Raw genomic sequence first — 133102 nt, 5'->3', positions numbered from 1 at the left:
CTGCTTTCATGAGAACAGTTTGCTGTTTGCTCATATAGCCTCCAGTGGTATATTGAGTTGGTCACGTCCCTCATTCCTTCGGCCTCCAACAGGTGAAGGCTAAAAGGTTTTCTCGTGCAATGTCTTCATTGAGGATACGAAAGCCCTTTCTCTCCAGTTGTGAACTGCATGCATGTGTGTAAGCTGTGCTTGCATAGCAAAGTCCACTTGAGCATTAGAGTCAAAGTTGTTAAGGGGACCTAGTCATAGCTACCATGTGGCCAGCCATTTGGAACCAGATACCAGGTGCACATCATAAATCATCATATTTACTTTAAATATGCTGACAACCTAGTTCATAGCAACTCAGTACCTGAGATATATAGAATAACATTATTACCCAGTAAGTATGCGAACATACCAATATTTTAGTAAGGGTCATCACCATGGCACTTATCTACAGAGATAAATGAAAACTAAAACAGGGTTGCTGCATTAATTTTGCCCTGGCAATTGTCTAATTCTGAAATGGTGGCACGTTTTGAGCCAAAACTTGAATCAGTAAGAACTTGCCATATAGCCAAGAAGAGAACTCTAGCAAAAAGAAATAAATACAAGGAAGCAGAATAGTTAAAGGTTTTTAAGGAACTACAAATAATTCAGTGTGATGAAGTATGGAGGTGAGGTCATGTGAGGGAGAGGGATTTGGAGAGAAAAGTGGCTATGTTCTGATCACCTCCTATGCACCTGTAGATAGACAATAAATTCTCCTGCCCTAAATAGTAAGAAGGCTTGACACATGACACTCAACACTGGATAAATGAGACTGGCAGAAATTTATTAGTCATATATACTCACAGCCTGGAAGAAGAGGGCACTGCACACCATGCAAGGCCACAGAAGGTTTGCACTCAGGAGCAGAATGAACTAGGAGGGGCTGTGAGAGGTAGGGTTTGTAGTCATCAGAGGGTAAGGTGACTCCTGGTTCCCTCCAGAGAATCTAGCTGGCTTGCTTTAACAGTTTGGGAGACTGGCAGTGAGATGAAATCCATTAGGTTGAGGCCTGAGTGAGATGCAGCTGGTCTGGCAGATAAGGGAACTGGCCAAGTAGGGAACCTTTCCTGCTTGTGGGAGTCATAGCTATCAAGACAGGGGAACATGTGGATAAGCATTTTTGGGGAGCCCTGTGAGGGTCAAAAATCTCAAGGCAGCAGTTGAAATTTTAGGTCTTACAATACCTAAAATTGGTCTGGAGTTATGGCAGAACAAAAAGGGAAAGAACAGGTCATAAGGGGGTGAGTATACAAGGCAAACACTTAGATTTTATTTTTCAGTGGGCAACAGGAAACCACTGACCAATTGTGAACAAAGAATATTATTCCAATTCTCTCCTGAGAAAAAAAAGTCTCTGTCCCATTCCAGGAGGTGCAGCAATCAATCAATCAATCAATAAGGGGGGAAATAAAGGAAAAAAAGTCTTTGGCGTTTTCATGTTTGTGATCTGGTCCTTGATTGGTTTATTTTTCAGCAAGTCACTTCTTTTCTAACTTGGGAGAGGGAAAGTTTGGGACTATATTTATTTGTTTAAGGCTGACCACTCCACACTAGTCGTCTCCACGTGAATGTTCAATACACAACTTGAAGTAAATGCTGAAACAGATTCTAGATCCCCACCACACACATACACACCCCACCCTCCAAATGCTCTTTCTGAAGTCATTCCTGTCTCAGTAAATGCAAACTGTGTTGTTACAGCAAAAGAAACTGGAGAGATATATATATGACTTTTCTATTTCTTTCACACCAATGTAATCACAAACCCTTCAAAACATACCCAGAATTCAACCACTCCTCGATACTTCTACAAACGCTACCCATAATGGTTTATGGGTCATCCAAATATTGCAATAGCCTTTCAATCAATCTTCTCCAGGAAGGAGGAAGAGAGAGAGAGAGCAACAAAGACTTTTGTAGAATAGAAGAATCTTGTTAAATAGTTATCACATTGGCTGGGCGCGGTGGCTCACGCCTGTGGATCACCTCAGGTCAGGAGTTCGAGACCAGCCTGGCCAACACAGTGAAACCCTGTCTCTACTAAAAACACAAAAATTAGCTGGGCATGGTGGTGGGTGCCTGTAATCCCAGCTACTTGGGAGGCTGAGGCAGGAGAATCGCTTGAACTGGGAGATGGAGGTTTCGGTGAGCCGAGGTGGCACCACTGCACTCCAGCCTGGGCTACTCTGTCTCAAAAATAATAATAATAATAATCTCACATTGGAGATGATTGCAGAATTCAAAAATAAGTGAGAAATTCAGCATATTTTTATTGAACTATTTGTCAGATGTTTTTCTATGGATAGGGAAAGAAAGACTATGTAAAAGGCCCAATTTCTGTGCACCAGAAGCCGCTATATTTGCTAATCAAGAGAAACCAAGACTCATCACAAATGAGCCAGGAGAACCATTATTCCCAGTATCTGGGGTTTAGGAAAATTAAGAAAATGTCTTATATGTAGACTGTTGACATTATCTTCAAATAAAGTACTTGACTTCACAGAGAGTCACTGACAGGCTTGAAAGAAGCCACCCAAAATAGAACTTTATATGCTATTATGGGGTCAAGAGATCTACAGAACATTATAAATTCTATAAATATATTCTCTGTAGTATGATGCTAATGCATTACATTTTTGTGTTGATTCATCCATTAAATGTAAAAATTGTTAATAAAAATTTTTGCATTTCTATTTCATGTTCCTTCACTTCTTAATATATGGGAACTTCAAAAAATGGTAATGGCTCTAGTCCGCTCGGCACTCCTGAGAAACACCAAGGAAAGTATTTTCTTTCCTTTCTAAACAGGACCATATCACGAAAAGTGCTCTGATATCACATTATCACAATCAGAGAAAGTACCAGAACAACATGGGAAGGAGATAATTGTCTCTGGAGTCTGCAGATAGCCATGCAGGATGGCGAGAAAGACCTTGGTGCAGATGTTGCCTTGTGGTGAAACTGCCTTCCAGATGCAGTTTTCTTAACAACTGTCTGGACCGACCCTGCAAGAACCTAGAGCCTGTAAATGATAAATGTGGATGAGCATCATAGGGAAGAAACCTTGAATAAGCTTATTTTAAAATATCCTTCGATGCATTCACTATGCAAAATTTCAGCATCTTTTAGATGCCATAAACCCCACTTCTTCTGCCTTGGGAGTCATAGAACAAACGACTTTTCTCTCCAAGGAGTAGTCATATTACCACAAGACTGAAATAGTTGTCGATCCCAACCATTTATAAATCCCGATTCTGTGGCCCCAAATATCCCACGTAATCTCAAGTTTTCATTTTCTAATTCGCGAAGACACGGGCGCTGCGGATGCCAACAGGAGGGGCGGGGATGAGGGAGAAGTTCCTTTTATTTTCTAAGTATTGCAGCAGCAGATGAGTCGGAAAGGACCACGTGGCCTAATGGATAAGGCGTCTGACTTCGGATCAGAAGATTGAGGGTTCGAATCCCTTCGTGGTTAAAAGGGGTGCGTTTTGGGGGCCTGAAAATTCTATTACCTATTTCATTGCAAGAAAAAAATAAAAAATCATCCATTTTATGGGTTTTCTGAATCATTTTTTTTCCTCCTTCTTCCTCCTCTCCTTTAAAGGGAATAAGGAGACATTCTCAAAGGCCTTAGGAGAACAAGTGACAGAGTGCAGAAAGACTGGAAAGTCAAAACTGAAATACAGCCATCCAGTATTTTGGAACTGTCAGGTTCTCCCCAAGTTTGGATTTTAAGCACTTGTGTTTCGGTTTTGTAGGCTTGGATTCAATTCAAGGATTGAATTCCTTAAAAAAAAGAAATTCAGATCTATAAGCCAAGCTTTCTCAAACTGTAGTGTCTCAGACTAATGCCAGGCCCCAATGGCTATCACAGTAGGAAACTTGTTGCTTCCTCTGATTTAGCACTAGGTCAAAACCTCTTCACACTTCACACTTCTTTTTTAGTCTAAGTGCACGTGTGCTAAGGAGTTTTGGCAGCTGCTGAAGCCTATGTTACTGGTTCTTATTCTCTATTTTAATTTTTTTTGTTTTGGATGTGTTGCCATCAAAAGGATGAGAATAGCTAATATTGAATTTTATATTACAAAGCAAAAATATAAAGGTAATTAAAATAGCGCAACTGGTTATAGTGTGTGTGTGCAAACAGGAAAAGACAGGGAACACACCTGTGCAAAATACATAAAAACACATTTTGTATTCCTAAATAACATTTTGTGTGCCTGAATTTAATAATAATTTAGGATTAAGGAAAAGTAATTTCCAATTGCTGACATCGTGATGAAACATAAGACATTTGACTCCATCCAGATGAGATCATTGATTCAAATCACATGGAGTCTATAAGTTTGTTTCTAGGTCAAAGCTAAGAATATTAAAACTAGTAATAATTACCTCTCCCTGTCCCCAGCTTCTTCCTTAGCTCTGTTTGATTCTGGTTTCCTCTAGTCATCTGTAGATTCCAAATTGTATAAAAAATGTATGGATTGAGCATTGGTTACCAGACTTTGAAATTTATTGGATTAAAAAGTGTCAATGTCCTAATGTCATGCAAAACCATGTTCTCCCTTGTTAATGGCAAAACCCACCATTTGCACTGAGCATTCTTTTATAAACTAGAGAAAGTATATAACCTCAAAAGAAGAGTAACCTTTTAAAATGAATACAGTGATACTTGAGAATTACATACCCCACCTTTTTTCTTGATTCTAAGAACAGGAAAAAGCTTCCTCCTCTCTCTCTGATGAGTATTTAATCCTGTGTACCAGAGGATGAACAAGACTTTTTCCAGGGGCCCCACAGCCTCCCTGAAGCATTTAATGAAAGTGGAAATTCTGATGCAAGAACACAAAAATTTGCCTGTCATAACTCTTTTTCTTTTCTTTTTCTTTCTTTTTCTACTGCACTGAGAGCAAAGAATACCAAAAGGAGGAGAGAGCCTTTCTAGACTGGGAGTGCCAAAAGGGAGAAAAGTGAAAAAGATAGGGAAATGTGTGGACATCCTGAGTCTTAAATGGTCACTGGAATTTAGGAGCTTGTCCCAAATCCACCAAAATAAAAATATATGCACCCTTTGATGAATGTGCAAGCCTTTCTGCTTTGAGAGTGGGATTCAGGAAAAAAAAAAAAAAAAAAAAAAAAACATAAAAAACATCTTTTGAAGGTGAATTAAAAAAAAGAGACTGGAAGAAAATAAATCAAGAAGAAAGATTTCTAGATGTGTATCACGAACACTGGGAGTTGCGTCCAGTTGCACAGGGGATTAAGAGATTCATGAATTTAATAGAGTAGCCCCCCTTATTTACAGGAGTTATGTTCCAAGACCCCAGTGGATGCCTGAAACCTTGGATAGTGCTGAACTCTATATACACTATGTTTTTTCCTATACATACACTCGTAAGATAAAGTTTAATTTATAAATTAGGCATTTAAAGAGATTAATAGTAATAACTAATAAAATAAAACAATTATAACAATCTACATACATTAATAAAAGTTATGTGAATGTGAGCTCTCTGTCTCTCAAAATACTTTATTGTACATTACTCACCTATTTTCAGACCACAGTAACAAAAGTACACAAAAACTCATGTCCTTAAGAGGTTTGGAGTTGAAGGAAGAGAGGCGGAGGCAACACAGAAAACACAAAATGAATAAGTAGATTATATAAGTAAATTATACTTTATATAGAAGAGATATGTTCTGAAGGAGTTAAAAACTATGCCCCTCTGGCACAGTGACTATTTTGAGTTAAAGGCACTTGAAAAATAGCAGGTGCAAGAATATCACTCTGACTCTCACTCTGTTTCTTAAAAGCAGAAGATTAAATTCCTCTGTGAAATAAGTCCCCCCTAAACTAGAATGAAAGTATCATTCATTCTAATTTGTAGGGAAACTGAGGCTGAGGGAAATCTGTGTAAACAAATCTTGTTAAATGAGCCTTTATCCTCTCAGCCACTTCTCTACCCAAGTAACTACCCAAGCCCAACCCCCTTTGCGGTGTTACATTTACATAGTTTACCACTTTCTATTTCAGCATGTAAGTGTTCCACTCTCACTGTGCTGTAGTATCTTCATTTTCCAATGAAGGCTCTTGTGCCACAGAAAACTTGTATTAAACGAATTCGTATGGTCTTTTTGTATTAATCTGCCTTACATCAATTTAATTCTCAGGTTCAGTTGGAGAAATTGTAATAAAAATAGAGGTAAAATTTTGCCTCCACTACAGTTCAAAAACATAAAAATTGTATTACATATTTTTATGATGTAGGGTCTCACTTTGTCACCCAGGCTGGAATGCAGTGGTGCAATCATGGTTCCCTGCAGCCTCAACCACCAATCCTCCTGCATCAGCCTCCCGAGTAACCAGAACTACAGGTGCGTGCCGTCACATCCAGCTAATTTATTTTTTGTAGAGACAGGGTCTCGCTATGTTGCTCAGGCTTATCTTGAACTCCTGGACTCAAGCAATCCTCCTGCCTCAATTCCCAAAGTACTGGGTTACAGATGTGAGCCAGCATGCTCAGCCAAAACCATAAAGATTTTTATTATGACTTGCAAGGAGCAAAGACTATGTTTCAGTCAGCTATTGCTCCATTAAAACACACACACACACAAATGCTTAAAAACATATAACAATAAGCATCTGTGTGTGTCAACTGAAGGTCAACAGCTCTTGGCCAGAGTGTATGAATGGCTGTACCTTAAGATGTAAGTACACTTCAGCTTACCTCCTCTGCGCTTCACAGTAGGAACTCTAGTTAGTTCAAAGCACATTCTTTCTGGGGCAAAGTGTGAAAAGACAGCAGCTACCCAAGGGAAAATTTCTCTCATGAAGATGGCAGAGGTGCATATGGATACCCAACTCTGCAGGCATATTTAAAGGCCCTAATTGACTTATCCCTGCTAACATCACATTGACCAAAGTCGTTCTCACGCCCAAGGCCAAAGTCAAAGTGATATGGAAATATATCACATCTCTTTGGGAGGAATTGCAGAGTTGTTAGGCAAAGGGCTTAGATATGGAAAGAAATGAAGAATTTACCAAACTTACAAATTAACCTATATCTTGAGGAAGAGAAAAACAGCCCCAATAGCCAGAACTGGTCTGACATTAACAACTAGGACTTGGAGTTGCTAGGAGCTGGCCTGGCTCTCACAGCAAAGCTCTGGTCAACTCATATTGGGTATAACCAATCTCAAAAAACACCAACAGGCAAGGACACTTTGTGGCCATTATGCCTTGAGATAAAAACAAGACAATTCATAATTGTGCTGAGTAAAAATAAGAAACAAGGACATCGTCAAATAACAAAAGTAACCAAACATCTCCTCCTTTCTGGTAAATATGACTACTGCTTCTTTACCAGTTATAGCGAGAATCCTGCTTTATCCTCTCTGTTTGTTTGTTTGTTTGTTTGTCTGTTTTTGAGACAGAATCTCACTCCGTCGCCCAGGCCAGAGTGCAGTGACGCAATATAGGCTCACCACAACTTCCTGGATTCAAATGATCTAGGCTCACCCACCTCCTAGATTCAAGCAATTCTCATGCCTCAGCCTCCCAAGTAGCTGGAATTACAGGCATGTGCCACCAAAACCCAGCTAATTTTTGTATTTTTAGTAGAGAAGGAGTTTCACCATGCAGGCTCAAACCCTGACCTCATGTGTCTGCCCGCCTCCGCCTCCCAAAGCGCTGGGATTATAGGTGTGAGCCACCACACCCAGCCTATTCTCTCCCTCATTGCAACAAACCAACAAATCTAATTTTGCTTTTCTACAGGTGTGTCTGTGGTGATCTTTGTCAGGAATTTGTCAACAGTCTTGAATTCTGAAACATTAAACATCACAGACATAGAAGCAGCTAACTTTTATGTAACACCTCCCCTTTGTCCACCACTAAACCAGATTAAGGGGAGATGTGTTAAACGTGGAAGACAACAGAGCCTCTGATAAACCACATGAAAAAAAAAAAAAAAAGAATTTTTTTTTTAAGTTGAAAAGTTTTGCATGGCATAAGCATAACCAATTTTTGTGTTTTTTGTTTAGATATGGGATGTTTAGATACAGGCTAAATGGCAGTTTTAAATATTTATTTAGCAAGTTTAGCAGTCTTTTTTGGGTGTGATTTTTATGTAACATAAATTTTAATGGTCCTATGGGCTTCATTATTTAGGAATGACATGGCATATGTAACCAATTCCTTTTTCTTTCTTTCTTTCTCTCTCTCTCTCTCTTTTTGTTGTTGTTTTTTTGTGTTTTTGTGGTTTTTGTTTGTTTGTTTTTGTTTTTTTAATACGGGGAGGGTGGGGTTGTGGGGGCCCTTGATATATTACTCAGGTTGGTCTCGAACTCCTGGACTCAAGTGATCCTCCAGTCTCGACCTTCCAAAGTGCAAGGATTACAGGCATGAGCCACTGCACCAGGCCCAATTCCTTATGATTACACATTTATGATGAAAACTGCCAAAACAGTGAAACCAAAACTAAGAAGGAAGTGAGGTCAGTGATGGTTCTTAACCCGGGAGACCCAAGGCACTTGCAAAACGACCACTAGACTCTACTCCCTAAAGATTTCGATTTAACTGGGTCTGGGGGAGGGGAGGAGACACGAGCATTTTGAGAAATATCCCCAGTTATGTATAATTAACAATCACCGGATCACAGCTAGATAAGGAGAAAGGCCAGGCGCTACTTAGGGGATTAAGCAACAAATCAGAGGGTCGGAAATCAGTTTTCAACTACAACAGAGTCTTGCGAATCTGGAGCAGCGGTGGATACACTTCTGCCTGCGCGGAGGGAGCGTAGCTGAAAATACTGTAATTTTTCCGTCCTTTATAAAATAGGATCAGTATTCGTTACCTACAGAAGGTTGTTAGTGCCAGCACAGGTTAGTGTTCTACTACGTACTGAAGAATACTTCTCTTAAGGGAGCTAAATACACTTCATTCTCAGTGAGCAAACAGGAAGATATACTCGATACCATGTCACTCAAGAGGAAACCTTAAAAAGCCTAACGGGAACGGAAACCAGAGCGACGAGGATGGGATTCGAACCCACGCGTGCAAAGCACAATGGATTAGCAGTCCATCGCCTTAACCACTCGGCCACCTCGTCACAGACCCTATTGCCTCACGATATATGTGATGTTTCTTTTCTCAGCACTTTCATTCGGCAATTCCTATTCTTTTGTTAAATGTTTTCAGTGACGGAAACAATGGATAAATGGCCCTCTTACTCTCATAAAGGAAGAAAAACTAAAGAGGAGACTGGGAGGGAGGAATAGACCCTAATAAAGATGACAAAGTACACTTTCTAAGGGAAAAATAAGAGAAATTTAAAAGGAAAAATGAATTAGTGACTGCTCCTGTTTTTTAAATCAAATTGGATTTTGTCTTTTTTCTTACGTCATGTATATGAACACCATCATTAAACCAGGTATGTCTATTGTTGCATTCCTGGACACTCCTCGGTAGGATTCCCAGAGGGATGCCTGCCATATGATGGCACTAATGCATCTGAGAAATAACCATTGTCTCTCCTAGAAGCCCAAGTGGGTGACTGGTAAAGTGTTGAAGTGATGGGTTACAGTCAAATTGTGATTGGTTCTGAGTGTCAGATCCTAGATTTTGGACTGTATCTTGAAGAATCCAAGCCATCTGAGGGATTTTTGTTTTGTTTTTGCTTATTCTGTACAAAGAAATGTGGTGAAAATGATCCTGAATGTTGTCATTTTTATTATCTTTTTGTATTTCATTTACATTCTAAGTTTAAAAAAATAAATTTATTTTATAGAGACAAGCTCTCACTACATCACTGTGTTGCCCAGGCTGGCCTCAAACTCCTAGGCTCAAGCCATCCACCCACCTTGGTTTACCCAAAGTGCTGGGATTACAGGCATAAGCCACCGTGCCCAACCTTTCTTTGGTTGTTTCTGACTCATTTCATCACAATCAGAAAAGTCAGTCTGATGCTAATGTTCTGTGAGATTAGGCACAACAGAAGAACCCCATGGCCTGGCCAGTTCCTGACAATATGCAGGCCTACTGAATAGGGTCAGACCAGTTCCTGGATACCAGGGGCTGTTTTCTCACCTATACCCAATAAAATTACAAAAACAATAATATTGTGTATGTGTGTGTTTTGAAGTGATGTAGCATTAAAAAAATAAGGCCGGGCACAGTGGCTCACACCTGTAATCCCATCACTTTGGGAGGCCAAGGCTGGAAGATCGCTTAGGCAAGATGACCAGACTCCGACTCCACAAAATATACAGAAAATTAACAGGGTGTGGTGGCTGGTGCCTGTAGTCCCAGCTACTTGGAAGGCTGTGGTGAGAGAATCAGCTGAGCCTGGGAAGGCGAGCCTGCATCAAGCCGTAATCATACTACTGCACTCCAGCTTGGGTAACAGAGTGACAAAATAAGACCCTGTCTCAAAAGCAAAGCAAAGCAAAGCAAGGCAATTAAGGATATGATCAGGATTCAAACTGTATACCCTAAGGAGGTATCAAGAAATTACCTTAAAAATATCAGACATATTAGGCATCAAATCATCATCAAAACATAGCAGGAAAGAAATGTACGAATTTTCATTTTTTTAAAGCTTCAGTTAGCAACAAATTCTGAAGTGTCCTGGAAAGAAAAAATACTGCTTGGTCTTGACTGTGTTTGGATTAGGAATTATAAAGCGTGATAAACAAACCTGGACCTGAAGGGTTCATTGGTTCTTTGATTCATTCAATCTTTTGATGAATATTTACTGAGCATTGTGTATGTTCCAGGCATTGTTCTAAGAACAAATGTATATGCCACACACAAAATTCCCTGTCCTGGTGAAACCTAATTATGTAGAAATAAGCAATAAACAATTTATAAAGCTAAATATAGGCAGAGAACAGTATCTCATGCCTATAATCATAGCATTTTGGGAAGCCGAGGCAGGCGGATTCTTCAAACTCAAGAGTTCAAGACCAGCCTGGGCACCATGGTGAAACCCCATCTCTACAAAAAATACCAAAATTTGCTGGGCATGGTGGCACACATCTGTAGTCCCAGCTACTCAGGAGGCTGAGGAGGGAGGATCGCTTGAACCCGGGAGGTTGAGGTTCAGTGAGCCAACATTGCACCACTGCACTCTAGCATGGGTGACAAAGTGAGACCTTGTCTCACCAAAAAAAAAAAAAAAGCAAAATACACAGTATATCAGAGGATGGTATATGCATAGGAGTGGTGGCAAGTTAAATAGGGTGGTCACGGGAAAATTAGCTCAGTGGTTCTCTATGCTCCACATTTGAATTCATAGGGAACTTCTGAGAAGTATTCATGTAAGGGCATTATCCGTATAGATTCTAATTCACTTGTTCAGGCATGATATTAAAAGAGAGTAGCAGTCGAGTTCTTCAATACTGGCTTGATTATAAAGGAAGATACACAGAGGAAAACTAGTTTTAAAAAGATGAGGGCAGCCAGGTGCAGTGGCTCACGCCTGTAATCCCAACACTTTCGGAGGCCGAGGCAGGCGCATCACAAGGTCAGGAGATTGAGACCATCCTGGCTAACTTGGTGAAACTCCGTCTCTACTAAAAATACAAAAAATTAGCCGGGCGTGGTGTCGGGCACCTGTAGTCCCAGCTACTCGGGAGGCTGAGGCAGGAGAATGGTGTGAACTTGGGAGGCGAAGCTTGCAGTGAGCCAAGATCATGCCAGTGCACTCCAGCCTGGGGGAGATCATGACAGTGCACTCCACGCCAGAGACTCCGTCTCAAAAAAAAAAAAAAAGAAAAAAAAATGGTGAGGGCAAGAGATAATTTTCCCAATTGAAAGGTACCAGGAATTGCTCCCAATACAGCACTTAGTGACCAAGCAAAAGAAGGTGTCTGCAAAGTATCAGTCATAGCATTAGACCAGTTCCAATTGGGGCTTATTCTGCCCTAAGGTCTCTAGAGTGTTTAACAGTGTGTTGGCCACACTTCCTGTGTAATCTCCTCCCTTTGAATGTTGGCTGGATCTAGTGACCTGCTCCTAACCTACAGAATATAGGAAATGTGATAGGATATCACTTTCATGATATGTGAGATATGTGTCTGTTGTTTTAAGCTGCCAATTTGGGGGCAATTTCTTATACAACAGATAACTAATATATTTAGGCAGGCCTGATCAGCCAGAGAGCAGTAGATCCTATGGCTGGAAGGGAGTATAGTTGAGAAAAATACCAGACATCATAGTCATAAATTTGCCAAATCTGAGTTCAGATGCTAATCATGACATCATAGACCCTTTCCGTAAGATTCTCCTATTGAAAGACTTGTGTATAAGCTTGGTGTAAATCTATACATTATCTTTTGAAAAAAGCCATGACCAATAGATTAAATCTAAAGAGCATTAACAAATGCCCCCTATTTATTTATAGAGGGTATGGTAGGCTAAATAATGACCCCCAAAATAGGTCCACAACCAATCACCAGAACCTGTGAATATGTTACCTTATGTTACCTTAAGTGGTCAAAGGAATTTTGCAAATGGATTTTCACTGAAGATTTTGAGATGGGGAGATTATCTTGTATTATCTAAGTGGGTCCAATGTAATCAAGAGGGTCCTTATAAAAGGAAGGCAGGAGCTTCAGAGTCAGGAGAAGAAAATGTGAGTTTAGAAGCAATAAGTGATGCAAGGAAGGGAGTACTAGAAGCTGAAAAAGCCAGGAAAATGAATTATCTCATGATGTCTCCAGAAGATACACAGCCCTGCTAATACTTTTATTGTAGACTTCTGATATCCAAAACGGCAAAAAAAATTTAATTGATGTTGTCTTAGCCAGGGATGGTGGTGTGCACCTATAGTCCTAGCTACTTGGGAGGCTGAAGGGGGGCGATTATTTGAACCCAGGAGTTTGAGGCTGCAATGAGCTATGATTGTGTCACTACAGTCCAGCCTGAGTGATAGTGTGAGATCCTATTTTAAAAAATAAATAAAATAGGCCAGATGCAGTGGCTCACGCCTGTAATCTCAGCACCTTGGGAGGCCGAGGTGGTCAGATCACGAGGTCAGGAGTTCAAGACCAGCCTGGCCAACATAGTGAAACCCCGTCCCTACTAAAAATACAAAAAATTAGCCAGGTGTTGTGGCAGGCGCCTGTAATCCCAGCTACTCAGGAGGCTGAGGCAGGAGAATGGCTTGAACCCGGGAGGCGGAGGTTGCAGTGAGATGAGACTGTGCCATTGCACTCCAGCCTGCGCGACAGAGCGAGACTCTGTCTCAAAAATAAATAAATAAATAAATAACAACAAATAAATTCATATTGTCTTAAACCACCAAATTTCTGGTAAGCAATAGGAAGCTAATAAAGAGTAACTAAGATAGCACCATGAAATAGGGCTAAACAGGCAGAAGGAAGTCTACAGGGCTTTTTTCTGGAACAATTTTTAGAGGCCAGAGGAGTTCACGGAGCTCTACTTTTGCTGTCATTGAGAGCCCTGGAGGATACGTTTTGAACAGTAGAGAGAGTCAACAGAAGGAATTTAGAGTCCCATTGACAGTTGTGATTGCTGTATTTGGAGTCCAGAATGTTAACCGTTATACCATGGTACCTTTGTATAACAAAGGTTCTAGTGAAGACTTGTATACTATTGCATCTGGTCAGTTAATCTTTAAAATGGGCATAGATTCAATGTAAGGAACACTAATAGCTTCGCATGGGGAGAAAAATGCAGGCTCTCAGATGACTCAATTTGTGGTTTACACATTTTCATGCCCAAGTCCAAATATAGCATGCAGAGCATTCGGAGTGAGCTCTGAAGAATACGAAAGTCATAGGTGGGTCCTCTGATACATGAACCTTTACTCATCCCAGCAGATGATTAACTTACAGTGATCTAACTGACTTCAGGCTCCAGCAAAGCAAAGCAAAGCTTTCAAAAGAAGAGCTTCTAGGGATACATGAGGGTGATGGGCAGAGGACAACTTTCAGTAGCCAGAGGAAAGAGCAAGAAGCTGGATGTTGCTCCAGAAAACAAGTGCAAGTATGTGAGACTATCTATACATGCCCAAGCGTACTTCTCCATTTGGGTAAACTCAAGAGCAAGGTCACCAAAACTTAGACAGGTCCACTGAAATTTGAAGCCTAGGTGCTAGCCATTAAGTCACTAGGACATTGAAATTGAATCCCTACTGAAAGACTGATGTGTACTTTTAACGTAACAGTTAATCTTTCAAATAATGTGGACAATGCATTAGTTTAAGGAGTTTGGGTGGAACCCCAGCTGAGCAGAGATAGCAGAGGCTCTAAGATGTGTACAACTGTAGCGCTGTGCAGTGCAAACATTTTAAGGACAGTGTTAGTAATTAGAAGCAGATGGAACGCTTTAAACAAGCTCTAGAAAAGGAAGAAACTGAGACTGGGGGCTGTAAAACATGAACTCTTAATCACTGGGGCCAAGATTCTAACTTACCAGAATCTGAGAAACTGGGCAAAAAGGCAAAAAGAGACATCAAGTAAAATAGGAATAGGGCTAAAATTTCAGAGGTCAGTAGATAGAGACAGTTTTCTCCAGGACAGGGTGCCATGTTGATTGGCAGCACTTGCAGCCAAGTGGGTACACCTCGAAGGTGGGTTAATGATTTAAGAGAACCACAGAGGAAAATTGACCAAGATGTTGCTGAAATCCCAAAGAGATTTGGACTCAAATTCCTGGATTCAGAACCCCGAGTGCTAACCCATATACTATGGGACCCTTACATGAGGCGCTTGCTACTACAATTCTTATGTAAATCCTTGCATTTTGAGGGACCTCCAAAGAAGAAAAGATTCGCAGGAGGGACCTCTGACACATAAACCATTAAGCACCCTGAGCACGCAAATAACACCCTGGCTGCCTTTGGGAAGTCAGGGAAGAGTGGATGCTAAGAGAAAAGACCAAGAATGTACAAGGACATGATACTAGTCAGAAGCTAGAAATGACAATCGGGAGTTACATGACACTTGCTAATCGGGAGAAGAAACTGCGAATGAGAAGGTAAATCCACAGACCAGAGTGTGTTGGCGATTTAAGAGAAGAACGAAGGATGGGTCACCAAAATTAGAATAGGTCCCACCGAGATTTGAACTCAGATCGCTGGATTCAAAGTCCAGAGTGCTAACCATTACACCATGGGGCCACCTTCCATTATCAATTTCATGAATATCTATAAATATTGATTACAGAGCATGTCATATATTCTATACAGTATTCTATTAATATTTATTAAATTAATACTATCTGTATCCCATATAGTAGAGGCTCCAAGAGACTCACGTGCACTACAAACATACCTGGACCAAGTCCATCTTAGAAAGTGATAAAAGTTGAAGCTGTTTGAGTATTGTTCAAAAAAAAGAAAGAACTGAGGTCTGGTAGGTGTAACACGTATCCTTAAACTTGCTTATGATAATCTAAATCTGAGGAACTTGCGTCCAACAAGAGAGGAGAGGCAAGAGAGGACAGATGTGAAATTACAGGTGAAAAATTAGAGGATGCTGTTCTGCAGGGAAGCATCGTGCTGCCTACTGGGATGGGATGTTAACGAGCTTAAGTGATCAGGTGCACGCTCTTCTGTGTACAATGTTAATTTGAGAGAAGGAAAGAGCACTAAAAGTGTTAGAGGTCCCACCGAGATTTGAACTCGGATCGCTGGATTCAAAGTCCAGAGTGCTAACCATTACACCATGGGGCCAACACCACAATACCATCCTAGCATATTTTTGATAGCATGAATGTAGTACGTGGAACTGATCCATTGAGAGTGCTGTTTACTTTGGCCTCTCAAAATAGGTGCATAGTCTCAGATTTCGAGAAAGCAACAAAACTGCTCCGGCAGGCGGAAAGCAAGAACAGAACTCACCTTTCCCAAAACTTGTTCGGATCTGCCCACGGAGATTATGAATAGGAGCGTTCCTTGATTAATCAGAACTGTGCATTTGCTGAACTTTTAGGTCACGATACGTTTAATCTACTTAAGTTTATAAAAGAAAATATCAACACTTAGACATCTCTTAAAACATCTATGCAACAGTTTTGGAGATTCTCTATCTGGTGTTTCCTCTGCAATTCTGGCCTCTGAAAGTAGGATGATAGGAGGCGAACCAGAAAGGATCTGTTTGAGATATTGATTCCATAAGTTAAAGGCAAGCACGGTTTTGGAAGTCAGACGTGAGCTGAATTTCAGATACGGAGACAGCATTTCAAGAAGACTTAAAGGCAAAACAACTTGAGCGTTTTTCCATCATTTTTATAGCAGTGTCAGAAATTACTTGTGTTTTCAAGTGCTTGCCCATGTAACACTTTGAAAATCTTTCTCTAAGTCTTGTTATACAAAAGAACTAAAACTATCTGCTTCCACTTTTATGGAGAAAGATAACAGAAAAATAAAAAATACTACTCCATGTTATTCTGTGTGATTGCACAGGTAGTGTACCGCATTTCCTCTACCTGAAAGAAAAAAAAAAAAAAAACACACCGTAGTCGGCAGGATTCGAACCTGCGCGGGGAGACCCCAATGGATTTCAAGTCCATCGCCTTAACCACTCGGCCACGACTACGTGCCTCCTTCAGCACCCTGGATATATTCCCATGAGGAATATATGTTTCTTTTCACAGACATCTTTAAATTCGTTGGACAAGATAACAACTCTGGAAAGTTTCTCTTCCTGGTTAAAAAACAGAATCAAAATTTTAAAGATTTAGATATTGGCTAAAAGAGATATTGCAAATTGCAAGACTTGTCTGATGGAGGAAGTACGAAAGACTTTAAGAGGGGGCCACACGCCAACCCCTAAATGGTCTCCAAATCTAAGAGGCTGGCTGAAAGGCTCTCCACACCTAATTAGTAGGATTACAGACACTGAAGACTGCAAATTTGCATTTCCACCAGAATACCTTGTGGATTCTTATACACGGGTCAGGTCGGCTAACGTTTAGCATGCCTCATTTAAAACTCCTATTTTGCAGTGTCCTAGTCTTCAAGTAAAATATACAACGCCACATAGCAGAGGATGGTTTCGATCCATCGACCTCTGGGTTATGGGCCCAGCACGCTTCCGCTGCGCCACTCTGCTGTCACAACAGCACTCTTGTCATGGATGTAGTAAAGGCTACAATTTCTGGCATCTTCCTAACTTTAAATGATTTCTTGTCTTTTGCCAAATTATCCTGGAGAATGAGAAGTGCACACTGGCCATCCATATGGGGCTGCACGCCACTTCTAAACACCAGCAGTTTAGAATTCTTCCTCGATAAATTCGAATCAGCTAAGGTTGAAGTTCTCCGGAGTTCCGACGGAAGCATGTTTCGAGTTACTGGAAAAATAAGTGCAGGCTAATTGGCATAATTTATAAAGGTCAAATTATAAATGCTTGGGCAAATTTCAGCCATTCCTGGATACCAGAGGGAGTCGTTATTACTTCCAGACATTTTTTACTTGCGATTTTCATCGAAAATGTTCTGTGGAAAAAAAAAAAAAACTACAGTTGCATCGAGGGGGAACCGAAACTGAATCTCCCTCTCGGCAGGTGAGAATTCTACCACTCAACTACTGGTGCTAAAAGTAATTGCATGGGTTTGTTTTATTTTTTATCTATCATATCGTCCTTTAAAAAGTGACAATGTATGTTCTCTGTCTATAATGTTTTAAAAATCCAATCAAATATTATGTCTAAATATTCTGAGTAAACCTTTGAACATAGAAGTAAACAGAAAGTCTGCTGATACGTGACCCTTGGAGACTTTCGAAGTGAAAAAGACACTCAAGCCTGTAATCCCAGCATTTTGGGAGGCCGAGGCGGGTGGATAGCTTGAGGTCAGGAGTTCGAGACCAGCCTGCCCAACACGGTGACACCCTGTCTCTATTAAAAATACAAAAATTAGCCGGGCGTGGTGGGTGGCGCGCGCCTGTAATCCCAGCTACTTGGGAGGCTGAAGCACGAGAATCGCTTGAACCCGGAAGGAGGAGGTTGCAGTGAGCGGAGATGGCCCATCAAATGCACTCCAGCCTGGGTGACAAAGGAGAAAGGGGAGGGGAGGGGAGGGGAGAGAGAAAGTTTGAGTTTCGGGAAGGAAATCAAGCTCATCCACTTGGCTGTTGAGTGGAAGCCTCAGTTATGGCCTTTTTTTTTTTTGAGACTGAGTCTTGCTCTGTCGCCTGGGTTAGAGTGCAGTGGCACCATCTCGGCTCACTGCAACCTCCACCTCCCGGGTTCAAGTGATTCTCCTGTCTCAGCCTCCCAAGTAGCTAGGATTACAGGTGCATGCCACCATGCCCAGGTAATTTTTATATTTTTAGTAGAAATGGGATTTCACCATGTTGGCCAGGCTGGTCTCGAACTCCTGACCTCAGGCGATGTGACCGGCAAAGTGCAGGAATTGCAGATGTGAGCCACGGTGCCTGGCTGGGAGTTTATTTTTGTAATGGGGTACACGGAAAAGGCTGGGAAATTATGGCCAGACCAACCCAAAATCACAAAGTTTTCCAGAGCTTATATACCTTCTAAGCTATATGTCTACATGTAAGTGTGCATGCATTTAAAGACATACTCTTGGCATGCATTTAAAGACATACGAAGCTATATGTCTACATGTAAATGTGCATGCATTTAAAGACACATAGCCTTTGTATAAGGGCACTGGCTTTTTTTTTTTTTTTCTTTTAATATTTAACTTAACCACTCAGTCAGTGCTGACACTGTTGTCATGGAGGCCTGCCTGTTCAGCCATTAGGGAGACCTGGCCTGCCACTCTATGTCTGCTGTGTCAGACGAAAACGATACTCTCCTTGATCAAACTCTAGTCAGGCTCTTCTGTACGTTCTTCTCAACTAAGCCTCAACCTTGACCTTTAAAGACTAAAGACACTAACATGATTTCTAACAGCTCAAGACCACATCCCTAGGATGACCGTAGTCCCCTTTGAAGTGCCTGCTGGAGAAAAATCAAGACTGTCAAAAGAATGTACTGTTTTTCCAAACAACACCTGAAGATAAAGCCCGTCACCCACTTCTGTGGGAAGGTAGGAACTTAACTTCTGTCAGCACCAGTTAGCAAACGTAGATGGGTTTCATATGAACTAATCTCCTCTTTCTGATTTTTGTAATTTTTCACTCCACTGAGCACTGCTCACCCCCTTTTCTGTTCCTTCATTTTGTCTTTAAAATGCTCAGTCACAGGCTGGGCGCAGTGGCTCATGCCTGTAATCCCAGCACATTGGGAGGCCAAGGCGGGCGGATTACCTGAGGTCAGGAGTTCGAGACCAGCCTAGCCAACATGGTGAAAACCTGTCTGTACTAAAAATACAAAAATTAGCCGGGCGTGGTGGCAGGTGCCTGTAATCCCAGCTACTTAGGAGGCTGAGGCAGGAGAATCCCTTGAACCTGGGAGGTGGAAGTTGCAATGAGCCGAGATTGCACCATTGCACTCCAGCCTGGGCAATAAGAGCAAGATTTCATCTCAAGAAAAAAGAAAAAAAAAATACTCAGTCACTTCTGCACAAATTTAAGTTGAGTTCATTTCATGCTCTACTCTTCTTTATTGGAATATTGTATGGATTAAAATCTGTACTGGGTACAGGGGTCTCAGGATCAAGTGGCATCTCTTGATCTGCTGAAAAGCTAAATCTCAGAAACGTCTCAAATGCCAGGTTTTCATTTTGTTTTTATTTTTTGAGATGCAGTTTCACTCTTGTTGCCCAGGCTGGAGTGCAGTGGCGTGGTGTCAGCACACTGCAACCTCCGCCTCCTGGGTTCAAATGATTCTCCTGCCTCAGGCCTCCCAAATAGCTGGGATTACAGGCGCCACCACGCCCGGTTAATTTTTTGTATTTTTAGTAGAGACGGGGTTTCATCATGTTGGCCAGATTGGTCTCGAACTCCTGACCTTGGGTGATCCACCCACCTCGGCCTCCCAAAGTGCAGGGATTGTAGGCATAAGCCACTGCTCTTGGCCGGGAAGTTATAAATCTTGCAACCCCCAGTTAGTGACCCTGGGGCAGTAAAAAACTTACAGAAAAACAAGCTAAGCAATGGCAGGTTATTGTCTATGCCTATTCTTGAGCAAAGTTCAGGACCCTACCATAATTCTTACCTATTCTTGTGAATGCAGCTTCAATCTCCACAAAAGAAGGTGGAGGCCAGTTTTCCTTGCCTCAAAGTGTATCTGTAAACTGAATTCCTCTTGTAATTCTCTTGGCCTCTGCCCTAAAATAAGCAAAAAAACAAAACAAACAAACAAAACAATTTAGCTTATGAAGTGTAGAAGCAAGATGGAGTCAGTCATGTTAGATTTCTGTCATTACTTATAATTCTGCCAAGGTGGCATCAGTGTGAGCAAATAAATTTCTGTCATTTAAGCCTCCCAGTATATGGTACTTGTTATGGCAGCCCTAGCAAACCAATACAATTACTAACCGTGAAATCTGGAGCAATAAAATAATTACTGTGCAATAATAGTATAGAACTTTAACAGAACTCTAATTATACACCTTTTAGGAATACAGTAAAATAGAAAATGCTTGCTTCCTTAAAAAAAAAAAAAATGACAAGTGGACAGGGCGCAGTGGCTCATGCCTGTAATCGCAGCACTTTGGGAGGCCGAGGCAGGCAGATCACCTGAGGTCAGGAATTCGAGACCAGCCTGGCCAACATAGTGAAACCCTATCTCTACTAAAAATACAAAAATTAGCTGGGCATGGTGGTGCATGCCTGTAGTCCCAGCTAGTCGGGAAGCTGAGGCAGGAGGATTGCTTGAACCTGAGAGGCAGAGGTTGCAGGGAGCCAAGATCCCGCCACTGCACCCCAAGCCTGGGCGACAAAAAAAAAAAAAAGGTTTATGTCAATATCCTTGGCAAGAGATAATAAATGGAAGCAAATAGGCCACTGTAATAATTGAGAGAAGTGAATAAATGGGATATGAAATATGAGGAGATAAAACTCAGCACAACTTGGGACTCCAAGCGAAGAAGAGGTAATGCCCAGGATGGCTGCAAGTTCCTGACTCCAGGTCGAGTGGGGATGAAACTGAGAAGGCATGAAGTGTTGCAGGCAGATAAGCAAAGGAAGAGTCAGGAAGCAAAGAGGGCAGGGCATGAGCATGGAAAAAGCGCCAACTTTTAGGGGGTTACGTGTAGGAAAAGTTATCTAATGCCAGAAGAGAGCGTTTAATCTCCCTTTGAAGAGGTGGCCAAAGATAGACTGTCCACGAGGTGAATTCATTTTAGAGTCATAACAGCAAGCCAAGGGCAAGAGACAGATCTCACTCATCTGTGAATGCAGAAAACAAAACGTGTCCTTTCTGTCAATGTCTTGAGTTCTTTATCTCGCGTTGACTAAGTATATCTCAGTTCAGATCATTTTGCCCCCTTCCAAAACACAACCACCCCTGACCCCGACGTGATTTGAACACGCAACCTTCTGATCTGGAGTCAGACGCGCTACCGTTGCGCCACGAGGTCACTGGAGCAGCAGCTTTTCGTTTTCAAGTAAGAATCTAATCTTATCTTCCTCCCAATTTCATTATTTGATTTGATCTCTTTTCACAGTTTCGCTAAGGCTTTGTTGAGAAAAATAAGGGAGTGTCCGGATTAAACATTAACCCCAAACCCAAATAAATGCTCCATATATGAAAAACAGTTGTTTCTCAAGTTCAAGTTTAGATTTGCGGTGAAACAGTAATAAGAACGGTTATGAAGTTTGTAGTACCACTTTCTGTAAATGCGCTAGACGACTCCCTCTTCAGGAAGAGAATTCCAGGCTTGCACTGCCCCGCAGGACCTGGCCTAGCTAGCACTTACTTCACTCAAACCTATGCGCACACCCGCCCCATCCTCAACCTACTGGGATTCAAACTCCTAACATGAATAATATCTCTTGCCTAAAGGCTCACTTCTCAGTCCAAATCCACGGGCCTTTTGGTCTCTATTGTGTACACGAGCCATTCAGTTCACAAAAATAACCCAAAACAAGCCGCTAACATTTACTGAACTCACTGTTTTCCTCTAGCCTCGTGGATTAACTTCCTCCAGCCTAGCTATTCTCAAAAAGCGCCTCAGGGTCGGAAGCAGCAGGGAAGCTAGGAAAAGCGGAACCTCACGCCTACTGAATCAGAAACTGGGCGTGGGTCCCACCAGTCTGTTTTAACTAGCCTTCCAGGAGATTGGGATGTAGGAAAAAGTTTGAGAATGACTGTTCCAGCCTAGAAACCCGATATTTTGCTCTTTCAAGAAAATAAGGCCGGGCGCGTTGGCTCTGGGAGGCCGAGGCGGGCGGATCACCTGGGGTCGGGAGTTCAAGACCAGCCTGACCGATATGGAGAAACCCCCCTCTCTACTAAAAATACAAAATTAGCCGGGCGTGGTGGCGCATGCCTGTAATCCCAGCTACTCGGGAGGCTGAGGCAGGAGAATCGCTTGAACCCAGGAGGCAGGGGTTGCGGTGAGCCAAGATCGTGCCACTCACTGCACTCCAGCCTGGGCAATAAGTGCGAAACTCCGTCTCAAAAAAAAAAAAAAAAAAAAAAACAAGAAGAAGAAAAGAAAAGAAAAAAAGAAAAGAAACGTCCAGCCTTCTAAAATGGAAGAAGGACAGTGTATTAGTTAACTGTGCTCCTGTAACAAATACTACAGACTGGGTGGCTTAGACAACAGAAATCACTTTCTCACATTTCTGGACACTAGCAGTCCGAGATCAAAGAACTTACCTGTTTGATTTTTTTTTTCTCCCCTGAGGCCTTTTTTGTTGGCTTGCAGGTGACTATCTTCTCCCTCTACCTTTAAATGATTTTTTCTTTGTGTGTCCGTGTTCTAATCTCTTCCTATAAGGACACCTGCCCTTACGATTAGGGCCCTACTTTCATGATCTCAAATTACCTTTATTACCCCCTTTAAAGACCCTATCTCCAAATACTGTCACATTCTTTTTCCCTTTATTTATTTATTTACTTATTGATAAACATTATTTCATTCTATTTCCCCATTTCGCAGATGAAATACTGTCACATTATGAAGTACTAGAGATTAGGGCTTCAACATATGAACTTGGGGGTTTGGAGGAAGGCTAAATTCAGTTCACACAGGTAGTTTCCAGACGAAGCTGTACTGACAATTTCCGAGCCTGGCATAGGGAAAGGGGATATAAATGGGGGCTCCGTGGTGAAAATCTACTGTCTCTTTGCTTTTCCCACTCCTGGTTTAGGATTTAGCTTTCTCAAGGCTCTCAAAATCACCGACTCCTCAATTAGCTTTCCAGATGACAAACTTTTGTTTCTGTTATCTCCTCTCCCTATTTGGATGTATATTTTAGTGTTGTTTGAGTGAGATTTGCGGAGTATGCAGAAGTAAATTCTTGTGTTTAACCCGCAGTCTTTACCTGGAAGCATTGTAAGGCAGTGGTGGTTCCCTGCATGTGGAAAGCAGTCTGGTTCTGCCTTCGCCTCTCCAGCTCTCAACTCAAGCATTCCAAATGCTGGCATTGTCCAGAAAAATCTAACAGGTTTATTTATAATTATTATAAAGTTGAACCGCTGAAACTTGTTCACTGAAACATCTTAACTTGCATTAATGCTGCACGTTTCCGCATTTATATTAAAAATTCACACCCAAATGAAAATGGAAAAACTGCAAATATCTGATTTCTGTCCCCTATTTTTCCACTCGAATCATACACTTAGGTACCTTTTGACCCCATGGGAAAAAAAATAACGTTCAGAACTACCAATAACAGGAAGAAGAGAATTTTTTCTAATGAAATGTTTCCCATCGTGATGGATTCGTAAGCACGTTCTCCACGTATGCGGCGTGCTAGCTGGATGTCTTTTGGCATAATTGTTACACGTTTGGCATGGATAGCACACAGGTTGGTGTCTTCAAAAAGGCCAACCAGATAGGCCTCACTTGCCTCCTGCAAAGCACCTATAGCTGCTCTCTGGAAGCGCAGATCTGTTTTAAAAGTCCTGAGCAATTTCTCGCACCAGACGCTGGAAGGGAAGTTTGCAAATCATAACTTCACGGAGTGCCACTGTACCAGGCCTGTAGCGATGAGGTTTCTTCACCCCTCCAGTAGTGGGCGCACTCTTGCGAGCGGCTTTTGTAGGCCAGTTGCTTCCTGGGTGCTTTACCACCGGTGGATCTGCCGGTGGATTTGCGGGCAGTCGGCTTTGTACTAGCCATGGTACAGAGACCTCCTTACTTACCCCCCTTCTCCTTTGGCTGGAGCTCGGCGAGCGAGAGGCCGCGCTGAGCTGGCGTTAGAGAGCTACGGCAGCAAGGCGGCGGCTGCGAACACAATTGCAGTAATTTTTTTTTTTTTTTAGACAGAGTCGCGCACCGTCGCCCCGGCTGGAGTCTGGAGTGGGCACGATCTCGGATTACTGCAACCTCCGCCTCCGCCTCCGCCTCCGCCTCCGCCTCCGCCTCCGCCTCCGCCTCCGCCTCCGCCTCCTGGGTTTTCAATCCATTCTCCTGGCTCAGCCTCCCGAGTAGCTGGGATTACAGGCGCCCGCCACCACGTCCTGCTAATTTTTGTATTTTTAGAAGAGACGGGGTTTCACAGTGTTGGCCAGGCTGGTCTCGAACTCCCGACCTGGTGATTCGCCTATCTCGGCCTCACAAAGTGCTGGGATTACACGCGTGAGCCACCGCGCCCGGCCAATTGCGGTACTTGTTTTTTTGTTGTTGTTTGTTTGTTTTTTAACCATTAAACTTTGTCTCTCCCCAACCAGGATGTTTTTTTCAGGGGTTGGAAATTCCGTGGTTTACAACAGTGATTTCACTAAGTACATTTACAGCTCATGGGGAGGAGATTATTTTCTGTCAAAAAATTGATGCGCTTTCTAGCCCGAGACCACGTGGCCTAATGGATAAGGCGTCTGACTTCGGATCAGAAGATTGAGGGTTCGAATCCCTCCGTGGTTATTTGGGGGCCTGACTGCTTTGGTGTTATTTTCCGTCCTCAAAGCTGGTAATCAGAAATGTACTCTTTCCACTTACTTCACTAAATTATCGTAATTGTAGATCCCTTCCTACAATCCCTTTGCCTTTGCCCTGTACTTAGCCGCCCCGTGTCTGTTTATCCTCTCTCTCTCCACCATAACGCCATACAGTTCATCTTCTGGGCCAGCGCTACTCAAAATTTGGTCCAGTCGCTGAACCAGTAACATCACCTGGGAGCTTCTTAAAAATAACAGCTTTCGAGGTCGACCTCCCTCGCTAGTCCGCACTACACTTGACCTACTTAGAATCGCTGTGTGTGGGCCCTAGGATTCTGGGTTTTAACCCAGTGGTTCGGTTGCACGCTCGAGTATGAGAACCATTTATAGACCTTACAGGCTGTAGAATGCACTCTAGACCATAACGCACAAACACGTCAGACCCAATTACAATTTAGCGCCAACCTACGTGAGTTTCAAGGCTGTTACGACAGGGGTAATGTGAAGCTGCCATGGGAACCTCTTGGAAAGACTGGGGTACGAAAGAAGGCAGAAAAGAGGTCCACACGTTTGACAAAAGTGTCTTCTAACAAATACAGAAGACTGGTAGAATTAGAAGAATCACCATTTGCAAACCTTAGAAAAATAATAGACCAAAGCAACGAATGAGCTTAACGACCTTAAAACCATTAGGAAAAGGTAGTTGGGAAATAATATATGCTCATGGTGTTAAGGGCCACCCCAACATTACTTGTCAATTGCGAAGGGAGAAATAAAGAACCCTGGGGGGCACCACTCGGTCTCCACCATCAGCAGGATATCCCAACAAGTGCCTCCTGATGTGAAGCTAGTACAGTGTAAAGAACAGCGTCTGGGCAAAAATGTTTAACCTAAATCTAATCACTCAAATTAATCACAAGAGCAATCATTTAGATTTATCTTCTAATTTAAAAGGAGCAAAAATAAATTAAAAGATGCCATAAGGAAATCCAGAATGTAGGACATTCTGTGAGACAATTAGACCTTTTTTCTTACTTTGTTTTGAGACAGGGTCTCGCTCTGTCGCCCAGGCTGGAGTGCAGTGGTGAAATCACAGCTCACTGCAGCCTCGATCTCCGGTGCTCACGTGATCCTCACCTCAGCCTCCCTAGTAGCTGAGACCACAGGCACACACCACCCGGCCTGATTAATTATTTTTCTATTTTTTGTAGAGACCGATCTCCCTGTGTTGCCCAGGCCGGGGGAAGAAAGGGAGGCAGGCAGGAAGGCAGGAAGGCAGGAAGGAAGAGATTAAAAGATGTCATGAGGAAATAATAAACAGCTGGGAGACTGTTCTAATGTGAAAGAACGTAAGGAAACGTAAAAACTGACTCTAAAAATATATTAGATAAATTCAAATAAATGCTTAGATGTTTTTATTCACTTATTTAGAGTTTCTTTCGGTCGCCCAGGCTGGAATGCAGTGGCGCGATCACTGTAACCTCCTGAGCTCAAGCCATCCTCCCGCCTAAAATTCCGGAGTAGCTGGGATTACAGGAGCGCGCCACCAGGCCAGGCTGATTTTTTAAAATCTGTTTTGTACAGAGGCACAAGAGAAGAGCTTGTTTTGTTACCGGTGCTCCCAAACCCTGGGGTCAAGAAATCCTCCCGCCTCCGCATTCCCAAATGTTACAGGTGTGAGCCACTGCACCCAACCAGATATGAGATATTTTTAAAGAATTGCTTGATTTTTTTAAGTTTTGTTAATGATATTGTAGTTAAATAAAAGATGTATGTTTAGGCGACACATGTTTATGGATTTTGTTGTGATATATCATAATGTCTGCAAGTGAATTTCATATGATTCAGCAGAAATAGGTAGATGAGACTAAGACAGCAAAATGTTAATTATTGAATGTGGGTGATGAGTATTCAGATAATTGCCTATTCTTTCACATTCTTTATATGTTTGAAAGTTTTTACAATAAAAAATTTAATTTTTCAAGAAGGCTTGACAGAAGCTGTGCTATTTTTAAAAAGGCCATGAAGGATGAGCACGGGGGCTCCAAGCAAACATGGCAGAGGTCAGGGTAAAGAAACCCTCACCATCTGAGATAGGGCTGGTCCTTTCACGTCTCAGTAGTTCCAGGCTCCCTTGACAGAGTGACCAGAAGAGGAGCTGAAAAGGTCAGACAGATGCAGAAGATGAAGGCCTCCCATGTCATCGGCAATCTTCTCGCTAGGCCACAAGGTACCTTAAAGGCATTAAATGAGGTAAGGGACACAGTCAGAAACACATTCTATGTTAGTGCTAACTTAGCTCTACCTACATAATCTGCCCTCAACTACATTACTGGTGTTCTCTCTCATCACTGCCCTTCCCAGTACTCCTCCAAAAAGCAATGTTTCAACTATAGGGAATTTTCTTCAGTTTCTCCCATATTCCATGAGGTTTAGGTTTGGAACACCACCTTACCCCATTTTCTCACCCGACGCCAATTTGTCTCATTTTAACACATCCTTCAGGTCCAGATCTGAGCTTAAGTATAATGAATTCCAAAAATACTTATTAGGCACCTATGGAGGCCTCAGAGGTAAATAAGGTAAAACTGGAACCTTTCTTCGGGAAGTTTGGAGTGTAATTAAGTGACCCTCCAGGCAACCAACTAAAACCTTTGTGGTTGAGGTTCAGAACTCTTCCTGTGGGCTACTTACTGTGTTCTGGCTGCACTTACTTGCACTCAGTTGTTTCATTGTTAACTTCTGTAATCCTTTAGAAATCTCGCTCTGCATTGAATGAGCAGCACCTAGCAAAGCGCTTGGCTTTTGCTATTTCACATATAAACAATTTGAAAAAAATAGGCAATTCTCTGGCTCACTACCCATATTCAAAGTGCTTATTTTTATTCTTAAAAAAATAAAAATTTTGTAAGAATGAAGAAATGAATATATCATTTAAGGGATCAGGAACCGGAGGAGGCCAAAAGACTAAGAAGTTGTTGGAATAACTTATGAGAACTTTCTCATGAGTACTTCTAAGTACCTAAACTAAGTACCTCATTTTAAAAAGTGGTCTGAGTAGCCAGGCATGGTGGCACGCGCGCCTGTAATCCCAGCTACTAGGGAGGCTGAGGCAGGAGAATCGTTTGAACCCAGGAGGACGAGGTTGCAGTGAGCCAAGATCGCGCCACTGCACTCCAGGCTGGATGACAAAGCGAGACTCAGGTCAAAAAAAAAAAAAAAAAAAAAAAAGGGTGGTCTGAGGGCTGGGGAAGAAGAGCCAGATTCGAGAGAGCTAATTAGGTTGAATTGAAGGCCTGATGGGAAGGGAATCAGAGGTAAAAGAAAAAAGAGATTCTTTGGTCTTGGTAGCTAGTCTTCGGTTTTGGTATCTTATTAAAAATTTGAATTGTTGGAGGAAATTCAAGTTTGAGGAAAAGAATGGAACATTCCTTTGGGGATGCATCGCTTTTGAGATGCTCATGGACATGCAAGAAAAAAAAAAAAAAAAGATAGCTGTATATTCTGGAGCCCAGAGGAGAGAGGTCTGGAGTAGAGAAGATTTTCAGTCCATCCGCACATGAGCAGTAGTTCATCAATCATTCCTTACCCTTCTTCTGTTCATAGAGTTGGGCCATTGATGAAATACAGAATCCCTGACTTGCTCACTAATACTCACACAAACACGCATAGTATTGTGGTAATGGTAGTGTAGTTTTAGAAACTGGGGTTCTGCTCTTCCTTTGGAAGTGCTCTTTGAATATAATTTCAAACTATTCACAGAATACCAGAAGCAGTTGTTCTTCCCCTTGTGAGAGAAGGCCCCATAAACGAAAGAGGATTTGACCCACAAAAATGTTTTTTACTTTCTAGTTTCATTCAGAAATGTTCTTCCAGCTGGTTAAAATATTCTGAGTTTTATGAAAAGACAGAAGATAGGCTTCACTGTAGAACATTTTGATGAATCTAGATTCTGGGATTTTACAATGGTAGTTACAATTGCACTGACATTTTTGGAGCCATTAGTATATCGCAGGCACTGGACTTTGTCAGAAAATACAGGGGATCCTCTATGGAACATCTTTGTTATTTATTGAGGATAATTTTCTTTCTTTTTATTTATTTATTTATTTTTATTTTTTTTACCCCCGAGACGGAGTCTTGCTCTGTCGCCTTGGCTGGAGTGCAGTGGCGCGATCTTGGCTCACTGTAACCTCTGCCTCCTGGGTTCAAGCGATTCTCCTGCCTCAGTCTCCCGAGTAGCTGAGATTACAGGCGTGCACTACCACCTTGGCTATTTTTTTTTTTTTTTTTTTGTATTTTTAGTAGAGATGGGGTTTCGCCATGTTGGGCAGTTTCAAACTACTGACTTCGTGATCTGCCAGCCTTAGCCTTCCAAAGTGCTGGGATTACAGGCATGAGCCACCGCACCCGGCCTGAGGATAATTTTCTTACTAAGCAAAAATACGAGAATTTTAAAAGTTGTTGAAACATATTCCTGATTTGCATTATAAAAAAGATCCAAACAACATTCTTAGCGTATCATGTGTGTGCCTGAACTTGAAGTTAGTTGATTCCTTGCAAGTTTTATTCTTAGGACATGAATTCAGCTATTATTAAATCCCTAATAAAACGAGTACAGTATATGACATATAGAAACAAGCAAGACATTTAAGGAATCTTTTCTCACTGGTAGTCGTGGCCGAGTGGTTAAGGCGATGGACTAGAAATCCATTGGGGTCTCCCCGCGCAGGTTCGAATCCTGCCGACTACGGAAGTGGACTTTTGCATCTTCAAGTAGGTCCGATCGATATTCTACATGTAAAAAGCCTTTTGATCTTTTACAAGTTAACATCAAAATGGATTTCTTGGTGATTCAGGGCAAGACAACTTGAATTTATGTCTCAGAGGTCCTCAAAATGGATTTCTCCTGGCCCAAAGTAAATCTCATCTCTGATCTTTTACAAGTTACATCATAATGGATGTTTCATTGTTCAGGAAGGAATCATTGTGCATGAGGATGGATTTCTCATTACCCACGAAGGAATCATACTTCATGAGTAAACCAAATCAAAGGAACAAATAAAACTATATTTTGTTTTAATTGGAGGGTTTTGGGCTCAAACTCCTTATGATCAGAAAGAAATAAGAGTTTCATATATTCATGTTTAGGGCGACGCAGTAATCGCAAGACATTTTTTTCTATAGGTGTAACGCCCGTACTCGCTCGTGGGAGGGCCAGTGGCGCAATGGATAACGCGTCTGACTACGGATCAGAAGATTCCAGGTTCGACTCCTGGCTGGCTCGTTGGGTTTTTGGTGGAAACCTTGAGATTTACATAAATGCTCCTTCCCGGGGCATTTTGTACATCTTATGTATTTTATTATTTTAATTTTTAAAAGAATTACACAAGATGATAAAAATTTTTATAATATAGACTCCAACTTCAGTTCACTGTTCTTTTACACACAGAAGTTTTTTTTTAAAATCACATCGCCAAATTGATAAGTTTCAGAACTGACCAATTTTCACATTGTTTGATACAACTTAATACAGAGGAAATTTTTTTTCTTTCTCTTTTTTTTTTTTTTTTTTTTTTTTTTGAGATGTATCACTGCATCGCCCAGGTTACAGAGCAGTGGCGTGATCTCAGCTCACCGCAACCTCCGCTTCCTGGGTTCAAGCGACTCTCCTAGCCTCAGCCTCCAGAGTAGCTGGGATTACAGGCGTGCGCCATGACACCCAGCTAATTATTTTTGCATTTTTAAGAGAGGGGGTTTCGCCATGTTGGCCAGGCTGGTCTGGAACTCCTGACCTCAAGCGATCAGCCCGGCTCGCCTTCCCAAAGTGCTAGATTACAGGCGTGAGGCACCACGTCCGTCCGGGAAAACCTTGTGTCATTCTGTGAAAGTTATGATTGATAATTCACAAACAGAAAATTTCTAGATAGCAAACAATTTTGGGTTCTTTTCTATCATTTTTATATACACATAATTACAAGAATCATTTAAAACAAAAATCAACAGTCTCTTCTCTGCTCCCTGTACTCCAGCAATTTTTAAAGTTATTGAAACATACTCCTGATTTGCATTATAGAAAACACCCAAAGAACATTCTCATCTTACCACATATGCGCCTGAACTTGAAGTTTGTTGATTCCTTCCAAGTTTTGTTGGCAGGACATTAGCTCAGCTATTAAATTCCTGGTAAAGCGAGAGGTACAATATGTGACATATAATAACATGTACAATGTTTAAGAAAAGTTTTGGCCCCTGTAGTCGTGGTTGAGTGGTTAAGCTTACTTTTTAAACATTTTATTTAAATGGCTTATTTTAAAATTATTTACCTACATATCTCTAAATAATATGTTTGTATGGCCCTTTTGTTGACTTTATATAAGAGGAGTAACTGGTTCATTTTCTTCTTCACACCCTAGGACCCCCGACACACACATGCTCCCTTTCTATGTCTTCTCATATGGTCATAGCACAATACATGATACTTTAATATTTGTAGCTTAAAATATGACAACTTTATAAAAATAGTTCAGCAAGTGAGCAAAGAAATACATTGTTAAGTTTTCCTTTCCTCGCAATTTTTATTTTTCCCTAGCATTAGAACATAATTGTCTTTTCTTGTTGTTTACTGCTTAAGCTTCTAGGCATTTATCATTAATTCAACCCCATGCATTTCGTCAGTTGTCTAAACATCTCTCCAAAGGTTCAAAAGCTTTACACAGTCTGTAGATTTCATCCTACTTTAAACGTGTCTCCTTACGCATCTGTATTAGTTTGAGTAAACAAAAAAATAAGAACAAGGGAAAAGTGTCTCCTACAGCCTGCTCGAATCTGGACATGTCACTATATGTCACATATTGTACCTCTCATTTTACTAGGGATTTAATAACAGGTGAGTTCGTGTCCTACCAATAAAACTCGGAAGGAATAGCTGAAATTAAGTCTGAAGTTTGCTGTAAATGTTAGTGTTTATAATTATGCAGAACGGTTTAGAGCTTTAGCTTTGCTCTACCATTTACTAGCTGCATGACTTCGGGCAAGTTAACCTCTGCAAACCCCAACTTGCAGACAAACCCCAATTTGTCTCATTTGTAAAGTAAGAGTAATAGCATGTATTTACTTCGTATAATTGCGAAAAATAAATGATTCAGAACTTGGAATAGTGCATGATACCTATTAAGCGCTCAAACAATAAAAGCTAAAACTACTGCTTTTGTTGTTATTTTTAATCTATTTAGGATAGCAATGTGTTGGAGCCAGAGATGCAGATCTCTGAGAGAGATGCAAATCAAGATAAGTTCCCTTACGGTGTCATGAAAATTATATCAGTTTACTCCTCCTATGAGGTAGATGTATTTTGGAAGGGGGAAAAACAAATCCAGATTAGCAGAGGATGGTTTCGATCCATCGACCTCTGGGTTATGGGCCCAGCACGCTTCCGCTGCGCCACTCTGCTACACTGACAGGTGGGCTCATAATTAATAATCACCTTTTTTCTAGTGTGTCAAGTTTCCAAATCGCAAAATTATGTTTTCTCTTCTTTTTTTTTTTTCCAGACCAGTAATCTGTTCGTAATATGGCTATAGGCTTAGGCTACTACTAAGAAAACAGTAAATAAGAAATAGGAAAAAGGCTATTTGGGGTACACTTCTCCTATGTAATATCTGTCACTATGTATTGTGTGAATGTGTACAGTAAATACATAACAGAACGTCTGCTAATATTTCAAATGTCATGTTTTAAAGTTATTGTAAGTTATAGAAATTTAAACACTTCTGAAGAAATAAACGTACTTTCCCTTTTTTCCATGTTGTAATTTGCTAATTCATAATCTGTAGGGGGTCTGGAGCCACATGTGGGGAAAAAAACGGCACATTCATGCACATTTTCAGATACTACTATTAGGGAGTTCACGGAATATCTAGCCTTCTCTGATGTAATGGTTCATTCCCTGTATGAATTTGGGAGAGTAACTGCATTCAGGTTTTCTGCCTCTGGAAATCAAGTGACTTCTTCCGTGATTTGCAGGGAGGGTTGAGGAAATCGTAGAGATCCAAGGAAATTCTATGGAATCGCTTTAGCCTGGAAGAGCTGATCCAAATATGAAGCAGGTAAACTTAGATCATCCACTCAAACCAGACTAGGTCTCTGCGAAGATCTGCTAAGCTTCCGAGGGTTGGAGAGACAGATATGGATGAAAAGATAAGGCCGCAGGTGTGGGAGTGAGAATGGAGAGAAGTCCAGGAGGGTTTAACAATAGGGATGAGTTGCTGAAGAGTATAATTCAGAATATTTGCAATAAAAGAGTGAAAACGTCTCTATAAACCCAGAAATAAGCCCCAAAATACTGTAACATATTCCTGCGTATATCTGCCTATTAAAAAAAGAGAAGGGGGGGCGTTTTGAGGAGGCTAAAGTAATTGAGTATACAAGTGCCTAGGAGAAGCAGGAAAAGCAACTTTTTCCCCCCTGTAATACGTAATGTACTCCCCGCCATACAGTTATCTGAGCCAGCGAGCTAAAAACCGTTGACCCCGACGTGATTTGAACACGCAACCTTCTGATCTGGAGTCAGACGCGCTACCGTTGCGCCACGAGGCCTACGAGGGACTTACTTTTTATTTACCTGTCATTCTGATTCATGAAAATAATTTTGGTACTGGTGAAGACCAGGCAGCTATTAACAGACACAAAATAATGACTAGCTGCCCTCTCGGTAAAATTGCTGTCCACCCAATCACTGATTTTCTCTGCCTCCGAATTGCTTCATTTTCACCTTTTCTTGTTTATATCCTTCCGTTTCTTACCTAGTTTTCTCCGTATATTCCAAATATGGAAGTTTTGGGAGTTTCGTTGTTTTTATCTTTTTAGAAATACATTCTGTTGAAGGTCAGTCGCTTTGGAATGGGGTTGTAGAGAGGAGGTAGTGAAGTGGGAATAATGAGGATCCTTCCTCCCCCGACTCCTCATTAAGGAACGCTGATCAAGGTGAGTTTTAAATTAGTTTCCAAAGTTGACTGCAGGTCACAACCAGTGTTTCCGTTAACGAATTCACGCGAGGGCTGGCAGGTTGTTTGTGCTGCATCTTTTCTGCGAGATAAAGGCGCCTCCCTGTAGCCTCCGTTCTCAGCTGATGAGAGAGTTGATTTCATACACCGACAATTCTTCAGAATCAAGATCACTGGATCTGAAACTGACCCTAAAAAGAATAAGAAATCCTGTCATCTGGAGTGAGTGGGTTATTCTGGCACTGTGTTTTGTTTGGCTGGTTAAAGAGTCTGCCTTGGGTAACCAGAGATCGGAATTTTCTAAAGTCAGCAGGGTTTGTCTGGGGACCTCGAATTTACATATAGACGATCTCCGCAAATAATGCAGGGGCCGCTTTGAACTCTTAGGAAAAGATATTCCAAACAGTGGTCCACTGCTATAAAACACGCATCTTTCACTGAAAATTAAGGTCCTCCCCGCCGCCCCGCCCCACCCTTCCCCCCCACCCCCCCCCACTCTTCCCCCCCCCCCGCCCCCGGCTTGCTATGGACTAGAGAAAGGTTTCCCTTTCTTCTGAAAAATCCGTCCAAAGCCCAAGGGCTCCAGCTGGCAATTAAGGACCATAAACACTGAATTGAAGAAGTTTGTGTTTGACCTGTAGATATCATAGTAGCTTTGGTAGGTTGTGTGCTGTTATTCGACTGTTAACAAGCTAAGGTAGTCATTCTACCAGTTCGTGGAAAGAGATTGGGGGCTTGGGTGAGGGGTGCGTTGGGAATCAGAAGCAGTGGGCAACGAAATGAACGGGCGTTTCAGAATATAAATAACCGAGGGTTTAGGAGGATCTGCAGCAGCTTACAGAATGAAAGGATATTCCAGATTTGGTGTTGCCAGAGAATCCAGTGTTGACTGAGAATCTGCTGTTGACTGAAAGTTGAAATACATACTTTTCTCATCTATAAAATTGTAATAACAATAATATCCACCTCACAGGATTGTCGTGAGTTTATTTACATAATGTGCGCTAAAAGAGTTTATACATGCTTAGAACAATGCTTGGCACATCAATTGCTCTCAATAAATGTTACTATCACTATAAAGTTTGGTGAAATTCTTACTTTGTTTTTTTGTTTGTTTGTGTTTGTTTGTTTGTTTTGTTTTGTTTTGTTTTGTTTTCAGAGACAGGGCCTCTCTCTCTCTCTCTCTGTTACCATGCAGTGGCTCCAACACAGCTCACTGAAGCCTCAACCTCCAGGGTTCAAGCCATTCTCCTGCCTCAGGTTTCCTAGTAGATGGGACTACAGGGCCACCACTCACAGCTAAAGTTTGGTGACATTCTTAAATGCATTTGCTCACACCACCAGCCTCATTCAGCAGAGAGTGTAGTAAAATTTACACTTATCATTTCTTGATTTCTTCCATAAATTTACATTTTGGTGTTAGCAAACAATTAAATACATTTGATCATTTTAGATGTTAGAATTTTTCTGTAACGAGGATAAAAAAAAAAAGTAAAAATGGTCATCATCCCAGGTTGCAGCTAAAATTGGACAAGACATTGACAGCATCCAGCTGTGGAGAAACCTGGAAATGATCACCAATTTAGATCAGCGACTGGAATGAAAAACTCAGTGAAATACTTTAACTTATAGAAGTTTATTCGCTCATTTTAATTGGTATTTAATGGTGATTCACAGCACAGCAGATTTCTGTCTGGTTATTTATAATGAATTGTTTCTAACATAACAGCTAATCTGGGCCCAGCATGGTGGCTCACTCCTATAATCCCAGCACTTTGGGGTGCCAAGGCGGGTGGATCACTTGAGGTCAGGAGTTCAAGACCAGACAGGACAACATGATAAAACCCCACCTCTACTAAAAAATTCAAAAATTAGCCAGGTGTGCCTGTGAGTCCAGCTACTTCGGTGGCTGGCTGAGGCACAAGAATCACTTGAGCCCATGAGGTGGAGATTGCAGTAAGCCAAGATCATGCAACTGCACTTCAGCCTGGGTGACAGAGCGAGATCCTGTCAAAAAAAAAAAAAAAAAAAAAAAAAATTATGAAGGTCTGTTTCTTTTCCCATCAGAAACACAGCTAATCTACATTTCCCAGCCTCCCTTGTACTTAGATGTGGCCATGTGGCTGAGATACGGACAATGAAATGTGGGAAGAAGTCTTGGTTTAGGAAAACTTCTCATGAGTGTTCCTTTCTCTTTCTGTTGGTCAAATGCTGAAAATCCAGTGGAGAACTCCATGATCCTAGAGCCAAAGCCACTCAATGATCTCTTGGTGATTGCTGGTAAGACCAACCAGAAAACCTGCATTAGATGTTGCCTGAGGGAAAAAAGGCATTTATTGAGTTTAAAAACTGAGACTTACAGTTAAAGCTGTGTTATAGCAACTCCATTATATAATAACACAAGTGTTATAGCTAACGGTATCACTAGCTGCTATTCATAACTAATATAACAATGCTTTATTTCCCCTTGCTCATTTGTCTCCCATGTTTTAGTGCATAAACTAATCTCATAATTACAGTCTTCTCATAAAACACCATGTAATAAGGTAACTAGAATCATTAACATGTACATGATAAACATATGGCAGAAAATACAATTTTCCAAAATTCTAAAAATTATTATCTCATTTAATAATGCACCATTGTTTTGTAAATTAATTAGGATATCTCCCGCACTTTACTTTCTCACCTTAAAAAACCAAGCTGAGCAGATATATATAAATAGATAATACTCTTTAGTAAATGCAATACAAGGCTGAGCGTGGTGGCTCACACCTGTAATCCAAGCACTTTGGGATGCCAACGCACACAGATCCCTTGAGCCCAGGAGTTTGAGAACAGCCTGGGCAACATGGCACAACCCCATCTTTACAAAAAATACAAATATTAGTAGGGCATGGTGGTGCACACCTGTAGTTCTAGCTACTCAGGAGGCTGAGGTAGAAGGATTGCTTGAATCCAGGAGGTCGAGATTGTAGTGAGCCAAAATCGTGCCACTGCACACTCTAACCAGGGTGACAAAGTAAGACCCTGTCTCAAAAAAAGAAAGAAAGAAAGAAAGCTGGGTGCGGTGTCTCACGCCTATAATGCCAGCACTTTGGGAGACTGAGGTGGGCGGATCATGAGGTCAGGAAATCGAGACCACCCTGGCTAACACGGTGAAATCCCATCTCTACCAAAAATACAAAAAAAAAAAAATTTGCCGGGTGTGGTGGCACGCACCTGTAATCCCAGCTACTCGGGAGGCTGAGGCAGGAGAATCAATCGCTTGAATCTGGGAGGCAGAGGTTGCAGTGAGCTGAGATCGCGCCACTGCACTCCAGCCTGGGTGACAGAGCAAGACTCCGTCTCAAAAAAAAAAAAAAAAAAAAGAGTAAACGCAATACTACCTTAAAAATGTTATATTGATGTGGACTTCATTCTAGGTATAATCTTATTTTAGCTTGACTCAGATTTCTTCCCACTCTCATCAAAGTAAATATATTTTTAAATTTATTTTTTAAGAAATTAGTAAATTTCAATCCCACATTTGTTTTTTGTTGAATTCCTTACTGTCTTGGTCATTCCCAGATGGGTGTACTGGTAAATGTTTAACGATCAACTCTTGAGGGAAAGACGCTATCTTAGCAAGTGATGCTTCCAAATTCTCTCACCATAACTGATTCAAACTACAGATGCAGAGTCACTGAATGTTAAATTGGGAAGAGATGTGCATAGTTGGCTCCTGTGAGCCAGTACAAGGGGCTCTATTGGACCACCAATGTCTAGTCTATAGTTTTCTCAACAGTAATGACACTTAGAATAAACTAAGTGTCTTAGTCTGTTTGTGTTGCTACAAAGGAATAACTGAGGCTGGGTAATCTTAAAGCAAAGAGGTGTATTTGGCTCGTGGTTCTGCAGAATGTACAAGAAGTATGGCACCAGCATCTGCTTCTGATGAGGGCCTCAGGAAGCTTCCACTCATGGTGGAAGGTGAAGGGAAGCCAGTATGTGGAGATCGCATAGTGAGACAGAGAAAACGAAAGAGAAGGAGATGCCAGGCTCTTTTTAACAACCAGTGCTGTGAGAACGAAGAGTCAGAACTCACTCCCTCCAGTGAGAATAGCACCAAACCATTCATGAAGCACCTGCCCCCATGATCCAAACACCTCCCCCAAGGAACTGCCTCCAATATCAGGATCACATTTCAGCATGAGACTTGGTGGGGTCTAACAAACCACATCCAAACCATAGCACTGATGTTTATTAAGCATTTATTATGTGCCAATAATATTTATCTGAATTTTTATATGCTGACATATAATATATTCCATCTTTACAATAAGCCTGTGAGGTTGGTGCTGAAAACGTAAAAAATTGCCCAACATGTAGAAACTAAAAGCTAGGGCAATTGAACATACACAATTTTGACACACAAAAAAATTGTTTTTGTTTATGTTGTTGCACAGTATAAACAATGATCACACAAGGCCGTTGTGTTACCTGAGGTGGAACAAGATGAAGACAAGATCAATCCATAACTACATATGACACAGGAAAGAAATAAGGACACTCTACACCCATTAAAAAAAAGTAAATACCCCTTTTCCAGGATAGTAGAGTGACTGTGATTTCTTACCAATGACATCCCCAGCCCCACTTTAATTCTTCTCCTGCCTCCTAAATAAAAATTCAAAAAAGTGACTCACACTCAGTTACTGAACTGCTCCACTTCCTGACCACACCCAGTCCAGAGCTGATATTTGATTCCCTTACACTCTCCTTAGAATAGTAAGCTTCTCCCAACCCCCCCTTACCTAGATGCCTTACTATTCCACTAGTGTTCATTCTCTCTTGCTGTAGCAAGTTTAATAAACCTAGCTTTGTTTGACCACAGGTGTGTTCCTAGAGGTCTTTGGTCAGCAGACTTTAACAGTGTCAGTAGTTTCATTTTACAGAAGAGAAAATTAAAGTTTAAACTGAAGAGTTAGGGAGCCTCTTGTTTGAGATAAGATTTCATACAAGAGATCACTTTACCTTCCTGCAAGGAGCAGATGATCTAGGCTGAACTTATAAGACATCGTCACAAAGAGCAAAATGAACTGGCTGCCAAGATAAGAATTCACAGATGGGTAACCCAGAGATTAAAATAGCCACAACAAGAAGCTATTATCACCCATAAGGATGGAGGGGCAGCGGGAAGAGCCCATGTTAGAGCCCAGAGTGGGAGGTAGAAGGGTGACAGTGGTCCGCAGGAAATGACCCATCAGGAGCTAGAATTCCAAGGGGAGAATCTCAAACCTTGAAATGGATGCAGCTATTGTAGGCAATGCTACAGGAAGCAGAAAGAAAGAATATCCTGGCCTCAGAGTTCCTCTTGAATTCCAACCTTTTGTCATTCTTCCATTGGCTAACCCTACCCAGAAGCCAGAAGGTAAGGATGCTCAGAGCAGAGGAAGGATGGGGAATGAATCTGACAACAAAAAGCCAACTTGATTTACAAGACAACTTGATCGACACCTCCCAATTATGATCAAAGTATTAAATCTACCGAAAATGTTTTAATGCAGGCGGGAGCATGCCTATAATCCCTGCACTTCAGGAGGCCAAGGCGGGTGGATAACTTGAGGTCAGGAGTTCAAGACCAACCTGGCCAACATGGTAAAACCCCTTCTCTACTAAAAATACAAAAATTAGCCAGACAAAGTGGCATGCACCTATAGTCCCAGCTACTCAGGAGGCTGAGGCACAAGAATCACTTGAACCCAGGAGGTGGAGGCTACAGTGAGCCAAGATCATGCCATTGCTCTGCATCCTGGGTAACAGAGGGAGACTCCATCTCAAAATAATAATAATAATAATAAATTGATAATAATAAAAATGTTTTAATGAATGTATAAATGAGTCTTCTCATTAGAGTTTGCTCTTTGAACTAATTCCTTCTAATATGCAGATTCTAATCATAAGAACTCCAGTATAACACAGGGTTATATTTAATATGTATTTATAGAAGTGCCTAAGTTTTATAGCATAAAATCACAGGGAACAACAAATTACAAATACTCAATTAAAAAAAGTTTTCTTTTCTTTTCTTTTTTTTTTTTCTCCCTCTGTTGCCCAGGCTGGAGTGCAGTGGCCCAATCTCGGCTCACTGCAGCCTCCGCCTCGTGGGTTCAAGCAATTCTTCTGCCTCAACCTCCTGAGTAGCTGGGATTACAGGTGCACGCCACCTCGCCAAGCTAATTTTTGCATTTTTAGTAAAGATGGGGTTTCACCATGTTGGCCAGGCTGGTCTTAAACTCCTGACCTAAGTGATCCACCCACCTCAGCCTCCCAAAGTGCTGGGATTACAGGCATGAGCCACAGCGCCCGGCCAAAAAGTTTTCTTTTCTAAGACATAATTATCAAGTATATAAAACATTCCATATCCCAGGTATAAAAACAGTAGTAATTCACTTATGAAAGAGTGGCATTTTAATAGTAGGACAGTTTGATGGTTTAGTAATAGGATTTTTGTTGGTTTGTATTCAATATAAAACACTTAACAAAAAAGCCAGGCCATGATAAGCTAAAGGTCAGTTACTTCACTAGATTTCCTTTCTTTGAGCAAAAAACTTTTAAAAACTTTTTTTGTAGAGTTGAAAAACCAGGCCTCAGAAAACATCTCAAATATCCAACAGTCATTAGGGTAGATCAAGGGTCAGGAAACATGCCTGCAGGCCAGATGTGGCCTACTACCTGTTTTTGTACTGCCTACAGCTGTTTTTACATTTTTAGATTGCTGAATATAAATTAAAAGCAGAATAATCATCTGTGCCACATCAACATTATATGAAATTCCAATTTCATTGCCCATAGATAAGGTTTTACCGGGACATAGCCATGTCCATTCATCTATGGCTGCACTATAAGAGCAGTTATGAAAGACATAGGAGGACCTGCAAATCCAAAAATGTAGCAGAAAATATAAAGAAAAAAAGAGTTCAGGCCTTTGCACCAGAGGAAGGTGTTTTCTTGCAGACAGAGGCAGCTGTTCCCCTTGGCATCAGATGCATATCCAGAATTTCTTTCTTATTCTGGTGTTAGCACAGGTATCAGTAAGCAGAAAGGTTCAGAAACTTCCAAAACATACTGTTGCCCAAGGTCACAGCCTGTGGGATACCTGAACTTGGGGTGTCCCCTAGTTCCAGCTGACTCCTCTGCTTGTCATCTTCACTCCCTCTGCTCAGTTTCCCAGCTGTGATGAGGCCCAGCTGGAGCTCTGTGCTTGAGCTCCACAGTCCCCATTGTATCCTTGTAATAGTATGATACATTCCTTTTTTCTTCTCCTTAATTGAGTTTGAGTTGCATTGTTAGAAACAAAGTATTAGGATATGAAAACTCAGCTTTTGTGTATGTGTATATGTATGTTACTTTAGAAAAAACATTCTTTCCATTTTGCAGGGAGGGTAGGCCAGTCAGCAGAAAAGTAAACAGGCTCTTTTGTGGTTCTAGATCAGTGATCCATCCATCCATTCATTTATTCATTCAACAAATATTTATTGTTGGCCTAATAGGTGCGAAGCACTTTTCTAGACCCAAGGGATACTACAGTTAACAAACCAATGAAAACAAACAAATTCCTCTGTGGGTGTTACTATGCCTGGATATGATCCTAGAGATAATCGTAGCCATCTTGTGACCATGAAGGGAGCTAAGCTGATGCATTACATTAACCTTGCAAAATGTAAAGATGGAAAGAATCTGGGTCTTTAATGAGGATACATTGGAATTGCCCTCTGTGTTGTCAGGGTTATAATGCAAACAATCGAACGCACTTCAGATTGTTTACACAGGAAAAGGTTTTTTTTCTTTACTTTTCTTTTTTTTTTTTTTTTGTAGTTAGCTATTTAATGAGGTTCTTAAGACATTTAGAACACCAATTTGTGAGGATAAATTCCATTCGTCAGGGCAAACACAGATCGCAGGTAGCCCTGGAGCTGAGAAACAGCTTTGATTTTTGGTAAAATTTGTAAGTCCACAGCTTTCTGATCAATCTTGTGCTGCTCTGTAATCTCGTATTTCTCTTTTTCTGTGTCGAAGATCTCACCTTCCTGGTGTCTGGGCTTCCGCAGCTTCTTCTTCTTGAAGTAAGCATCAGTAAGATGTTTTGGGATTTTTACATTGCTGATATCGATTTTGGTTGAGGCAGCAATGACAAATTTCTGGTGTGTTCTTCGTAGAGGAACTCGATTGAGGACCAGATCCAGTCACAAGTAACAAGCCACTAGCCAGCTGCTTCAGGAAAACCACCATCTTGCCCCTGTGGCGTCCAGTGAGGATGATCAGAATGGTCCTGGGGGCAATGCTGGCTCGCAGTTTTCTCACGTGCTGACTGAAGGGTTTTTTGCCGTGGCTCAACAGCTTTCGAGGCACATCTTCAGTAGGATAATATCTAGGCATTTTGTGAAGTTTAGCCACCCGGGTACCGCCATTCTTGTCACCACCAACTGTTTAGTAAGAGTTGCAAGAACCTTCTCCTTTTTCTTTTCAACCTTGGATTTAGCGGCTGAGTACTTCCTCTTGTACATGGTCTTTCTGGAATACATGGCAGATCAGGAATACCTGCAAATTCCTCTGACAAGGACAGGGTTGCGGCTGCAATGGGGCTTCCCTTCTTGGGCTTCTTAGCCTTGAGGTTACCCTTTTTCACCTTGCCACCAGCATCAGCCTTCTTGGCTTCGGGTTTCTTCTCTTTAGTATCTGGCTTCTCAACTTTTTCACCTGCCATCTTGCAAGATCAGGAAAAGATTTTTTACAAGAAATTTTGTAACATTTCTATGTTGAGCCTTCAGATTGACTTCCAATGCCACACTGCAGAACTGGACCACTGAGGGAGCTGCTGGCTCCTCTAAAATCACTACAGTGTCACCACCACAGACTACAGCATCACTGCCACAACCAAGAAAACCGCCACGGTCAGAAAGCTCCCACCTGCTGCCAGCTCCAGAACCATGCAGCACCTGCATAAACACCAGTAAAACAGATGCCTTATGGCCTGCCTCTCAAGTCTTAAAAATCCATTATGGGTCACTGGAGACTGCTAACAACAGTACACAGGAGAACCAAACAACAGTTGAAACTGCAGAAATGCAGTCCCCGCCTCATTTCTATCCTCCAAATTCCATGTGACTACATCTGATTTGCTAGATATAGTTTGTTTAAGCTACATTTTTCTTCCAAATCACGACTGCCTGAGAAACTAAGAGATGTAGTTTTTTGTTTTCCTGCCTCTACAATACAGAAAAGATCACTAGGAGGAGGGAGAATGACTGTGGCATGCCACCTCACTAGAGTCTCTCCATGTCCTACCTGAGAACATCTTATGAATTGAGAAAACTCTTCATTATTGTTTAAGCCAATAAATCAATCTGACACTCCAGGGTATGGATTCAGTTCATGACAGAATTTAGGCCTTCTGAGCCCCAACCCTGTTCTCCCATACCTACCACTCCTCACTAACTTTGGTTTTCATACCCCTCCCTTCTCTCATGTGTGGTAGTCACAATATTCAACTAAAGAGCTCAGAGATGAGACTTTCCAGAGAAGAGGGTATCACAACCAAGTTAAATCTATAGAGGTCTTCCTTAACAGACAACTGAAACAGAATTTCTGAGATCTGGTGAATTCAGCAAGAAACACAGGACTGACTGAGTTTCTTCCTCCATGGGTGAAGATAGGAAGACAAGTTTCTCAGACAGTAAAGGGGGATGCTTTAAGAAAGAAACTAACAAGACCTTCTCCATCTGGTGAATTATCCTTGACAATACCCTTATTTTGGGTTCCTTCCTAGTTACTCTTCCAAAGAAAATGACTTTCCCATTTCCATCCCCAAGTAACTAAAATGTCTAGATTTCCTATAGAAACAATGGCATACTTCAGCAACTACCATATGCTGATCATTGTTTAGGAATGCACAAAATAAATCATTCTTGTAGAAGATGTTTATTTTCAGTCTTTAAATGAAGTCTCTCTTAATAGCAGGCTCAATTCAAAATCATCTTCTAGTTTTCAAAAATTCGTAGATACGTGGACTTTCGGAACATGTTTTCTAAAAGGATTCGAACCACCTTTTTATGGATTCAGTTTTGTGTCCCCCAAAATTCATATGTTGAAATCCTAATCTTAGTACCTCAGAATGCAACCTTATTTGGATATAGCTTTGGGAGGACCCAAGGCAGAGCTGTAGGGTGTAGGGGAAGCTGTGGATGCTTCCTGCTTCCTCTGGGTGTGAATGTGGCTGACAGGTTCAGAGGCTGAGGATACCTCTCCAGGATGTTGAGGAAAGAAGCCAGGATTTTAGTGGTTCTGCAGTCAGAAACCAGGGCACAAGAACGCAGAGGCAGATGCCCTAGTGGACAGACGACCAGGGAGGGCCAGGAATTCTTCTCCATGCGTGGACACAGCAGCGGTCTTCTCTTCATGTCCAAACTGAGATACCATCTGAGGAAAAGGAGGAGCCCAGAATTAATCAGTAAAGCCCTGAATTTACTAGGACGAAGACCATTGACTCAGGAGTAGCCTGGTTTGACTAAGATGAAGGATATGCCATTAAGCGGGAAGGGACTGAGGATGGAAATAAAGCTCAGTTTGTATTCATATAAACGTACAGGCACACGCCATCATGCCCGGCTAATTTTTGTATTTTTACTGGTCAGGCTGGTCTTGAACTCCCGAGTTCGTGATCAGCCCACCTTGGCCTCCCAAAGTGCTGGGATTACGGGCGTGAGCCACCACGCCTGGCAACGTTTCTAGGAGCAAAACATGTGCATTTCAGCTTTTGAGGTTCCCTGCTGTGCACAGCCTTCAGCTTGCCATCCATAGGCCGCTGCATTGGCAGGGGTTGAGAGGGTGAGACTTTCTCGGGCCCACGGCACGTGCAGTGATGCAAATCGGCCACGAGGGGACGGCGAAGCCGAGAGAGAGAGAGAGAGAGAGAGAGAGAGAGAGAGAGAGAGAGAGAGAGAGAGAGAGAGAGACACTACCGAGAAATGAGATCGAAGAGGCGGGAGGAGGGAAAAAGCTGAGGAGGGAGGAGACGGGACGGACGGGACGGGCAAGGAGGGATGGAGAGGAACAGAGAGAGGGAGGGAGGAGAGGAGATGCTAGAGTGAGGGAACGATGAGGAGATGAGGAGGACTTGTGGGGGGAAAGAGGAGAGAGCAGAGAAAAGGTGAGGAGTAGGAGGAGGGAGAGGAGAGAGGGAGGAGGGGGATGGAGGAGAAGGATGGAGTAGGAGGGAGAGAAGGAGGAATGAGAAATGAAAGGAGCAGGGGAGAAGGGAAAGCAAATTACTTAAGGGGAAAAACAGTTCTCTGGACAGCAGTTAGCGACAGTTGTAGGGTACTTTACATTTTACAGTGTGTCACAGATACTGGCTCATGTTTCCCTCACAGTAACAGCCCAGTTAAGCAGTAAGCAGTAATTGCTGTCCACGTATTATTTTCAATCTGAAGTGTTATTTTTAACAAAACATACTTTATATATGACAAAATAAAGAGAAATATTGGAGCAAGTGTACAGACTAATGAACATTTACTACATTTTAGTTTAGTTTTGAGACAGAGTTTCACTCTTGTTGCCCAGGCTGAAGTGCAATGGTGCTACCTTGGCTCACTGAAACCTCCACCTCCCCAGTTCAAGCGGTTGTCGTGCCTCAGCCTCCTAAGTAGCTGGGATTACAAGCATGCGCCACCAAACCTGGCTAATTTTTTATATTTTTAGTAAAGACAGGGTTTCACCATGTTGGCCAGGTTGGTCTTGAACTCCTGGCCTCAAATGATCCAGCCACTTCGGTTCCCCAAAGTACTGGAATTATAGGCATGAGCCACCAAGCCCAGCCTTGTTTTTTGACACAGGGTCTCAAAAACCAAGCCTCTGTTGCCCAGGCTGGAATGCAGTGACACAATCACAGCTCATTGAAGTTCCAAACTGCAGGGCTCAAGTGATCCTCCCACCTCAGCCTCCATAGTAGCTGGGAGTATAGGCATGAGCCACCATGCTCAGCTAAATTTTTTTTTTTTTTTTTTTTTTTTTTAATTTTTCGTAGACAAGGTCTTCCCAGGCTGATCTTAAACTTCTGGGCTTAAGCGATCCTCCCATCTCAGACTCACAAACTGCCGGGATTACAAGTGTGAGCTACATTTCACAGTCTCTTTAAATTCATTTCTATGTTAATTCTCATGTCTCTGAATAGTGTGTCACCAAAAAGCATGCTGTCTAAGCATGTCAGAGCTCAACCACAGAGGCAAAGGGACAGAGCAGTAGGCAAAACTCAACAGAAGTGCATTCTCAAGGAGTTGGCACGCTAATGGTACAGAGAGAAAATAAGTAACAAATATAATGTCAGATGATGACTTAAATGTTATGGAGAAAAATTAAGCATAGGCATGGAAGAAGGATAAAAAGGGGCAGGGGAGAGGGAAGTGGTTAGGGAGGGTTTTAAGCTGCCTCTTCATCTATCAAATGGGAATAATAGCCCCTACCTGCAGGCAACACACCCTCTTTCATCATCCTTGGACTCCTCTCAGGGAGTCAGCCGGGACAGTACCCAGGGTGAGTCATCTTACCTCTCCCCTCCTGCAGGTCTCCAATAGGGAAGGAGGGATGGTTACTGTACATGTTCCCTTCACAATTTCAGATCTTTATAACTGGAAGCCTCATTCTAAATGACTAGAAAGAGATCCTGAGGGTCTTCAAAACCTCATTTAGGGTATTTTCAGACCCATGACCCCAACTAGGCAGGTATCCAATCCCTTTTGAACATTGTTCTCACCTCTCAGGAGGAAAAAAACAAAAACAAAAACAAAAAAACAGAAAAACCAAAGCTCTGTTCTCAAAAAGGCTAGCGAGGAAGTGGATGGAGCCCACAGGGACAAGGCAAGCCACCCTTTTAAAAGACCAAGGAATGAGGCTACACCAGACCTTGGCTGCCTTTGGGACCCTGAGACAGGCACAGGAAGGGCACGACTCAGTCCCTGTAGAGTGTTAGGATTAAAAAAATAGAGACCACAGGAAAGAAATCTACCAACTGAAGTTAGCTAAAGGAGAGTAATAAAGGACCCCAGGAGAGACAATCTATCTTCATAGTGAGATTTGAGGGAATGTCTTCCTATCTACGCCAGCACTGACCCCAATTCATTCAAGGGGGCAGAAGGGGAGGCTGTCTTAATAATCCCATTTTGTATCTCAGCGTGCCCCTGATATTAGAAAAAAGTTACAAAAAGTATAACTAGACAGAGCCAACAACTCTCTCCCACACGCTGGTGGAACTTGCCTTCTGGGTGTTCAACAACAGAGATGCAGAGGTTGATACCAAAGAGGACAAGAGGGCCAAGAAGACAGCCAGTATTTTGGCTCTCACCCTCCTGAATCAGTAGGAAACCCAGATGGGGCCCACCAAGAAAAGGCCCTGCAACTCCCCTAAAGTCACTGGAAACCCCGACTAGGGAGATCTCGGAGGCTAGGCTCTAAGCAGTGTGCCATATGCAAAGGAAGAGGGTCACTGGAAAGGGGAATGTCTCCAGTGAAATTAGTGGAAGTTGCTAGAGTGGCAAGACCATGCCCTGCCCAGGCAGATGGTGCAAGTAGCCGAGCAAGGCTGCTGAAAGGAGCCAGGAGGCTCCTCACACAGCCCTGCAAGTCTCCCTGGAGGAGCCCCAGCTGACCTTAACCGTAAGAGGGGAGAAAATCTTAGTTGAAACAGGGGCTGTCCACTTAGTCTTGAATACCCAGCAAGGAAGTTTATGCAAAAATAAATGCACTATTGTGGGAGTAGAAGGGAAATCACAGAACAAATTCTTCATGGAACCATTAGAATGTGATTTAGATGGGTCAGTGATGTCACATGCTTTCCTCTTTGCCTGAGTGTCCTGTTTCACACTATTAGGGTAAGACCTTTTGTACAAGCTGAGGGTAACCATATACTTTAAAGGAAAGGAATTGAAAATTGAAATTCTTGAAAATAGGGGCCATCTGTAGGCCCTGGCCTTCCTACCTCCTGAGAAGGGCAGGTCAGTCAGAGGACCTGACTTACCTGAGATGTATGCTCAAGTATGGACGACCCAGGAAGTTGGAAGGGCCAGGACTAGACCCCTGTGATTATCAAGCTGAAACCAGGATGTCCCTACCCAAATGAGAGGCAATACCCCTTGAACCAGGAGGAACTTTGGGAATTAAGCCTGTCATAGACAATTTATTTAAGCAAGGCCTACTCAAGCTTTGTCAATCCCCTTACAATACTCCCCTCCTTCTTGTTAAGAAGCCAAATTTAAAATACTGACTAGTACAAAATCTTAGGGCAATTAATAAGGTCACAGAAGACATATACCCAGTGGTTACTAAACCTTACACCCTACTGTCCACGCTGCCCCTAGTTAGACATGGTACTCAGTCCTATGTCTAAAAGATGCCTTTTTCTGTATCCTGCAGAGCAGACTCTCAGCTCCTCTTTGCTTTTGAGTGGCAGGATTCCCAGACAGGCAAAAAACAGCAGCTAAGATGAACTGTAATACAGCCCGAGGGCTCAAGAAGTCACCCACAATATTTAGAGAGGCCTTAGACAGAGTTCTGGAGGACCTGACCTTGGAACAGGGAACCCTCCTCCAGGACACGGACTACATTCTTATTTCCAGCCCCTCCAGACAAATTTCAGATCAGAATACCATGCTAGTCTTCAACTTCTTAGCAGAAAGGGAAATTATAAGGTCTCCCAGGGAAAAACACAGATTTCTTAGCAGCAGGTTACCTATTTGGGGTCCCTCCTAGAAGGAGAACAACGTTTGTCCCAAGACAGATGGGAGGTAATATGCCAACTATAAGCACCAAGGACCCAGAAGCAACGCTGAAGGTTCCTGGGAATGGCCTGGTTCTGCCACCTCTGCATTCTTGATTTTGGCCTCATTGCCCACCCCTCGTATAAACAATCAAAAGGAAAGGACATGGGCCCTTTTAAATGGATGGTAGAATGCAACCAAGCAGTCCAAGAGGTTAAGACCCAGCTTATGACAGCCCCAGCATCAGCCCTACCAGCTGTAAGCAAACCCTTCCATCCTTATGTCCATGAGAGGAGAAGGAATATCCCTAGGGGTATTAGGTGCTAGCCCCTCTGCCTCAGGTGGTGATCTACTTTTCTAAGCAATTGGACCTGCTTGCTAAAAGCAAACCATCTTGCCTCTGGTCAGTGGCAGCTACAGCCCTCCTCCTGAAGGAGACAGAGAAGCTAACCTTTGGGCAGCCCTTAACTATCTGGACTCCTCACCATACCCAAACTCTCATTAAAAAAAAAGAAGGGGGAGGCAGAATGGCTATCCCCGGGGCAGGACCCTCCAGTTATAAGTAATGCTTATTGATAACCCCCCAACATTTTAAAGGTGTGTCATAATTAGAACCCTACCACCCTATTTCCATCTAAGGATGGGCATTTATTCTACAACTGTCTAGAAGTGATGGAAGAAGTATAGTCCAGTAGACCAGCCCATTGAAAATGCAGAAGCCAAATGGTTGACTGAAGAGAGTAACTGTATGCAAAGGGGACAGAGGAGGACAGGTTATGCTATTGTCTGTCTCACCAAAGTTATAGAGGCCCATGTCCTCCCAACGGGATGCTCTCAAGTTCTCAAAAAGCAGAACTTACTGCACTAACCTGGCTGCTGGAGATGGGGGAAGGAAAAATTATCAGTGTATGCACAAATTCCAAGTATGCCTACTCTATGCTACACACATGGAGCTATTTGGAAGGAAAGGGGCATGTTAACATCTGATAACAAACAGGTCAGAATGGTGCTGTCATTTTTAAAGCTATTGGACTTTAAATAACAGAACCAGCCTGTAGGAGAACAAGCCCAGGTGGTGATTGTTCACTGCAGGTGGCACCAAAAGCGGGAGCACAAATACAATTATTAATGATTATTTTTCATGGCATGTCCTCAAATTTTGACCCCAGGATGCATGGGACCCTGAAAAAGACCTGGAGTCCATAGGGTTACATGCCTCCCACTTCCATGCCTGGTTACAAGGGCTTACCACTGCAACAGCTGTTCTTTCTCTTTTTCCTTCCTTCCTTCCTTCCTTCCTTCCTTCCTTCCTTCCTTCCTTCCTTCCTTCCTCCCTTCCTTCCTTCCTTCCTTCCTTCCTTCTTCATTCTTTCTCTTCCTTTTTCTCTTCTGTCTCTTTTTCTCCTCTCTCTCTTTTTCTTTCATAAAATATAGATGGAGTCTTACTATGTTGCCCAGGCTGGTCTTGAACTGCTGAGCTCAAGTGATCCTCCTGCCTCGGCCTCCCAAAGTGCTGGGGTTACAAGCATGAGCCACCACATCTGATCTGCAATGTCTTTAAAAGGAACTGGAAACCTTTGGTTATGTGGCATAAACCTCTTTATTACTATCTCTCAGTGTTAGAAGGGAGTTTGCATCAATACATCTCATCTAGGGTCCTCAGGGAAAGTATTTAATCTTAGGGTATTCCTTTCCACTGCTTTAAATATCACAGGATCCAAGGCTGTGGAGAAAGGAACCTATATGATCCAGACCAACTCCACTTTGGGCCCTTAGCTACCTCTAATCTAATTATTAGTAGAAGTGGTATAGGGCACTCCCTATACCAAAGCATTTTCTGGTGTCTAGGGATAGGTGACCTAGAGAAGTCCATTAAAAACATCTCAATCCATATTCAACAACCACAGAAAGCTAGAGTCAATACTCTGGATGCTCAACAGACAGACTTGAACTCCCTACTTCAATGCTACAAAAACAAATGACTCTAGATGTACTCACAGCAGAGGCAGGGACACATGTACCATGTGAAGAGAGGAATATTGCTTCTATATAAATACCTCTGGCCAAGTTGAAGAAAATTTAGAAATCTGTTATTAAAATATAGCCATACTGGACAAGACAAAGGGAGACCCCTCTTCACCCATCCTAGGCAGGATAGCTAATGATTAATTAGGGTGGCTGGGACCATGACGAAGCCCCATTGTCTCAGTAATTGTCACAGCAGTAACCATTTTAATTTTGGGTCCCTGACTTCTGAACTCTGTCACCAAGTTTGTTGCAATAAGCCTAAAAGCCGTAAACCTTCTAATGTTGGGCTACTCAGGGGTACAAACAGCTAAGCCTATAGCCAGGAGAGAATCAAACCTATCTGAAAATGACAGGGAAGAGTTTCAGTCCTTTAACAGGATACTTACCTACGCCCAAACTTAGCATAAAGAAGCTACAGAAAATAGACTTTGCCCTTCAGCACCCCTCAAGAATGAGGCATGAACATTTAAAAAGGGAATTTGTTGCGCTTGCAATGCCTGCAAGACTTAGCTGGACCCCTATTCTGCTTTTGTTGCCCAATGCAAGGTGTATGTGATATACCTAAATTCCTATTCAGCTTAACTCTGCTTATTTTTAGGAAACAGGATGTCTGTGATCATGGATTTCTTCTTAGGCAGCTTATTCATCCCCTGAAGAACCCCTAGCTTCATTCTAATCCAATTTCCGTGCTAAATGACATTTGCATGTGCACCATGACGATTGACAATCACCATGACAATGACTGGAAGAGACCAAAAAAGGACAAAAAAGAAGAGGCTCCTTGATTCCAAGAAAATCTTCATCCCTTCCCAAGAAAAAGCAGGAATATTCCTTCCCTTGCTCTTAATGCCCAGCCCCTTTACTAAGTAAGATACCGTGCATCTGTGACTTCCCAGTTCTCAGGGGTTGGAAAGTTATTTGTAAGCTATACTCCCACTTCCCCAACTCCATGGTCATTAGACAAAGCCTGCACTGCTTGACACTTGGTTTTGTGTATTGGTTTCTGGACACCACACAGAAAAGAGCCCCTTTAGGGGTAACTGGGACCCCCAGTAACAATATAGTAGAAAGGAAGACTAAAGTCTGTCCAGAAACCTGAACAGATTTTTGTCAAAAACCATTGTCCACTCTGCGGGCCCAACAGACTTTGTCCCACACCACTGTATGTTCTTCAAACACATTGGATTCTCCCTAGAAATTATTTATTGCCCCTCAACAGAATTCCTCTTCATCCTGCTTCCATAACCTGTTTTGCCAGGATCCTAGCCCCCATTCTTTCTGTAACCTCAAGATGATATACAAGCTTCTATACTCATTGAGGGGTTGAGTTTTCATTCTGAAGCCTCCTGCATATACACATTAAGTAAATTTGTATGCCTTTTCTGCAACTAATTTGCCTTTTGTGAGTTGCTTTTTCAGTGAAACTTCAGAGGGCCAAAAGAAAAGCCTTGGTCCCCACACTCACAAATAGCAAGTGGCATAACTCCTTCCAACATTACTTTCATAAAGTCAAAATGTTTTTCTTCATGAAATATTTATTTTATAATATCTATAGTCTGAGAAATAGTTCACTATTTTCTCTATTATCCTGCACAACACAGCAGTTATGAACAGAAACTTCAGCATGAGACAGATCTGGCTTTAAATATCAGCAATCTGTTCATCTCTAAGTGACTGGGCTGGATACTTAATTTCTCTGAGCCTCATCTGTGGGATAAGTGTAACCCAGGATCCCCAGGTCACTGCAGAAAAAGTACCCATTTGTAACTGTTGCACCCTGAGTTTTTGTTGTTTCAAAAAGTTTCCAGGAACAACCCCAGCCCCTGCAAAACAAAAACCAATTGGATCCAGAGATGCCTGAGTTGGAGATGAACTTTTTTTTTTTTTGAACTTTCCACATTACCATACTAAAACCAAGACGGAAGCCTAGTCATCATTTTCTATATATGTGATGTATGAAGAAACATGATCAAGGGCTGCACCTGCCCTGACTTTATCCCACTTTTATATACAATGACTCAGCTGAACAGCACAATAAAGGCCCCACTTTCACCTTTGTTCCAGGAGGCACTGCTTTGGGAACTACTCCAATGTTCTCTTTACTTGTTGCAAGTAATCAAATACATTTGTTAAATCCTCCCTGGTTGGAGTCATTGGACTGACACCTGCCAAGCGATTGAACGTGTCGCTTGGGTAATGTAAGCTCAGCACTAACTGTTTAACAGTGACCTTCTGAGGATTAAATGAGATCATGCATATATAAAACACAAGTATAGTGACTGTAAAAAAGCCAGTACTTAGCAGTTGATAAAAATTAGTTTCATTCTCATCCCCTACATCACTGTCTGTTACCTGCCTTAAATTGCAATGATCTGGCTGTATTAAGGCCCTCATTTGAACAAACCAATTATAAAAATACATTTTTGAGACAACTGGGGAAATTTGTATAAGACTGGGTTTAGATGATTTGAAGAAAATGCAGTATTAATTTTACTAAACATGATAAAAGCACCGTGGTTATGAAAAAAAGTTTACTAGAGATTCATTCTAAAATGCTTATGTGTGAGCCTGGGCAGAATGGCTCACACCTTTAATCTCAATGTTTCTGGAGGCCGAGGCAGAGGCCTCTTGAGGCCAGGAGTTCAAGACAAGCCTGGGCAAGACCCGGTCTCTACAAAATAAAAATAAAAATTAGCCGGGTTGGTGGTGTGCCTGTAGTCCCAACTACTTCGGAGGCCGAGACAGGAAGATTGCTTGAGCCCAAGAGTTTGGGGCTCCAGTAAGCTATGATTGTGCAACTGTACTACAGCCTGGGTGACAGAGCAACACCCTGTCACAAAAACATACAACACACACACACACACACACACACAAATGCACAGAAAATACTTAGGGGTGAAAATGTATGGCATGTGGGAAGAAAAGGGAGGTTAAAGAGACAGAACACTTTCCATCTGGCAAAATGTTAAAAGTTGCTGAAGTTGTGAATGGGCACACGAGGGCTTCTTTTGTTTTTTGTTTGTTTGTTTGTTTTGCTTATTTATTTTTCTTTTTGTATAAGGGCTTCTTTATACTGTATTCTTTTATTTTTTTAATTTGTTATTTATTTATTTTTTTAATTTGTTATTTATTTATTTATTTATTTATTTATTTTGAGATGGAGTCTCACTTTGTCACCCAGGCTGGAGTGCAGTGGCACAATCTTGGCTCACTACAACCTCTGCCTCTCAGGCTTAAGCAGTTTTCCTGCCTCAGCCTCCCAAGTAACTAAGATTACAGGTGCACGCCACCACGCCAGGCTAATTTTTGTATTTTTAATAGAGACAGGGTATCACCATGTTGCCCGGGCTGGTCTCGAACTCCTGAGCTCAGGTGATCAGCCTACCCCCGCCTCCCAAAGTGTTGGGATTACAGGTGTGAGCCACTGTGCCACTGAGCCTGGCTTTTTTTTTTTTTTTGAGATGGAGTCTGGCTCTGTTGCCCAAGCTGGAGTGTAGTGGCACAATCTCGGCTCACTGCAAACTCCACTTCCCGGTTCAAGCAATTCTCCCTGCCTCAGCCTCCTGAGTAGCTGGGATTACAGGCGCCCAACACCAAGCCCAGCTAATTTTTTTGTATTTCTAGTAGAGACGGGGTTTCACCATGTTGGCCAGGCTGGTCTTGAACTCCTGACCTCAGGTGATCCGCCTGCCTCGGCCTCCCAAAGTGCTGGGATTACAGGCATGAGATACTGTGCCCGGTCTGGCCTTTTTTTTTTTTTTTTTTTTTTAAGATAGGGTCTAGCTCTGTTGCCCAGGCTGGAGTGTAGTGATGCCATCTGGGCTCACTGCAACCTCTGCCTCCCAAGTAGTGAGATTACAGGCATGCACCATCACGCCTAGCTAATTTTTGTATTTTTGGTAGAGATGGGGTTTCACCATGTTAGCCAGGCTGGTCTGGAACTCCTGACCTCAGGTGATCCATCCACCTCAGCCTCCCAAAGTGCTAAGATTACAAGCATGAGCCACTGCGCTTGGCCTTATACTATATTCTCTACTTCTGTGTTTCTTGAAAATTTCCAAAATATAAAGTTTTAAAGTAGAATTTTAAAATGACATGAAAACGCTCCTAGTACATTGTTGAACCATAAAAAGACAGGTCACAGGCCGGGCATGGTGGCTCACGCCTGTAATCCCAGCACTTTGGGAGGTCAAGGCGGGCGGATCATGAGGTCAGGAGATCGAGACCACGGTGAACACAGTGAAACTCCTTCTCTACCAAAAATACAAAAAATTCGCCGGGCGTGGTGGTGGGCGCCTGTAATCCCGGCTACTCGGGAGGCTGAGGCAGGAGAATGACGTGAACTCAGGAGACGGAGCTTGCAGTGAGCAGAGATCAGGCCACTGCACTCCAGCCTGGTTGACAGAGTGAGACTCGGTCTCAAAAAAAAAAAAAAATTAAGACAGGTCACAAAGTATTCAGAATTCATTTAGGAATAAAAGTACATCATTCACAAATCCATTCCACAAGTATTTACCAAATGCCTACTATGTGTCAGGCACTGTTCAAAAACAACGGTGTTCAGGCTGGGTGCAGTGGCTCACCTCTGTAATCCTAACACTTTGGGAGGCCCAGGTGGGAGGATCACTTGAGCCCAGGTATTTGAGACCAGCCTGGGCAGCATAGTGGGCCCCTGTCTCTACAGAAAAAAAAGAAAGGAAAAAAAAAAAAAAAAGACCAGGGGTGGTGGCGCATGCCTGTAGTCCCAGCTTACTCAGGAAGCTGAGGCAGGAGGATCGCTTGAGCACAGGAGGTCAAGGCTGCAGTGAGCTGTGATGGAGCCACAACATTGCAGCCTGGGCAACAGAAGAAGACGCTATTTCAAAAAAAAAATATTGGGAGCTGAGGGAGAAAGAGGATTGTTCTGCAAAAATGTCAGTCTCAGCTCCCAGGATGGTAATTTTCAACTGACAGGGAAAGTTAGAGCACTTCTAAAAGCTCATGCATCCATCAAATGTGGAACGTCTTTAAACTCCATTTCTGTTTGTTTCAAAAATAGACTGTACCTGAGGCCAATTTGTGGAATTCGAGAAGTTTGATTTCACGATATCCAGTCTCCTCTTGGTACTCAGTTTCACATACCCAGGACTTGCTGACTTTTTAACACTATCCCTTATCAGATAAACTCTGCAAGGCAAGGCCCTTATCTGTTTCACATTTGCATACTTGAAGTAATGAAGATCATGCCTGAAAGATAAAGTGTAGATTACCAAACCGTTGGTTGCATAAGGAGAGAGAGAAAGAGAGAGAAGGAGAGAGGAAGAAATTATCATTATTGTTTACCTTTTACTTAAAAATTCATTTGCTCTAACTCATTTTACATTGCATCTGAGGTCTTTCATTTCTAATTGTGGAATAAAAGGCTATCTCCCTCATTAAATAGACTTCAGGCAATAGCAAGCAGGTTAGAAATATATTTTCGGGTATAAGGGAGTCTCCTCTATCCTAAACCACGCCCTAGAGTAAATAATGATTTTTAACATTTTCTCTGGGGTGCGGAGAGCAATATCTGTTTCTCTTCATGTCCTTCCCCACCTTCACAGTCAGCAAGATGTTTAAGCTGTTCTGACCCACAAAATGGGGAACCTCAGACCTAGCTGATAGAGTCCTCCCTCTGATCAGTGGCAAGGAGTAGCCATTATCATTTTTTAATGGTAATAATATTTAATTACTTTTTAAACTTATTTTTTAATGGTAATAACCTTTATATTATACTGGGTGTCTGTGTATTGAGTTGCCATTCCAAAGGACTATACAGAAAAATTTACATCTAAATGCTTGACAGAAAAAAAATACAATTTTTTTTGAAAAGGAATATATTTGAGATAGAGTCTTGCTGTTTTTCCCAGGCTGCATTGAATAGTGTGATCTCGGCTCACTACAACCTCTGTCTCCGGGATCAAGTGATCCTCCTGCCTCAGCCTCCAGAGTAGCTGGGACTACAGGCGTGAACCTCCACACGCAGCTAATTTTTCTATTTTTATTTAGTTATTTATTCTGAGACGGAGTCTGGTTCTTGTTGCCCAGGCTACAGTGCAATGGTGTGGTCTCAGCTCACTGAAAACTCTACCTCCTGAGTTCATGTGATTCTCCTGCCTCAGTCTCCTGAGTAATTGGGGTTACAACCGTGAGCCACCATGCCTGGCTAATTTTTGTGTATTTTTAGTAGAGATGGGGTTTCACTATGTTGGCCAGGCCTGTCTCGAACTCCTGACCTCAGGTTGTCCACTCGCCTCAGCCTCCCAAAGCACTTGGATTACAGGAATGACCAACCGCACCTGGCCAACTTTTGTATTTTTAGTAGAAATGGGATTTCACTTTGTTGACCAGACTGGTCTCGAACTCCTGACCTCAAATAATCAGTCTGTCTTAGCCTCCCAAACTGCTGGGATTACAGGCATGAGCCATCTCGCCCTGCCAAAACTTTTTTTTTTTTCTCTTGAGACAAAGTCTTACTCTGTCACCCAGGCTTGAGTGTAATGGTGTGATTATGACTCACTGCAGCCTTGAACTCCCAGGCTCAGCTTCCCAAGTAGCTGGGACTACAGGTGCATGCCATCAAGCCTGGCTAATTTTTTAATTTTTGTAGAGACTGGGTTTTGCCATGTTGCCTAGGCTGGTCTCGAACTGCTGGACTCAAGCGATCCACTGTGCTTGGCCTTACAATGTGTTTTAAATGTTCAGAGGAAGGAGATATTTTTTTTTTCTTTTTCTAGAAGAATAAAAGAAGGCTTCACTGACAAGATGACATTTGAAAACAAAAAAATCAATGAAGTAAAGCACCAAATCACAGTCCTGGCAGGAAATAGGGCACAGTCCAGGAAGGCAATTGAAGAGAGTTTAATGGAGGGACTGTATCCCAGACTTTCAGGTACAGACTGAAAAAGTACCCACTTGTAACTGGTGCACTTTCAGTTCTTGTCTTATTTCAGAAAAGTTCCAGGAAGAAGACCAGTCCTGGCAAAACAAAAATGGGTTGGAACCAGAGATGCCTTAGTTGACGATATGAACTTTGGTGAACACTCATCATTACCGTACTAAAATCCCCACCCAGGGAAGGGCTTATTCACCATCTTCTGTACATTCAATGTATTTGGTGGCTGCCTCATGTAGCTTCGGGGTCCAAAATCTGAGAGACTGGTGTATCCCAGAGGTAGTTTTCTGTTGCCACACACTCCAGTCAGCAGGAATGGGGGTTGTAACTCCTGTACAGTAGTTCTACCTTCTCCACAGTTCTGTTTTCTGCAGTTTGACTTGCTCCTGGCCAAACTTGGTCTAAAAATTTTAAATGAAAAACTTCAGAAATAAACAATTCATAAGTTTTAAATTGCAAGTGACTCTGGGTAGGATGATGAAATACCACCCTCTCCAGGATATGAATCATCCCTTTCTCCTGCGTATCCAAGCTGTGTATGCTACCTGCCCATTAGTCATTGACATCATCTGCCCCTGACATCCAACCACAGATGTTATCATGGCTCAGTGATCCAGGATCACCCAGGCAGATGATCCTCCTTCTGATGTATCATGAGGTCAACAGTAGCCTAACGTTCCGTCACAGTGCCTATTTCGCTCACCTCGCTTCATCTCATCACTTAGGCATTTTATCACCTCATCGCAAGAAGAAGAAGGGGGAGTACAACACAAGATGATATTTTGAGAGAGAGACCACATTCACATAACTTTTATTACAGTGTATTGTTATAATTGTTCTACTTTAAGCTAGTGTTGTTAATCTTTTACTGTACTTAATTTATAAATTAAACTTTGCCATAGGTATGTCTATGATAAACATAGTATATATAGTGTTTGACACTATCTATAGTTTCAGGCATCCACTGGGGGTCTTGGAATGTGTTGCCCGAGGATAAGTGGGGACTACTCTAATGCCATCAGGCTAGCAGGTTCTAAAGGTTTTAATGGCAGTCCCTGGACCATGGCTTATTTAACTGCTTCCAAGGCCCACTGCTACAAAGGGCCCCATTCAAAGTTGGTGGCTTTGTTGGTCACCCTGACTTAGGGGAGCAAAAGAACACTCAGATGGGGTACATGCTGTCTCCAATGCCCCAGTACCCAAAGAGGCCTACCAGCTGTTGGACCCCCTTTTTATTAGTGGATGCCTCCAAGATTAATTTTTTTTGCTTGGTTGTATCTAGAATACTTTTTTGGCTTACTGCCAATGTGGCCTTCACATTTAGCCCACGGACAGTCCATTGTTAGTCTCCATATCCGAAAGCCTTTTTGACTAGCCAAACTGAGCTGTTACATTATGACAGGGTAGTTTGTAGCATTTCTATTTGTAACAATAATTAACACAATAATGTCCTGTTCTTCAGTTAGTATGCAGTACTGTTTTGCTGAATAACCCATTGGGGCTTGGGTGGCTTAGGTGGCAGGCAGGCATGGATATGCCCCACCGTAATGGCTGGAATTCTTAGCTGTGAGCGGGCACACCCTTCAGGCAGTGGTGATGTGCTGGGCCCCAAGCAGCCAAAATGTCAATGACTATGAGACATTCAGCCACAGGAACCAAAGTCACTGGCACCTCAAATGGCCAGAGGCACCCCTCAGCAGATAAGCACCATAGGTCACTGCTTTTGTCCCCAAGCCTCTTAATGTCACCAATTTAATTTTTCCCTTAAGGATACCTGGAAATATTGCCACGTGGGTTCCAATATCTAAGAACCCCAGAAAAATCTGAATTCCTTTTTTCCCCCTTTTTATCTTTTAAAGGAATATTATTAATTTTAAAAGCAGGGACCATGCTAATCTTCTCTATGTCATTCCAATTTCAGTATATGTGCTGCCAAAGCAAGTAGGTCTTTTTTTTTTTTAATTTTTTAAATTTTAAATTTTATGAGCACATAGTAAGTGGATATATTTAAGGGGTACATGAGACATTTTGGTACAGGCACGCAATCTGTAATAATCACATCATGGAAAATGGGGTATCCATCCTTTCAAGCATTTATCCTTTGTGTTAAAAACAATCCAATTATACTCTTATTTTAAAATGTACAATTAAAATATTATTTTAATCATATTATAGTCTATATATAGTTGTGCTGTCAAACATTAGGTCTTTTTCATTCTTTTGGTTTCTTTTTTTTTTTTTCCAGATGGAGTTTTGCTCTTGTTGCCCGAGCTGGAGTGCAATGGCACAGTTTTGGCTCACTGTGACATCCGCCTCCTGGGTTCAAACGATTCTCTTGTATCAGCCTCCCGCGTAGCTGGGACTACAGGCACATGCCACCATGCCCAGCTAATTTTGTATTTTTAGAAGAGATGGGGTTTCATCATGTTGGCCAGGCTGGTCTTCAACTACTGACCTCAGGTGATCCACCCTTCTCAGCCTCTCAGAGTGTTGGGATTACAGGCATGAGCCACCACATCCGGCCCTTTTTCATTAACCATCCAACCCCACGTCCTCTTGCACTTCCTCCCACTCCTACTACCCTTCCAAGCCTCTGGTAACCATTCTTTTATTCTCTATCTCCATGAGTTCGATTGTTTTGATTTTTAGATCCTGCAAATAACTGAGAACATCCAAAGTTTGTCTTTCTGTTCCTGGCTTATTACAAGAACTCCTGTTTTAGCTTGACAGGAATATAGAGTGACTGACTTCCAGTGGGGAGGGAACCAGAGACCTTGGCCCCATTCCCAACTGGGTCATTCAGCCTGAGGCATTTGGATTTGATCGAACCTCTTTGATAGAACCATGGCTTATTGATGAAGTGGAAGGAGTGATACCTGAAGTACCCAGCCCAGGGTGTAGACATCAACCTAGAAGGGTGCAGGAGCTAGACAAACACACCACCCAGGCTGCAGAAGATTTAGCTGGCTATTCTCCGTATTCATTCTTTGGATAATGAGTTTCCGCTCTGTAAATGCCCTTATGAACTGTGTTTGGTTTCCTCTCAGATGCCTCAGGGACCACCAGAGGACCTCTTCCTCTTCCCTCTCAGGGACCTAAGGGGTCATCTGAGTATCCATTTCTTGAGTTCTCTAGCTCTCGAGAATGAACAACCATACAAGTGGCCAACAATTAGAGGGCGGCTTGCCACTGTCCTATTCTATATTTTTTTCTCTCTGCCTCAGTCGGTGCAGCCAGTTCACTCATATCCGCAGGGTTGGGGGTGACCTATGTCCTGTTTACAAAAAGAGTCAAACTGTAAAACATTTGAAGAGATTTATTCTCAGCCATCTCAGCCAAATATGAGTGACCAATGGCCTGTGACACAGCCCTCAGGAGATCCTGAAAACATGTGCCCAAGGTGATCAGGGCACAGCCAAGTTTTATACAGTTTAGGGAGGCATGAGATATCAATCAAATACGCGTAAGAAATTCATTGGTTGGGTCTGGAAAGGCAGGACAATTCGAAGCTGAGAAAGGGTGGTGGGGTGAGGGTGTGGCTTCCTGGTTATAGGTAGATTTAAACATTTTGTGATTGGCAACTGGTTGAAACAGTTATTATCAATAGAAAGGAATGTCTGGGTTATGATGATAAGAGGTTGTGGAGAACAAAGCTTTATTATGCAGCTGAAGCCTTCGGGTAGCAGGCTTCAGAGAGACTAGATTGTAAATGTTTCTTATCAGACATAAGATATGTGTTGATGTTAATGCTGGTCAGTTTTTCCTGAAAGCCAAACTTGCATGGGGTATAATGAGGCATGTCTGACCCTTTTTTCCTGTCATGGCCTAAACCAGATAATCAGGGTGAACTTTGGAATGCCCTGGCCAAGAGGAGAGATCCATTCAGAAGGTTAGAGGCCTTCGAATTTTATTGTTGGCTTATAATCTCACCTCTCATTCTTCCTTTCATAAATCATCCAGCTGCTTGTCCAGCTCCTGCACCACTCTAGGTTGATGTCTACACCCTGCGCTGGGTACTTCGGGGTATCACTCCTTCCACTTCATCAATAAGCCATGGTTCTATCAAAGAGGGCCCTGCTCACTGCACCAATTTTGTGAACCACATTCACCATGCACTGGTGAATTTTGTGAACCTGCCTGAGCCTGGTGAGACAGAAGACACTAACATGCAACAAGTTACATAAAGCAAATGTATTACTTACAGATAGGAAGCAAGAGACAACAGAAGCCTAGAATCCACTGTGTGCCTGCTCCCCAAGGCTTGTAAAAGCTGCCTTGGGTGGATGGAGCTTCAATTGCACATGCCCTACTGGTGTTGCAGCTGAGGGTCCCCCAAAGCAGCTTACTCCAGGCTCCATACATCAGGGGTCACGGGAATCACCAGGCTAAACCTCATCCTACTTCCAGGGAGAGAGGAACAAAGCTCTAGCTGTCTTAGCAGTTCCTCCTTAATTCAAGACGTTACATTTTTTAGGAGAGCCAGGAGCCAGGCCCAGGCTGTTTCAGACAGTTCCTCCCTACCTCAGAATATGGGCATTCCCACACACTCTACAGTTGCTCTTCAGACTACAAGCAAGAAATGGAGGAGAACTGGGTCAGTACCTGGCCACCTGGAGAACAGTCCTGCAGAAAGAAGTCACACCAGTGAAACTGCCTGCCAAGAGGAAACAACTTTATTGACAAGTATGTGAGCAAGAAATCAATTGCTATTAGGTTAAGCCATTGAAACTTACTATTTTTCTTTCTTTTTTCTCTTTTTTTTTTTTTTTTTTTGAGAAAGGGTATCACTCTGTAGCTCATGTTGAAGTACAGTGGCATGTTAATGGCTCACTGTAGCCTTGACCTTCCAGATCCAAGCAATTTTTGAGTATCTAGAACCACAGGTGCACACCACCATGCCCAGCTAATTTTCAAATTTCTCTAAGGAGACAGGATCTCCCTATGTGGTCCAGGCTGGTCTCAAACTTTTAGGCTTAGGTGATCCTTCCACCTCTCAACATCCCAAAATGTTAGGATTACAGGCATAAGCCATCTCGCCCAGCCTGAAACTTTTAAATATGTTTGTTACAGAAGCTGACACTACTCTTAACAGGATACATACCTTGCATGTTCAATAATGAATATATAGAAATAGCAACAGTTTTCAGGGGAGCATTGTCTTTGAGGACTAAACTCTGACTTTTTTTCTTATCTTGGCCAAATTCCTCCCTAAGGGACCTGGGGAGTCACCCCTACAAACCGTAAAGTTTCATCAGAGGGGTTTTATTTAACCCTATATGACGTGGTTTGCTTTCCAACCTGGCTCTGGCAGTATCTCACATAATAAATAAGAAAATAAATCAAAATATTTTAGCCCCAAATATATTTCCTTGTCATATCTTGAAATGGCCCTACAAAGTTGTCTCTTGTGGGGGAAAAAAAAAATCTACATTTTTTTTTTTTTTTTTTTTGAGGCGGAGTTTCGCTGTTGTTGCCTGGGCTGCAGTGCAATGGCATGATCTTGGCTCACTGCAACCTCTGCCTCCCGGGTTCAAGCGATTCTCCTATCTCAGCCTCCTGAGTATCTGGGATTACAGGCACATGCCACCACAGCTGGCTAATTTTTTTGGTATTTTTAGTAGAGACAGGGTTTCATCATGTTGTTCAGGCTGGTCTCGAACTCCTGACCTCAGGTGATCCACCTGCCTCGGCCTCCTAAAGTGATGGGGTTACAGGTGTGAGTCAACGTGCCTAGCCCACTCTTTTCCTTTCCTTTTTTTTTTTTTTTTTGTTTTCTTTCTTTTCTTTTTTTTTGTTTTTGAGATAGAGTCTTGCTGTTTTTCCCAGGCTGCACTGAGTAGTGTGATCTCGGCTCACTACAACATCTGTCTCCGGGATCAAGTGATCCTCCTGCCTCAGCCTCCAGAGTAGCTGGGACTACAAGCATGCACCTCCACACGCAGCTAATTTTTCTATTTTTATTTAGTTATTTATTCTGAGATGGAGTTTGGTTCTTGTTGCCCAGGCTGCAGTGCAATGGTATGGTCTCAGCTCACTGAAAACTCTACCTCCTGAGTTCATGTGATTCTCCTGCCTCAGTCTCCTGAGTAGTTGGGGTTACAACAATGAGCCACCATGCCTGGCTAATTTTTGTGTATTTTTAGTAGAGATGGGGTTTCACCATGTTGCCTAGGCTGATCTCGAACTGCTGGACTCAAGTGATCCACTGTGCTTGGCCTTACAATGTGTTTTAAATGTTCAGAGAAAGGAGAGATTTTTTTTTTTCCTTTGTCTAGAAGAATAAAAGAAGGCTTCACTGACAAGAGGACATTTGAAAACAAAAAATTCAGTGAAGTAAAGCACCAAATCATAGTCCTGGCAGGAAATAGGGCACAGTCCAGGAAGGCAATTGAAGAGAGTTTAATGGAGGGACTGTATCCCAGACTTTCAGGTACAGACTGAAAAAGTACCCACTTGTAACTGGTGCACTTTCAGTTCTTGTCTTGTTTCAGAAAAGTTCCAGGAAAAAGACCAGTCCTGGCAAAACAAAAATGGGTTGGAACCAGAGATGCCTTAGTTGACGATATGAACTTTGGTGAACACTCATCATTACCGTACTAAAATCCCCACCCAGGGAAGGGCTTATTCACCGTCTTCTGTACATTCATTGTATTAATATGTAGAAGCACGATGGGTACTATGCCTGTGCTGCCTTTATTCCACCTCTACATACAATGACTTAGCTAAACAGCCTAAGAAAAACCCCGTTTTCACCTTTGCTCTGGAGGCACTGCTTTGGAGAATTATCCCTTGGGTTCGACTTGTTCCAAGTAATAAAATCCTCTTGTTAAAACCTCCTTGATTGTGTCCTTGGACTGTCACTTGCCAACCATCTACCCCTTAAGTAGGTAACAAGATCGTTTGCAAAGACTAGGGAAAGGCTTTTGTCACCAACAACAGGTGGTGATGTACCCTGAGGCCACAGCCATGGGTCTGAAGAAGCAAGGAAAAAGCATTTTCAAAGTGCGTAAGACTTGTAGCCACAATAGAGGGTCCTGACAGGAGCTGTGGCTTCTACCGTACCACTGTCATCTGCTGCCTGTAGGGAGGGAGATGGGGGGATAGATATCCTGAAGTCTCTGCCTTCTACCCTTTGGAGGATCCCCACCAGAAGCAAAGACTGCTGACACAGTTCTCAGAAGTCAGCCCCTGGGGCTCAGAGCAGGCTGGAAAAGAACAGAGAATGGAAGCTGGGAGGAAGAGGAAAGTAGAGCTAAAGAATAACCAGCCCAGGTATCCCCCTGCAAGGATTTGCACTCTAGAGGGAGAGCTAGATGTTAATAAATAACTACCTTAATGGGTAAATTGGAGTAAGAGTTATTAGAGTAATAGATAATATTTATTGAGCATCATGCACCAGACACTGCATGAAAGGCTTCACATGTATACCATTGCTCCATCTTTGCAACCCTCCTATGAAGCTGTCATTACAATTAAGCCCATTTTATAGAGGAGGCTTACAGGGGATAAATAATATGCCCAAGATGACCCAGCCAGTGAGGCTGGCTGAGCTAAATGTGAATCCAGACGGTGTAAGCCTGGAGCTCACACTCGACCAAAATGCCATGCTTTTTGGTCAAGAGCACAGTTACTGCCGGCATCTGGATCTGTTGGATTTAAATGCTGCCACAGCAGGAGACAGGTTCAGATTTTGAAGAGAAGCTTGCAGAGCATTTATCCCTCCAAAGTTTACTAAGGCTATTAATAGTTGATGACTTACTTGATCTCTATCTTTTCTGGGTCCCAACTGCTCTGGAGCTTCATTTCAGTAGCTTTGCCCATTCCACCTGCCCTCCATTAATGTTCTCTTAATAGGAAAATTACATATTTCTCTGACTTCATCTGTACCTGAACTTGCTCCCTAGCAACTGCCACCTGACCCTATGCCCCCACCACCTGATCTTTTTGCAAATCCCTGTAGGACCAAAGAATTAAAAAGTGTCTAGCAGATGCAATTTGCATTGTGCTTTTTGTGGTGGGTTGTCCTATTTTTTTATTTTTTTGAGGCAAAGTCTTGCTCTGTCGCCCAGGTTGGAGTGCTGTGGTCCAACCTCGGTTCACTGCAACCTCTGCCTTCTAAGCTCAAGCAGTTCTCTTGCCTCAGCCTCTTGGGTGGGTGGGATTACAGGCGTGTGCCACCACATCTGACTAATTTTTGTATTTTTAGTAGAGATGGGGTTTTGCCACGTTGGTCAGGCTGGTCTCAAACTCCTGACCTCAAGTGATCTGCCTGCCCCGGCCTCCCAAAGTGCTAAGATTGCAGGTGTGAGCCGCTGTGCCTGGACTGCAGGGGGGTTGTTTTAATACAAAATTGCTTTTCTTCAGCTTGTTCTCCATTTCCAGGGCCCCTATCCACATTATCTGCTCTTTCCCAAGCACACACTTGAAGTATCCCGGCAGGCCTGTTGAGTTCAAAGACCCCATGCAAGGTGTCCTGAGAGCCAGAGTGACAGTACTATGATGAGGCTGACCCTAGACTTGCTTATTTCTCTGAAAACAACTCTATCTTACATCACAAATACAGGGGAAAGGGGTGCACAGTCCAGAGTTCATCCCTGTTGTAATCTGCTTCAGCAGTAGCTGCTGCTGGTGCTGGGAGTGGGGTGTGGGGTAGGGGTGGTTGTAGTGATGGGCATCTCAACCAGACACAAACCTATGTGGAACCCTCAGGAAGGCTCAGCCAATAGCAATACATGACTCGGCTGCTGAAGACTCTCCTGCTTGTGACTGTATTCCAGTTTGAGATACAGGAACAAGGACAGTCCTGACTAAAGCCCTGGCCCAGCCCAGAAAAGTGATCCAAAGATTGAATCAATAGCGGAAACAAAGATGTGTTTGAGAATGGGCTGTGGCGAGACTGTCAGGTAGATATGCATAAAGAAGATAGAAGAATGGGAACATGAGTTCAGAGGGTACCTTGAGGGCTCTGCCTAACTCTTCTCTTAACCCCTCTACCCATCCTCTGTGTCTAGTTCACAACAAATAGGTAGGAGTCTCTGCTTGTAAATGGAGCCCAGCTCCACTTGTCTCCTAGAACCAGTATGGAGGGAGGGGCAGGGAAGAATCGTAAAATCAAAATATTAGAAATACCAGGGACCTTAGAGGTGATCTAGCAAAGTCCAGCCAAGCAGTCTAAGATGGAACTGAAGCCCAGCCATTTTAAGGGGCTAGCTCCAGATCACACAGTTTAGTGTCAGGTCTGAAATGAGGCCCTGAGATATCTGCCTGTGACCTGTAGTGTCTCCCTAGGGATTTAGACAATTTTCCTATTCCAGTGCAGTAGCAGTCCCCAGAAAAATAATAATTTTAAAATATCTCATATTTTTTAAAGGGGGGAGGCATTGTGGAATAGAATATGGAGAGACTGAGAAAATTTTCCCAACTCAGAAACATAATATTTTCTTTTTTTTTTTTTTTTTGAGACGGGGTCTCACTCTGTCACCCAGATTGGAGTGCAAGATCGAGTACGATCTTGGCTCACTGCAACCTCCGCTCGGCTGGGTGCAGTGGCTCATGCCTGTAATTCCAGCACTTCAGGAGGCCGAGGCGGGGGGATCACTAGAGGTCAGGAGCTCGAGACCAGCCTGGGCAACATGGTGAAATCCTGTCTCTACAGAAAATACAAAAATCAGCCAAGCATGGTGGTGGGCGCCTGTTATCCCAGCTACTCAGGAGGCTGAGGCAGGAGAATCACTGGAACTCAGGAGGCGGAGGTTGCAGTGAACCAAGATTGCGCCCATGCACTCCATCCTAGGCGACAGAGATAGACTCCCTCTGAAAGAAAATAATAATAATAATAATAATAATAATAATGTTTTCATGATGCTATGTTGATATCTGCTTCATTTTAACATATTCAGAGGCTGCTGGCCATAGTCACATGTGAAACTTGGGAATAAAGTAATAGAACCATGGGAAGCACTTGTATGTTTATTGACTTATGTGCTCACAACTATACAGATAATAATTGGGGGCATATGTAATCCACGTTTCTCAATTGACTGACAGTTGTCAGAGGCCAGTGATCTGCTGTTGCTATTCATCATGCCTTCTAGCCGCCTCCACATTCTAAGGCAACTACGATATGTGAGAAGAAATTGATAGGTCACCAAAGTGTGGTATCATATGTATACGTTCTATATTATAGAGCACATATGATTTAACAACAACAAAATAGCTTTCCAGGCCAAATGCAGTCGCTCATACCTGTAATCCCAGCACTTTGGGAAGTCTAGGCAGGAGGATCACTTGAGCCAGGACCTCGAGACCAGCCTGGGCAACATAGTGAGACCCTGTCTCTATTTAGAAAAAAAAAAAAAGCTTTCTAAACACATCTGAGAACTGTAGAAATCACTGTGGTCTAACCACCTCATTTATAAATGAAACCACTGATGTTCAGAGAGGAAGTGATTTGCCTATGGCTACCCAGGTTTTGTCCTGGGATGACGATTTAATCCTTAAAATAATAATCTGCTTATGAGTTCTCTGATTTTAAAAGTAATTTCTTTTTATTCCGGAAAATGAGAAAAATAAGGAACTTTTTTGGAGGTTCTAGCAAGGGGGTGAGTGCAGCTACTCATATATCCTTGAATAAAGAATGATCCGGCTGAGCGTGGTGGCTCCTGCTTGTAATCCTAGCACTTTGGGAGCCCAAGGTGGGCAGATCACTTGATGTCAGGAGTTGGAGACCAGCCTGGCCAATGTGATGAAACCTCGTCTCTACTAAAAATACAAAAATTAGCTGGGTGTGGTGGTACATGTCTGTAGTCCCAGCTACTTGGGAGGCTGAGGCAGGAAAATTGCTTGAACCTGGGAAGCGGAGGTTGCAGTGAGCCAAGATTGCACCACTGCACTCCAGCCTGGGTGACAGAGTGAGACTCTATCTCAAAATAATTAATTAATTAATTAATTAATTAAATTAAAAACTAAGAATGAGTCTCCTCTATTGGGGAAGGTCATCCTCTTTGAGCACAGTTTCAAGAGAGAGAAACTTCCTAATGCTCAGCAGCAAGTTTTTTCTATTGCTTAGCCCCAGGCCCCCTCACAAGCATGGATGGCTTCCCCAACTTTTTCTTTCTTTCTTTTCTTTCTTTTTTTTTTTTTTTTTTTTTTTTTGAGACAGAGTCTTGCTCTGTTGCCCAGGCTAGAGGGCAGTGGCGCGATCTCAGCTCACTGCAGCCTCCACCTCCCAGGTTCAAGTGATTCTCCTGCCTCAACCTCCTGAGTAGCTGAGATTACAGGCGCACACCACCACACCTGGCTAATTTTTGTATTTTTAGTAGAGATGGGGTTTCACTACATTGATCAGGCTGGTCTTGAACTTCTGACCTTGTGATCCGCCCGCCTCGGCCTCCCAAAGTGCTGGGATTACAGGCATGAGCCACCACACCCAGTCTCTTTCTTCTTTTATTGCAGACCCCTGGGATTCAGTTTACCATGGTCCTTCTCTCAACAGCAGCCACCAGCAAACCACTTAACCCCTTGGGCTCCTTATTCCCTTCAACCAAGAGCAACTACCATCCTTTTCATTTCTTTTTTCTTTTTTGAGACAAGGTCTCACTCTGTCACCCAGGCTAGAGTGTAGTGGCATGATCTCGGCTCACTGAAGTCTCTGCCTACGGGGTTTAAGCAATTATCCCACCTCAGCCTTTGGAGTAGCTGGGACTACAGGCATATGCCACCACGGCCGGTTAATTTTTGTATTTTTTGTTAGAAATGGGATTTCACCATGTTGGCCAGACTGGCCTCAAAATCTTGACCTCAAGTGATCCGCCTACCTTGGCCTCTCAAAGTGCTGGGATTACAGAAATGAGCCAACACGCCCAGACAGAAATGTTAAAATTTTTTAAAAATTATTTTAGTGCCAATTTAAATCTAAAAAGCGTAACCTAAGCAGACTCTCTATCATCTGGTTGACATCCTTATAATCAACTATTGTGGAGTGGTTCCAGTTTCCAAGGAAACTACTGTTTATTATCGTATCAGTGACAAATGACTTCCCTAATAATAAATTTTACCTTTTAATGCTGCATTTTTTAACTAGTTCCCATCTCTCTCAGGAGTTAGAAGATATATTTTCAGATGTATTATAAAAATTAGTTTTTGTCTAAATAAGTTTTTTACATAACTCAGCTGAAGAAACCCTGGCCTAAAAGATGAAGTTCAGCTTTCTTGGACTTTTTTTCTTTTCTTTTTTTTTCTTTTTTTTTTGAGATGGAGTCTTGCTGACTCTGTCGCCCAGGCTGGAGTGCAGTGGTACTATCTCAGCTCACTGCAACCTCTGCCTTCCGGGTTCAAGTGATTCTCCTGCCTCAGCCTCCCGAGTAGCTGGAGCTACAGGCACCCGCCACCACACCTGGCTAGTTTTTGTATTTTTAGTAGAGACAGGGTTTCACCATATTGGCCAGGCTGGTCTTGAACCCCCGACCTTGTTATCCACCCACCTCGGCCTCCTGAAGTGCTGGGATTACAAGTGTGAGCCACTGTGTCTGGCTTCCTTGGACTTTTTATCTGCACTGAAGGCACTCAGTGGTCCAGACCACCTACTTCTGCTCTACCTTTGGATATCCTGGCCATGTGCCACCCCTCAGCCTGACCACAACACCTGCAGTGCCCCAAACACACCATGCAGTTTCATGCCTTTACACCCATTTCCTCTCCCTAGTCAACACACCTGGGTGACCCCTATTCTACCCACTCAGACAGGATAGGCTCCATGACCTTTCTGCAACTCTATTTTTCTCATCTAGAAATAGAGTTAATGACATCTACTTCTCTAGCAGATGTTTAGGAATGAGATACGGTGTGGAGAGCACCTGGTAGGAACACAGCGCATATCTGTGATAGTGACTGTTAGCCGTTATCCTCATCACCACATCCTTTCCCCACACCTCAGATAGTGTCATAGTCTACCACCTCAGAGAGAAAATAGAAAAGGGAGGTCCCAAACTTCCTGCTCCATCACCTACACCTGCCCCTCCTGATCTGTTTCCTCTGATTTCAACAAGCAGGTGTTCTTTCTCCTGTCTCAGGCTAATTCTGCAACCACATTGGGGAGACCCCCACCCCAGCTTCCCTCGGGCTTCTCTATTTGGCCAATTCATTAATTCATTCATTCGACAAGGATCCATGAACGCTAACTATGTGCCAGTCACTATTCCAGGTGGTGGAGTCATAGAAGTGAACAAAACAGAAAGTTCTCATTCAAAAACAACACAACTTGTGGTAGGAGGCAGACAGGAAACAAAATAAGTAGTAATATATATGATGTGTTGGATGATGATAAGTGCTCAGCAGAGAAATAAACCTGGAATAGCAGAACTAGCATTTCTTTCCAAAGGGGTCTTTTTCTGTTGTTCAGGCTAGAGTGCATTGGAGTGATCATAGCTCACTGCAGCCTAATTTTTTTGAAAGACAGGGATCTTGCTATGCATATTGCCCAGATTCTTGAATTCCTGGCTTCATGCAATTCTCCTCCCTTGATCTTTCAAGGCCCTGTGATTATATGTGTAAACCCTCGTGCCCAGTTGGAAGTTACAGTTTAAAATAGGGTGGTTACAAGCAAGGGGAGCGAGGCACAGAATACCTGGGAGAAAAGCATTCCAAGTTGAGAGAACAGCAGTGCCAGAGCACAGAGTCAGAAGCACTGTGGTATATGTGAAGAATAGCAATGAGGCTGGGGTGGCCGGAGCACACAGGGTGACCAGGAGAATAGGAGGTGACAAAGCCAGAAGGGGTTGAGGGCCAGATCACATATGGCCTTGAAAGTCATCATGCTGACCTGGGCTTTACCTCTGAGAGGGGAGTCACTGGAAGGTTAGAGCAGATAAAGGACTGGACTTACTTAGGTTTTAAGAAGTTACTTCACATGCTAGACTGATATGGGCTGTGGGTAGGGCTGGTGGATGGAGGCCTGAAGACCCAGCTGGGAGCTACTGCAGTGATCCAGGGGAAAGATGCAGATGACTTGTACCAGGGAGGAGCCATGAAAATGTTATGATGCTGGATTTATTTTCAAGACAGAATAAAAAGACTTTGCTGATAAATTTATGGGTGGGGTGTGAAAAAGAAGGGCATCAAGGGTGACCACAAGGTTTTGGTCCAAAGAAACTGTACAGATGGAGTTGCCACTTACTGAGATGGGGAAAATGAGGGAGAAGCCAGTTGTGGAGGCCAGGGCAGGAGCCAGCACAGAATCCAAAGGTCACTTTTGGATATGTTCGGGTGGAGGAGCGTACTAGAGATCGCTGCAGAGATGTAGAGTAGGCCGGTCAATAGTAAGTGTGCAGTCCAGGCAATGGGTCAGGGCTGGAAACACAAGTTATTCTCTTTATATTCGTGTTTGTTGCCACTGCCTGTTTCACTTACCTAATGCATCAGTGATTTATTGCTGCATAACAAATTACCACAAACTTAGTGGTTTAAAACAGCATACTTCTCCAGCCTGGCCAACATGACAAAACCCCATCTCTACTAAAAACGCAAAAAATAAAAGATAAGAAATTAGCCTAGCATGGTGGCACACACCTATAATCCCATTTACTTGGTAGGCTGAGGCACAAGAATCTCTTGAACCCAGGAAGCAGTGGTTGCAGTGAGCCAAGATTGTGCCACTGCACTCCAGCCTGGGCAATAGAGCAAGACTCTGTCTCAAAAATAAATAAATAATAGTACACTTTCATCACTTCAGTTTCTGTGGGTCAGAAGTCCAGGCAGAGCTTAGTGGGCTTCTCTAATCAGAACTTCACAAAGCAAAAGTCAAGGTGTTGGTCAGGCTATAGCCTCATCTAGAGTCTTGACTATAGGAAAATCCTTTTTCCAGAAAACTCAGGTTGTTGACAGAATTTATTTATTTACAGTTGTGGGACTGAGGGCCCCAACTCCCTGCAGGTTGGGGCTGGAGGCTGCTTTCAGCTCCTATAGGCCTTCTTAGCTCCCTGCTGTGTGCATCTCCCAGGATGACTACTTTCCTATTCAAAGCCAGCCAGGAAGACAGAGCCTCTGGAGTGGGTCAGCTAGCAAGACAGTCTTACACATCATAATGCAATCATGGAAGGGACATCCCATCAGCTTTACCATATTTTATTGGTTAACAGCAAGCCATAAAAATTGTTCCTGCCAGGTAGAATAACTTTCCAGCCATCAAATCCAGTATACACACTGTCCTTTCTCCATCGACCTGAGTAAATCTTCCTGCCTATTTGGCATCTGCTTCATCAGTCCCCAGGGTCCTCTTTTGGTCTTTCCCTATTCACGGATACTCCTCAGAATTCTTGCTCTACTTGCTTCATAACTGCTGATATTCCTTTATGCTTTGGTCCCAGGGTTGGCTACTGTACCTCCAGGTCCAAAGTCTATGTTCTAGGCAAGAGGAAGAAGGAAGTAGGGAGAGTGTACCCTCACACTCCCAGCTATTTTGGCCTCCCTTTGAAGGATTTCTGGGAGAAGTGCAAGCCCACAACTTTCACCTACAAACCATTGGCTCCAACTTAGTCCCTTGGCCTCCCCTATCTACAAGGGGGAAGAGCAGGTTGCAGCACCCAAGAAAATTAAGCCTTATCACTAAGAAGAAGGCAGCATGCACGCTGCAGAAGCAACCAGCCATCTCAAGCAGATACCACACAGCCTAAATTCAAACTGTTGCAATATAATCAAATCCCATCAGCTCCAGTCACATATTAGCCCTAGGAGCTTTCTGGCTTGCGACCCAAAAAAGTGTGTTTTGAGGTCCTAAGCCACAGGGAGAACCAGATTGTCCTATAAACTCCTTACAAGATGGTGTAAAGGAAATGAGCCTTACGGAGACCACAGCCTATGTAGTGTCTAGCTTCAGAGAATATGTACTCCACTGGGAGCATGAGAAACAAATACACAAGAAAATACAATATAGCATAAACCAGGAGCTGAGGGTGAATGAAGATGCTCAGAAAGATCTGCATTAAGAATTTCCTGGGAAAGGTAAAACAATGTCAAGCAGCACTGCCTCTGGAAATCAGAAAAACTATATTATTTGATAACATATCCTAAGCCTAAATGCCAGAGGTTCTTAAAGAGGTGCAGTTTGTCTCATTTTCTTTCCATTCGTACCTTTATTTGGCTCTGTAAAAAAGATCCTCCTCTTCTACATACCTATCTACATGCAAGCAAACTGCTACAGAAGCATTTTAATTAGTGTACATCTTCCTCTCTTTGCACGTTTAATTTTTTTTATTTTCCTACTCCATTCTGCTAATATTTCTATCATGATATAAAAGACACAAGACAGGTGAATATAAAGAAATACTTATATACATCCACACACAAGAACGATTCAAATAGATAAACACAGAAACACAAACACTAAGGGAGATAGGGCTGGAGTTTTTCTTCAACATGTACAATTCAATGTACTTTCAGTTTTCATTTCAACCTTCCTCAGTGGCTTCTGCCCAGCAACTGATGAGAAACATCACCTCTGAGCCAATCAAAAAACTATTTCTTCCAAAGAGCCACTCTGTTACTGTTTCTCATGGTTAGAAGACAATATTTGCTTTCTCTTTGTCATTTCTTCCGGATGAAAGGCTAAGCCGTAATAGAAAGAATGGAGAACTATTGATTGACCATCTTTATTCTGTGGGCTCTGATTCTCCCATGGGAACACCAAGGGGTAAGTGCGGGAAATGGTTTAAAGCCTGGGCTACAACGCCTGGGAGGAGTGGGGCTGAATCGCTGAGAGTGGTGAGTGGGCATGCAGGGAGAGTACTCGCCCAGAGAAACGAGTGCGGTGCCTCTGTGTGTGTGTGTGTGTGTGTGTGTGTGTACATGCACACACCTGCACATGCACATATGGGCACATGGGAAGACAGGAGAAGTACTGCAAAGAATAAGAAACTGCAGAGGTTGGGATTTAGTGGAAGGAAAGGGAGACAACATGAATGAAGAAATATTCCAACTGCATCTTCTTAACGTATTGTGGTCAGATAGGGGGAAAAAAAAACCCTTAAAATCTGTTCTGGTCAACTCAAGGCATCTATTCTAAGAGATTCTGAAGAAGGAAAAAAAAAAGAGAAGTACCTTATAGATTTACATGTAAATGTGTTTATTACAGAAGTATTTATAATATAGTAAAATCTGAACCAGCATTCATATACAACAGGTGGGGAATAGACAATGCATGGTTCAGTCATAAAATATGTTCCATGTAACCATTAGGAGTCATAATTTTAATTAAGTGAAATTCTTTATAATTTTAATAACACTGGATCCTTATATTAAACCATTTTTGGTATCTTTTAGGGATAGTACTTGGTTTTCTTTCCATTCATAATTTCCCCAAAACCTAAAGTATGCTTTCCCATACAAGCTACTACATTGTATGAATATATAATAATTGAGAGTCTCTCTGAGCCTACTCTGACTCAGAAAGCTGCTCCTAAAGAAGAAAAAGAACAAACAAACAAACAAAAACCCCAATTGTTTTTTAAACTCTTTCTTTATTTTGGATTTTTGAGTTTCTGCATTTTGTTACTGTAGATTTTACTAGATTGAACAGCCTTAACCTTAAATATTTGCATCAATCTCTAAATTTTTTTCTTCAATGCTAACTTTTATAATTGGAATTTTGAGGGCAAAAGATGCAACATTTTAAAAGCCCTTGCCATGTATATATGGCCAAATGCTTCCAGAAACATTTCCACTTCCATTAGCAAAGTATATGATTATAACTACAGAGTATTTAAGGTTTTATTCCTTTTATATTTTTTTCATTGGCAAAATTGTCTATAGTAGAAAGAATGAATAATAAATAACCTAAAATTAAAAGTTCTCCCTCTGAGGACAGCAGAGAAATTTTTAGCTTAGGGACTAATAATAATAATACCTCCTTTTCTTTAGGAGCATAAAGAGCAGTTTTGAGAAGCAGAAGATGTGGTGAAATATAATGTTTAGTCTGATAGTGGGTGTAAGATCCAGGCAGGGGTGGAGCATGACCAGCTGCACAGACCTCTGTTCCCTTGCTTCCTCTGCATCTGTCCCCACCTGCCTCTGCAGATCTTGTTCTCAGAGGCCATTCCCAGACCCACAGCAGCTGGTATTATGGCTACAGGCCTCATGCTCCTTTGTTTTGGGAGAAACTCTTGAGGAGTTAGTATTTACTGAGCAACTAATATGTTCCAGTCTCTATTATTCCTCATAATAATTATTAATTATTAACTAATACATGAAAATTTTAAATTTAAAGCATTCCAACAATTTTAAAAGTAAAGGAAGCAAAAGGCCAAAGTGTCCTTTCACTCACTTAACCTCCAATCTTCAGTTTAGCATTCCTCTTTTTAGGCTTTTTCAGGCATTTACATATATAGTTTTGCAGAAATATATAGCTTTGCTTTTGTTTTTCAATTGAATCATTAGTATAGTTCTACAAGGTACTTTTTGATCACTTAGTATATCTCCATTGTCCAGGCTAGTGACATTAAATCACTCTTTATAACTGCTGCATTGAATTTCCTCATAGGGATGTATCATATCCCTATGATATGTGGAAGACAGGCAGATGTATCATACATCTGTATCATAGGGATTCCTCTAACCAGTCTCTTGTGGGTGACTGGTTCAGTTGGTAACCACTTTCATACTTTAAAAATAGTGCTGCAGCGTCATTCTCGCAGAGGCTTCTCTCTGCACCCATGCAAGTACTTTGATGCAGTAGGCATCAGGAAGTGGAATTTTTGGGCCAATTGTGCACATTCTAAGTCTCATACTTGATATTTTTGAGTAACTACAGTTTAAATGGTTTTGTCCCATGACCAAGATCATCAAGCTTGTGACTTCTAGAGCCTTTACCTATTGTCTACCCTCTTTGTGTCCCTAACTCTACCATAGTGGTCCAGCCCATTGTGGGTGCTCAGTAAATATTTGTTGAATAACTTTATGAAGGGAAGAAAGAAAAGATGAGTAAGGTCTGGTCCTATTCAAAGCTCTCCCAATCAATGTCTTTGTGATTAAATGTGGTGGGTTCAGCCCCTGAATGACTTCAGAGCCTCCACCAGGCAATCTGCCTGGATCCCACCAGGAGCCACCAGGCCATGAGTTGACGATGATAATGGCCAAGAGTTTGACCCTTGAGGAGTCCACAGTGTTGGACACCCATAGAGTTGAACAAGGGTGGAACCAGGGAATCCAGTGAAGAGGGTCCTTCATAAATCAGAGGGGGATGATGGAAGCTTGGACCTAGCAAGGGAAGTGTGGGGAAGTGATAGGATTCTGAATATTTTAATGCAGTAGAGTCAGAGATTTCCTGATCAGATAACAGATATTGCTTTTACAGATGGTTTTCCATACTGGAACTCAAAGGTAAAGACATTCAAGGACAGACATTTTTGGCACAGGTAAGATCTTCTTCGGTTACCATACTTGAGTTAGCCCTGGGGAAGTGGACGTTTCCACGCAGAATCCTATAGCTTCTTCCAGGCCACAGTGTCTGTCTCACACCTTCTGGTGTCTCTTGATATGCAGCATAGATGAAAATGGCAAGTTCCCTGGCCTTCCTTCTGCTCAACTTTCATGTCTCCTTCTTCTTGGTCCAGCTGCTCACTCCTTCCTCAGGTAGGGAACGATTCCATGATTCCACATTTATGTTTATGAAGTAGATGATTACCTCAGTTATATAATTAAGCAGACAATTACCTAAATGCCCTCTTAGAACCTTTAACTCCTTCCTATACCTGAAGTCCATCCCAACCTGAAGGATCATGTGTCACTAAGAGACAAATGGTGCTTCTGTTAGGAATGGTTTCCCCTCTAGGTTCTCTGTATCTAGCCTTCCCTGTCTGAGAAGCACCCTTCCTCTCATGACCCCAAATCCAAAACCCTCTGATGGAGCCTCCCCCTTGTGCCAACAGCTCAGTTTTCTGTGCTTGGACCCTCTGGGCCCATCCTGGCCATGGTGGGTGAAGACGCTGATCTGCCCTGTCACCTGTTCCCAACCATGAGTGCAGAGACCATGGAGCTGAGATGGGTGAGTTCCAGCCTAAGGCAGGTGGTGAACGTGTATGCAGATGGAAAGGAAGTGGAAGACAGGCAGAGTGCACCATATCGAGGGAGAACTTCGATTCTACGGGATGACATCGCTGCAGGGAAGGCTGCTCTCCGAATACACAACGTTACAGCCTCTGACAGTGGAAAGTACTTGTGTTATTTCCAAGATGGTGACTTCTATGAAAAAGCCCTGGTGGAGCTGAAGGTTGCAGGTGAGCCTCCAGGTTTGGTTCTGAGAACATTTCTCCGTAGGATCTAGAGCAGATGCAGAGTTCCAGTTCCTCTTTCAAAAGCACTGCAGACACTCCTGGCTGATCTCTAGCGATTGCCTGCACTGCCTTCCAGCTTAGCTTTTCTGCGACCCTTGAGAAAGACACAGGTTTTCCTTTAGGAAGAATTCTTGCTGTACCCTACATGCTCAAGTAAAGAACTCCTTTCCTCTGGCGAACAGAAATATAAGGAAAGTGAAGGACAAGGGATAGGAAACATTAGAAACCATCTCTTCAGTGACTGGTACACCATCATTTTGGTTTAGTTGTGTAACAGACGGCTTCTGTTGTGTCTCCAACCTTAATCAATCTTATGTAGGAAGAAGGAGACCAGGGTGAGACTAAAGCTGTAATTGATGAAGGGCTGCAATCCCTGATTGTTGATGGGGGATGTTTGGTCATTGCTGTGGTTTGCACAGTGTTCATGTTTTTCTCTATGCTCACACATGATGTGGGGTGGTCTTGTTTTTCCCATGATCCATCATAGTCACAAGATGCATTGTCTGTGTTCTGTGAAATTGCTTATGTTCAACAGGATGACACGGAGACCCGGTGTCAGTTTCCCTATGTTGGAACAGCTTTTCTCTTTCTCAGTGCAGTCCCTTGCCCTGTGGCTTCTGGTTGGGTTTGGTTTAAGGGAATCTGCAGCAGACAATCGTAGGAAGAGAAGAGGAAGAAGTCTGGGTGCTTATTCCCTGGCTTCCTTGCTGCAAGGTACCTTCAGGCTGGCTGCATTGCCTTGCTGAAAGTAATAGCTCCTCTAAAGGAAGTCCTCAATGCATGAATCTCTTCTTTTACGTATTCAAAACAGCTTCCTCTCCTCCTCCCTCTGGTAATTGGTGTGGGTGGGAATAGCCACACATTACTGACCCTGGGATACTGCACTAGCAAATTTAGTTTTCCCCTCATCATGACCACACTTTTGTAAACAGCACCTGAATGAAATCTCTCTTGAATTATCAAATCTGAGACTGCCATTGATTCCCATTAAGACCCTCCTTAATGCAAGAGCTATCAAGAATCTAGGCCAAATTATCCTTCCACAGCACTGGGTTCTAATCTTCATGTTGAAGTGAAGGGTTATGAGGATGGAGGGATCCATCTGGAGTGCAGGTCCACTGGCTGGTATCCCCAACCCAAAATACAGTGGAGCAATGCCAAGGGACAGAACATCCCAGCTGTGGAAGCACCTGTGGTTGCAGATGGAGTGGGCCTATATGCAGTAGCAGCATCTGTGATCATGAGAGGCGGCTCTGGGGAGAGTGTGTCCTGCATCATCAGAAATTCTGTTCTTGGCCTGGAAAAGACAGCCAGCATTTCTATCGCAGGTCAGTACGTGCTTGGCGTCAGGTTTCTGAGCTGAGCTGTGGCAGTTGAATGAAGGGGGATGTGTTAGTATCTGTGGTCGACCTGGGTCTCTGCACTGAATATAAGGCCCAAAGCACAGATCTGGAGGCGCCGCCTTGTTCCAGGGGAGCTTCTTTCCTCCATAAAGGTGTTCACAACACAAACATTTTCTGAACATTTCCTATCTGCCAGAAAGTATGACAGGCAATGGGAATTGGGGGAAAAACATTCAGATAAGCTCCTTATATAATGTCAAATGACAAAATGGTATATATATATACACACACACACACACACGCATACATACATATATATATATATATATATATATACACACACACACACAAACTCTTATCATAGTGAAACAGCTGATCTCCTTGAATAAGAAGGAGATTCTAAAAACCTAGTAAAAAGTTTTGGCCAGGCATGGTGGCTCATGCCTGTAATCCCAGCACTTTGGGAGGCTGAGGCAGGCAGATCATTGAGGCCAGGAGTTTGAGACCTGCCTGGCCGTGGTGAAACTCCATCTCTTCTAAAAATTCAAAAAATTAGCCAGGTGTGGTGGTGGGCACCTCTAATCCCAGCTACTCAGGAGGCTGAGGCATGAGAATCACTTGAACCCAGGAGGCAGATGTTGCAGTGAGCTGAGAGCAGACCACCGCACTCCAGCCTGGATGACAGAGTGAGACCCTGTCTCAAAAAATAAATAAAATAAAATAAAATAAAAATCTAGTAAAAAAATTTTTAACAAAGTTCATGAATTATCAATTCATAGAAAAGGAAATAACCCACAAAAGAGTGCTCATTCTCATTCATTAGGGAAACATTTGAAATCATTTTTCACTTACGATATTTACAAAAATCAAAACGAAACTGCTTTGGCTTATAATACATGGTTCTCATGGGAATGTAGGAAGGCAGTGACTCTCAGTCATTTTTTCGTGTAACTTGCTGTATTTTTGGTGTGCATTAGGTCAACCTCTATTGAGGGCTCTATAGCAATATCTATCCAAACTACGTACTTATCGATCCAAACTTCCACTTCTAGGAATTTATCTGATAGATAAGCTTGCATTTGTATGAGGTGATCTATGCAAAAGGTTTCTGTTTTTTGTTGTGTGTGTGTTTTTTTTTTAGACGGAGTCTCACTCTGTCACCCAGGCTGGAGTGCAGTGTTACAATCTCGGCTCACTGCAGATTCCGCCTCCTGGGTTCAAGTGATCCTCCTGCCTCAGCCTACCGAGTAGCTGAGATTACAAGCGTGTGCCACCACATCCAGCCAATTTTTGTATGTTTAGTAGAGATGGGGTTTTACCATGTTGGCCAGGCTGGTCTCGAACTCCTGACCTCAAGCGATCCACCCGCCTCAGCCTCCCAAAGTGCTGGGATTACGGGCATGAGTCACTGCAACCAGCCTGTAAAAGATTTCTTATAGTACTGATTACGATTGCACAAGGTTAGAAACTGTGCAGATGTTCACTGCCAGGGAACTTCCATACAAGGGAATACTGCCCAGTTAGTAAAAGGAAAAAGAAGCAATTCTCTCATAACAATATGGAAAGATCTCCAAGGTACATTTTTCATAGAAAAAGCAAGATGCAGAGGGACGTGTATAGAATGCTATTTTTAGTTTAAACAAGAGAAAAAATAAGAATATACTTTAATTTACTTTTTTTTAGCTCTCAATTGGGTTATTTAGTTTACATTTTTAAACTTCAACAAGCAATTTGGTAACACTCACTGTACATCAGACACTTTATAAGTATTAATTTAATTATTCCAACCTCAGGAGATAGGTATTATCATTACCCTCATTTTATAGATTAGGCCACTACAAACAGAGAGGTTATGTAGTAGTCCAACATCACACTGCTAGTCACACAGGGGAGCCAGCATTTAAACCCATGCCCTCTGACTCCACAGGTTATGTTCCTAAGCATCATATTAAGTGGACTAAGGAGAAGTTAATACATGGAGGGAGGGAGGACTGGGTGGATGAGAGAGTTGCATGCCTTTATGTATATGTAGTTTTGAACCATGTAAATGTGTTACCTATTGAAAAAATATTTAGAAAAAAATGTGTATGACTCTGCTCAAGTTACTTTCCATGCAAGAGGCAGACATCTCAAGATAAGTAATAGTAGAAGCTTGTAGTGAGGATTTACCAAAGTCTTATCTATAGTCCTCTGAGACTTTAGGGAGAGAATCCTTATTTAACCTCATGAGATAGCTTCCCTGCCCCCAACCTGGGCGGAGTAGCTAAAACTTGGGGCACTGAGGCTGGGGAGGCTGAGTGCACCAGCGCCCATGACCCACAGCTCTCCCCATTCGCAGACCCCTTCTTCAGGAGTGCCCAGCCCTGGATCGCAGCCCTGGCAGGGACCCTGCCTATCTTGCTGCTGCTTCTCGGTGGAGCCAGTTACTTCTTGTGGAGACAACATAAGGAAATAACTGCTTTATCCAGTGAGATAGAAAGTGAGCAAGAGATGAAAGAACGGGGATATGCTGCAACAAAGCAGGAAATAAGCCTAAGAGGTATCCAACAAGAGCAGAGAATCTAAGCCCCAGGCTTGCGTGCCCCAGCCTGAAAACCTCACCTGTTTCCCCCACCCTGGCACCGCATCATGTTTAAGGTTTATTTCCCAAAATACCCACCTCACCCATAACAGTTCATCTTTTTTTTGTTTTGTTTTTGTTTTTTGTTTTTGGTTATTTTCCAGAGAGCCTCCAGGAGGAACTCAGTAAGTTTTCCCATTCCCCCAGAGACCCAGGCATGTCTTCCTATCCCGGCTTTGAGCACGTTGATGACTCTTCCCTGTTCATTCCATTGCAGAGAGGAGAAAAATCCAATACTTGACTCGTGAGTGGCTCTGACATTTTCTCTGAATTCAAATCTATTACTCTCTCTCTGCTTCGTTATTTTCCAGCCCATAAGTCATATCCCAGGGTTGAAAAGTGGTCTTGGATCCCTTTACCCAGAAAAAGAAAACAAGTGTGGCTCTTTGGAGAAACCACCCGGTGGTTTTTCTCTCTAGAAAAAAAAAAAAGAGGTCTTCAATCTCTTTGTACTAGGGGCTACAGACCCTTAAGCTCTAAGAAGCACTGAAGAATATCCAGGGTTACACTTCAAAAGGAAGAGGAAAGAGAAGAATGAGGTGCATTTTCTATGGCAGGAAACTTACTTGTTTTCCACAATCCAGAGGCTGTTGAAAGGAAAACAAGAATGAAAGATTTAAGAAATAAGAAAATCAGAAGAGAGAGTGGGAGAAAAGTGTGTCTAATAGAGAGGAGTAGCCACAGTGGCTCAATTGGTACAGATTGATCATAATTGCTTTCAAAAACTAGTCCCTGAAATTGCTCTTTAAATTTCCCAAATTCTTTTTAGAGCAAGGTAAGAAATGATACAGATTGAGAAGGATGGATCTTGTACTCCTAGACATTCGCATATAGACATGGTGACACTTATGCCCAGGTACAGATTCAAAACAGATGAACTGGACCCCATTGGGAAGGAACTCTCACAGTGCCTGCCCTGCCACTAGCATTCAGTTGATGTTCCCAGACTTGATATTAAGAAGAAGAGGTGAAGAAAGAATTGTACCTGCAGATGGAGACCATGCAGAAGGGTGGGATGGTAAAAAAAAGACTAGATGGACGCAAAAAGAAGAGGACAGGGCCAACACAGAAAAGACAGAGTTCAGGTGACACCTCTACCTTTCTTTCATTGTAGGTGGAAAGGAGTCTTCGTGTGAAACTGATAAGTCAGCCTGATGCTCTGTAAGTTTACTGGGTCACGTGCCCTGAATATTTCAACCTTTTCTCTGCTGTGACCCGTGGAAGTTCTCAGCTGGATTAATTAGATCTAATCCAAATACTCAATTTCTGTGTGGTGGGGGTTCACCTCTGCTTTTCTGGAGCCTCTGGGAAACTCCTGATCCAGCACACTCGCTTGCAAAGCCTGGCCATGCATCCTGCACATCCCATGACACAGGGAGCCTAGCCTGACATTTTTGAGAAGGTGCCACCCCGATCCATCAGAGCTGTAGAGGAGGGAAGCTGGACTCTGGAAGATACTCTGAAGAAAAAGAGAGAAAACATGTAGTGAGGAGAGAATGCAGTGGGGAAAAGTACAAGAATACTGACCTTTTTCTTATCTGTATCTCCTTCCTTTCAGAATGGAAAATGGCCCTCTTCAAGCCTGGTGAGTAAATCACTGTATGTTCCCTGCACCAACAACCTGAGGGACTATATTCCTTTTTCCTTTTTTCTTCTCCAACTATTGTGATCTGGGGAAGAAAAGTTCCCTTGACATCCTTTGTGGGTAGGAAGACACATAGAGGGTGGAGCTGAGGGGAAGGAGACACACACTGAGTGATACTGCATGGAGAGTGAGGATGGAAATGCCAAACAGAGGAGGCAATGCCTGCCCAAAGAACTTTGTCCTTCTTAGGCTTCCCATGCCACCTACTGCCTGTGTCTCCCCAAAGGATTTAATGCTTCCAAGCTTTGGCCTCCACATTTTTAGATGATGATTGCAATCTGTGTTTCATGGGGGCTGAGGTGAAGACTGAGGGAATAATGAACTTGCTTGGCAGGAACCTAGCAAGAAATAGATGGCAAGTTCAAACTGGGTGGTTGAACAAGGTTTCCAGAAAGGAGGGTTAAGAGAAAGCAACAAGGAAAAGTGCAGTGCCCCCATGATTCCCAACAGTGGGGAGCTGTCTCCACCCCTAGCCTGTGAGGGCTAGGGAGGGGAGGCAGTTACTGGAACCCAGAGAAAAGTAGCTCAAAGACAGGGTTTCTTGAGAGAGTCGACAGGCCTTGTTAGAGCAGCACCAGCTGCTGCTGGCAGGGAGGAGGCAGGAAATTAAACGGTGTGTCTTTCCTTTCTTTCTCCTTCCAATCTTCTATCAGGGCTTCCCACTGACCAAACCCAACAGCAAACCAGAGGACAAGGGAGCCCAGTGGCATTGTTCTTAAAGGACAGATTCCTGGGGCCCAGAAGAAGGTGAAGAAAGCTGAAGGGTAGAGAATGAACCTGGGGCATATAAGGCCCCACATAGAGCCCAGCACAGAGACAGCCTTGCAGCTATTAGAAGATCAGAAGCTTCCTTCATGCCCTGCTGTAGGCTGAGTACATAACATCATTGCCTTATACAACGCTAGAGATTCATGTTTTAATCTGATTTTTCAGGTGAGGAAATGCTTCAGATGAGGCTCCACCTTGTTAAACAAATTGGATGTATGGAAAAATAAACTGCAGAAAAGGGGAACTCATTTAGCTCATGAGTGGTCGAGTGAAGGTTGAAAATTAACCTCTGATCATAAAGCATTAGTGGGCAGAGTCAATGTGGGGAAGAAAACAAGAAAAAGGTAGAAAGAGGATGCTTGCTGCTTCCTGAGGCAGCATCAGCGTGTTGGGTTAGGCAGATGCTGAGGCAACTCTCATTTCACCCTCCTCTTCCCCTCTGGACACAAGATACCTGGGGCTTTCTCTCCTGGCATCAATGAGAGAGTCACATTTAGGGAAGGCTAGGGATGCCAGGCTCTGGACTCAGGTCTCCTCAGCACAGCCCAGGCCTTGCATGCTGAGGCTCTGAAATCCGGGAAAAATGGTTGACCCCATGGACACTTCCTCAAATTCTCTACAGCGGATGTGATTCTGGATCCCAAAACAGCAAACCCCATCCTCCTTGTTTCTGAGGACCAGAGGAGTGTGCAGCGTGCCAAGGAGCCCCAGGATCTACCGGACAACCCTGAGAGATTTGATTGGCATTATTGTGTTCTCGGCTGTGAGAGCTTCATGTCAGGGAGACATTACTGGGAGGTGGAGGTAGGGGACAGGAAAGAGTGGCATATAGGGGTGTGTAGTAAGATTGTGCAGAGAAAAGGTTGGGTCAAAATGACACCTGAGAACGGATTCTGGACTATGGGACTGACTGATGGGAATAAGTATCAGATTCTCACTAAGCTCAGAACCAACCTGACACTTCCTGAGCCCCTAGGAAATCGGGAATCTTCCTGGACTATGAGACTGGAGATATGTCATTCTGCAATGCTACGGATGGGTCACATATTCACAATTTCCTGAATATCTCCTTTTCTGGGCCTCTGTATACCACTTTCAGAATTTTGACCTAGGAACCCACTGCCCTGACCTTTGCCCAGCACCAAAAGAAGTAGAGAGTTCCCTCATTCCTGACCTAGTGCCTGATCATTCCCTGGAGACACCAGTGGCCCAAGCTTAGCTAATGAAAGTGGGAAGCCTCAGGCTGAAATAATGTCTCTACTTCTCTCTGCCCAGCCTGAATCTGAGGGTCTCCTTCTCCACAGCAACCAATCACAACCATAAAGCTACAGGCACACACTGAAGAACGCTACTGATATTCATTCTATTTTATTCTGTATACCAAATATAGAGTTTCATACCACTTTATTGTCCCCTTTATGCAGATACGGAAACTGGGGTACAGAAAAGTGAATTAACTTTCCAAATTTGGCATGACTAGTAAACAACAGAGCTGGGATCTAAATAGCAATAACTAACATTAATGGAGAATTTAAAATGTTCTGAGTGCTGTGTTATGAGCTTTGGTGGATGTCACTCCTTTAATCCTCACAACACCCTGTCGGGTAGTCTCATTTTGCAAGTATGGAAGCTGAGGCAGGGCAACATTAAGTAGCTTACATAACTCCTACGGTAATTTGTGCTGTTGGGAGATGGTCAGCTTCAGTCTCTGGCCATTTGCCCATTCTTTTCCACCCTGATTCTTCCCCCATGGGAAAAACCCACCTGTAGCCCTGAGGTTCTTTTCCCAGGACAGCTCCAGGGTAAGGATCATTGTAGGTGGTTGTGGAGTTGGCACTCCTTTTGACTCCTTTGCAGCTAATTGTCAGAGCAATAGACCCAGCACTCCTTGGATTAGCTCTGCAGAGTGTCTTGGTTGAGAGAATAACCTCACAGTACCCACGTGACGTGTAACTGGGAAAGAGACTAAAGGCCACATGACATGTAACTGGGAAAGAAACTAAAGGCCACACTCAATGTATAATGAAGCCCTGGTAGGTAACAGAGCCTCTGGGAGGTAAACAGTGTGAATTAGGATTTGAGTTGACTTTGAAGGCTAGCATGTCAAGTCTCCTAAAAACCATCACCTCCTATGGGTGGTAGAGAGTGGTAGTTATGGAAGACCTAAACTAGAAAGAAGGGTCAATATCTTTAGGTCAAAAGGTTTCTTAGGCTTCTGCCCCCTTGGCAGGAGGGACTCCTTCCTGCCTAGGGGATTTTCCAAGGGACAGAGCTGGGGAAAATCCTTATTGATACACACCCATAATTCATTCAACAAATGCTCGAGAATCATATTGTATGTTCAAGACACTGTTCTAGAAACCAAGGGTAAATCATTGAGCAAACTGTATTAAGATCTCTTCTCTCAAAAAGTGGTTAAATAATTAACCATATATTCTATCAGATGGTGATGAATATCTGTAGGAAACATTAAGCAAGGAAGGAAAAGAGAGGTAGGGGCATGAGACAGATATGTACCCCCAACAAATGTGATAAGTGATCGTGGAGCCAGAGCCAGCCTTCCTATAGTCAAGGTTTCCAGGTAGAACAAATACTCTGTGATATAAGAAATTTGGATGAAGGAAGCTGGAAGAATTACAGGGATATTTTTAATCCCTCTATGGATTCAGTCTGCTGGAAAGGGGTCTATCCACCCCTGTTCATTAGTGGATGTTAAACCCATATTCCTTTCAACTGATGCCTGCTTGGGAAAACTACTCCTCATTATCATCACTATTGTTGCTCACCATTGTATCCCCTCTTCTTGGCATGTGCTTGTCAAGTCTTGGTTGTTCAATAAATTTGTTAATAATGCTTACTCTTCAACTTGGCTTTTTCTGGACTCTAATAAGTCTACTCATCACAGCAGAGTAGTCTACATACCCATTGTACTCACCACAGATTCAGTTTACCTTATTGCAACTTTTGCCCAACACCCTTATTGTATCCATTTTTCTACTGCAGCCATCTGAATTACCACAAATTCATTGACTTAAAGCAAGACAAATTTATCTCACAGTTTTGTAGGTCAGAAGTCCAACAGGAGTTTCACCAGGCTAAAATCACTGCACTCCAGCCTGGACAACAGAGCTAAAACCCTGTCTCTAAAAAAAATATAAATAAAATTAAAAAGAAAAACAAAAGAGCCATTGCCTAACAGACGGAGCCTCTGAGAGGTAAATAGTGTGAATTAGGATTAGAGTTGGCTTTGCAGGCTACCATGTCAAGTCTCCTAAAAACCATCACCTCCTATGGGTGTTAGAGAGCCATGGTTATGTGAAGCCCTAAACTAGACAGAAGGGTCAGTGTCTTTAGGTCAAAAGATTTCTTAGCATTCTGCCCGCCTGGCAGATTTCTGTCCTCCTCATTATCATTCTAGAGTTTCTGGAAGCTGAGGTCTACTAAGAAGTTCCAGAGGCAGAAAGTGAAATCCAAAACCTTCCTGTTTGAAGTTGGAGTTGAAACACCCACCTTGAAGTGAGAAAATAAGTCTGGCAGGATAAATTGAACAAGCATTTATAGCAGACAGATAGATGCTTGGTGTTGTGATGGGGCCTGTAGGTAGACCACAAAGAAAAGGGTGCAGTGGGATCCTTTTCTCTTAGAGAGCTCACAGTTTACGTGGCCCGTTGGTCTCCTGGTGTTCTCTAACATCAAGGTTCTTTCTTCCTTACCCTCATCCTTTTTTTCCTCTTTTCAATCTCTTGCTTCCTACCTCCTTTTTTTCCTTTACTTTCTTTCTTCACAGAAGAGATGCAATAGGCACTGAGACATCACTGCTTTTTAGCTGAGCCCTGATATCTCTCCCCTGGACTGGGCTCTGATCCCCCCGCTGAAATGAGGGGCAATGAGGGTGGGGGCATCTGGCTGGAGTGCATATGTGGAGGGTGGTACCCAAGGCCCCTCACAATGTGGAGGAACCCCTTCCTGCCCAGGGGATTTTCCAAGGGACAGAGCTGGGGAAAATCCTTATTGATACACACTAATAATTCATTCAACAAATGCTCAAGAAGCATATTGTATGTTCAAGACAGTTTTCTAGAAACCCGGGGTAAACCATTGAGCAAAATATATCAAGATCTCTTCCTTCAAAAAGTGATTAAATAATTAACTATATATTCTATCAGACGGTGATGAATATCTATAGGAAACATTAAGCAAGGAGGGAATAAAGAGAGGTAGGGGTATGAGACATTGCAATTATTAACAGAATGGTCAGGGAAGACTTCATTGTAAAGATGGAAATGGAGTCATCCCATCTGATGGCAAGAAACCATCAGATGCTTGAGGATGGAGCAACCCAGCAACAGGCAAAGAATATGCAAAGGACCTAGGGAAGGAACATCTCTGGCAGTTTCCAGGACCCTCAGGAGGTGATGCTGCTGTGGCTGAAATGGAGTGAGTGCAGGAAGTGAGAGGAGATGAATTCACAGAGGCAAAGAAAACACATTCTATATGGCATTGCAAGTCACAAACATCCTGTGGTTTTTAGAGCGAGCGACATGGAAAGTATTGGAAGGTTTTGAGCTAAAAATTAACATGATCTCACTTGGGTTGGTCTGCTGAGAATGGACTACTGATGGTAAGGGCAGAATAAGAAGGAGGGCACTGGAGTATTCAAGGTGTGAGTGATGGTGGCTTGAGGCAGGGTGGTGGCTGTGTTGATTCAGCATGGCAGGTTAGCTTTATGCACCCTGGTTCTTCCCACAGTGACTCCAGATGTTTCTGCTTTGCTACCTCTGGGCCTTGGCCCTGGGAGCCACTGAGGTGTCAGCCAGGGCTGAGCCAGCATCACTTTGTCCATCCAAGTTTTCTGAGGGAGAAACTAACAGAGCAGGTGGCTAAGGAGCTCTAGAGATGTGCTGCTAGGGGCGCTTTCACCTGGATGTTCTGTTTCAAAATAAGTGGGTATTTCTGGCTGCCTTTTGAGAATCCGTTATGCCCAGCGGGTCTCCCTGTGTGGTGATCCTGCCTGTTATCGTGGTTATTCTGATGATATCCATTGCTGTATGCGTCTATTGGATCAACAAACTGCAAAAGGGAAAAAAGATTCTCTCAGGGCAAAAGGAGTTTGAAGAGGAAAGGAAAGAAACCGCACTAAAGGAACTGGAGAAAGAACGTGTGGAAAAAGAAAGAACTTCAAATACAAGGTAAAGGAGGCCGAGTACAGTGGCTCATGCCTTCAATCCTAGTACTGTGGGAGGCTGAGGCAGGCAGATCGCTTGAGCCCAGGAGGTCGACACCAACCTGGGCAATAAAGTGAGACCCTGTCTGTAATTTAAAAAAAAAAAAAAAAGTAAGAGTAGGAGGACAGTTCACCACTATAGAAAAGACACAGCTCTCCCAGGTACCAGTGTATGGAAGAGAGAGGAAATACACGGCAGCAGCAGCAAGGACTTGGAACTCTCATGTCTTTGGAAGGAATCTCTCAGAGCTTTTGTTCTTTCATTCTGCCACCATTGCATTCATTCACCTGGCTACATAAAGTACTAAATGGTTGAGCAAAAGCAAGCGTAACAATGTACCGGTACTACCCAGCCACCTCATCACATGTCATTTCTGATTTCTGACAGTGCCCTAGGCATGAGGGAAGGGAGATGTTGCTGTTCATAGAAAGGATGGTTCCTGCATTGTTTACTATAAACCCAACTTCTTTTAGTTCTTCTATTGAAGATATGATTTTGTTTGTTTGTTTTTCAGAGCAACTTCAAGAAGAATTGCGTAAGTTTAGCCTTTCCTGAACTACTCCATATACAATTTGAGTTCTGCTCAGTTAGCAACATCTCATGACATTCACCTCTGTCTGTCCCTTGAGGATGGTGAAGAACATTCTTACATGCTGATGAGTGCTCCTGATGTTCCCTCAGATCTCAGCTTTCTCCCCACCAGCTAGCTAACGGGACTCATTAGACAAGATGAGCAAGGGACTCAGGGCGAGGTGGGGACAGCAGGGAACTGGGGTCTGTTCATCAACAGTGTCCCAGCAGTGATGCATCATGGTTCTTCTCTCAGGGAATCCCAGCAGCTCTAAATCAACCCTATGGTTTACATCCCAGGATCCTTTCTCTTTTGGAATAATTTAATGCATGATGACAAGAGGTTTCCCATAGATAGTGGCCTCCCCAAGAGTTATGCTTCACTGGTTTTTGCTCTTTGATTCTGGATCAATTTGAAAGAAGACAATGCTGTCTTAGCAATTTATATAGTAGGGATAGTGTAGACTGTGTATAGTTGAAGACCCATGTGGGGAAGAGGCTATAAAGGTTCCCAATAAGCCTGACAGAATGGTATACAAATAGGTGGCCAGAAATGCCTTTCTGCTTCTAAGAGAGCACGGATACTTTGTGTATAGCCTGCCAGGGGAGGTGTCTGAGTGAGTGGGAGAGCACAGAACCCAACTGCCCACTCCCAATGAGCACTTCCCATCGTATGATACAGCCCCTCTGCCCATAAGCACCACAGAATCCAAGTTTTACCAGATACCATGACACATGGACCTTTCCTCTTTAGGTGAATTTCAAAATTGCCACTGTCAACTTGGGAAAAAACAGCAAAATGTCACAACCAGATATTTCACCATGGAGAATAGAGGAAATCATTTTAACACAATGGAAAGGTAGACTGAATGAGAATAAATGCAGATGGGAGAAGCTTACAGAATGCCCAGAGCCTGGAGCGTTTCTCGCACCGACTGACAGGAAATGGACCAAGGTAGGCACCTACATTTTCTCTATCTACCCATATGTTCTTTCCCCAGTTCCTTTAGCACAGTTTCTTTCCTTTCCTGATCAAACCCCTTTTCCCCGGACAGAATCTTTTTTTCCATTTGGAGTTTGTTGATCCAATAGGTATACAGAAGTCATACCTGCAGACATCAGACCCATGTTGTTGAAGCAAAACTAGATGGAAATAGTTCCTCCCTACTTTTGCCTACAGACCCCTCAGGCAACAGGTTTTTTTGCGGGGGACATTTATTCTCCTTCTTTATCCTTGAAGGGTGCCCTTGTCAGTCGTTTAAATCAGTTGTCATCTGGTAAAAGGAACACATAGGACCAATGAAGAGACCCTTTATCCTCTAGGACAATGTGAAGGGAAAGACTCACCTTAGTTGATCAACTGGGGAGAGAAGGAGCAGGACATAATGCCTCTGTGCTGGTTTGAACCAGATAATTAAAAGGTCCTAACTAAAAAAAGTTCCAGAGATCCTAGGTCTTGAATAGAAAAGGGAATAGATCTTAGAATGCTGAGAGAAAGTGTGAATGATTAATTTGGGCTCATTTCCTAAACTCTCTGGATTTCAAAGAGCCTCAATTCTTCTCAACCTGAGGGTACTGCTTCTGTCTCTGGAGAGACAGAAGTGCAGCTTCAGAGGTCGGGAGCCGTGGCCCACGCCTGTAATCCCAGCACTTGGGAGGCCGAGGCGGGCGGATCACCTGAGGTCAGGAGTTCAGGACCAGCCTGACCAACATGGAGAAATCCTATTTCGACTAAAAATGCAAAACTGGTTTCGGTGCATGCCTGTAATTCCAGCGACTGGGGAAGCTGAGGCAGGAGAATTGCTTGAACCCAGGAGGCGGAGGTTGCGGTAAACCAAGATCAACCCATTGTACTCCAGCCTGGGCAATAAGAGTGAAACTACATCTCAAAGAAAACAAAAATAAAAACAAAAATAAAAAACCCTGCAGCTTCAGTAACTCTCAGGGTATGCGCTGTCTGGGATCAGGGGGCCTTCGTGGAAATGGCCCCTTCACGGGGATTCCCCTGTAGTTTTCTGAGACTTCTCTGGGGACCAGGAACCACACAATCCTGAGGGTTCCTGAGACCCAAGGCCTAAACCTGAGAATTCCTCTGCAGCCAGTGTGGTCCTGCACACAGACACTGCTCATCTCGATCTCTTATCAGATGACCAAAGAAGTGTGACATTGGCTCGCTCCAGGGAGAGCGTGCTATATAACCAGAGAGATTTCAACAGTCAGCTTTGTGACCTGGGCTGGGATAGCTTCGCCTCAGGGAAACATTACTGGGAGGTGGAGGTGGAAAATGTAATTGAGTGGACTGTGGGGGTCTGTAGAGACAGCGTTGAGGGGAAATAGGATGTCCTGCTACTTCCTCAGAATGGCTTCTGGACCTTGGAGATGCATAAAGGAAAATACTGGGCCCTGATCTCTGCTAAGTGGATTCTCTCTCTGAATGAGCCCCTTTGCCGGTTGGGCGTCTTCCTGGAGTATGAAGCTGGAGACGTCTCCTTCTACAACATGAGGGACAGATCGCACATCTGCACATTTCCCCGTTCAGCCTTTTCCAGGCCCCTGAAGCCATTCTTCAGGTTACAGTCTTGTGACAGCTGCATCTTCATCTGCTCCGCATTCACAGGAGCCAATGCGATCATGATGCCTGAAGAGGCCTGATAGTTCACAGATCGGGGACCCACCATGGCCCACAGAATCAGTTCCCTGGTCTCACAGCCATGGAGACAAGCCCTGGCCATCTCAGCAGCCACTGCATAATGCCCCTGGTAGAAGACATGCCCTCCTCCCTCCTAGTCACACAAGAGAACATCTTCCAGCTGCCTCTTTCACACCCAGTCCAGACCTCAGCCCCTGTTCACTCCTCACTAGGCTGTAGCTTTAGTAATTCTTTTGCTTGTAACTATGGGATGTGATCCAGTGTTAGAAATAAATGCTTGGTGCCCCAAAGAAGAGTCAGCACTCTGGCAAAAAGCTTTCTCAGCTAGGCAATTTACTTCTGCAGAAGGGTGCTGCTTGAAAGTCTGGTCACCACAAGAACACACCAAAAAAGAGGGAAAGAATTTTTATTCCTAATGCCGCTTGTCCCAGCTTCTGTGTTCAGTCACCACTCACCAGAGTTGGACTGCACAATCTTAGCTGAACCTGATTAGCTAACTTGAAAGGGGCAGGGATGTGGTTAAACTGGTTGGAAGGTCAGTTTCTGTGGGAAGAGCCATTGCAACGGGAGGGGTAATTTACAGAGTGAGTAGCAGATGTGGGCTCTGTAGGTAAGGACCAGTGGAAAAGTCGTTTACTGAAACTAAGACACGGAGACATAAAGGATAAGGAGGTTAGTTTGGCCTTTTAAGTAGGGAAAAAAGAACAAGGGCACTGAACAAGCCAAACCTTTGAAGAGGAACTTCTTTTGTATCTGACATCCAGGCATAGGGAACTAGGTGTTACACAGTTCCCAGCCAGGAAGAAAGTGTGAGAAGCTGATTGGCAGTGAACCTGCTCTTTAACATCAGGATGATGACATTGAGCCCAATATGCCAGTTGGCACCAGATGCTGTGGATTTGGAATGAGGCCAGCATCACCAGGATGTGAGAGGAGAGAAGAATCCACAGGACCACCAGAGGGAAAAGGGAACCAGATATGCAGGTCAGAGATAGAAGAGGTGGAACCAGAGAGCTGGGAGGGAGCAAGGTTGTGACGGTGGTTAAGCCCCACCATAACAACTAAGGGGTCCTGGGATATGATGGCTCATTTCCACCCAACCCCAGGATTTCCAGAGCACACACCCACAGGCCTGGCCCTGGGATGAAGATGAATGAAGAACATGGACTCATGTGGATGTGATTTGGCTCCTATGTCCCTGCAATAAACAAGGAGTCAGTAGTTAGTCCTTGAGTGTGGTTGAGGTTTGAGGTCCCAGTGGAGCAGAGTAGTACTGGACCTGGTCTGCGTCAGCATTCAGGTTCAATGAGGGCACCAGTGGCTTCAAACTTCCCGGTCTAATTATGTCTTTAGACACTTAATAACTGCTGAGGGCCTTAGGAGCTTTTGTTTATTTGGGTTGGTATTTGTTAATATTTATGGCATTTATGATTGAAACAGAAAATGTTAAAATGTAGCTTACTAATTCATGTTAAAATACCATGAATGCACCAATTACAGGTTAATATAAATAGAAAGATTTGTGAAAAAAATCAACTGTTGTGTCTAAACAAAAGAACAAGAAGTGTGACATTGGTTAACTTTTTCCAAATCTAATGTCTGGCTTAGTGGAAGACATTTGTATTCTCATATCTGCTTTTGTATTAAATCTATTGGTATATCACAGGTTATATAGGCCCCCAAAAACCTTATTGTACCCTACCGAGAGAATGAAATCAAAAACAAAAAATGTTATATTATTAATATTATAATGAAAATAGTATTAACATTGGGGACTCCTTAACAGTATATCAGAGTTCACCCTAGGAATCCCCAGACAATATTTGGAAACTAGAATAGTGGATCCTGGACATTAATCCATGTGCTGGTTAATTTTAGATGTCAACTTGACTGGATTAAGAATACCTAGACAACTGATACAACATTATTTCTGAGTGTGTCTGTGAATGTGTTTCTAGAAGAGATTGGCATGTAAGTCAGTGGGAAATTCTCCCCTCCTATTGGCTAGAGGCCCAACAGAACAAACGGCAGAGGAAAGACAAATTCTTCTCTCCCCTGAGACATTCTTCTTTTTCTGCCCTTGGACACCAAAACTCCTGCCTTTCCAGCCTTTCAGCTTCGGGAATTGTACCAGGATGCCCTGGGTTCTCAGGTCTTTCGGTTCGGACTGAGATTTACACAATCGGCGTCCCTAGTTCTGAGGCTTTCGGACTTAAACTGAGCCATGCTACCAGCATCCCAAGGTCTCCGGCCTACAGACAAGCTGTCATGGGATTTCTCAGCCTCCATAATCACATGAGAAAATTTCCCTAATAAACGCTCACTCATACATATATATCTATATCTGTATCGTATTGGTTTTGTCTCTCTGGAGAACCCTGACTAATACAATCAGGCATCTAAAATTCTGGCTTGAAAGGTAGCACTTTAGGTTTGAGACAATTCAATAATCCAACAGGACTGAAAAAAAATAGTCCAAAATCATATTACTGCATTTACAAATAGACATATTATTCAATGAATCTGGAGTGATTCTTTCAACCTCTGTGGTTGAGGGCCAGATCATATACGGCCCTGAATGTCATGATGCTGACCTGCAGTTTACCTCTGAAAGGGGAGCCACTGGAAAGTTTGGCAGAAAAAGGACTGGACTTACTTCAGATGCTAGACAGAGATGGGCTGTGTGTAGGGGTGGTAGATGGAAGCCTGAAGACCCAGCTGGGAGCTATTGCAGTGATCCAGAGGGGAGATGCCAGTGACTTGTACCGGGGAGGAGCCATGAAATTATATGATGCTGGATTTATTTTCAAGACAGGGTAAAAAGGCTTAAATGTGGGATGTGAAAAAGGAGGGCATCAAGGGTGACCACAAGGTTATGGTCCTAAGAAGCGGTACAGATGGAGTTGGCACTTAGGGAGATGAGGAAACTGAGGGACAAGTGCATTTTGAAGGCCAGAGGAGGAGCCAGCATGGAATTCAAGGTCACTTTTAGGCACGTTCAGGTTGAGGAACTTACTAGAGATCCCCGTGGAGATGCAGAGTAGGTAGGTCAATAATAAATGTGTAGGCCAGGCATGGTGACTCATGTCTGTAATCCCAGAACTTTGGGAAGCCGAGGCAGGTGGATCACCTGAAGTCAGGAGTTCAAGGCCAGACTGGCCAATATAGCAAAACTCAATGTCTACAAAAAATACAAAAATTAGCTGGGTGTGGTGGCATGCTCCTGTAATCCTAGTTACTCAGGAGACTGAGGTAGGAGAATCACTTGAACCTGGGAGGTGGAGTTTGCAATGAGCCGAGATCAGGCCACTCCAGCTTGAGAGACAGAGCAAGACTCCATCTCAATACATACATACATACATACATACATACATACATACATACATAAAACTATAGTAATAATAACAAATGTGCAGTCCAGGCAACAGGTCAGGAATGAAACACAAGTTATTCTCTTTGTCTTCTGTATCTTCATGTTTGCTGCCACTGCCTGTTTCACTTTAATGCATTAGTGATCTATTGCTGCATAACAAATTACCACAAACTTAGTGATTTAAAACAGCACATACTTATCATTTTAGTTTCTGTGGGTCAGAAGTCCAGGCAGAGCTTAGTGGGCTTCTCTGCTCTGAACATCAGAAAGCAAAAGTCAAGGTATTGGTCAGGCTGTAGCCTCATCTGGAGTCTCAACTGAGGGAGAGTCCTCTTTTCAGATCACTCAGGTCATTAGCAGAATTCATTTCTTTACAGTTGTAGGTCTGAGAGCCCCAGCTCCCTGCAGGCTGAAGCTGGAGTCTGCTCCTAAAGGGCTCCTCAGCTCCCTGCTATGTGGGTTTCCCACGATGACTACTTTCCTCTTCATAGCCAGCCAGGAAGACAGAGCCTCTAGAGTGGGTCAGCTAGCAAGACAAAGTGTTACACTACATAATGTAGTCATGGAAGGGACATGCCATCAGCTTTACCATACTTTATTGGTTAGCAGCAAGCCACAGGTTCAGCTCACCCTCAGGGAAAGTATGGGCTACAAACTGCAGGAGGAGTAATCACAAGGGGTCCACTCCAGAGTCTGTAGGATACAACATATAAGAAACTCAAGGTTCTCCCATTGTAACTAGCCTGCTTCCCCTTTCCCTGGGCAACACACTGCACCTGCCTCTCTCTAGGAGTCTATTTCCATACAAGCAAAGTCTCAGAAAGAGAACACATGCATGGCCATCAGGCACTGTCTGCCATGATGATGGCCACTGCTGTATCACACCATAAACATTGTTCTATCAGTTACTACTGGATTCCCAACCATTAAAACCATTATACATTTCTATTTTTCCCTCCCACCCCCATGCTTTTTTAAAGAGAGAGACAGGATCTTGCTCTGTCACCCAGGTTAGAGTTCTTGGTGTGATCATAGCTGAGTGCGGCCTTGAACTCCTGGGCTCAAGTGATCCTCCTGCCTTAGCGTTCTATAGTGCTGGGATTATAGCTATGAGACACTGGGCCTTGCTTGTCTTTATACACTTCTGTCTTTTCTTTATGGACAACCCTGAGTTCTTCATAGACCTGCCTGAGTAGGTGTTCCCTCCTGCGTGGCATCTGCCTCATTAATCCCCAAGGCCCTCTTTGTGGTCTTTCCCTACTCCTAGGGAGATCCTTCTCAGAATTCTTGCTCCACTTGCTCCAGAACTGCTGAAATTCCTTAGGCTTTGATCCTGGGCTCTCTTTTCACACCACATATACTCTTGTAGGGTCCAGTCCATTTTCAGAGCTCTATCCCATAAGCAGACGCCACCGGCACCTGCATTTCTGTCTCCAGCCACACACATTCCCTGAACTCAGTGCCCACTAGCATCTCACAATGAGTGTGTCCAAAACTAAACTCCCATCAGCCCTGCCTACCCATCATTATCTGAGTGAGCGACACCACCTAACAGTCATTTTAGCCTTCTCTTGTTGTCTCTTAACCCACCATATCTGACTGATAGCCAAGTCCTGCTATTTGTACTTCCTTTCAACAGTCCAGCTTAGTGGTTTGAGCACAGACTCTTTTGCCAGACAGCCTGGGCTCAAGGCCTAGCTTGGAAAGAAACTACTCATGTGACTTTGGTGAGTCGTTTTACCTCTCTGGACCTCAGCTTTGACATATAAAATGTGGGAAATAAGATACCTTTTAGTGTTGTTGTGAATCTTATTAATACATATAAATCTCAAAGCACAGTACCAACATGATAGTAGGTTTTACGTAAGTATTTGTTAGTACTAATATTAATAGTTGATCCAGACTCCTCTCCCCATCTCCAAGCCATCATCATTTCTTGCCTAGAGTGTCACAGTAGCTTCCTTCCAGGTCTCCCTATCTATTAACATCTGGCCCACTGAGGAGGACAGATACATTATTCAACCCCAGCAGGCATCATCCCATAGAATACAATGTAAATGGCACCCCCTACCTCCCATCTTCCCTTGCACCTGCCCCACTGCTATTTTCAGTGTACACATTTTTTCACGTCAAACTTTTCAGAGATTTTCCCTTCACCTTCAAAGTGAGACTCCAACTCCACAGCAGGCAACTGTTGATGTTGTCTCCAGGGGAGGTGGGTTCAGGAGTCATCAATGCAGGGATCAGAATTGAAACTTACAGAATGGAAGACAATGAAATGCATTGAGGGTTAATACATGAAGGTGCTGTGCTAACTCTTCCTTAAATAACTTATGGAATAGGTCTTATTTCCACCCTACAGACAAAGAAACAGACATGATTAGTTAGTAAACTGGCTTTGGGTTCCAGGGCTAATGAGTTGTGGATGAAAAGAGATGAAGATAGAAAAAAAAAAAGCCTAGAGACAGCAGATAGTAAGCCAGTGTGCGTGTGACGTGCTGACAGATATCTAGATATAACAGAAAGAAAATTCATGTTCATGGGAGTTCCTAATGGCAACAAGAGGTGAGATAATCATGAGAAATGGATATTTCTTGAGACTAACTCAGTAAAGGAGACAGATTTCTGGGCATTTTGCCACACCATTGCATGCAGAACACTGGAATTGGTCTCGTAGAAGACAAAGAGAAGATAGGATCAAGTGCCCAGGTCTTGAAGGAGGGCTAAGTGCACTTTTCACTTAGTGTACATTCTTGTGACTTATTTATTTATTTAGTTTTTGATACACTGTTGTAAGCAAACTGTATGCATTATCTCATTCCATCCTCACAACAGCAACCCTAAAAGTCAAGTACTATTACCATCCTTATTTTAGAGATAGGGAAACTGGGACACAGAGATGTTAGGTAACTAGCCCAAGGTCACACAGGCCACCTGGCTTGAGAATTAGTGCTCTTATCCACTCCATTATGCAACCCCTCCTCACTAATTTTAAACTTCAGTGGCTGAGACCTACTAGATGATAGATTCTCAATAAAAATTTGTTGAATCACTGAATTCATTTCTGCCCCATTTCACATCCATTTCTTTCCCAAGACTTCTTTCCCAGAGTTCTGTATAAAGGACTGCATGAGAAATGGACCCAGGGGCCTCATACTTTGGAAACTTCAAAGTTCAACGATACGGAGTATTGGGCCCAGAGACTCCTAATCTGAAGCTTAGCATTTCAGCTGCTTCTCTGTGTCAAAGCGACTTGAATCCTCCAGGCTAGGGTGGGTTGATCGTTCTTACTGATATAATTTCAAGCAACACAGCTTCTGATAGACTGTGAATTTAAAAATAAGCAAATGAATAATTAAATAAATAAGGATGATAGATGGATAGGGAATGATCAGTGGTATGGATTATAATAAAGTAAGAAAGTTTAGTAAAATATTAACTATATCACTACAACCTACATGGTAGGTATATTGGTATTTACTGAAAATTCTTTCACCTTTGCTTTATGTTTTACAAGTTTTATGATAAACTGTTGGGAAGGAAAAAGGGGAGGGAAAATTTTTGATATTCTGCTGATAACAGAGACCAGAAATACCATTGGCTTAAACAAAACAAAGGTTTTCTTGTTGTTTTGTTTGTTTGTTTGTTTGTTTTCATGTAAAATGAATTTAGATGGTGGCAGTCCAGGGCTGATCTGGCCCCTCAGAGATGTCATTCATGACCCAGCCTTCTTCTGATTTCATTCTCTGCTGTCTCTGCATGTGGCTTCCAACCTCAAGGTTGCCTCATGGTCCCAAGAGGGCTGCTGCATCTCCAGTTCAAAAGTCTACATCATAGGCAAGAGGAAGAAGGAAGTATGGAGAGTGTACCTCACACTTCCCGCTATTTTGGCCTCCCTTTTGAAGGATCTCTGGGAGAAACACAAGCCCACAACTTTCACCTACAAACTATTGGTTTCAACTTAGTCCCTTGGTCTCCAATAACTATGAGATGGAAGAGCATATTGCAGTACCCAAGAAAATTAGGCCTTATCACCAAGAGAAAAGAGGGAACGTATGATTCAGAAGCAACCAGCCATCTCAGCCAGATACTGCACAGCCTAAATTCAACCATTTACAATATAATCAAATTCCATCAGCCCCAGTCATATCTTAGCTTTAGGAGCTTTGATCACTGACTTGCAAATCCAAAAAGTGTGTTTTGAGGTCCTAGGCCACAGGAAGTACCAGTTTGTCCCACAGACCTCTTACAGAGATGGCATTCACAGTCTATCTAGTGTCCAGCTTCAGAGAGTATGTACTCTACTGGCAGCACAATAAACAAATACACAGGGAAATACTATATAGCACAAACCAGGAGCTAAGGGCAAATGAAGATGCTCAGAAACACCTGCACTAAAAATTTCCTGAAAAAGGTAAAACATGTCAAGCAACACTGCCTCTGGAAACCAGAAAAATTATATTATTTGATAACAGATCCTAAGCCTGGATGTTGGAGGTGCTTGAAAATGTGCATTGTGTCTGGCTTTCTTTCCATTTATATGTTATTTGACTCTGCAGTAAAATCTCCTCCTCCTCCATGTACCCATATTCATGCTAGCAAATGTTAGCAAACTGCCACAATAGCATTTTAATTAGTGCACATCTGTCTCTCTTCTTTTAATTAGTGCACATCTGTCTCTCTTCACCACATTATAATCTTTTCCCGTTTTGTTCTGCTTATATTTCTATTATGATAAAAGACTTAAGACAAGTAAATACATAGAAATACTTATATACATGTACGTGCAAGAATGATTCAGATAGATAAACACAGAAACACAAACAGTAAGGGAGGTAGGGCTGGAATTTTACTTCAACGTGTACAATTCAATGTACTTTCAGTTTTCATTTCAACCTTCCTCAGTGGTTTTTTTCCTAGCAGCTGATGAGAAACATCACCTCTGAGCCAATCAAGAAACTAATTCTTCCAAAGAGAGATTGTTCCAATTCCTCACGGTGACCTGACAGCCTCTGCTTTCTTTTTCCTTTCTTCAGAATGAGAGACTCAACCATAGTAGAAAGAATGGAGGACTATATTAACGACCCTTCTTCAGTGGGCTGTGATTTTCAAAGGGGAATACTAAGTTGTAAGTAGGGGATATTGATTACAGCCTGGGTTACAATGCCTGGGAGGACAGTGGCTGAATCACTGAGAGTGGTGAGTGGGCATGCAGGGCATGACTCACCCAGAGAAAGGGTGAGGTGCCTGTGTTTGTGTGTGTATGTGCGTGTGTGTCTGCATGGGCACCCACACACATGTGTGGGTACGCGGGGAGAGACAAGTAGTGCAAAGAATAAAGACCTGCAGATGTTGGGATTTGGTGGAAGGAAAGGGAGACAACATAAATGAAGAAATATTCCAACTGCATGTTCTTAAGAATGTATTGTGGTCAGAAAAGGGCAAAAAAGTCTCTAAAATCTGTTCTGGCCAACTCAAGCCATCTATTCTAAGAGATTCTAGAAAGAGATGTGCCTTATAGATTCATATGTAAATTTGTTCATTATGGAAATATTTATAATATAGAAAAATCTGAACCAGCATACACATACAACAGGCGGGGAATAGACAAAAAATGCATGGTTCAATCACAAAAGAGATTTCCATGCAGTCTTTAGGAATTGTGTTTTTAATGAAGGGCAATTATTTCTAATTTTAACAATGTTGGATCCATACATTAAACCTTGTTTTGTTTCTTTTAGGAACAGTATATCTTTTTCCTTCCATTCATCATTTCCCCAAAACCTAACATATGTGTTCCAATGGATACAATCTATTTCATTGTATGAATATACAATTATTTTTAATACTTTCCTACTTTGGCTATTTCAATTATCTATATTTGGCTTCTATAGATTTTATTATACTTAACAGCCTCAGGCATAAATTTTTGTCTTAATTTCTGATTGTTTTTTTCCTTCAATAATAATTCCAATAAGTGGAACTTTTGGGTAAAGCATACAACTTCTTTTATTTAAATAGCAGTTCCTTGGTACAGCATGTAACTTTTTAAGGATGCTTGCTGTATATATGACCAAAATGCTTTGAGAAATATTTATATTTCTACTACCAAAGTATATGATTACTACTACAGAGTTTTTTATTGATTTATTGATTTGTAGAAATGGGGGTCTTATTATGTTGCCCAGGCTGGTCTTAAACTCCTGGGCTCAAGGGATGCTCCCACCTCAACCTCCCAAATTGCTATGATTACAGGCATTAGCCACTACTTAAACTTTTATTCCTTTATGCTTTCCTTCATTTGCAATATTGACTATAATCAGGAAGGAAAAAAATAAATATCCTTTTAAAAAATGAAAACATATGTCTCACTTTAAGCAGAGCAGAGAAATTGTTAACTTTGAAACCAATGATAATAAAAATGATACCCCTTCTATAGCAACATAAAGAGCAGTTTTGGGGAGCAGAAGATGTGGTGAAATGCAATGTTTAGTGCGGGTGGGTGCAAGATCCAGGCAGGGGTGGAGGATGGCCGGCTGCACAGACCTCTGTTCCGGTGCTTCCTCTTCATTCCTCCCCACCTCCCTCTGCAGACCTTGTTCTCAGAGGCCATTCCCAGACCCAGGTAGCCACAGCAGCAGGTGTTATGGCTGCAGGCCTCATGCTCCTTTGATTTAGAAGAAACTGTTGAGGAGTTAGTTTTTACTGAGTAGCTAATATGTTCCAAGCAGTATTCTCACTCATAATAATTACTGTTAAGTAATACATGAAAAATTTTAAATTTAAAGCATTTCAATATTTTAATAGTAAAGGGAGCAAAAGGCCAAAATGTCCTTTCACTCACTTAACCTCCAATCTTCAGTTTAGCATGCACCTTTTTATACACTTTTTCAGGTGTTTACATCTATATGTGGAAATGTATAGTTTTGCTTTTGTTTTTCAATTGAATCATTAGTATAGTTCTGCAACATACTTTTTGATCACTTAGTGTGTCTCCATTATCTAGGTTATGACAATAAATCAACTCTTTTTACCTGCTTCATTGAATTCCCTCCGAGGGATGAGCCATCATTCCTCTAAGCAGTCTCCTGTTGGGTGGCTGGTTCAGTTGGTTACCACTTTTATGCTTTAAAAATAGTGCTGCAGTGTCATTCTCACAGAGGCTTCTCTCTGCACCCATGCAAGTACTTTGCTGGACTAGACATCAGGAAGTGGAATTGCTGGGCCAATTGTGCACATTCTAATTTCACACTTAATGATACTGAATGAGTAAATAAAGTTCCAATGGTTTTGTCCCATAACCGAGATCACACAGCTTGTGAATCTTAGAGCACACAGCTTGTGAATCTTAGAGGCTTTATCTATTGCTTACCTTTTTTGTGTCCATAACACTAACATAGTAGGCCTGGCCCATTGTGGGTGCTCAGTAAATATTTGTTGAATGACTTTATGAAGGAAGAAAGAAAAGATGAGTAAAACCTGGTCTTATTTGCAGCTCTCTGATCTCTAGCCTTGAATTAAATGTGATGGGTTCAGCCCCTAACTGACTCCAGAGCCCCCACCAGGCAGTCTGCCTGAATCCCACCAGGAGTCCACTGGGCCATGACTTGACCATGATGATGGCCAAGAGTTGAGGCTTTGAGGAGTCCAAGATATTGGACACCATCTGTGGTGGACCCCAGTGGATCCAAGGAGCCCAGTGAAGAGGGTCCTGCATGAATCAGAGGGGGATAGTGGAGGGTTGGACATGGCAGGGGAAGTTTGGGGAAGTGATAGGATTCTGAATATTTTCAAGCAGTAGAGTCAAGGATTTCTTGATTGGATAACATGTGCATTATACATAGACATGTTTACAGGTAATTTTCCATGTTGGAACTCAAAAGTAAAGACCCTGAAGGACAGACTTTTTTGGCACCGGTAAGATCTTCTTCTGTCACTGTAATTGAGTTAGCCCTGGGGAAGTGGACCTGTGGAATCCTATAGCTTCCTTTGGGCCATAGTGTCTGCTCCACACCTTCTGGTGTCTCCTGATATGCAGCACGGATGAAAATGGCAAGTTCCCTGGCCTTTCTTCTGCTCAACTTTCAAGTCTGCCTCCTCTTGGTCTAGCTGCTCACTCCTTGCTCAGGTAAGGAATGATTCCATGATTGTTTCTGAAGCAGACAATTATGTATTAATGTCCTCATAGAACTTTTGACTCCTTCCCAAACCTGGAAGTCCATCCCAACTGGAAGGATCACATGTCACTAAGAGACAAAGAGTGTTTCTGTTAGCAGTTGGTCCCCCTCTAGGTTCTCTGTATCTCGCCTTCCCTGTCTGAGAAGCACCCTTCCTCTCATGACCCCAACTCTAACACCCTCTGATGGAGCCTACTCCTTGTGACGACAGCTCAGTTTGCTGTGCTTGGACCCCTTGGGCCCATCCTGGCCATGGTAGGTGAAGACTCTGATCTGCCCTGTCACCTGTTCCTGACAGTGAGTGCAGAGACCATGGAGCTGAGGTGGATAAGTTCCAGCCTAAGGAGGGTGGTGAATGTGTATGCAGATTGCAAGAAAATGGAAGACAGTCAGAGTGCAGAGTATTGAGGTAGAACTTCGATTCTTCAGGATGGCATCACTGCAGGGAATACTGCTCTCCCAATATACAATGTTACAGCCTCTGATAATGGAAAGTACTTGTGTTATTTCCAAGATGGTGACTTCTATGAAAAAGCCCTGTGGAGCTGAAGGTTGCAGGTGAGCCTCCAGGTTTTGTTCTGAGAACATTTCTCTGTAGGATCTAGAGCAGATGCAGAGTTCCTCTTCCAAAAGCACTGCAGACACTCCTGCCTGCTCACTAGCAATTGTCTGCACTGCCTTCCAACTTAGCTTCTCTGAGGCCCTTAAGAAAGACACAGGGTTTCCTTTAGGAAGAATCCCTGCTATACCCTACATGCTCAAGTAAACAACTCCCTCCCACTGGTGACCAGAGATATAAGGGAAGTGAAGGGTGAGGGATAGGAAGCATAAGAAACCATCTCTTCAGTGACTGGTACACAGTCATTTTGGTTTAGTTGTGTAACAGATGGCTTCTGTTGTGTCTCCAAGTGCACACTACCATGGGCCCTGGGAGGTGGAATAGTGATTGTATCTGCTGCCGATGTTTTCCAATCAGTGACTCCCAGAGATATTTTTGTAGTAGAATGAGGCATGTTTCTTACTTGTTGCAGTGAGGAAGAACACACATCATGGGGAGCTGTGGCAGTATCTCAGTAAGAAGGTGTTAGAGCAGACTTAGTATACAATTTGGGCTTCTGTTAGGGGATTTCAGGAAGGGTTTATAGACTTAGCCCTCTGCTCTGGATGAGATACTGTCAGGAAGGTGTGGGGAGATGAATTCTGTGAGTGGAACCTTAATCAAGCTTATCCAGGAGGAAGGAGACTAGGATGAGACTAAAGCTGTAATTGATGAAGAGGCAGCAATTCCTCATTGCCGATGGGGGATGTTTGGTCATTGTTGTGGTTTGTACAATGTTCATGTTTTTCTCTGCACTCACACATGATGTGGGGTGTTCTTGTTTTTCCCATGATCTGTCGTAGTGACAAAGTACTATTTTCTGTGTTTTGTGAAATTGTTCATGTTCAGCAGGAGGATACCAAGACCTGGTGTCAGGTTCCAGATGTCTGGGATGGCTTTTTTCTTTCTCAGTGCAATCCCTTGCCTCAGGGCTTCTGGTTAGGTTTGGTTTAAGGAGAGCTATAGAAGACAATGGTAGAAGGAAGAGAGAAGGGAGAGGTCTGGGTGCTTATTCCCTGGCTTTCTTCCTGCAAGTTACCCTCAGGCTGGCTGCATTGCCTTGCAGAAGGTCATAGCTCAACTCAGGAATGTCCTCGATCCATAAATCTCTTCTTTTATGTCTCCAGAACAGCTCCCTCTCCTCCTCCCTCTGGTAATTGGGGTGGGTGGAAATAGCCCCACTGTTACTGACCCTGGGATACTGCACTAGCCCATTTAGTTTTCTCCATCATGACCACACTTGTGTAAATAGTTCCTGAATGAAATCTTCCTTGAATTATCAAATGTGAGTCTGCCATTGATTCCCATTAAGACCCTCCCTGATACAGGAGCTCTCAAGAATTTAGGCCAATTTATCCTTCCACAGCACTGGGTTCTGATCTTCACGTTGAAGTGAAGGGTTGTGAGGATGGAGGAATCCATCTGGAGTGCAGGTCCACTGGCTGGTACCCACAACCCCAAATACAGTGGAGCAACATCAAGGAAGAGAACATCCCAGCTGTGGAAGCACCTGTGGTTGCAGATGGAGTGGGCCTGTAGCATTAGCAGCATCCGTGACCCTGAGAGGCAGCTCTGGGGAGGGTGTATCCTGCATCATCAGAAATTTCCTCCTCGGCCTGGAAAAGACAGCCAGCATTTCCATCGAAGGTCAGTACCTGCTTGGCCTCAGCTTTACTGAGTTGAGCTGTGACAGGTGATGAAGGGTTATGTGTGAGTTTCTACTGTGTAAGTCTCTATGGTCAACATGGGTGTCTTCACCACACGTAAGGTTCAAAGCAGGGACCTGGAGGCTCCTCCCTGCTCCAGGGGAGCTTCCCCACTCCACAAAGCTGTTCATGCCACAAACATTTACTGAACATTTCCTGCCTGACAGAAAGTGTGACAGGTAATGTGAATTGGGTAAAAACGTTAAGAGAAGTTCCTTATGTAAAGTCAAATGACAAAATGGGAAAACATATATATATTTACAAACTCATAGAGAAAGCTAATCTCCTTGAAACAGAAGATTTTGAAAACTGAGTAAAAAATTTTAACAAAGGTCATGAATTGTTAATTCACAGGAAAGGAAATAACCCACAAAAGGGTGCTCATTCTCACTCATTAGGGAAACATATATAGGAAATCATTTTTCACTTATGATATTGGCAAAAATCAAAACCACACTGCCTTGCTTGATAGCACATGGCTATGGCAGGAATGTAGGAAGGCAGTGACTCTCAGTCATTTGCTCATGTCACTTGTATTTTTGGTATGCATTAGCACAACCTCTATTGGGGGATCTATCCAAACTACGTATTTACTTATCAAAAATTCCAGTTCTGGGAGTTTATCTGATAGATTAGCTTGCATTTGTATGAGATGATCCATATAAAATGTTTCTAGGGTGTTTGTTTATTTGTTTGTTTTTGAGAGGGAGTCTCATTCTGTTGCCCAGGCTGGAGTACCATGGTGCAGTTTCAGCTCACTGCAACCTCCTTCTCCTGGGTTCAAGAGATCCTTCTGCCTCAGCCTCCCCATTAACTGGGATTACAAGCATGCACCACCAGACCTGGCTGATTTTATATTTTTACTAGAGATGTGGTTTCACCATGTTGGCCAGACTAGTTTCAAACTCCAGACCCCAATTCATCTGCCTGCCTCAGCCTCCCAAAGTGCTGGGATTACAAGTGTGATTCACCATGCCCAGCCTGTAAAAAGTTTCTTACAGCATTCATTGTGATTGTACAAGGTTAGAAGCTATGCAGAAGCTTACTGATGATCAACTTCCATAAAGGAAATACTGCCCAGTTGTGAAAGAAAAAAGAGAAATTCTTTCTATATTAATATGGAAAGATCTCCAAAACACAATTTATCCAGAAAGAGCAAGATGCAGAGTGATGTGTATAGAATGTCATTTTTGGTTTAAACAAGAGGAAAAATAAGAATATATTTTAAATAACTTTTTTTAGTTCTTGACTGTGTTATTAATTTACAGTTTTAAAATTTAACAAGCAATCTTGTAACACTCACTGTACATCAGGCACTTTATTTATTTATTTAGTGACAGAGTCTCACTGTCAACCAGGCTGGAATGCAGTGGCACAATCTTGGCTCACTGTAAGCTCCGCTTCCCAGGTTGAAACGATTCTCCAGCCTCAGCCTTCCAAGTAGTTGGGATTACAGGGACATGCCACTACACTCAGCTAATTTTTGTAATTTTAGTAAACATGGGTTTTCACCATGTTGGCCAGGCTGGTCTCGAACTCCTGACCTCAAGTGATCTACCCACCTTGGCCTCCCAAAGTGCTAGGATTACAGGCATGAGCCACTGCACGCAGCCCATCAGGCCCTTTATAAGTACTAATTTAATTTTTCTAACTTCAGGAGATAGGTATTACCATTACCCTCATTTTGTAGATTAGACCACTACAAACAGAGGTTATGTAAGTAGTCCAACATCACACTGCTGGTCACAAGCGGGAGCCAGCATTTAAACCCATGCCCTCTGACTCCACAGTTTATATCCCTAAGCATCATATTAAGTGGACTAAGGAGAAGTTAATAGAGGGAGGGAGGGAGAACTGGGTGGTTGGGAGAGTTGCATGACTTCATGTATTTATAGTTTTTGAACCATGTAAATGTGTTACTGGTTGAAAAAATATTTAGAAAAAAATGAGTATGACTCTGCTCAAGTTAATTTCCATATGAGAGGCAGACATCTCAAGATAAGTGATAGTAGTAGCTTGTAGTGAGGGTTTACCAAAGTCTTCTCTATAGTCCTCTGAGACTTTAGGAAGAGAACGCTTATTTAACCTCATGAGACAGATTCACTGCCCCTGACCTGGGCTAAAGAGCTAGAACTTGGGGTGCTGAGGCTGGGGAGGCTGAGTGCACCAGCGCCCATGACCCACAGCTCTCCCTTTCGTAGATCCCTTCTTCAGGAGCACCCAGTCCTGGATCGCAGCCCTGGAAGGGACCCTGCCTATCTCGCTGCTGCTTCTTGCAGGAGCCAGTTACTTCTTGAGGCAACAGCAGAAAGAAAAAATTGCTCTGTCCAGGGAGACAGAAAGAGAGCGAAAGATGAGAGAAATGGGATTATGCTGCCACAAAGCAGGAAATAAGCCTAAGAGGTATCCAAAGTGAACAGAGAATCTAAGCCCCAGGCTTGCATGCCCAGCCTGAAGATCTCACCCCCATCCCCACTCTGGCACTGCATCATGTTTAAGGTTTATTTTCCCGAAACTCCCCTCACCCATAACTGTTCTTTTTTTTTTTTTTTTCTTTTTTTGTTTATTTTCCAGAGAAGCTCCAGGAAGAACTCAGTAATTTCCCATTCCCCAGGAGATCCAGGCATGTCTTCCTATCCCCTCCTTGAGGGCCTTGATAACTCTTCCTTCCCTGTTCATTCCATTGCAGAGAGGAGTAAAATCTAGCACATGGCTCGTGAGTGGCTCTGACATTTTCTCTGAATTTGAATCTATGACTGTCTCTCCTCGGATATTTTCCAGCCTACAAATCTTTGTCCAGGTTTGAAAAGTGGTCCTGGATCTCTTTACTCAGGAAAAGAAAATAACTGTGGCACTTTGGAGAAACTCCCCGGAAGGAGTCTCTCTCTCTCTTCTTCTATCTTTCTCATTCTTGGAAAAAAAAAAAAAAAAGTCTTCAATCTCTTTGTACTAGGGGCCACAGACTTTTATGCCTTAAAAAACCCTGAGGAAATCCAGGGGTGCACTTCAAAAGGAAGAGGGAAGAGAAGGATGAGGTGCATTTTCTATGGCAGGAAACTTACTTGTTGTTTTCCATAATCTAGAGGATGTTGAAAGGAAAACAAGAATGGAAGATTTAAGAGACAAGAAAATTAGAAAAGAGAGAGGGAGAAAAGTGTGTCTAATAACGTGGAGTAACTACAGTGGCTCAGTTGGTACAGATTTATTATAACTGCATCAAAAACTAGTCCCTGAAGTTGTTCATTAAATTTCCCAAATTCTTTTTAGAGCAAGGTAAGAAATGATACAGATTGAGAAGGATGGATCTTGTACTCCTAGACATTCGCCTATAGACATGGTGACACCTATGCCCAGGTACAGGAGTATAGACAGATTCAAAATAGATTGGCAGGACTCCATTGGGAAGGAACTCTCACAGTGACTGCCTTGCCACTAGCATCCAGCCAATGTTCCCAGACTGGATATTAAGAAGAAGAGGTGAAGAGAGAATTGAGCATGCAGAGTGAGACTGGAGGGAAGGGTGAAATGGTCAAAAAGAAATATTAGATGGATGCAAAAAGAAGCAGAAAGGGCCAACACAGAAAAGACAGAGTTCAGGTGACATCTCTACCTTTCTGTTATTGTAGGAGGAGAGACGTCTCCTCCTACATGGTGAGTGAGCCTGATGCTCTCTGAGTTTGCTGGATTATGGGCCATGAATATTTCAACCTTTTTTCTGCTGTGACCCATTAATGTTCTCAGTTGGATTAATCAGATCTAACCTGAAGACTCTATTTTGCATGTTGAGGGGGTGACTTCTGCTTTTCCGGAGCCTCTGAGAGACTGCTGACCCTGCACATGCCCAGGCAAAGCCTGGCCATGCAGCCTGCACCCCTCATGACACAGGGGGCCAAGTCTGACATTGTTTAGAAGGTGCCACCTCTTATCCATCAGAGCTGTAGAGGAGGGAAGCTGAACCCTGGAAGAGACTCTGAAGAAAAGCAGAGAAAACGTGTAGTGAAAGGAGAATGGAGTGTGGAAAAGAACAAAAATACTGACCTTTTTCTTATCTGTGTCTCCTTCCTTTCAGAATGGAAAATGGCCCTTTTCAAGCCTGGTGAGTAAATCACTGTATGTTCCCTGGACCAACAACCTGAGGGACCATATGCCTTTTTCCTCCTCCAACTCTTGTGATTTGGGGGAGAAAAGTTGCTTTGACTTCCTTCGTGGATAGGAAGACACATGAAGGGTGGAGCTGAGGAGAAGGAGACACACACTGAGTGATACTGCAGGAAGAGTGAGGATGGAAATGCCAAGGAGAGGAGGCGATGCCTGCCCAAAGAACTTTGTCCTTCCCAGGCTTCCCATGTCTCCTACTGACTGTGTCTCCTCAAAGGTTTTAATGCTTCTGAGTTTTGGACTCCACATTTTTAAATGATGTTTGCAAACTGTGTTTTGTGGAGGTTGATGTGAAGACTGAAGCAATAATAAATATGCATTGGTCAAAAACCTAGTAAGAAAGAGATGATGAGTTCAAACTGCGTGGTTGAAGAAGGTGTGTGGAAAGGAGGGTTAAGGGAAAGCAACAAGGAAAAGTGCAGTGCCCCCATGGTTCCCAACAGTGGGGAGCTGTCTCCACCCCTAGCCTGCGAGGGCTAGGAAAAGGAGGCAGTTACTGGAACCCAGAGAAAGAGATAGCTCAAAGATAGGGCTTCCTGAGAAGAATCGAATCGTCAGGCCTTGTTAGAACAGCACTAGCTGCTGCTGGCAGGGAGGAAGCAGGAAATTAAACGATGTGTCTCTCCTTTCTTTCTCCTTCCAATCTCCTATCAGGGCCTCCCGTTGGCCAAACCCAATGGCAAACCAAAGGACAGGGGAGCCCAGTGGCACTGTTCTTAAAGGACAGATTCCTGGGCCCCAGAAGAGGGTGGAGAAAGCTGAAAGGTGGAGAGTGAATCTGGGGCATCTAAGGCCCCACATATAGCCCAGCACAGAGATGGCCTTGCAGCTATTAGAACATCAGGAGCTTCCTTCATGCCCTGCTGTGGGCTGAGTAAATAACATGATTGCCGTAAACAGCGCTAGAGATTTGTATGTTTATCCCCATTTTTCAGGTGAGGAAATTATTCAGATGAAGCTCCACCTTGTTAAATAAATTGGATATATGGAAAAATAGGACTGCAGAAAAGGGGAACACAATTTAGCTCACGAGTGGTCGAGTGAAGATTGAAAATTAACCTCTGAGGGCCGGGCGTGGTAGCTCATGCCTATAATCCCAGCACTTTGTGAAGCTGAGCCGGGCAGATCACAAGGTCAGGAGATTGAGACCATCCTGGCTAACACGGTGAAACCCCTCTGTACTAAAAATACAAAAAAAAAAATTAGCTGGGCATGGTGGTGGGCACCTGTAGTACCAGCTACTTGGGAGGCTGAGACAGGAGAATGGTGTGAATCTGGGAGATGGAGCTTGCAGTGAGCCGAGATTGCACCACTGCACTCCAACTTGGGCAGCAGAGCAAGACTCTGTTTCCAAAAAAAAAAAAAAAAAAGAAAAGAAAATTAACCTCCGAGTATAAAGCATCAGTGGGCAGACCAGTGTGGGGAGGGAAACAACAAAAATATAGAAGGAGGATCCTTGTTGCTTCTTGAGGCCGCATCAGGGTATTAGGTTAGCCAGATACTGACCTTACTTTCATTTCCCCTCTGGTCACAAGACCCCTGGGGCTTTCACCAATTACACTGATGACAGAATCACATTCAGGGCAGACTAGGGACCCCAGGTTCTGGAAGGACCTCCTCAGCATGGCCCAGGCCTTGCATGCTCAGGTTCTGAAATCCAGGAAAAATGAATGACCCCATGGACACCTCCTCAAACTCTCTGCAGCATATGTGATTCTGGATCCAGACATGGCAAACGCCATCCTTCTTGTTTCTGAGGACCAGAGGAGTGTGCAGCCTGCTGAGGAGCCCCATGACCTACCAGACGACCCTGAGAGATTTGAATGGCGTTACTGTGTGCTTGGTGTGAAAACCTCACATCAGGGAGACATTACTGGGAGGTGGAAGTGGGGGACAGAAAAGAGTGGCATATTGGGGTGTGTAGTAAGAACATGGAGAGGAAAAAAGGTTGGGTCAAAATGACACCAGAGAATGGATACTGGACCATGGGGCTGACTGATGGGAATAAGTATCAGGCTCTCACTGATCCCAGAACCAACCTGAAACTTCCTGAGCCCCTAAGAAAGTGGGGATCTTCCTGGACTATGAGACTGGAGAGATCTCATTCTACAATGCCACGGATGGATCTCATATCTACACCTTTCTGCACGCCTCTTTCTCTGAGCCTCTGTATCCTGTATTCAGAATTTTGATCTTGGAGCCCACTGCCCTGACCATTTGCCCAACACCAAAAGAAGTAGAGAGTTCCCCGGATCCTGACCTAATGCCTGATCATTCCCTGGAAACACCAGTGACTCCGGGCTTAGCTAATGAAAGTGGGGAGCATCAGGCTGAAGTAACATCTCTGCTTCTCCCTGCCCAGCCTGGAGCTGAGGGTCTCCCACTCCACAACAACCAATCAGAACCATAAAGCTACAGGCACACACTGAAGCACTTTACTGATATTCATTCGATTATTCCATAGGACAGTTGCTTGAGTTTGGTGCCACCTTATTGTCCCCTTTATGCAAATAAGGAGACTGGGGTGTAGAAAAGTGTATTGACTTTACAAAGTAGACATGACTAGTGAACGACAGAGCTGGGATCTGAACAACAATAACTAACATTAATTGAGAACTTAAAATGTTCTGAGTGCTGTGTTATGGGCTTCGGTGAGTGTCAGTCCTTTAATCCTCACAACACCCCATTGGGTAGTCTCATTTTGCAAGTATGAAAGCTGAGGCAGGGCAACATTAAGTAACTTACATAACTCATACGGTAATTTGTGCAGTTGGGAGATGGTCAGCCTCAGTCCCTGGCTAATTGCCCATTCTTTTCCAGCCTGATTTTTCCCCCTTGGGAAGAACCTCCATGTAGCCCTGAGGTTCCCTTCCCAGGGCAGCTCCAGGATAGAGATCACTGTGGGTGGTTGTGGAGTTGACACATCTATTGACTCCTTCCCAGCTAATTGTCAGAGCCTTAGACCCAGCAGTCCTTGGAGTGGCTCTGCAGAGTGTCTTTGTTGAGAGAATAACGTTATAGTTCCCACATGGCCTGTGACTTGGAAAGAGACTAGAGGCCACACTCAATGGGGCACAGATGTGTGCCCACCCAACAAATGTGATAAGTGATCGTGCAGCCAGAGCAAGGCTTCCTACAGTCAAGATTTCTAGGCAGAACAAATACCCTAAATATCCTCTGTGATATAAGTAATTTGGATGAAGGAAGCTAGAAGAATTACAGGGATGATTTTAATCCCGCTATGGACTCAGTCTCCTGGAAAAGGATCTGTTCACTCCTGATCATTGGTGGATGTTAAACCCATATTTCTTTCAACTGATGCCTGCTAGGGAAAACTGCTCCTCATTATTATCACTATCATTGCTCACCACTCTATCCCCTCTACTTGGCAAGTGCTTGTTAAGCTCTAGTTGTTCAATAAATGTGTTAATAATGCTGACTCCTCAACTTGGCTTTTTCTAGACTATGGTGTCTACTCAGTACAGTAGAGTATTCTGCTCACCCACTGTACTCACCACAGTCTCAGTTTACCTCACTGCAGCATTTTCACAAAATCCTTATTGGATGCATCTTCTATTGCTGCCATCTGAATTACTAGAAATTCATAGACTTAAAGCAACACAAATGTATTATCTCACTGTTCTGTAGGTGAGAAGTCCCACAGGGATCTCAACAGGCTAGAATCAAGGTGTCTGCAGGGTGGATTCCTTTCTGCAGTCTCTAAGGAAGAAACTGTTTCCTTGCTTATTCAGATTGTTGGCAGAATCAGTTCCTTTCATTTATAGGACTGAGGTCCCAGTTGTTTCCTGGTTTATAGCTAAGGGCTGTACCCACTTCTAGAGGCTGCCACACTCTGCCTCCTAGCTCCCTCCTCCATCTTCAAAGTAGCAACACTACATTGAGGCTCCTCTCCTGGTTCTTTTTCTCCATTACATTGCTCTGATTCTTTTAACTTCTCCTTTTTTTCCTTCATTTTATTTATTTATTTATTTTTGATAGGGATTTGCTCTGTCACTCAGGATGAAGTGCAGTAGCGTGATCTCGGCTCACTGCAAACTGTCCCCTGGGCTCAAGCAATCCACCTACCTCAGCTTCCCGAGTAACTGGGACCACAGCCCACATCACCATGCCTGGGTATTTTTTTTGTAGAGACAGGGTCTTGCCATGTTGCCCAGGCTAGTCTCAAACTCCTGAGCTCAAGCAGTCTGTCCACCTTGGTCTCCCAAAGTGCTGGGATTATAGGCGTGAGCCACCGTGCTCAGTACACCTTTTACTTTTAAAGACTCCTGTGATTTGACTGAGTCCACCCAGATAGTTTAGAAAATCTCTCTATTTTAAGGTCCATAATTTGAATTCTGTGTAAGATCCATTTTGCCATGTTATACATTCTATTCATAAGTTTCTTAGTGGATATAGCTCAAAGGGGTGCTGAGGGAGCACTATTCAGCTCGCCACACTGATTTGGGAAGTGATCCCAGGAAACACAAGTGCAGAAATAAATTGAGAAATGAGAGAAAGCCAATTACATGAGAAATGGGATAAAGGGTTCACTCATGAGTCAGTTACCATGTGGATAACTTGGCTCAATCTCTTTTAGGACTCTCTAAGAAACCACATGAAATGTGTGATACAGCTTAGAATCTTCCTAAGGACTATGGGACCTGGGACTTTATCTCCACTTCCCATCCTCCTTTGCTTGAATTGGTTGAAGGTTGGCCTGGGAGTGTTAATTCTAATGCACTTTAAGATTGGGCTATGTAACTGCAGAAAAGCAACTATCACGGGTGTGATAAAGCTCACAGGCAAAGGAGAAGGGAGATACTCACTGGAGGTGGGAAGTTTGTCAGCCTTCCAGGAAACTGTGCCTCAGCTATTGGCAAACTGTGATAGGCCAGGAGAATATGGGACAGGGCATCAACAGTGCCTGTTCTAAGGGCTCTGCCTCTGAGAATATAGTGAATGCCTTTCAAGGTCTCTCTGCCCTCCCTGCACCACATTTATTTAGCATTAGTGACCTCTTGTCTTCCAAAACATATCCACATTACACGGCCCTGCAGCCTTACCACATGGACTGGGTCTGGGATGGACATCTGACCCAGGCTAGACCAGAGGACCAAGTGACATGTGGCCAGTTACTCCTGTAGCAGATGTGCATGGGAGCTGTGGGAAGAAATGTTCCATTCATGGTGTGGACTAAAGGATGGTGGATTGCAGAGAAGACAAAAGTAGATGAGTAGAGAGAAGGCTCCAAATGGAGAGTTTAGACAATTTTATCATGTTTGTTTCTTTTAGAAGCCCAATATCATTTCTTCTCTTTGAAAAAATTTGTTCTGGCCGGGCGCGGTGGCTCAAGCCTGTAATCCCAGCACTTTGGGAGGCCGAGGCGGGTGGATCACGAGGTCAGGAGATCAAGACCATCCTGGCTAACATGGTGAAACCCCGTCTCTACTAAAAATACAAAAAAACTAGCCGGGCGTGGTGGCGGGCGCCTGTAGTCCCAGCTACTCAGAGGCTGAGGCAGGAGAACGGCGTGAACCTGGGAGGCGGAGCTTGCAGTGAGCCGAGATCGCACCACTGCACTCCAGCCTGGGTGACACAGCGCGAGACTCCGTCTCAAAAAAAAAAAAAAAAGAAAAAGAAAAAATTTGTTCTGTTGAGACAAGGTAAATGTACTAGTTAATATTGCGACAGTTGTAAAATTTGGAAGCTTCATAAGCATTATAATATGCTCATTGATTCTGTGAGTCAGGAAACTAGAATTTGAACAGGACAGTGTAGAAATGGATTTTCTGCATGCCAAGATGCCTGCAGATCCCCTTGGAGTACTCCATAGCTGGAGATGACATACCCATATTACTTTCAAAGATTTGAGTTTATTGCAAACCAACAGTGAATCAGTGCTCACTCTGGGTCCTGGTTCTTCCAGGATTGGCTGGTACACCATGTCCATAAAGAATCTTTCTAAAGTGACCCTTTCTGTCTCTTTTTCCCTCCCAGGACAGAGCATGATTGGGTTAGGTCATTACTATCTAACCTGGCACACCCCAGTAGAACCTGCTTTCTTCCTAAGCTACCCTATGGCTAACTGATCCTCTTCCTTCTCAGAACACACATGTTTCCCTCCTTCTCAGATCAGCTTTGGCAGAGGTTGAGGCCTGGCTTAGCTGGCACAAGCTACTTCAAAGCCCTGGGCCTTATTTCTTCAGATAAAAATGTGAAGCCAGGTCTCATCCTGGCTGGCCATGCTCTTAGACCCTTGCATCCTTCTCTTCTGTACTTTCCCAACAGCTGCCCAGTCCCGGTTGGAATGTTCTAATACTGATGTATTTACCCTCATGAGTCACTCAACCCAGAATCCAATTTTAATTATAATCCAGAAACATCAGGTAATGAGTGAGGCTGCATGAGAATGAGACAGTTCAAGTGTCAGTTCAATAGAAAAAACAGTTCTTAGGGCTTTCTTTATCTTAGTCTCATCAAAGAGCTTTCTCTGCAGAAGGGACCTACTGGTTCCTCCTTCCTGGTCCTTGAACTTCTGACCTAGAGTGGCTTAATCATGCTGCCATCTCTCTCTCGCACTCTGGTGCCAAATGATTCCAGGAACTGGGCCATGCTGTGGTGGAAATGACCTTACCCTGAGCATGTCACTCATGCATTGAACAACAGCTGAGAGCAGAGCTTAGAGCTGGGCCCTGTAAGAAGAGAGGAATCACATCCTGCAGAAGTCTGCCCTGAGGAGCAGGTACTCCAGTCACAGCAAAACACAGTTGATACCTGTATAACAATAATACAAAACAGGACATGGGAACAGCAAAAGATTTGGGTGTCAGAAGAGGCTGAGAACCCTTCAGGCAGGAACATCCAGAGTTGTTTTTGGAGGAAGTAGGCACGAAGGCTGGGCAGGATTTCAAGGCGTAGAGATGAAGCAAACAATTCAAGTGAAAGGCATGGCATGGGAAAGGGAGCGCTGGCCACAGAGAGTGTAACATTGTGATGCAAGGCCACTGTGGAGCCATTGCTGGTGTGTTAGCTGCAAAGTTTAGAATTGAATCAGAAGGGAATTGGAGGCCTCCAGACTACGCATTTATTTATGTATATTTTATTATTTATTTATTTAGAGGCAGAGTCTCACTTCATCACCCAGGTTGGAGTGCAGTGCATGATCTCGGTTCATCCTAACCTCTGCCTCCCAGGTTCAAGCCATTCTCCTGCCTCAGCCTCCTGAGTAATTGGGTTTACAGGCATGTCCCACCACACCCAGCTAATTTTTTTTTTTGGTAGACACGGGGTTTCGTCATGTTGGCTATGCTGGTCTTGAACTCCTGACTTCAAGTGATCTGCCTGCCTCCCTCTCCCAAAGTGCTGGGATTATAGGTGTGAGCCACCACACCAGTTCCAGACTAGGTATTTAGACATTTGAGGGGTTATTGACAAATGGGCCTCAGGAAGATATCTATACAATGACAAGATTGGATTCTGTGGAGGAGGGATTATGTTCGTGGGGAGGAGGGTATGTGTGCTGGTGTGTGTGTGTGGTCCCTGGACCTAACCCCACCACCTACTGGCAGAAGGTCAAGACCAACTAGAAAGTCTTTGCCCACTTCCATCTTCTGCCCTCACCAGAATGCCACCTCCCCTTGGGAAAGGGTTTTTAATCCTCACTCAGTATTCTCAGCACCTCTTATCCAATATCTTTGGAATGAACAACCAGACCTTCATAACAGCCACTGCAACTGCTGTCTCCTTTCCTTTGCTACCCCTCCCACTCCAGTCATGTCTGCTTCCCCTCCAGCGTGCCAGGCCCAACCTCCAAAGCCAGCGACTTGAACAAGAGTCCTCCGGCTTTGGAAAGGGGGCAGCTTATGTTTTCCTCCTCATGTTTCCTCCCCAGCAAAATCACCCTCTACATAGAGAGCCCTCTCCTTGTGGATACCAGCAAAGCCACCGACCCCTTGGGGAATCTCAAGGCTTTGTAAAAGAATGAAAGGAAGGAAGGAAGGAAGGAAGGAAGGAAGGAAGGAAGGAAGGAAGGAAGGAAAGAAAGAAAGAAAGAGAGAGAGAAGGAAGGAAAGAAGGAAGGAAGGAAAGAAAGAAGGAAGGAAGGAAAGAAAGAAGCAAGGAAGGAAAAGGAAGAAAGGAAGAGAAGAGAGAGAAAGGAAGAGAGAGGAAAGAAGGGAGGAAGGAAGAAAAAAGAAAGAGAAAGAAAGAAGAAAGCGAGAGAAAGAAAGAATAAAGCGCGAGGGAGACATGAAAGAAGAGAAAGAAGGAAGGAAGGAAGGAGAGAGAGAGAAAGAAAGAAAGAAAGAAAGAAAGAAAGAAAGAAAGAAAGAAGAAAGAAAGAAAGAAAGAAAGAAAGAAGAAAGAAAGAAAGAAAGAAAGAAAGAAAGAAAGAAAGAAAGAAAGAAAGAAAGAAAGAAAGAAAGAAAGAACAAAGAAAAAGGAAATAGAAATACCTAATAACCCTAAAAGGTTATTTGCTGCTTGAGATTTTGGGGGGTTTTTTGTGTGTATTCTACCTAGTAACTGCTGAGAAATAAGGCTCGAGACACCATTGGCTAGTTCTGCTGCACTCGGCCAATCCTGGGCTCTAAACTGTTCAGTGGCAATCTTGGGACTTCAGGACATCCGGGCAACAGGTCCCAGATCCCGGGTCCCGCAACTCCAAACATCGCAATTAATGGGAGGTGAACAAAACTTTTCTCTTCTCTTTGGGATGCTTTGTTGTCTGGTGGTGACTGTGCCCATGGGTGAGTTGTATCGGAAAATCGTCATGTGAGGATCACAGGGGAAAAGAAAAACAGAGGTTAATTCTAGAAGGTAGGAAAGGGAGGGGAAGCGCTACAGCTCCGGGGTGGGGACGGTAGGTGCGGGGAGCGGGATCTGCTCTGGACAAGAGAGGGGGTCCTGGGAGAGAGGAAGGCCACACTGGTGGGGAGGCGCGGCCTCTCCTGGCTTTACCTCGAGTGTCCCGACCTGGGTCTCGGGGACAGGGAAGTGGAGGGAGGAGGGTGTGAAAGAATCTAGGGACAACTAAAGAAACCGGACTCTGGCCAGAGAAGTGAGCTGAGGAAGGTGGAAAACGGCCCCCTTGATCTTTGCATTGATGGCTTACTTCATGGAATGTTTAAGGAATCCCTCTCTCGGGAGATACCTGAGCCTTGAGATATGCAAGCGACTCCCAGAAGCTGGGGCACCGATGAGACTTACTTGAGTGACAAGAGAGGCTGAACTCGACCAGCAGCGAGGTACCAAGATTCCTAGGCTGATTTTCCTCCTCTGTAACCCTAGGCCTCTGGTCCCTGCCTGCCCTGGCTGCTCATGGAACCAGCTGCTGCCCTGCACTTCTCCCTGCCAGCCTCCCTCCTCCTCCTCCTTCTCAGCCTGTGTGCACCGGTCTCAGGTAGGGATGTGTGCCACTTGCTGCTGTCACCTCTCAGAAAGGAACATCAATCCTGTAGTCTGCAAAGGGAAAGAAGGAAGGACTGTGGGGTTCTTGACTTATCCTTTCATTCTGAACATGTTCACTGAATTTATACCAGCACAGTCCAAAAGAAATACAGTGAGACACAAAGGTCAAGTGCATATACAAGTGCAAATTTTCAAAATTTTTTTTAACTTTTTATTTATTTGTTTGTTTATTTAAGAGACAGTGTATTGCTCTGTCACCAGGCTAGAATGAAGCAGATGGCGAATGAGATCATAACTCACTGTAACCTGGAACTCCTGGGCTCAAGGGATCCTCCCAATCTCAGCCTCCCAAGTAGCAGAGAGTACAAGCAAGGGCCACCACACTCAACTTCAAGTTTTATTTTTTGTAAAGACAGGGTCTCACTATTTGCCCAGGCAGGTCTCAAACTCCTAGCTGTTAAGGATCCTACCACTTTGGCCTCCCAAATATCTGCAATAACAGGCACAAGACCCTGTGCCTAGTCTACTTTTTATTTTAAAAGGTAAAAACATACTTGAAATACATTTTAATAATGTATTTTGTTTCATGTAATAAAATATCAATATTTAAATGCTTAGTTAATGGGAACTATTACCAATGAGATATTTGACATTTTGAAATTTTAAATCTTTATAGTCTGTATGTGTTTTACACTTAGAGTTCATTTCAATTGGAACTGTTAAATGTCTAGTGGATAGTTAACATTAATTGTTAACACTAAGTGTTAACTAACTGTTAACACTGCCCTAACGGACAGTTCAAGTTTACACTACACTCAGGCACAGTGCTAGATTGCAGAATGGAGGAAAACCTCAGTGGCACAGTGTGCCCAGGGCGGGCTCCCCAATGTTTCCTTCATGAAGCAGGAGCAGCCTCAATAGTTACTGCTTCCAGGGGTGGGTGCTGCCGACCAGCCACAGCTACTGGTCCCCAGAAGGGTTCTCAGCCCAAGAACCCCTGTGGCCTTGGAATATCTGCTTCCTTTTGTCCCTGGAATTTTTTTCTTTTTTTTTGCCTTAAAGATGTGATAACTGGTGTCCTTGTCTGATTCTGCCCCTTTGTTGAACAGCCCAGTTTACTGTCGTGGGGCCAGCTAGTCCCATCCTGGCCATAGTGGGAGAAAACACTACGTTACGCTGCCATCTGTCATCCAAGAAAAATGCTGAGGATATGGAGGTGCGGTGGTTCCGGTCTCAGTTCTCCCCCGCAGTGTTTGTGTATAAGGGCAGGAGAGAGAGAACAGAGGAGCAGATGGAAGAGTACCGAGGAAGAATCACGTTTGTGAGCAAAGACATCAGCAGGGGCAGTGTGGCCCTGGTCATACACAACGTCACAACCCAGGAGAATGGCATCTACCGCTGTTACTTCCAAGAAGGCAGGTCCTACGATGAGGCCATCCTGCGCCTCGTGGTGGCAGGTGCGTCACTTCATTTGGCTTTATTACTTTTGCACAGTGTGACTTTTGGGGAAAATTTCTCCCTTAACCTCAGGCCCATTGCAGACCAACGGATATCTATCTGGAGTCCCCTTTCCACAGATAGAGTGGCTTCCTCCTGCACAAAGGCCACATGAGTGGGTTTGCTCTGCTAAGCTATGGGTTTCACTTCTTTTTTTTTTTTTTTTTTTTCAAGACAGAATCTTGCTATGTTGCCCAGGCTGGAGTACAGTGGTGCGATCTTGGGTCACTGCAACCTCCACCTCCTGGGTTCAAGCAATTCTCCTGCCTCAGCCTCCTGAGTAGCTGAGATTACAGGCATGCGCTACCATGCCCGGCTAATTTTTGCATTTTTTTAGTAGAGACGGGGTTTCACCATGTTGGCCAGGCTGGTCTCAAACTCCTGACCTTGTGATCCACCTGCTTCAGTCTCCCAAAGTGCTAGGATTACTGGTGTGTGCCACCACGCCCAGCCTGGGCTTCACTTCTTCAGAAGCACACTCATTCCTCAGCTGAGGCCATGAGCGGGGGAAAATAATTAATCTCGGAAAAGAAAGTCTTATGCCTGCCTCTGCATTGAACTGTGCACTTCTGAGAGTGAAAGGAGACACTGTCAAAAATTGTCCTGGGGCAATCAGAATCAATAAGAACTGCCCAGAGAACTACGACATATGAAATCTTATTTTTCGATAAATATTAATCTTGACATTTTCTTCTTTCCTGAAATACTGATTGCAGAGAGAGTGACTTACTTGTAAATAGGTGATTTTATTAAAGCACAACTAAATACAGAAGCAAAATTATATGTAATTCCTGCTAACTCCACAGAGAAAGACTAAGAATTTAGCTGGGAAAAAATTGGCAAGGCTTCAGCATAGAAATGCACTTAAACTGGAATTTCTAGGAGTTTGTTAAAGTGACACTAAGTGATTACCTCAGTCTTAGGATTAGTGTATTTTGCTTTAAAAGGTATATTTCAGGACTGAAAAAGCCTTTAAGGTGCAGAATAATTCAAGGTGGCATTTCAGTCCATCAGACCTGTGGAGGCAAGGACTAGGAAATTGGGTTCTTCCCAGGAGGCCCCAAATCATAACAGGTAGGAGACCCCATCTTTGCTACTCACAAAGGCAACCTTACATCTGACTAAAACAACATCGTGGAAGGAGGGCTTCTTGACCCATTGTCATGACTATGTTCACAGCAGCACTGCAGTGTTGCCCAGTAATGAATGGTTTCTATGTGGCAGGGACCCACTACTCTTTCTCTGTAAAACCAACCCTGTCCTGACCTTCCCCAGTCTGAACTGGGTTGCTGTAGGACTTTTTGTTTGCTTGCTTATTGTATTCTGCTTGTTGGATTGGTTGGTGGCTGATCTTTCCCTTAAATCTATTGTGTCATGTTACCCGTGTTGAACCCATGGAATGTTTTGTAGGAGTTTGTTTTCCAATTTGCTGAGGTATTTTAATTTCTTTTCTAATTCAAGATTTCTGTGTGAGCCTTCAAATGCACAACTAGTTTTTTTCTCCTGACAAAAATTAAACAGAGCAGAAAGCACTAGGCTTAAGTGATTGCTTTAATTTTCTTTCTTTAATATAATTTGTTGGGAGACTTTACAAAGGAATTATTCAGGAGAAGTTTGGATGGTCAAACACGGCTGAAGGGTCTCCCAGGACCATGCTTTTGCAGCTCTCTCACTCCAGGTATTCTCTTTCATTGAAGATTCTAGTAAAGATAGCATATATTTAGGATGAGCCTGAATTATTAGGATTTTTGGTGATGATCTCTGACATTAAGGAGGCGATATGATTATCTTAAGATCCCAGGGGCATCCAGATATTTCTAATACATTGATGTTCTCAAAGAACTATAAGAAAATTCTCTATTGGGTGGAACCTCTGGGAGGTAAACAACTGTGAATTAGAATAAGAGTTGGCTTTGCCAGCTAGCTCGGTCCATTCTCCTAAAAACCATCACCTCCTATGGAGGTAGATAGCCATGATGATGTGAGGCCCTGAACTAGACAGAAGTGTCAGTGACTTTGGTTCAAAAAGTTTCTTAAGATTTAGCCAAGGCTGAGCATGATGACTCATACCTGTAATCCCAGCATTTTGAGAGGTCAAGTCAGGTGAATTGCCTTAGCTCAGGAGTTTGAGAGCAGCCTGGGCAACATGGCAAAACTGCATCTCTACAAAAAAAAAAAAAAAAAAGGAAAAAAAGGGATTCTGCCAACCTGGTAGGTTTCTGTCATCAGTGTATTATTTTAGAGCTTCAGGAAATTGAGGTCGGCAGAGAAGTCATCCCAGGACAGAAAGTGAAATTCTCAACGTGCCTGTTGAGAATTTGGACACACCCTTCTGGGAGTGAGAAAATTAGTCTTTGCCAGAATAAATCGCACAGCAAGCATTTATAGCAGACAGATAGATGCTTGGCGCTGTGATGGGGCCTTCAGGTGGAGCATAAAGAAAAGTGTGCAATGTGATCTTTTCTCTTAGAGATCTCACAATTTATTTTGCATATTGCTTTCCTGATGTTCTCCAAAACCAGGGGTCTTTCTAGCATCCTTCCTTCAAGGTGCAGTAGGGGCTAAGACACCACTGCCTTTGACTGAGCTCTTCTCCCTCTCCAGGCCTTGGCTCTAAGCCCCTCATTGAAATCAAGGTCCAAGAGGATGGGAGCATTTGGCTGGAGTGCATATCTAGAGGGTGGTACCCAGAGCCCCTCACAGTGTGGAGGGACCCCTACAGTGAGATCGTGCCCGCCCTGAAGGAGGTTTCCATCGCTGATGCAGACGGCCTCTTCATGGTCACCACAGCTGTGATCATCAGAGACAAGTCTGTGAGGAATGTATCCTGCTCTGTCAACAACACGCTGCTCAGCCAGGAGAAGGAAACTGTCATTTTTATTCCAGGTTAGTTCTCTGCCCTCTGAGACCTATCGAGTGTATGCAGGATCCTCAGCACACAGAAGGAGCCCAGAGTGAGGATGTGGACAGTAGTGTGGGTAGAATTGTCCTAGGCTCTGAGGAGCTGGAGACTGCAGCTGAGTTGAGGCCTCTCCCCTCCTCACAAAGGGAGATTCAAAGAGTCCCAAAACACAAGAGTAGGAGCCTCTTCTCTGAGGGTAAACCTGGTCTTTTTTTCTTGATTAGGTCTTTATGCTGCAACAAGTGTAAAATATTAAGGACAACCATCAAACACGGAGAGTAGTGTGGATGGGTGACTGTCTACACTTGGCATTCCTGTGTGCTGCCATCCCTTCCTGTCTATGGGACTTCCCAAAGGACAGAGCTGGGGAAATTCCCTATCAACAGACATTCATAAATGTATTCAACAAATGTTCAACAAGCATTTCTTATGTTTAAGACTGGAAACCAAAGGTCAATAATTGAACAAAATATATGAAAATTTCTATCCTCAAGGAGGTCATATTCTAGAGAGAGACAGCGGCCGGGCACGATGGCTCATGTCTGCAATCCCAGCACTTTGGGAGGCCAAGGCGGTGGATCACAAGTTCAGGAGTTCAAGACCAGCCTGGCCAAGATGGTGAAACACCATCTCTACCAAAACTACAAAAATTAGCCGAGTGCAGTAGCAGGCACCTGTAATCCCCGCTGCTTGGGAGGCTGAGCAGGAGAATCGCTTGAACCTGGGTGGCAGAGCTTGAGCCGAGATCGCGCCACTGCACTCCAGCCTGGGCGACAGAGTGAGACTCTCTCTTAAAAAAGAAAAAGCAAAAAAGGGAGAGAGAGAGAGAGCAAGATATGAAATAATTGAAACAAATGATTAAATAAATAATTATCTATATATTCTATCACATAGTGATGATCATGTAGGAAAAATTAAGCAAAGAGAAAATAGAGAGTTCCAGGAGTGTGAGGCATCATAATTATTAACAAGGTGGTCAGGGAAGACTTCACTGTAAAGATGGAAATTGAGCAATCAAGGCAAGGAACCATCAGATGCTTAAGGACTGAGCAGCTAAGGTACAGGAAGAGCATATGCAAAGGGCGTGAGGAAAGAGCGTGTCTGGCAGTTTCCAGGACTCCCAGGAGGTGATGCTGGTGTGGCTGAAATGGAGTGAGTTCAGGAAGTTGGGGGAGATGAATTCACAGAGGTGATGCAACTACGTTATATATGGCAGCACAGGCCACAAACAGGCCTTGGCTTTTAGAGTGAGTGACACAGGAAGCATTGGAAGGTTTTGAGCAAATAATTAACATGATCTCACTTGGGCTGCTCTGCTGAGAACAGATTACAGAATAGGGCAGAACAAGAAGGTGGACACTGTAGTATTCTAGGCATGAGTGATGGTGGCTTGAGGCAGGGTGGTGGCTGTGCTGACTCAGCATGGCTGGTTAGCTTTATGCACCCTGGTCCTTTCCATGGTGACTCCAGATGTTTCTGCTTTGCCCCCTTCTCGGCCCGGCTCTGGCAGTCACTGAGGCGTTAGCCAGTGTAAAGCCAGCATCGCTTCCTCCATCTGAGGTTTCTGAGGGAGTAGCCAACAGAGCAGGTAGCTGAGGAGCTCATCAGATGTGCTCTTAGGGTCACTCTCATCCAGATGTTCTATTTCAAACTAAGTGGACTTTTCTGGCTGCCTTTTCAGAATCCTTTATGCCCAGCACATCTCCGTGGATGGTGGCCCTGGCTGTCATCCTGACCACATCTCCCTGGATGGTGTCCATGGCTGTCATCCTGGCTGTTTTCATCATCTTCATGGCTGTGAGCATCTGTTGCATCAAGAAACTTCAAAGGGAAAAAAAGATTCTGTCAGGGGAAAAGGAAGTTGAACAAGAGGAAAAAGAAATTGCACGTAAGGAATTTGGAAAGAAAGTATGGAAAAATAGAAAGAAATTTTAAAAAGTTAAATAAGTAGGAGGACAATTGACTGTCATAGAAAGGCCTCAGTTCTCACAGGTACCAGCCTGGGGAAGAGAGAGGAAATGCACAGCAGCAGCAACAAGGGCTTGGGACTCTCATGTCATAAGAAGTAATCATTCAGAGCTTTCTTTCTTCCATGCTGCACACGTTGCATTCGTTCACCTGGCTATATGCAGCACTACATGGCTGAACAAAAGTTCAGACAAAAATCTAACAATGTACTGATACTCCCCAGCCATCTGATCATACGTCATTGCTAGTTTCTGACTGTTCCCTAGGCATAAGGGAAGGGTGATGTTAGTGTTCATAGAAAGAACGGTTCCTACATTGTTTAATACAAGCTCAATTTCTCTTAGTTCTTCTGTTGAAGACATGATTTTGTTTCTGTATTTTGTTTTCAGAACAACTTCAAGAAGAATTGCGTAAGTTTAGCCTTTCCTGAACTACTCTGTGTACAATTTGTGTTCTGCTTACTTAGCAGCATCTCATGACATTCGCCTCTGTCTGTCCCTTGCAGGATGGAGAAGAACATTCTTACATGCTGGTGAGTGCCTCTGTCATTCTCTCAGATCTCAGCTTTCTCCCCACTAGCCAGCTAACAGGACTTCTTAGAGGAGATGAGCAAGGGGCCCAGGGCTAGGTGGGGACAATAGGGAACTGGGGTCAATTCATCAACAGTGTCCCAGCAATGATGCATTGTGGCTCTTCTGTCAGGGAATCCCAGCAGCTCTTAATGAACCCTGCAGTTTACGTCCCAGGACCCTTTCTCTTTTGGAATAACTTAATGTGTGATTACCAAAGGTTTCCCATGCATAGTAGCCTCCCCAAGAGTTACATTTCAGAAGTTATTGCTCTTTGATTCTGGATCAATTTGAAAGAAGATAATCCTGTTTTAGCAATTTATATCCTGGGGATGGTATAGACTGTGCACAGTTGAAGACCCATGTGAGGAAGAGGCCATAAGGCTCCCCAATAAGCCTGATGCAATGGTGTGCAAATAGGCGGTCAGAAATACCTTTCTGCTTCTAAGAGAGCACTGATATTCTGCATGTAGTCTGCCAAGGGAGGGGATTTAGGTGAGCGGGAGGGTGAGTGGGAGAGCACAGAGAAACCAATCGCCCACTTTCAGTGAGTTCTTCTCATCTTGTGATTCGGCACCTCTGTCTGTCAGCACCAAAGAATCCAAGCTTTACCAGATACCAGGGCCCATGGACCTTTCCTCTTTGGTGAGTTTCAAAATTGCCACTGTCACTTTGGGACACAATCACAACTTGTCACAATCAGACATATCAACTTGCGGAAAGGAGAAAATCATTGTAACGCAGTAGAAAGGTAGACTGAATTAGTAAGAATACATGCAGATGGTAGAGGTTTGCAGAATGCTCAGCTCCTGCATTTCCTGTATGGGAGAAGTCATCTTGGTAGACGTCAGACCCATGTTGTTAAAGCAAAACTGGATTGAAGTGTTTCTTCCCTAACTTTGCCCACACGCCCCTCAGTCACCAGGTTTTCTTTTGTACACATTCATTCTCCTTCTTTATCCTTTGAAGGGTGTCCTTGTCAGTCACGTAAATCAGTTGTCACCTATTAAAACAACCTATAGGACCAATGAAGAGGTCCTTCACCACCTAGCACTGTGTAATGAGAGACTCACTTGATTGATCATTGAGAGGAGAGTGGTGGAACAACAGGAGATAAAGCTTCTGTGATGGTTTAAGCAAAGTTGGAAAGTTTCTAACTAAAGTCCCAGAGATCACATGTCTTTAATAGAAAAGGAATCAGAGCTTAGAATGCTGAGAAAAACTGGGAACCACTAATTTTGGCTCATTTCCTAAACTCTCTGGACTTCATAGAGCCACAATTCTTCTCAACCTGGGGGTGCTGCTTCTGTCTTTGGAGAGATAGAAGTACAGCTTCAGTAATTCTCAGGGTATGAGCTGCCTGGGATCAGGGGACCTTTATGGAAACAGCCACTACATGGGGAACCCCCTGCAGCTTTCTGAGACCTCTCTGGGGACCAGGAACCACACAATCCCCAGGGTTCCTGAGACCCCAGGCCTAAACCTGAGACTTCCTCTGCAGCTGATGTGGTCCTGGATCCAGACACCGCTCATCCCGAGCTCTTCCTGTCAGAGGACCGGAGAAGTGTGAGACGGGGCCCCTACAGGCAGAGAGTGCCTGACAACCCAGAGAGATTCGACAGTCAGCCTTGTGTCCTGGGATGGGAGAGCTTCGCCTCAGGGAAACATTACTGGGAGGTGGAGGTGGAAAACGTGATGGTGTGGACTGTGGGGGTCTGTAGAGACAGTGTTGAGAGGAAAGGGGAGGTCCTGCTGATTCCTCAGAATGGCTTCTGGACCCTGGAGATGTTTGGAAACCAATACCGGGCCCTGTCCTCCCCTGATAGGATTCTCCCTTTGAAGGAGTCCCTTTGCCGGGTGGGCGTCTTCCTGCACTATGAAGCTGGAGATGTCTCCTTCTACAACATGAGGGACAGATCGCACATCTACACATGTCCCCGTTCAGCATTTTCTGTGCCTGTGAGGCCCTTCTTCAGGATAGGGTCTGATGACAGCCCCATCTTCATCTGCCCTGCACTCACAGGAGCCAATGGGGTCACGGTGCCTGAAGAGGGCCTGACACTTCACAGAGTGGGGACCCAGGAGAGCCTATAGAATCAATTCCCTAGTCTCACAGCCATGCAGATAAGCCCTGGTCATCTCAGCAGCCACTGCACAATACTCCTAATGGAAGACACGCCCTCCTCCCCTCTGGTCACATAAGAGAACATCTTCCAGCTGCCTTTTTCACACCCACTCCAACCCTCAGCCCCAATTTTCTCCTCCTCACTAGGCTGTGGCTTTAGCAGTTCCTTTGCTTGTAATTACGGGATGGGATCCAGGCATAGGGAACTAGTTGTTTCATAGCTCCCAGCCAAGAAAAAAGTGAGAGAAGCTGTTGGGCAGCAAACCTGCTGCTGAACATCAGGACAACCATATTGAGCCCAATATGCCAGTTGGCACCAGATGCTGTGGACTTGGAATGAGGCCAACAGGATTCGCCAGGATGAGAGAGGAGAGAGGAATCCACAGGACCACCAGAGGGTAGAGGGAGCCAGATATGCAGGTCAGAGATAGAGGAAGTGGAACCAGAGAGCTGGGAGGCACCAAGGCTGTAAGGATGGCTAAGTCCCACCATAACAGCTAAAGGGACCTGGGAGATGATGGCTCATTTCCACCCAACCCCAGGATTTCCACAACACACACCCACAGGCCTGGACCTGGGACAAAGATGAATGAAGAACATGGACTCATGTGGATGTGGTTTGGCTCACGTGTGCCTGCAATAAACAAGGAGTAAGTACTTAGTCCCTGAGTGTGGTTGAGGTTTGAGGCCCTGGTCGAGCAGGGAAGTACTGGACCTGGTCTAGGTCAGCATTCAGATTCAATGGGGACACCAGTGGCTTCAAACTTCCTGATCTAATTATGTCTTTAGACACTTAGAAATTATTGAGGACCTTAGAGAGCTTTTGTTTATTTGGGTTAATATTTGTTAATATTTATGGCATTTGACATTGAAACAAAAATTTAAAATGTTATCTTTTAATTCATATTAAAATAGCATGAATAAATCAATTATAGGCTAATATAAACAGGATGTTTTGTGAAAAAGCAATCTATTGTGTCCAAATAAAAGAACAAGAAGTGTGACACTGGTTCACTTTTTCCAAATCTAATGTCTGGCTTAATAGAAGATGTTTGTATTCTCATATCTGTCTTTGTATTAAACCTATTGGTATATCATGGGTCATATTGGCTCAAAAAAACTTTACTGCACCTTACTGAAATAACGAGATGAAAAACGATCAATGTTTCATTATTATTATTGTGAAAATAGTACTAACACTGGGGACTCCTTAAGAGTACGTCGGAGTTCTCCCTAGGAATCCCAAGACCACATTTGGAAACTAGAATAGTGGATCCTGGAAGTTAATCCATGTGCTGGTTAATTTTAGATGTCACCTTGACTGGATTAAGGAATACCTAGACAACTGTACAACATTATTTCTGGGTGTGTCTGTGAGTGTGTTTCCAGAAGAGACTGGCATGTGAGTCAGTAGGAAATTCTCCCCTCCAATTGACTATGGGTCCAATAGAACCAAAAGGCAGAGGAAAGGCAAATTCTTCTCTCCTCTGGAGCTGAGACATTCTTCTTCTTCTGCCCTTGGACATCAGAACTCCTGGCTCTCTGGCCTTTGAACTTTGGGACTTGTACCAGGAGGCCCTGGGTTCTCAGGCCTTTGGCTTTGGACTGAGAGTTACACAATCATCTTCCCTGGCTGTGAGGCTTTCGGACTTAAAATGAGCCGTGCTACCAGCATCCCAGGGTCTCCAGCCTATAGACGGGCTGTTGTGTGATTTCTTAGCTTCTGTATTCACATGAGCCAATTTCCTTAATAAATGCCTGCTCATAAATCTGTATCTATATCTATATCTGTATGTGTATCTATATCTATATCTATATCGTATTGGTTTTGTCTCTCTGGAGAACCCTGACTAATACAATCAGGCATCTAAAATTCTGGCTTGAATGGTAGTATTTTAGGTTTTAGACAATTCCGTAATCCAATTGGACTGAAAAATTTTAAATAATCAAAAATTTTATTACTGTAGTTACAAATAGACACAATATTGAAAGAATCAGGAGTGATTTTTTCAATACCTATTTGTAAAGATGGAAAGCAAGGTTGTTTATGTTTATGTGTATGTCTTAGCCTATGTGGGCAGCTATAACAAAAATACCACCAAGACTGAATAGTTTGTAAACAACAGAAATTTATTTCTTGCAATTCTGCAGGCTGGGAAATCTAAGATCAACACCCCAGCATATTGGTGTGTGGTGAGGGCCCATAGACTTGTTCACATGGCGAAGGATAAAGATAGATCTCTAGGGTCTCTTTTGGAGGGACACTAATGACATTCATTAGGGCTCCCTCAACCTCAGAGAGAAAATAGGAGGAGGAGATTCCAAATTTCCTGCTGGTGCCCTGACCTGCTCCTGCCCCTTCTCATCTATTTTCTCTGATTTAAGAAGCAGGTATCCTTTCCCCTGTGTCAGGCTAATTCTCCATCCACACCCTGGACCCTCACTCTCCAGTTTCCCTTAGGACTTCTGTGTTTAGTTCATTCATTCATTCAACAAAAATCAATGAGTACTAACTACATGCCAATCAGTGTTCCTGGTACTGGGGGCAGAGAAGTGCACAAAGCGTAAAGTCCCATTCCTTATGGTTGTAGAAGACAGACAGAAAACAAAATAAGTAGTAACATATATGGTGTGTTGGATGATGATAACTGATCAGGAGATAAATAAATTGGGGAAGGAATATAGGAAATCACAACTTCTAAAAGGGTGGTAATGAGCAATAGGAGTGAGGCACAGAATACCTCGGAGAAAAACATTCTGAGTTGAGAGAACAGCAGTGCCAGAGCACAGAGTCAGAAGCACTGTGGTTTGTGTGAAGAACAGTAATGAGGCTGGGGTTGGCAGAGCACACAGGGTAACCAGGAGAATAGGAGGTAACAAGACCAGAGTGGGTTGAGGGCCAGATCACGTATGGCTTTGAAAGTCATCATGCTGACCTGGGCTTTACCTCTGAGAGGGGAGCCACAGGAAGGTTGAGCAGAAAAAGGACTGGACTTACTTATGTTTTAAGAAGTTACTTCACATGCTAGGCTGATATGGGCTGTGGGTAGGGCTGGTGGATGGAGGCCTGAAGACCCAGCTGGGAGCTACTGCAGTGATCCAGGGGAAAGATGCAGATGACTTGTACCAGGGAGGAGCCATGAAAATGTTATGATGCTGGATTTATTTTCAAGACAGAGTAAAAAGGCTTTGCTGATAAACTTATGGGTGGGGTGTGAAAAAGGAGGCCATCAAGGGTGACCACAGGTTTTGGTCCAAAGAAACTGTACAGATGGAGTTGCCACTTACTGAGATGAGGAAACTGAAGGAGAAGCAGGTTTTGGAGGCCAGGGGAGGAGCCAGCATAGAATCCAAAGGTCAGTTTTGGATATGTTCAGGTGGAGGAGCTTACTAGAGATTCCTGTGGAGATGAAGAGTAGGCCAGTCAATAATAAATATGTAGTCCAGGCAACAGGTCAGGGCTGTAAACACAAGTTATTCTCTTTATCTTCTTTATCTTCATGTTTGCTGCCTCTGCCTGTTTCACTTTAATGCATTAGTGATCTATTGCTGCATAACAAATTACCACAAACTTAGTGGTTTAAAACAGCACACATTTATCATTTTAGTTTCTATGGGTTAGAAGTCCAGGCAGAACTTAGTGAGCTTCTCTGCTCAGAACTTCACAGAGCAAAAGTCAAGGTGTTGGCCAGGCCGTAGCCTCATCTAGAGCCTCGACTGTGGGAGAGTCCTCTTTTCAGATCACTCAGGTTGTTAACAGAGTTCATTTCTTTAC

The 133102-nt window shown here is 43.2% G+C and overlaps 3 protein-coding genes, 1 long non-coding RNA gene, 12 other non-coding genes and 7 pseudogenes across 83 annotated transcripts; 11 read left to right on the top strand and 12 right to left on the bottom strand.

The window, feature by feature from the left end:
- Nucleotides 1-3435: 3435 nt before the first annotated feature.
- On the top strand, nucleotides 3436-3508 carry TRNAR-UCG (transfer RNA arginine (anticodon UCG)). Its single transcript has one exon. It is a non-coding gene; the product is annotated as a tRNA-Arg (tRNA).
- Nucleotides 3509-9061: 5553 nt separating this feature from the next.
- TRNAS-GCU (transfer RNA serine (anticodon GCU)) lies at nucleotides 9062-9143 on the bottom strand. Its single transcript has one exon. It is a non-coding gene; the product is annotated as a tRNA-Ser (tRNA).
- Nucleotides 9144-15107: 5964 nt separating this feature from the next.
- TRNAQ-UUG (transfer RNA glutamine (anticodon UUG)) lies at nucleotides 15108-15179 on the bottom strand. Its single transcript has one exon. It is a non-coding gene; the product is annotated as a tRNA-Gln (tRNA).
- A 483-nt stretch (nucleotides 15180-15662) lies between these two features.
- Nucleotides 15663-15734, bottom strand: TRNAQ-UUG (transfer RNA glutamine (anticodon UUG)). Its single transcript has one exon. It is a non-coding gene; the product is annotated as a tRNA-Gln (tRNA).
- Nucleotides 15735-16517: 783 nt separating this feature from the next.
- Nucleotides 16518-16599, bottom strand: TRNAS-UGA (transfer RNA serine (anticodon UGA)). The gene has a single exon. It is a non-coding gene; the product is annotated as a tRNA-Ser (tRNA).
- Nucleotides 16600-17043: 444 nt separating this feature from the next.
- On the bottom strand, nucleotides 17044-17115 carry TRNAM-CAU (transfer RNA methionine (anticodon CAU)). Its single transcript has one exon. It is a non-coding gene; the product is annotated as a tRNA-Met (tRNA).
- Nucleotides 17116-21424: 4309 nt separating this feature from the next.
- Nucleotides 21425-21496, bottom strand: TRNAW-CCA (transfer RNA tryptophan (anticodon CCA)). Its single transcript has one exon. It is a non-coding gene; the product is annotated as a tRNA-Trp (tRNA).
- Nucleotides 21497-22766: 1270 nt separating this feature from the next.
- Nucleotides 22767-24407, bottom strand: LOC141410230 (histone H3.3 type 1-like; annotated as a pseudogene).
- A 472-nt stretch (nucleotides 24408-24879) lies between these two features.
- On the top strand, nucleotides 24880-24952 carry TRNAR-UCG (transfer RNA arginine (anticodon UCG)). The gene has a single exon. It is a non-coding gene; the product is annotated as a tRNA-Arg (tRNA).
- Nucleotides 24953-26376: 1424 nt separating this feature from the next.
- Nucleotides 26377-34027, bottom strand: LOC102138749 (uncharacterized). The gene is made up of 3 exons (XR_276652.4): nucleotides 33771-34027; nucleotides 31072-31149; nucleotides 26377-27200 (listed from the first exon to the last, which is right to left on the bottom strand). It is a non-coding gene; the product is annotated as an uncharacterized lncRNA (long non-coding RNA).
- TRNAS-AGA (transfer RNA serine (anticodon AGA)) lies at nucleotides 29638-29719 on the top strand. Its single transcript has one exon. It is a non-coding gene; the product is annotated as a tRNA-Ser (tRNA).
- On the top strand, nucleotides 30181-30253 carry TRNAR-ACG (transfer RNA arginine (anticodon ACG)). The gene has a single exon. It is a non-coding gene; the product is annotated as a tRNA-Arg (tRNA).
- TRNAM-CAU (transfer RNA methionine (anticodon CAU)) lies at nucleotides 32348-32419 on the bottom strand. Its single transcript has one exon. It is a non-coding gene; the product is annotated as a tRNA-Met (tRNA).
- Nucleotides 33493-33564, bottom strand: TRNAW-CCA (transfer RNA tryptophan (anticodon CCA)). Its single transcript has one exon. It is a non-coding gene; the product is annotated as a tRNA-Trp (tRNA).
- Nucleotides 34028-41772: 7745 nt separating the features above from the next.
- Nucleotides 41773-42821, bottom strand: LOC102139118 (large ribosomal subunit protein eL6 pseudogene; annotated as a pseudogene).
- Nucleotides 42822-59559: 16738 nt separating this feature from the next.
- Nucleotides 59560-59645, bottom strand: LOC123573197 (U6 spliceosomal RNA; annotated as a pseudogene).
- A 14587-nt stretch (nucleotides 59646-74232) lies between these two features.
- Nucleotides 74233-110793, top strand: LOC102121503 (butyrophilin subfamily 3 member A2). 50 transcript variants are annotated; one of them, XR_012434133.1, is made up of 12 exons: nucleotides 74233-74388; nucleotides 77047-77107; nucleotides 77235-77324; nucleotides 77621-77968; nucleotides 79072-79353; nucleotides 81707-81907; nucleotides 82093-82113; nucleotides 82206-82232; nucleotides 83103-83149; nucleotides 83547-83573; nucleotides 84287-84566; nucleotides 90014-90081. XR_012434133.1 is itself a non-coding variant. In XM_074038712.1 (11 exons), the coding sequence occupies exons 3-9, from the start codon at nucleotides 77240-77242 to the stop codon at nucleotides 83141-83143; spliced, it is 849 nt and encodes a 282-aa protein (XP_073894813.1). In that variant the 5' UTR covers nucleotides 74233-74388; nucleotides 77047-77107; nucleotides 77235-77239; the 3' UTR covers nucleotides 83144-83149; nucleotides 83547-83573; nucleotides 84287-87266. The 50 variants fall into 50 exon arrangements, 16 of the variants coding, with proteins under 16 accessions (XP_073894813.1, XP_045245944.2, XP_045245941.2 ...); XR_012434132.1 differs by lacking the exon at nucleotides 90014-90081 and adding an exon at nucleotides 85024-87266; XR_012434131.1 differs by lacking the exon at nucleotides 82093-82113 and having other exon boundaries at nucleotides 82136-82232.
- Nucleotides 83555-87266, top strand: LOC135970477 (butyrophilin subfamily 3 member A3 pseudogene; annotated as a pseudogene).
- On the top strand, nucleotides 88904-95181 carry LOC141410153 (butyrophilin subfamily 2 member A1-like). 4 transcript variants are annotated; one of them, XR_012434148.1, is made up of 4 exons: nucleotides 88904-89590; nucleotides 90141-90161; nucleotides 90951-91151; nucleotides 94725-95181. XR_012434148.1 is itself a non-coding variant. In XM_074038718.1 (3 exons), the coding sequence occupies exons 1-3, from the start codon at nucleotides 89379-89381 to the stop codon at nucleotides 90952-90954; spliced, it is 237 nt and encodes a 78-aa protein (XP_073894819.1). In that variant the 5' UTR covers nucleotides 88904-89378; the 3' UTR covers nucleotides 90955-92123. The 4 variants fall into 4 exon arrangements, 1 of the variants encoding a protein (XP_073894819.1); XR_012434150.1 differs by lacking the exon at nucleotides 94725-95181 and adding an exon at nucleotides 93611-94378; XR_012434149.1 differs by lacking the exon at nucleotides 94725-95181 and adding an exon at nucleotides 91971-92117.
- Nucleotides 91066-93236, top strand: LOC141410250 (putative butyrophilin subfamily 2 member A3 pseudogene; annotated as a pseudogene).
- Nucleotides 104007-111188, top strand: LOC107129452 (butyrophilin subfamily 3 member A2-like; annotated as a pseudogene).
- Nucleotides 111189-112535: 1347 nt separating this feature from the next.
- LOC123572773 (butyrophilin subfamily 3 member A3 pseudogene) lies at nucleotides 112536-113391 on the top strand (annotated as a pseudogene).
- Nucleotides 113392-119456: 6065 nt separating this feature from the next.
- LOC102140379 (butyrophilin subfamily 2 member A2) lies at nucleotides 119457-131102 on the top strand. 16 transcript variants are annotated; one of them, XR_012434127.1, is made up of 11 exons: nucleotides 119457-119542; nucleotides 120147-120258; nucleotides 121376-121723; nucleotides 124368-124649; nucleotides 126347-126553; nucleotides 127023-127043; nucleotides 127139-127165; nucleotides 127751-127847; nucleotides 128704-128768; nucleotides 129029-129977; nucleotides 130637-131102. XR_012434127.1 is itself a non-coding variant. In XM_065544304.2 (9 exons), the coding sequence occupies exons 2-9, from the start codon at nucleotides 120177-120179 to the stop codon at nucleotides 129080-129082; spliced, it is 1086 nt and encodes a 361-aa protein (XP_065400376.1). In that variant the 5' UTR covers nucleotides 119457-119542; nucleotides 120147-120176; the 3' UTR covers nucleotides 129083-131102. The 16 variants fall into 16 exon arrangements, 10 of the variants coding, with proteins under 10 accessions (XP_065400376.1, XP_045245933.2, XP_045245934.2 ...); XR_012434125.1 differs by lacking the exon at nucleotides 127751-127847; XR_012434126.1 differs by having other exon boundaries at nucleotides 129029-131102.
- Nucleotides 131103-133102: the final 2000 nt, after the last annotated feature.

Source organism: Macaca fascicularis, chromosome 4 (assembly GCF_037993035.2).
Source record: "Macaca fascicularis isolate 582-1 chromosome 4, T2T-MFA8v1.1".
Taxonomy (NCBI): domain Eukaryota; kingdom Metazoa; phylum Chordata; class Mammalia; order Primates; family Cercopithecidae; genus Macaca; species Macaca fascicularis.
Note: the sequence above shows the minus strand (reverse complement) of the source record. Positions and strands in the feature narration are given on the sequence as shown.

Coding starts and splice junctions, on each gene's coding strand:
- LOC102121503 (XM_065544305.2), top strand. CDS start 77,240: ATGAAAATGGCAAGTTCCCTGGCCTTCCTTCTGCTCAACTTTCATGTC. Junction 77,325..77,620: donor GCTGCTCACTCCTTCCTCAG/GTAGGGAACGAT, acceptor TTGTGCCAACAG/CTCAGTTTTCTGTGCTTGGA. Junction 79,354..81,706: donor AGCCAGCATTTCTATCGCAG/GTCAGTACGTGC, acceptor CCCCATTCGCAG/ACCCCTTCTTCAGGAGTGCC.
- LOC141410153 (XM_074038718.1), top strand. CDS start 89,379: ATGCCCAGCGGGTCTCCCTGTGTGGTGATCCTGCCTGTTATCGTGGTT. Junction 89,591..90,140: donor GAAAGAACTTCAAATACAAG/GTAAAGGAGGCC, acceptor TTTGTTTTTCAG/AGCAACTTCAAGAAGAATTG.
- LOC102140379 (XM_005553788.5), top strand. CDS start 120,177: ATGGAACCAGCTGCTGCCCTGCACTTCTCCCTGCCAGCCTCCCTCCTC. Junction 121,724..124,367: donor CCTGCGCCTCGTGGTGGCAG/GTGCGTCACTTC, acceptor CTCCCTCTCCAG/GCCTTGGCTCTAAGCCCCTC. Junction 126,554..127,022: donor AGAGGAAAAAGAAATTGCAC/GTAAGGAATTTG, acceptor TTTTGTTTTCAG/AACAACTTCAAGAAGAATTG.